At 46.4% G+C, this 134,266-nt stretch overlaps 6 protein-coding genes and 1 long non-coding RNA gene across 9 annotated transcripts; 6 read left to right on the forward strand and 1 right to left on the reverse strand.

Moving 5' to 3' along the window:
* Positions 1–7,661: 7,661 nt before the first annotated feature.
* LOC128343114 (zinc finger protein RFP-like) lies at positions 7,662–39,154 on the forward strand. Of its 2 annotated transcripts, XM_053291649.1 has the most exons (9): positions 7,662–7,753; positions 10,084–10,614; positions 12,326–12,421; positions 14,030–14,260; positions 17,168–17,190; positions 20,847–20,962; positions 23,199–23,231; positions 32,408–32,479; positions 36,313–39,154. In XM_053291649.1, exons 2-9 carry the CDS (start codon positions 10,198–10,200, stop codon positions 36,486–36,488), a joined length of 1,164 nt encoding a protein of 387 aa, XP_053147624.1. In that variant the 5' UTR covers positions 7,662–7,753; positions 10,084–10,197; the 3' UTR covers positions 36,489–39,154. The 2 variants fall into 2 exon arrangements, with proteins under 2 accessions (XP_053147624.1, XP_053147625.1); XM_053291650.1 differs by lacking the exon at positions 12,326–12,421.
* LOC128343138 (uncharacterized) lies at positions 13,403–57,089 on the reverse strand. 2 transcript variants are annotated; one of them, XR_008315345.1, is made up of 5 exons: positions 56,944–57,089; positions 20,734–20,945; positions 18,733–18,866; positions 18,305–18,450; positions 13,403–14,335 (listed from the first exon to the last, which is right to left on the reverse strand). It is a non-coding gene; the product is annotated as an uncharacterized LOC128343138 (long non-coding RNA). The 2 variants fall into 2 exon arrangements; XR_008315344.1 differs by lacking the exon at positions 18,305–18,450.
* LOC128343134 (endogenous retrovirus group 3 member 1 Env polyprotein-like) lies at positions 36,532–39,154 on the forward strand. The gene has a single exon (XM_053291701.1). The coding sequence runs from the start codon at positions 37,333–37,335 to the stop codon at positions 38,512–38,514; it is 1,182 nt and encodes a 393-aa protein (XP_053147676.1). The 5' UTR covers positions 36,532–37,332; the 3' UTR covers positions 38,515–39,154.
* LOC128343121 (uncharacterized) lies at positions 40,241–41,985 on the forward strand. Its single transcript, XM_053291665.1, has one exon. The coding sequence runs from the start codon at positions 41,012–41,014 to the stop codon at positions 41,891–41,893; it is 882 nt and encodes a 293-aa protein (XP_053147640.1). The 5' UTR covers positions 40,241–41,011; the 3' UTR covers positions 41,894–41,985.
* On the forward strand, positions 54,767–74,826 carry LOC128343089 (E3 ubiquitin-protein ligase TRIM7-like). Its single transcript, XM_053291596.1, has 8 exons — positions 54,767–55,661; positions 58,888–58,983; positions 59,324–59,554; positions 64,162–64,184; positions 65,634–65,752; positions 67,340–67,372; positions 69,430–69,462; positions 71,173–74,826. Exons 1-8 carry the CDS (start codon positions 55,236–55,238, stop codon positions 71,688–71,690), a joined length of 1,479 nt encoding a protein of 492 aa, XP_053147571.1. The 5' UTR covers positions 54,767–55,235; the 3' UTR covers positions 71,691–74,826.
* A 5,695-nt stretch (positions 74,827–80,521) lies between these two features.
* Positions 80,522–101,356, forward strand: LOC128343094 (E3 ubiquitin-protein ligase TRIM39-like). Its single transcript, XM_053291606.1, has 7 exons — positions 80,522–81,662; positions 87,144–87,239; positions 88,673–88,903; positions 94,363–94,385; positions 95,114–95,232; positions 98,969–99,001; positions 100,744–101,356. Exons 1-7 carry the CDS (start codon positions 81,249–81,251, stop codon positions 101,292–101,294), a joined length of 1,467 nt encoding a protein of 488 aa, XP_053147581.1. The 5' UTR covers positions 80,522–81,248; the 3' UTR covers positions 101,295–101,356.
* Positions 101,357–113,062: 11,706 nt separating this feature from the next.
* On the forward strand, positions 113,063–129,376 carry LOC128343088 (E3 ubiquitin-protein ligase TRIM7-like). Its single transcript, XM_053291595.1, has 8 exons — positions 113,063–114,318; positions 116,191–116,286; positions 116,686–116,916; positions 121,653–121,675; positions 122,930–123,048; positions 124,573–124,605; positions 124,860–124,913; positions 127,082–129,376. Exons 1-8 carry the CDS (start codon positions 113,890–113,892, stop codon positions 127,597–127,599), a joined length of 1,503 nt encoding a protein of 500 aa, XP_053147570.1. The 5' UTR covers positions 113,063–113,889; the 3' UTR covers positions 127,600–129,376.
* The last annotated feature ends 4,890 nt before the right edge of the window (positions 129,377–134,266 follow it).

A 134,266-nucleotide genomic window follows, 5' to 3' on the forward strand; every position in this document is an offset into this window, starting at 1 on the left:
CCAATAGAGATATATAAATATTCATACTGTTTTAACTTTTTCAAAGAATTGCATGGGTGGAGATTGTTCTGGTCATCAATGGAAAAGCAGAATATAAATATTCAGATACAATAAATGTGTATCTGAGTTCAGGATGTGAGTTAATCTCCCAGCTTATTCTCTTCCCTTGTGCAATAAAGACAAAGTGACTCTGGATCCAGACACAGCTCATCCCCGACTCATCTTGTCTGAGGATCATAAAAGTGTGAAACATGGAGACGAAGATCAAGACCTCCCCAACAACCCTGAGAGATTTGAGAAACATAACTTGGTCCTGGGGTGCGAGGGATTCACAGCAGGCAGACATTTGTGGGAGGTCACTGTGGGAACTGAGGGACAATGGGCTGTGGGGGTTGCCAGGAAGTCTGTGAGGAGAAAAGGCAATATTAACTTTAGGTCCTGGTGGAGGATTCTGGGCTGTGGAGAAGTGGCCAGGTGGGTACTGGGCCTCCAATTCTCCTGATGACTCTCCTCTGCCCTTGAGTGGGAAGCCCAGGAAGATCCGAGTAACTCTGAATTGTTCTGCAGGACGGATAGCCTTTTTTGATGCTGATTCAGCAACCCTGCTCTACACATTCTCTGGAGTTTCAGGAGAGCCCCTTCTTCCTGTTTTTCAGGTGTCTCTAAAAGCCCAGTTGACGCTCTCTTCCTGAGTCAGCAAAAACATGGAGATATACTTTGCAGCTGTGTTGTGTCTGCTCAAGACTGAACATAGAGGAATTATTTTTTCTAGGTGGAGAGAAGCTGACTTCCATACACTACTGGTGAGATGGCCCTTACATCAATCAGGAAGCAACTTCTTGATGCAGTGCTCACCATATTGATTGGCTGGCCCTTGTTTTATATATATATACTAGCTGAACCCACACAGAGCATCTGTGCGGTAGTTCACTTCTTTTGGGGGGTTATTTGGGAGAATTTGTTTGGCTGGTCCTCCCACAGCTTGCCCTGTCTCTCCCCTGCGCGCCTCGCTCGCTTGCTCTGTCTCTCCCCCGCGTGCCTCGCTCGCTCGCTCTGTCTCTCCCCCGCGGGCCTCACTCCTGCCCCACTCTCTCTTGCCCTCCCCCTCCCCGCACTGAGTTCTTTACCTCTGCTGCCACGGGCCTTACCGGGTGGCGGGTGGCTGCAAAGGGCCCCGCCGCCACTCCTCCTCCTCCCAGGTCGCGAACAGGGAAGTTTCGCCGCCCAGTTCCCTCCCGCCCTGCCCTCCCATGGGCGCCTTGCCTCCATGGGCAAGCTGGCCTCCGTGGCCCGCCGCCTGGCCTCCGTGGCCCACTGCCTGGCTTCCAGGGCAAGCTGGGCCCACTGCTGCCTGGCCTCCGCGGGCGGGCCGGGCCCACTGCCTGGCAGACCCGCTGCTTGGCCAAGTACTGGCTCCGCGACCCACCGCTTGCCTCTGCAGTACTCTCCCCCCAAGCCTTCTGCCCCAGCCGGCTCTCCCCCCAAGCCTTCTGCCCCAGCTTGCTCCCTCCTCCATTTCCCCCTCTTTCTCTCTCATTTTCTCTCTCTTATTTGTGCTTCCGCCCCACCCCGCAGCTTTCTAGGCTGCTTGTGTTTTCCCAGCTGGCCGTTGCCACCGCCTCCTTGGGCAGCCAAGCGTTCAGCCGGCTCTTTCCTGCATGGTCCTCCCTCTAGTGAGCGTCTTCCGAAGTAGCCACTCCACCGCTTTCTCTCCCCACAGCTTCCCCCCTCCCCCACTCCAGTCCGTTCAGTTCTCCTCTCTGCTTGCCCGCTTTCCTTCTTTTCCTTTCCTCCACTTCCCTTGCCCAGCCAATCCGGCGCATTCACTGCCCAGCCAATCCGCTGGGTTGCCGGGACGCATCCCCACAGAGGCACGTCTACGAGAATTAATATAATAGATATTAATTAATAAATACGCTTCAGCATGACCTCTTTAATGGGTAAAAGATGTCAAAATAACTTACAGATTTTTCCACAAAACATGTAAACCAAGCAAATGTTTCAGTGTGATACACCTTCCTCACTGCTCTATTTAGCATGCCAGCTGAAGGCATTTAATTTACAGAAGCTGTGTGCATCAATCAGATCATATATTATGGCAAGATTGCTCTTCAGTCATCATCAGTTAAGAGAGGTTTTTGCCAAAGGCCCTTGAGGATTCATATGGAAACAGTCAACACCCAAGGCTTATGAGCATTTACATTTCTTCCTAGGCTTGTTTACACAGAAAGCAAGTCTCACCGAGTATAATGGAATTTATCTCCAAGTAAGCATGTAAATAGCATACTGCCCATGGGCAAAGCTACACATTATGCAGGATTACGCAATTCCCACCAGCACCTTCCCACACACACTTTTATCAAGTGAAAGAACTCAGGATGAATAGAGGAGAAAGAAGGGCTATTTATTCTTTCCTGGCTCCCCTCCCCAAAGTGCTTGATACATGGGCTAATGGACACTAGTTTCTGCTCCTTTGCTGTAAACACACAGGCACACACCTCAGACTATACCCAGCTTAGAGATGCAGTGGTATTATTTTTACTCTGAATATCAGGTATATAACCTACAATGACAATCAAGCTGCTTGAGGTACTTTTTACAGTAAGAGAGCAGAGGCCAGTATTCTTAGACAAGGATTTTTCTCTCCCATTCATATGGTAAACAGATTTAACAACAAGAGCAACAACAAAGGATATTTATATACCGTTTTTCAACAAAAGTTCCCAAAGCGGTTTACAAAAATTCAGCAAAAGGCAGCTTCCTATGTTGCTGTATTCCTATCTCACAACAAAAGTTGGTTTCCTCCAAAAGGTAAAGTGTGGTGTCGACTCCTGGCGCCCACAGAGCCCTATGGTTTTCTTTGGCAGAATACAGAAGGCGTTTACCATGGCCTCTCGTGCAGTATGAGATGATGCCTTTCAGCATCTTCCTATATCGCTGTTGCCCGACATAGTACCAGTGGGGATTTGAACCGGCAACCACCTGCTTGTAGTCACTCCAAAAGTGGGGGGTGGGGTGGGGGAGAGAATTAACATATTTTGTTTTCATGGTCACCACCCCTCTTTGCATTAAAGAGTGTGACTACTGTACAGCTATCTTATCAGAAAACACGTTTGTCTCTGTTATAAGCCTATTTGCTCTGGGTTATCAGAACAAACGCCCCCAAACTTTTGGACTCCCTTCAGAGGGGCTTTATCTCTGGTATATTTGCAGGGGTGTAGCTATAATTAAGCAGATAGATTCAAAGAACCCAGGCGCTCCAGCTCCACTCCCTATTCCCCCCCCATTATCTCCCTCACTTGAAGGGGCCACAGGGGAGAGGGGTGAACACAGGTCCCCTCTCCCCTAGCTACACCTCTGTATATTTGCATTGTCTTTTGGGGAATGGTCTAAGGCTGCAACATTAAGCACAATGGATAGGAAGTAATATCGACCTTTGTCAAATTGGAAAGGTTTATTAAATGCTTTCCGTCAGGTCTTGCAGTCCAGTCTTCCTCCCCACCACCTCACAAGTCTCAGTAAATAAGTCTTTATTGGGTGTTCTGGCTTTCTCTTCATTGCAGTTCCACTAAGACTGCCTCCAATTAGATTTCTTTTATTATTCCTATCCCCCCCCCAATTCAGCCCTTATCCTAAACAGCTGTCTGCTGAACTGCCCCCCTCCACAGAACCTGCCATTGTGTGCTTCCTTGATACAGCATCTGAACTCTACCTTTTGTTGGAATATTATTCACAATAGCTCTCAACAGCCAAAAAGCAAGGTTGGTTTGCACAGCACTTAGCTAACAATGATACACACCTTATCAATGAAGCTTGCAGCTGTTGGTAGATAACCCCAGGCCTTGAAGATATTTTATGATGGCACTGCTTAAAGGTATGTCTCAACGGGGAGGGGAAACCAAGGCTGCAAGCCAGATGCCTTAAGAGTGTAAAGAGAAAATATAACACTTGTAGGCAAATTGGAACCTTTGGGGTTAAAGTAACACTTTAGCTTGTATGCGATGTGCAGGTGCAAAAGTTTTTTACTCAAGGGTATAAAAAGGGGGTGCCCTGCCAGACTCCCTCTCCCATAACACTAGAACCAGGGGTCATCCCATGAAATTGATTGCCAGGAAATCTAGGACCAGCAAACAGAAGTACTTTTTCACACAACGCATAATCAACTTTTGGAATTCTCTGCCACAAGATGTGGTGACAGCCAAGAACCTGGATGGCTTTAAGAGGGGTTTGGATAATTTCATGGAGGAGAGGTCTATCAATGGCTACTAGTCGGAGGGCTGTAGGCCACCTCCAGCCTTGGGGGCGGGGTGCCTCTGGGTACCAGTTGCAGGGGACCAACAGCAAGAGAGAGGGCCTGCCCTCAACTCCTGCCTGTGGCTTCCAGCAGCATCTGGTTGGCCACTGTGCGAAACAGGATGCTGGACTAGATGGGCCTTGGGCCTGATCCAGCAGGGCTGTTCTTATGTTCTTGAAAATAATCCCTAGAGAATTTACTAAGCCATTGGCATGCGTGGCCAGGCATGAAAGCATGAAATGATCAAGAGATCTTCCATCATTTGACTGAGGTACTGATGGGGGTGGGTGGGTGGGAGGGAAGAGTATTTAACCCTTTCTACTGTACAGTTTCCTCAATCTAAATCGATCCCCCAAAGCTGTTCTTAGCCTCTAGCCCCTACCCCCCACTAACCCAGCACCTTTGCAACAGCCAGGCAAATTAGTCTCTGTGTTCTAAATATTGGGTGTCTTTGTCATGCCCCTACTCGAGGACATTGGAGAGGAGTGGGAGGCAGGTGACTTACTAGAAAGTGGGGAGGTGCCTGAGGAGGAGCAGGCCGGTAATGTGAATGGGGAGGTAATTGAGACAGGCCAGGGCAAGTGTTTGGCACAGGAGGGACCAGCAGTTCATCTTTGGAGAGAAAGGTCAGGATCTGAGCCAGAGTTTGAACGGCCACTATCTCCTCGAGAATGCAGATGGGGAAAACAGCAGCAGGTGAGGGAATTATGAAGGAGTAATTGGTTGGCCAGAAGCCAGATTGAATCTATGGCAGCTGGAGGCAGTGGAGTGTTGATTAAGTGCACGTGGCTGCTGACTATAAATCGGGCAGCCTGCGCCTTGAACAAACTGTTGGAAACAACACGTCAAATAGGCTTGGAGCTTTTGTCGGAGAAATTGTGATGTTGGAATTTGGGCTTCTCCTGTATTCTTGGTGAGACTGTTAAACTTGACTATTTAACAGTAAAACTGAAACCTGAGCTACTGGCTATTGTGTCATATATTTCTGGCCAACATCTTACGTGGAGTGAGCTTGTGACAGCCTTGTGGCAATGAAAAATATGCCATTAGTTATAGGAGGACGAAGTAGTAGTTGGAGGGAGTATTAGGAGGAAATGGAGGAGGAGGAGGAGATAGAGGAGGAGGAGAGGAGATGGAGGAGGAGACAGCCCCTTTAAAAATAACAATTAGGGGCCAGCTGCCTTTTCAGACTGTACAATTTAGTGCTAAGGTGCAAAATTCAGTAATATTGATAGGTATTGGTGAGAAATTAGATTGGACTGACTAAAGTTTGGCCAAAGTTTTCAGATGCAAAGGCCTACTTGTGCCCTCTTACTGTTAGTGGTGCTGATAGGCATATCCTAGCTCAAGATTTCTTAATGCATTACAGGCCTCAGGGGCGTAGCAAGGTTGGAGTGGGCCCAGAGATGAGATTTTAAAATGCCCCCCCCACTCAAAGTCCAGGGACTCCACACATCCCAGTAGTGATGTGCACGGTCCGGAGCAGTCCGGACCGGCACCGAAGGGGGGCCTTCCTTCTAGGGCAGGGAGGGCTTGCTTACCCCTCCCACCTCTTTGCCCCCTCCAGCGCCCGTATTTAAGAGAAGAACGGGGCGCTGGAAACCAGCCGCCCCCGCCGCCCCCCCCCACCGCGAGCAGATTTTGCACAAAAACTACCAATACCCCTGCAGCCGCCGTCGCCCGCCAGCCCTCCCTCCCTCCCAGCTGCCCGCCCGCCCACCCGAGTCCTCACCCGATGTTTTCGTAAAAAACGAGAGGAGCTACCGGACAGAGCTCCTCTCGCTAGGACGGCCTCCATCATATTGAAGCTTTGCGCGCGCGCGCATCACGAAGGACACCGATCACCAGAGGCCCGGTCTACCCGCCGGGAAAAGGCCGGGTAGACTGGGCCTCCGATCGCCGGAGGCCCGGTCTACCCGGCCTTTTCCCGGTGGGTAGACCGGGCCTCCGGCAATCAGCGTCCTTCGTGGCGCGCGCATGTGCGCGCGCGCGCGCAAAGCTTCAGTATGATGGAGGCCGTCCTAGCGAGAGGAGCTCTGTCCGGTAGCTCCTCTCGTTTTTTACGAAAACATCGGGTGAGGACTCGGGTGGGTGGGCGGGCGGGAAGCTGGGAGGGAGGGAGGGCTGGCGGGCGACGGCGGCGGCAGGGGTATTGGTAGTTTTTGTGCAAAATCTGCTCGCGGCGGGGGGGCGGGTGGTTTCCAGCGCCCCGTTCTTCTGTTAAATACGGGCGCTGGAGGGGGCAAAGAGGCGGGAGGGGTAAGCAAGCCCTCCCGCCCTTAAAGCAATACCCCCCACCCGGACCCGGACCAGCCAGGGCCGAACCGGTCCGGCAGTTCGGCCATTCTTTAGAATGGCCACCGGACCGGTTCGGACACACCCCTACATCCCAGGCCCCCAAGGATTTAAGTCTGATATTTCAAAATAAGTATGCTGCCTGGAAATACATTTCACTGAATACACACACGCACACTTCACAATATATAGTGATATACATTGAGTACTATACATTTGTGCTACTTTTAATGCCTAGAACACACTAGAAACACTAATGATTAAAATGGGCCCCTCGCTGCAGATTAGCAAAGGAGACTTTCAACCATGCAGGGTGAGCCTATGTTTGTTTTCTCAGAATTCTGAACAAATTCAGTCAAGTTCGATTCCAGGAGGTTTTTCACAAGAGGCTTTTAAAGCCCTTTAACACACATCTTCTCTGGAATGGAGGTGCTGCATTCACATGTTGGCCAGATTTACCCTGAAGTTCCTGTGAGTTATTGGAGAGCAGTTATTGAGTGAGAGTGAGTTATTGGAGAGCAGTTCACACACAAGAAAAATAAAATAAAATAAAAGCACAACACATGCTTCACAGTTCTCACTCAGACCTTCTGGGTTACAAAACAACTTGAACATAAGTGAATGAATATGGAATGAATGAATGAATAAAATAAATATAATACTGTTTGTTCCAGAAGTTTTTGCAATTTTCTGCCATGAGACAAGCCACTTATAGGACTTTTTAAATAGTTTTTTTTTAAGCCAGCAAATTTTCCAAGCTATTTTAAAATAAATATTCAGAGACTTCTCAGTCCCCCCCCCCCCATATCAAAGCCCTAGGGCAAGCAGATCCCTATATATCCGTGGGGGCGGGGGCGGGCTAGGTAACCACAAAAAGGAATTTATATTCTACCTGGCAAATGCTGGGCTGGGTTGGGCAGGGCAGCAAGGGATCTTCTGCTGCAGAGAACAGTGGTGGCCACTCTGGCTGCCTCCTCCTTCCTATCCTTGGCTTGCTTCCGGCCCTACTCGAGTTCAGGCTTCACAGAGGCCTACACGGAGGCCTCCGTGGAAGCCCCGCCCACCCGCCGATCAGCTGAGAAGCGGGAGAAAAGGAGCTCTTTGCAGCTTGTCTGCTGCTTCCATTTCGGGACAGGAGAAGAAGCAGGAGAGACGGCGAACAGGGCAAGTGGCTGAGGAGCCTTGGGGCTGGGCAGGGGGCAATGGGCAATCACGTGAGGTGCCTCTGGGGGGCCCCTCCAGGCAGTGGGGCCCCCAGACAACTGCCTCCCCTTGCCTGATCGTAGTTACGTGCATGACAGGCCTACCGTAGTTACACTCAGGAAGCTAGGCCTTGCGCCATAGCCACAGCATAGCTGAAACTAAGGAGGAATACCCCACAAACAAGGAGGGGGAAACTGAAGGTTACGGCACATATCTGACAAGACAGATCTGGGTTAAAAAACCCATAAGTATGGTGTGAGGGGGGGACCCATGGGGTATCAGGCTCATGATCAAGAGAGATTAACCAATTAGGGGTATGGAAAAGTGGGGAACTAGGGTTTGAACCCATCAAGATACTTGTAAACAAGTGATGCACAAGCTATGATGTGATGGAATAAAGAGGAGAAGGGTATAAGAACAGTAAGGTGGATGAAAAATGGGTCTCAATTATTTTGAGGAAACTTGCATGCTCTTCTGAGAGCTGGGACTCTTATGCACAGTAGGTTTTACCGCATGTTTACAGGGAGGCTTTACTGTGAACTTAAAGTTGTCCCAAAAACCGGACACAAATAGTGGGTTGTTTTTTTATATCTGATATAAATCGGGCTACACCCTAACGTGCAGTGAAAAACCCAAATTATGTGTGAACTGCTCCTCGATAACTCGCAGGGACTTCGGGGTAGATCTAGCCAATACGTTAATGCACCCCCTCTATTCCAAAGGAGATGCAAGTTAAAGGGCTTCAAAAGCCCCGTGTAAAAAACTTCCAGGTCACCTTCAGCTAGCTGGATAAAGCAGCTGTGCCATCTCTGGAATCTCCCCAGTCCACATTCAGCACCAGTACAGTCTCCAATCACTCCATCATCATAGCCTCTAACCTCACAACAGCAAGCATCACGGCCGCTGATCTTCATACTCCATCATCCAGTCAATTCTCTGCTGTTTGAAATGGCAGGAAGCAGGACACGGAGCAGAAATATGTATGTGGAAGACTCCAGTTTTCCTTCCATTTTGTTCTCTAACCATCTTGTTGGTAGCACAGGACAAGCTGGAGAAGGAATGGGGCTTCGTGGGGGTGGCAGTGACAAAGTATCATCCAAAACACCCCTTTGAGTCCCCGCCCATGAAACTAGGAGCAGTTTCAGAAAACTCCTACTACTCACACACAGACTAACCCTGTTGCTGCATAGGTAGAGGGGCTTTGGGGTGTGGGATGAGGACTAGGGACTACAGCTTTACGGGATGGGTTTAGACTGAGGAAACTACAGGGCAAAAAAGGTTAAATAATTACCCTCTTCTTCAGAGCTGGTTCCCAGTAAATGATGGAAGATCTCCTCATACTTTCATGTGTGGCTCTGTATGCCAGTAGTAGCTTAGCTATTTTAGAGAGATTAACTTGAAGCAGGACACAGACAGACTCAACATCCATTTTTAATACATCGTACAGTTGACCTCTGGAAATAAGAATGGAAAGTACTTCTGCACATGTGGAGAGGGCATATTTTTCCTTGCCAAAATGCACCCTACATTTAGGATTTGAACGGGGCAGAGGTAAAGAATACCACTCACAGAATTAAAAAAGAATGGTCCTCCTAAGCAGGGGCAGGGAAACTTGGCCCTCTAGCCGTTGTTGGACTACAGCTCCCATCTCATCCAGTCACAATAAACTGTGGCTGAGGACGATGGGAGCTGAAGTTCAACAACAGCAGGAGGGCCACATTTGCCCACCCCTGTTGGACTAATGCCTGCAATGGCATGTTCAATGCATAATTAACTTGTGGAATTCTCTGCCAGGAGATGTGGTGACAGCCAAGAACCTGGATGGCTTTAAGAGGGGTTTGGATAATTTCATGGAGGAGAGGTCTATTGACAGCTACTAGTTGGAGGGCTGTAGGCCACCTCCAGCCTTGGGGGCGGGGTGCCTCTGGGTACCAGTTGCAGGGGGATTAAAAGCAGGCGAGAGGGGGAGGGCACGCCCTCAACTCCTGCCTGTGGCTACCAGCGGCATCTAGTGGGCCACTGTGCAAAAGGGATGCTGGACTAGATGGGCCTTGGGCCTGATCCAGCAGGGCTGTTCTTATGTTCAAAGTAAAGATCCCCCAAGTTCTTCCTCTGTGCATGTGGTTTTGAATCCAAGGCCAGTTTTGAAAGCTGCCGCCAGCCTCTCTATTCCCCGGGAAAAGCAGCAGCCCTAGTATTGTCCCGCCTTCTGTTCTGTGTCCACTCCAGTCCAACACTGGAATCGGATTCGGATTCCAATTTTCCTTCTGCCCCCGCCCCGCCCCCTCCAGCAATTACCGGAAGATGAACGCCCCATGCTTGGGCTGCGGCTCGGATTGGGTGGGAGGAGCCCAGAAGAAAACGAAACTCAGCCCGTCGACTTTTTCTGCTGTCTGCCTTGAGCCATGGCTGCTCCCAGCCCGAGGAAGAGGTTTCAGGAGGAAGCAACATGCACGGTTTGCCTGGACTATTTCGAAGATCCAGTAATCCTAGACTGTGGGCACAATTTCTGCCGAGCCTGCATTGCCAAGTGCTGGGGGGAGTCCCCGAGAAACGCTTCCTGTCCTCAGTGCAGAGAGAGCGTTCAGCCTACAGACCTGAAGCCAAACAGGCAACTGGCCCGTGTGATCGAAGTAGCCAAAGAACTGAATGTGCTCCTGAGGCAGGAAGCAGGAGGGTGGGGAGTCTGCGAGAGGCACCAGGAGCCCCTGAAGCTCTTCTGCAAGGACGACGAAGCTCCCATCTGTTTGGTGTGTGACCGATCCAAGGAGCACCGAGAGCACGATGTGGTTCCTGTGGAGGAGGCTGCCCAGGAGTACAAGGTAGTCACTTGCAATTTCATGGATTGAGGTGCATGAGAACTTTTGCACAAAAGTGCATCTGGAGAGATGCCCCGTCACCTGGTTGGGGGAGAGGACTGAACTGACCCCCCGCTTCAGGTCCTGTTGTTGTTGTTGTTGTTTTATATTTATATCCTGCTCTTCCTTCACGGAGCCCAGAGCGGTGTACTACATACTTGAGTTTCTCTTTCACAACAACCCTGTGAAGTAGGTTAGGCTGAGAGAGAAGTGACTGGCCCAGAGTCACCCAGCTAGTTTCATGGCTGAATGGGGATTTGAACTCAGGTCTCCGCAGTCCTAGTCCAGCACTCTAACCACTACACCATGCTGGCTTTCTCACTTCTGGAGCAGGAGGGTTGAGAAGTGTGCTGGAAGGAAGTTTCACTATTAAGGCTAACGTTAAGTTAAACATTTAACATTTACATGTTAAGACAGGGTACTCAAGATGCTGGTGTGGCAATCAGCCACATTGGCTTACATCCCATTGAGATGTACAAGTTAACTTCAATAAGACTGCTTATGAATAACTTAAATCTGGATGTAAGCCAGTGACTGGAGTAGCTCATCTTATAACTAACATTTAAATGTGTGTGCATGTGTGCACATATATACATTATAACACAAATTTATTAGGGAGACAGGCTGTTACAGACACTGGCTCATATCAATACTAAGTTACTCATAAACAGTCTCATTGAAACTAATGGAACAGTTTCATTTGTCCTGTTCATTTCAATGGGAGTATTCAATGCAGTTTTTCTGAAGCCTGTCAATCAGGTTGAGGGGAGGAGTATGCTGCGCTTCAGCACATAATCTTTATCCTCCTCTCCTGTCCTGCAGTGGACACATCGCTGAGGACGTGTGGGCTTCAAGTCGGTGATCCTGAGATGATTAACAAATAGTGTGGCTGCAGCATAGAAAAAAAGGATGCTCTGAGTCCCCATCCCCCCTCATAGCTCTTCAAGTACTCTTAGTGGTACTAGTACCACCTGTTGGGAACTCGTGCTTTAACGTAAGATAGCTCTCCAGAACACTTCACCTTAAAGTATCCTTTGGACAGTGGAGGTGATGGGGAAGTGCCCCTTCCCCATGGCAAAATGTGTTAAACCCAGACTCCCAACTGGATCTGTAATGTCTTCGATCTAGTTTTAGGCTGCAGTGGGATACAGACGCAAAGGGATTTGAGCGCACACACCACACATTAGATAGTGAAATGAGGGGCAGCAAGCAACCATGCCATTCATAGGAACCTGCCATATACTGAGTCAGACCATTGGTCTATCTAGCTCAGTATTGTCTTCACAGACTGGCAGCGGCTTCTACAAGGTTGCAGGCAGGAATCTCTCTCAGCCCTATCTTGGAGAAACCAGGGAGGGAACTTGAAACCTTCTGCTCTTCCCAGAGCGGCTCCATCCCCTAAGGGGAATGTCTTATAGTGCTGCTCACACATCAAGTCTCCCATTCATATGCAACCAGGGCAGACCCTGCTTAGCTATGGGGACAAGTCATGCTTGCTACCACAAGACCAACTCTCCTCTCATGAAAAAAATCTTTGCAGGAAGAGATGCGGAGGGTGTTTAGTTTAGTTTCAGTTTACCTCTAGCTGTTTCTATCCCAATGACAGTTTTGATATATATTAATAATATTAAATCTCTAATATGGAACCAAACTGGAACTTTTGTTTCTTCGTCAGGATCAGATCTGTAGCAGCCTGGAGAGTATGAGGAAGGAGAGAGAAAAAACCCTGGCATATAAAGAAGACACAGAAAAGCAAAAGCAAGCCCTTCTTGTAAGTGTCAGTATTATTGGGAAGTGATCAAGCACTGGAACCAATCTAGGGCATTGTTGCACTGAACATTGTTGGGTATGTTGCAAGTAAGCATTCAGACTAGCCATGGCCAGGAGCACCTATGATCAGCTTCTTGTTATGTGAGAGCTGCGTCCTTACCTGGAGACAGTAGACAAGGCCACAATCACCCATGGCTTGATCACATCAAGACTTGATTACAGCAGTAATGATTACAGCTGGTCTTGTGGTAGCAAGGATGACTTGCTCCCTTAGCAAAGCAGGGTCCACCCTGGTTACAAATGAATGGGAGACTTGATGTATGAGCATTGTGAGATATTCCCCTCAGGGGATGGAGCTGCTCTGGGGAAAGCATCAGAAGGTTCCAAGTTCCCTCCCTGGCAGCTTCTCCAAGATAGGGCTGAGAGAGATTCCTGCTGGCAACTTTGGAGAAGCCGCTGTCAGTCTGTGAAGACAATACTGAGCTAGATAGACCAATGGTCTGACTCAGTATATGGCAGCTTCCTAGGTTCCTATGTTCCAGTGTGCTCCACATGGGGCTGCCCCTGAAAAGTGTTTGGAATCTCCACTTAGTCTGGAATATGGCAGCCGGATCTTCTGGGTGGGGTCCTTGCTATAGTTCCTGCAACTCGACTTAGTGTGTAACCCATGACAGGGCTTTCCCAGTGGTAGCACCTATTCTTTGGAATTTCCTGCCCTTTGAGGTTTGTCAGCCCCCCCCCAACCCCCGTAATCCATCACAGACATGTTGCTGTTCTGTCTGGAGTTCTTAAGCTGAAATATTTGTGGTCTTGGACTTCTGTCTTACTATGCATATTTTCTATCATGGTTGTTTAATGTAAGGATGTTTTTAATGGCTGCTTATGGTTCTCTTTTTCTTGTGAACTGTAATTTTTTACCTATTTCTATTGTACACTGCCTTGAGTTCAAACCTTTGCAATAAAGGCAGAATAAATCTAATAATTAAATAAGTACTCTTATTTATTATAAATATATAAATAAATGTAGACATGATATAAGTATAATAAGTCCTCTTATTTATAAATGCAGTTGCTCAAGCATATGGACATAGCCCAACATAACTACACAAATAAATTTGCCTGTTACATTCTCATTTGTGCACTAGCACAACATGTGGCAATTTATCCACAACCTCTCACACAATTGCTTGTACAGGCCCATATATGTGCCTACTGCTTGCACACCATGCATTTGGGTGGTACCTTTTCCATTCGTGATTGTGGAACTGTGTGAACACCACAAACTGAAAACGCTCTTTTCCATGAGCATCGCTGTGAATATTAACCATTAAATATCGAATGAATGAATAAAAAGCAGGAGGTAGCTTTGTTCCTAGATACGTCAGTTATTTGGAATGGTCTGATCTCCCACGATGAAGCTCTTTCCCTGATTAATGCTGATAGAAGTCAGAAGGTGCTCCTCCAATGGGATTCTCGTAAGATCCCTTGTAAGATCCCATTGGAGATCCCTTACGAGAATCTCCAATGGGATTCTCGTAAGACACTGCAGTGGCTGATTATCCTCCTACCATTGGCCTGCTCTCCTCCTTTTTCCATCTGCTTACTGCAGGAGCAAACAGGAACAGCGAAGCAGAAAGCAGTGGTTGAGTTCAGACAAATGCACCAGTTTTTAGAAGAACAGGAGAAACGTCTGCTGGCCCAGATGGAAGAGCTGGAGAGGGAGATTGCAGCAAGGAGTGAGGAGCACTTGGCCAGACTCTCCGAGGAGCTCTCCTCTCTCGAAGGGACCATCCTGGGGATGGAGAAGAAGTGCCAGCAGCCAGCGGCTCAACTCCTGCAGGTAAGTCAGTGGGAGCAACAGCCCAGGCTCCTCTCCAGGGGAAGTTGGACTCGAAACCGTCATGTGTTTCTTTCACTGTAAAAAGAAGTAAAAGGAGTGCTCAGTTTATTCCACTTGTAAGACTTAAATACAGGAGCATCCAAAATAAACTGGGCAGGGTATTGGCCTCAATGTGAACTGTTTTCAGTGAAAGAGCTGCTTCCACACTATTTAGTTGGTGTTTGTCATTCTTAAAACATATTTGTTTGGCCTGGCCTTTCAGGGCTTTTAAAAAAATTTTAATTTTTAATTTGATTTAGGGTTTTTAATTACTTAACACACACACACACACCCCCGGCCTTGTGCAGAGGGGAGGGAGTTTGTCCCAGCCTGTCCTGCATGAAGCCCAAGAAGGGTTCCGTTTGACCCTTTTGGTCAAGGGGCGGTGTTTCGGCCAGGATCGACCGATCCCCGCCCCATTCTCTATTCTCTCTTCAGTTGGGGCCAGGCAGTCACAGGAGAAGGAGCTCTCCCCTCCCTCCCTCCCCGGTACAGAGCGGGTCTAGCGACTGGTTGCCTGAAGGGGCCGAGTAGGAATTTTTTGCTCCCAACGCATTGGTCACTGTTGGAGTTTTTTTCGCCTACTCTGTTCTGTGTCCTGGGTGCGTAGTTAGAGTTAGGTCGGCTGCAATGGCAGGAACAGTGCGGGCAGGGTGGTAATTTGAGGGTTAGAACATCGGTGAGCACCCTTGGATATGTAAAAGGGGTGATTGGTTAATCGCTCCTTTGTAGCCGGTGCGGCACGGGGAGAATGATTGCCATGAACCCTGCTTCAGGACTTCTCCAACCTTTGGGCTGTGCGGTCCGGGGTGGACGAATGCCTAGAAGTATCCAGATCCTCTCTTACAGAAGGGGGGGTCGGCTTTGAAGGAATTGGGTGGAGTGTACCTGCCCATTCCCGAGCCCGGGTGTGTCGCCCAGTAGGGCGCTGGGTAGGATTTCAGAGTTCTGACCTGCTTCTATTGGCCCGCACTGTTCTCTAAGGGTGATTAATCACCTGGTGTTCCAGTCTGCCATGCCTTGTGTAATAGTTAACAAAGTTGTGGCCCTTTTCTTCCATACTAAGTCTACGTGTCTTCTTGAGCTGGGGTCTGGGGACAATGTTTAATTTTTGTTTTAAAATGTTTTTAAATTGTTAGTTGTTGTGTTATTGTTTTTAATTTGTTTTAGCTTTTCATTGTTTTATAGGTTTGTTTTAATTGTAAACCGCCCTGAGCCATTTTGGAAGGGCAGTATATAAATCAAATAAATAAATAAATAAATTCTTAATTCATGCACTTTGGGGAGAATCCAGACAATGTTGTTTCCAACCCACAGCATTCCAGTGATGCTGGAATAATGGAATAAGATGTTCCATCTTAATGCCTTGCTATTTTTCAGTGCCAGCCTTTCCTGTATGGATTGCTATAATGCTGACAATCTTTTAAGAGCTACTATGTCTTTAATTAGAGCTTTCTTATTTATGGTTTCTACGTCTGTAATTGTTTTTGATACAATGCTAGACAAGATGGATGCCTGGCCTTATCCAATAAACCTCTTAAGTAACATTCCTTGGCTGGGATTCTTTGCCATTGTTGGTGTCCACTTTATTTTAAGAAATTATGCTACCCTCCAGGAGTATGTCCTTGCCATGAAAGAGAGGAATACATTTGACTGACTGTTCAAAGGAAGCTAGTTGAATTTCTGAGAGAGACCTCTGAAGTGCTTGGTCTTGGGTAGGAATAGGAGCCTGCTGGCCCTGGGACCTCCCATCTGGGCACAGCCCCCAGTCCCACAAGAGGCCACAGTCAGAGCCTTCCCCTCCTCCCCAGCAACAGAGGCTCTGGTGAGGTTATCTCCTGATGCCCCTGGAAGCCAGCTGAGCTCCTCCTTGAATAGGAGCCTGGCAGCAAGACCCAGGCACCGCATTCTCTGAGTGAGCTGCTGAGCAAAGGGAACTGACTGGTCTCTGCTGCAGAAATCAGTGCAGGGCAAGATGGCAGATGTGGTGGTGAGTCTGAAGCATGCTTGTATGGGTTCGGAAAACCTATCTGGATATTTCCAGGTGAAGTGGAGTTTAAGGCCTCTTGGAAGATGTTTCACTGCACATTTTAAGGGAATGCCTATGTTTGTTCGTTTGGGTCAATATATTCACTGGCTGGCATCCAGGCTAAATTGATCTTAAGTCCTGTTGAAACTAGTCCTAGTTCTTTAGAGCAACTCCTAAGTAGTACTATTGAGTAATTTGGTCTTGGTGTCAACCACTAGCTGTGTCAGCTGATATGTTTTTAAGAAGACTGTGCAGCCCTCCCTTAACCTGGCCACCCTCCACTTTGCCTGTTAGCTTCATGAGATAATAACATCTTCCTTTTCACTGTGGCAGATACTGGTTGCCATCCTACCTACCAGAGTGGGTGCAGGACTGAGAGTTTCCTGCCCATGGTGGATGACTTCCCCGTGAAGGCAGCATGCAGTGCTTAGTGTGGAGGGCAAATTTCAGGGATTTTCTTTCTCTTCAAAGCACTCCATCCCTTGCATAAATATGTCCCTGGGGATCAGAAAGTCCTCAGGGACATTTTTTCAGATTGTGCAGAATGCTTTTGGGGGAAGGAGTAATAAGCGAAATTCACCTCCCATTCATCCTTCCCCAGAAGCATTCTGTGCCACCTGGAAGTATGTCCTTAAGGACTTGCTACCCTCAGGGGCATATTTATCCAAAGCACAGGGCACTCTGAAGAGAAGGAAGGGTCCTCAAAATTTGCCCTTTCCATTGTACGCTGCACAGTTACAGGAAGTCTCCAGAGTGGACACAGAGCTCATGTTCTTCACACTACAATAGTTAGGATGTCAGCCACTGAGTTCTCTCTTCTTTTTCTCTGTTCCCTCTAGGAAGTTAGAAACGCCCTCCAGTGGTAAGTGGATCCCACTCATTTATCTTCATTTATCTAGTCTCGCATCTGGAGTGTGAAGAACATAGATAGCCCTCCAGGCTGGCTCCTAGGACAGAAGTGAGATCTACACTCTGTTTTATATTTTCAAAATCCATTTGTCCTGTTCTTATCCCTTAACAGTTCATTTAAAATCTATCTAGCCCTGAATTCTCTAAGGGGTCATTCCTCCCCTCCCATTTTCCCTTATGTCCACGCATTGAAATAACTGAACACATGTGGAAGGGGGCAAGGAAATGGCCCTTTTATTTTTCAGTTATTCTCAAGAGCGTAAAGTGTGGATATCTCCTCATTTATGTAGAAAGTGAACTTCATATACTTGTTGATATCTATTCTAGAAGGGAAGAATGCTGGGTGTCGTTCAGCTTCAACAGGTGGAAGTAAAGAGAGCTGAAAATCACTTTGGTTGCTTCTTCAATGAGCCCTTTTCTCTGGGATTGGTGTAATATGTTCACTCATTAATTACAAATGCAGATAGTGGTGGCTTCCACATTTGTCTCTTTAGTACTTCTGTGGAATTTTTTCCCCATTCTCTCTTGGGAGCAGAATTAATTCCCTTATTATTCCACATTGTATGTATGTATACATTTATCTATCATATTTCTATACCGCCTGATATAGACATCTCTATAGGCCATGTAAGCCACCTAATGGTGCAGTAGGAAAATGACTTCCTTAGGGAGCAAGAGGTTGCTGGTTCGAATCCCTGCTAGCATGTTTTCCCCCAGACTATGGGAAATGCCTATATTGGGCAGTAGCAATATAGGAAGGTGCTGAAAGGCATCATCATAAACTGCATGGGAGGAAGCAATGATAAACCCTCCTGTATTCTACCAAAGAAAACCACAGGGTTCTGTGGTCACCAGGAGTTGACACTGACTTGACGGCACGTTTATGATTTAGGAGATAACCATTTCCCTAGGAAATGGGGTGGGGTGGGGTGATAAACCACACATAGGAAAAAATCAGAGATAAAATCTTACAGAGAGCAACTCGAGGCGGTGGGAGAGAGAGAATCACACACACACACACACACGTATGTACACACACACAAACACAAAGATTGAAAGATTCTTACTTCTACAGAGCAGCTCAGATTGCTCCCTCCCTCCGGAGAGATCACATGGTTGGGACAGCAGAAGCGGAGCTCCTGTGTCACATGGCTCTGAGTCACATTGCTCTGTGGTCGCCAGGAGTTGGCACCGACTTGAGGGCACAACTTTACTTTATAGGCAGTGTACAAAGTGAAAACATAAGAAACATAAGAAATCCATAAAACAGATAAAAACAGTCTTAAGTAAATAAAAACATTACAATTTAAATTTCAGTTAAAATCCTGGGGAAACAGGAACGTCTTGAGGAGCTTCCTAAAAGCAAGCTGAGAAGGTGATGCTCTTATTTCAACAGAGAGTGTATTCCAGAGCCGCAGACATATTAACAGGCAGTGTTTGTCTCCATGGCCAAGAACCCTCTAGAGTATATACTGTGAAGTAAGGCCAAGTTTACCTCATGACTTTCTATGCTGATCGCATCCTGTGAAGTGTGGCCAATGGATTGCTCCTTTATTGGACTTTAGTTAGTTTCTGTTCCTCAGCTGTAATGTTTTCAATTACTGGCTCTTCCTCCTTAATATTTTCACCCTGTTTAGAAAAAGAAAAGGTACTATTTTACAATTGAAAAAGAAGAAGAAAAATGAGCAAAAAACAGTAATTAAATCCCTCCTCCTTCCTAGAGAACTAGCTTAACCCATGCAGAGCATCTGTGCACTAGTACTTGATTGCTTCCCTCACCCCCTGCCACAGCCCCCCTCACTTCAGAGATCTCTCCACCCTCACCTGAGCCGCACTCCTGCTCCTCCTTGTCCTCCATCCCGTTGCTTCCATCCCCCACACCCCCTCTTGGTCACTCCTCTATCCCTTTACTCCATCCCCTCACCACTCTTGGTCATGGCTGCAGTGTTGTTTGCACCAGTTGGCCAAGCTGCAGCCCCCTATCCTCAGAGATCTCCTCACCCGAGTCCCACTCCTGCACCTCCCCATAGAAGCAGCAGCAGTTGACCAGGTCCTTTCTCACTGCTGCCACCACCATGGCCGCTCATTTCCCTCAGGCCACTGACAGGCCGGGGCCCATCCCTTGCCTGCCTGCCTCCACCAGTGGCTTCAGTAGCCCCAAACAGCAGCAGTGGTTGACTGGGCCCTTCCTTGCTGCTGCTGCCATGGCTGCTCGTTCCCCTCAAGCCACTGACAGGCTCGGGCCCGTCCATCACCCTCCCTTCTTTCTCTCTTCCCCTCCCTTCTTTTTCTCTCTATCTCTCTCCTCCATTCACTCATCCCCTCTGTCTTTCTTCCCCTCCCTTCTTTTTTCTTTCTCTCTTTCTCTCTCCTTCTCCCTTCCTGAGATAGCAGATCTTGTTTCCTCATCTAATTCACACAGCGGCAGCCTCCTTCTCCTGAAGGGGCTCTTTCCTCCCCCTCTTCGCAGACCCCAGTTTACTATCCTTTAATCCTATATATGTTCCTCTCCTCTACAATCAAGAACATTTTCCAACCAGTAACAGCTGCATTCCAACTGATTTTAACCATCACAGACTCCTCCTGCCTATCTGCATATAGAATCCCCACTGCCCAATCACCATGGTGCTTCTGCTTGCGAACTCTCGCGAGAGCTGCCACACACAGGACTATCCACAGGTACGCCTTACAGAATTATAGATAGCTAGATAGGACCTGACCATTTATGGGCCATTTAAGGGGCAATTGAGTAATGCTGTGTCTCCAATGGATAGGAAGCAATTCCAGGGCCAGAAGGCACATGTGTGCTGTCTGAAAACATAGTATCTCTGGAAAGTGTATCCCTGAAAATCGTAGACTAGCAAAGCACGTCTGAGGATGCAAATCACTACTGAGGGACTGCCAAATCACATACCTTTGGGTGGTGCAGAGCACTTCTGGGTGAAGGAGAGATATTTTTCACTGATATTTTGCGAATTTATATTTTGCAAATTTTGCACTGGAATGTTGCCTTTCCTTAAAGGCAATAGCACTGTCCAGCAGATTGGCAAAGCACTACCAACTCCACTGGATACTCCCACTGGGTTTTATGTGGTGGTGGGGAACACAAAATTATTTCAAAACAAGCAGTAAAGTCAGTCAAACACCCTGTATAGCATAACAATAAAGCAGAGAAACTAGTTTAAGTAAAAACTCTTTTAAATAAAATATAAACTTTTATGCTGGATAATTAACAACTAATAGAGATGGTCATGAATAAGTCCCACATTATGGGCAGAACATTAAGGAACTAGAACTCCCTTTCCATGAAGGTTCTAGATCTTATGGCCGGTGGAGACTCTTAGGGCGGGTTGGGGGGAGACTCTTGTAAGAGATCATGTTAACTTCTTATTGGGAATGGGCCTTCAAGACATCTCAGTTTCCTGGTTTTGGAGATCCAGGAACTGCAGTAGGTGTTTGAGCTTCCTTCCCAAAGCATCTCCATCCATTTCTGTACCTGTTTCTGTCACTGGCTTTCTGCTCTTTCTTATCTCTCCATTCCTTTCTTTTGCTTCACTCAGCAATTCTGGATAGGTGGGATGGCTGGTTAACTTTGTTTCTCTCAACCAGTTCTGAGAAGAAGCTGTTTGAGAATCCAGTGCCTTTTCATCCTGGGCTGAAGCAGAGGATTGGGGGATGCCTTGAGAACCTTTCCTTTCTGGAGGGCACCTTGAAGGAATTTAAAGGTAATTTTAAAAAATGACTGCAAAGATTTCACACTGAAAATTGTATTGGTCTGGATGTCATTGCAATAGGCTCTTTGTCATGTTAGGAGGAGCAGGAAACTGGGGGATTTGAGTGCCAGTTGAGAAGAGCATTTGAGATCATAGAGTAGTTCAGGTCAAAATTGCGCTCCCAAACTTAGCTCAGAAGTGTATTCATTATTTATCAAGAGCCGCTCGAGTGTATCAATCAATGGATCAGGTAAATAATGAAGGACCCGTCAAGGTTCTTCATTATTTAACAGGATGATACCACTTGAACAAACACCCCATATGCGTGTCATGCAGCAGGGTGGGAATCTATTTCTTCAAGGCATTCTCTCTTCATGGCAGTACCTTCAGGGACTCCTTCAGGCATCCATCCCTCTTTTCTTTGCTACCCTTGACAGATCCATGTTGGTCAGAGATCTAACAACACTGGCCAGTACTAGGAACACCTCTTACTTGAGAGTGTCAGAGCTGGTCCTAAAGAATGGCCTGAAGATGACTGACCTCCTTCTCTCTCTAAAGCTAAACATGCCTAGACCTGGACAGAATCCAGAGTTGAGGACCCTCATGTTTATTTCCTTTAGCTCCCTCAAGAAGAAATGGAGACACATATAATAATCAGTTAAATTAATTAATTCACTTCTGAGTGTACCTGGGCAAAGTTATTGATTGTTTTGTTGTAAACAATATGTTTATATTATTGTTTATTTTGTAAAAATATATCCTGCTTCTTAGTTGATTTAAAAGAGAGGGAACCACTTGAATTAGAAAACATAGCTGAAAAACGTATATTGTCAAATCTGCACAAAAAAAAATGGCTCCCTTTCTCCTTTCCTTGATTCCAGCATGAGCACAGTAGGATTGGCCTCCTTATGAATACGAAAATGACAAATATTTATATACTTCCCCAAGCAGTTTACGTTGCTATAAATAAATAAATAAAATTGCTCCCTGTCCCCCAAAGGGCTCACAGTCTAAAAAAGAAATGTAAGAAAGACACCAGGAACAGGCACTGAAGGGATGCTGTGCTAGGGATGGATAGGGCAAGTTGTTCTCCCCCAGTCAATAAAGAGCATCACCACTTTGAAAAGATGCCTCTTTGTTCACTCTTTGCTTCCTTCTGTTTAATCAGTTTGTTCAATTTTCTCTTGGCTTCTACATTTGATTGCAAACCTTGTTGAGAATGCTGAAAAAAATAGCCATTAGGAGAGGCCACATTTGGATAGCCTCTGCTACCTAGGCAAAGAGGCATTTTAAAAAATGGCGGCACTTGTGTATTTTGCAGAAGGAGAGCAATTGTCCCCATTCAGCCGCAGCCCAGCTTCCCTCCAGTGGCTGGTGCTGGTATCACCCTTTTGTTTCTTTTCAGATTGGGAGCCCTTGCAGTACAGGGAACCGCCCCGCCCCCGCCCCCCGGCCGAATATTTTTTCTGTATAACACTTGGAAAACTCTTTTTGTTGAAATGAGGTATAAAAACCTTAATGTTCTTGTCAACTGCAACAGAATGCTTGCACAGACATTGCTGCACAAGTGCAAGGATGCTGCGCTAGCTAATTCTCAGTCTGCTGTGTGGGTTCCAGACTAGTGTGGCACTCGTGCAAACATCCCTGCACTTGTGCAGCAAGATGTCCAACCTGTGGAGCACCTCCGGCTTGGCAAGTTCTTCCTCCATCGATCCACATTGCAGGGAACTTTTGCACAAGAGCACAACTTGAGGATGTTGTGCAGCTACATGGTCTCCTTGTTTGTGTGCAGTTTTGCTGCGTTTGCATTTTGTGGTTCTGGATGTCAGCCATACCTAATAACAATAACCTTTAAGGAACTTCAAGTTTTCATAAAGCTTCCTAAACTTAAGGAACTGTCAAGTTTTCATAAAGCTTCTCCTCAATTTGTTGTAGCACTTATTTAATGATTCAGTTAAAATAAAGAAATAATAGATGCTTTAATAATGCCTACTGATTTTTTTTTACAAGATTTATTACAAGTGGCATGGTATGGTTATTTATTTATTTTTACATTTATATCCTGCTCTTCCTCCAAGGAGCCCAGAGCGCTGCACGTGCTTATGTTTATCCTCATAACAACTGCTGAGGTGAATTAGGCTCAGAGATAAGCGATTGGCCCAGAGTCACCCAGCGCATTTCATGGATGAACTGGAATTTGAACTAGGGTCTCCCAGATGTTTAATGTCTGTTTCTTTTCCTTTCCCAGTCAAACTGGAATCAAGACTTCAGCTGCAGAAAGGTACATTTTGGGAGATGGTGTAGGGCCCAGTTCAGAGGAGAGATGGGGGCTTGTTATAAAACTGTGTATTTATGCTTCACTGGAATTGCACAGGGGCAGTTCCCCCATGAGGCAAGATGGGGTAGTGGTATTTCCCCGTCCTCTCTGGTGATGCCAAGGACTAGCATGACCTTCTGCATGGACGTAGGTGTTCAACTACCAACCTCAACCCTTACCGATTGACCTGTCCATAGATTATAGCCTTGAAGATGAGGTAAATTCTGGGTTGAGCCCATGTTGCTTCTCGCTTACCTTTTGCTTGCTGTCTTGTAAGGCACAGTTACAGTTGTAGCAGGAGGCAGAGCAAAGCCAGATAGTGGTGCACGTCTCGTGCATTCTGCTGTGGGAGCTTGGCAGGTTCAGACCACAAAGGTTGCATACCAGTTAGAACTCTGAAGTATAGCTTTTTTGATGTAAAAGTTGTTATAACAAGAGGGAGATCTAATAGAATCTAGGGGGCCCCATAGAAAGACATTCCCCAGGCCCTCTTACCATTACATAAGAACAGCCCTGCTGAATCAGGCCCAAGGCCCATCTAGACCAGCATCTTGTTGCATACAGTGCACCCCAGAGCTGCCACTGGAAGCCTACAGGCAGGAGTTGAAGGCATGCCATCCCTCCTGATGTTACTCCCCTGCAACTGGTACTCAGAGGTATCCTGCCTTTGAGGCTGGAGGTAGCCTATAGCCCTTCAACTAGTAGCCGATGATAGACCTCTCCTCCATGAAGTTATCCAAACCCCTCTTAAAGCCATCCAGCTTGTTGGCTGTCACCACATGTTGTGGCAGAGAATTCCACAAGTTGATTATGCGTTGTGTGAAAAAGTACCTCCATTTGTTGGTCCTAAATTTCCTAATTTGCCATTTTGTCACCCACTCACCCAATTTGGAGAGATCCTTTTGGAGCTCCTCACAATCCATTTTGATTTTCACTATCTGAAAGAGTTTGGTATCATCTGCAGATTTGGCCACCTCACTGCTTACCCCTACTTCTAGATAATTTATGAATAAACTATTATTTTTAAGCCCGTTATAATAACGGGCGCTAGCTTTCCCTCCCCCCCCCCTTTTTTTGGTGTGTGTTTCTTTTTGTCCCTTCGGGGTTTTTTTTCACCCCCCTCGTCTCTCTCTCTCTCTCTCTCTCTCTCTCTCTCTTTGTGGTTTTTGCTCACTGTCTCTGGGTCTATGTTTTCCTGCACCCTTCCCCCCCCCTCTTGTCTTGTCTGCTCTCCTTTTTGCCCCTGTTTCTTTGACTTTTTGCCCCTGTTTACTTTCCTCTCCTTTGCCCCTTTCCTCTCCCTTGCCCCTTTTTTACTCTCTCTGTTTTGTTTTCTTGTTCTTCGTTCTCCCTTATTTTGTTGTTACATACGTATGAGGCTATGAGGCTGTGTTTTGTGTAATAAGTATTATTTATTTTTCTTGGTTTCCCCCTCTCTGCCGTTATAGTATTTCTTTATACACCACATTCTTGGTGAATATTTGTTCTGAGTCTGGTATTAGTCTTCCTTGTTCTGGCCCTTCCAGCACCCTGACCACGACGTCTTTAAAACTTTGCACTCTTGATAACGCGACATATAATTGTCCGTGGCTGAACACGGGTTCAGGCAGATAGATTCCGACCTTTTCCAGGGTTTGTCCTTGTGACTTGTTGATTGTCATTGCGAATGCTAATTTCACTGGGTATTGTCGTCTTCTTAAGGTGAATGGCAGGTCCGTGCATGTTGATGCCAAATCTATTCTTGGGATGAAGACCATGTCTCCCTGTGCTGATCCTGTAATTACTTCTGCTAGTATGATATTTTTTTCCAGGTGTGTGACAATCAGGCGGGTTCCATTGCATAAGCCTTTTTTTGTGTTCAGGTTTCTTAGAAGCATTATGATTGCGCCTTCTTTCAGGGTGAGTGTATGTTTTGGCATTCCTGCGGGTGTTTGGTCATGTAGGAATTCTGCTGGGTAGTTTTTGGCATCTTCCTCAGTGGTGTCATCTATGGAGTCTGAGCTGAGATAAGTTATTGGTTCACCCTCTAATATGCGGAGCACCTGGTCGTTGATGCTGTCTACATCACTGTTTTTTGGGCAAAGGATGGATCTTTTTGCTATGTCGTGGATGTTCCGCACTTGTATTTTTTCTCCGAAAATTTCTTTCACGATATCTGTTCTGCATATGATGCTTGATGGGATCTCAATGATGTTTTCTTGTAATCCCTCAATGTGTGGTGTCTCTCTGTTGCCTACTGTGATTAGCCACTTACTGAATTCTGGGTCTTTTGATCTTATATTGTTGTGAAGTCTCAGGATCTTGAATGTGTTCCACAGTGTATTGTTTTTTATGCAGGCCTCTACAATATGGGTTTGGGTCCCATGCAGTACTACGGGAAATGTCTGTCGGAAATCTCCTCCAAGTAAAAAAAGCTTACCACCCATGGGTTTGTTGTTCTCCATGATTTCCTTCATCAGTTTGTCTACTGTTGTTATTGCTTGAGTGGGTGCCATCGTTGACTCATCCCAAATGATTATTCTGGCTTTTTTGATGTTGTTTGCATCTTGGGAATTGAGGCGCATGTTAGACACGGAGTTTTCCAGTATTGGTACTGGCAGTTTGAATTGTGAGTGATATGTTCTGCCTCCTTGTAGAAGGTTGGCTGCTATCCCTGTGGAGGCTACAGGGAGCACGAGTTCATTCTGGCCACGAATTGTGTTGAGGATGGTTTTGTATAAGTATGTCTTTCCACTGCCTCCTGGTCCATCAAAAAAAAAGCAGCGGTGTTCAAGCTCATTGTTTTGGCTAGCTGTTAAAATTTCTTCCATGGCTGCTCTTTGGTCATCATTGAAGGTTGTTGACATATGTTTTGCTGTTTGGTTTTCATAGGCTTGGTCGTATGTTTCTGTAAGGTGCTCGGTATTATGCTTGTTGTATGTCAGGCCGTAGTCTGTGCATCTCTTTCCATGGAGTGTTAAAATTTTTCCAATTTCCTGCAGGGCGAGGTCATGGCAGACTGTGCATTCTTTATTGTGTTGTAGATGTTTATGGGCATAATCCTCGATGAGGTAGTCTTCATATTTTGTAAATAGCTCCTGCATGTTTTGGAGGGATGCAAAGACACAGATGTAGGCGAAGAGTTCTCTGATTTGCGTGGGCATGTTGTACTGTGCTGCGTCTTCAAGTGTGCTGTCCCACACTGTTTCATCGTTTATGAGTCCTCTTGCTTTTGCTGCTTCTTGGAAAGTTGGGTATTCTTTTCCATCCACGCTTCTGAGGTTTCCATAGGAAGTTGCTCCTGACACATGCAGCAGTAGGAGGCGCAGGCAATAGCGCTCCTGGTCTGTTTGTAAATTTGCAGAATACATTCTGCCAATCATTTTTTCTGCCCCACGCTGTCTAATTTTCCATGTGCTGTTTGCTTTGTCAAAGACATAATATACTGGGATGTCTGTGTATAATATGTGTCTTGCCTTCTCATCTTGCTGGTTTAATTTGAACCATGCTGTCAGTTGTGTTTCACAGCTTGCTGCTCTGTCGGTTGCTGCGCCAATGTCTTCTGGGTTGAAAATTACTGCTTGTTCGTCTGGGAGATGCACTGGCAGTCTTTGTACTGTATGGGATTGGTAATGCATCTCGAATCCATTTAGTCGCCATGCTGCCTCTGGCGCGCTGACATACCTTGCATCCATGTAGGTTGTGATCTCATCATGGTTCAAAGTGTCTGTTTCTAGGATTTCCACTTTTGCGCAATCATGGCCTTTGTATACATATTTGAATAGGTATTTGACACTTCTGACTGATGCGCAGACTTCGACATTGATGTGGCAGTTATACCTTAGGGCCAGAAATGGATTATAGGGCACAACCCATCTGTTATCTATTGGTTTTCCTCTCTGTGTTTTGCTGTTTCCAGAGTTTCTTCTTCTGTATTTGGGGTATCCGTTGATGTTTGCAATAGTCTGGTCTTGGTACTCTTTTGGGAATTCTTTTGTACATTTTTCATTCGACCTACATGGTGAATGTCGATTGTGAGTACCACATGGACCGTGGATCATATGCTTTGTTACTATTGCATGCAGACGTGGTGTTGTTTCGATGTTCGGGATTTCTGCAGATACTATGTTATCGATGGATGTTTCAGTCTTTGGCTTATGGTGTTCAGTTAGGATGAGCAATATGTGGGCATGTGGCAAGCCTCTTTTTTGGAACTCTATGACATATACAATGGCTGTTGGTGGGCCAAATATATGGTTTTTGCAGATGTCATCAATTAGGGATCTAAGTTTCAGGTGAAAGACTCTTGCCACTATATCTGGTCTTGCTTCAGCATTTTGGCCCTGTTCTAGGTTGTCTTCTATTTCATTCCACTTTGGGTTGCATGTCATTGTAATGAAGCGGTCTGGTTTTCCGTATTTTCTGACAATAGCCATGGCATCCTGATAGTTCTGTAGCATATTTCTGGGGCTACCTGTAAATGAGGACGGCAAAATAAATGTCTTTCCTGGGAGTTGGCCTGTTGTATTGGCTGTTTCGTTTAAGTGGTCCATCAATCCTGAGTATTTTTCAACTCGCAATTTTGGTTGATTGTGTCGGATGAAATTGAGTCTATTGGCCTCTGTTTTTACATATGCATCAACCATGTATTGCTGCGTTAGGCGGCCTGCATTTAGGAAGGCGTTAAAGTTGTCTCTGATGGATAAACGGTGGCCATAGTACTGCATCTGGGTGACTCGTACTCTCGGTGAACATGGTTGCTTTGATAAATTCTTTAAGGCTTGTGGCCTCAGTTGTAAAGGTATGTCTATCCCCCAGCTTTGTTCTCCATTGGGGAATAGTAATGGGTATACCATGGGTTCTAGGTTGGGATCGAGGACACTTATTCTTTGTGTAATGTTATGGTCTGGGTTGCCTGCTCTAGGTTTACAGTGAATTAGTAGGTCTCTTTCCAGTGGTGGCTCTCCGTCATTGTTTTTGAATATAAATGCGACCTCATTATGCTGGGGTGCATTGTAACGTCTTTGGTCATTTTCTCGGTCTTGGACTATGGTCATGGTTACTTCCCTAAGTGCTTCGCCTGTCTGTTCTGCGTCCTCTTGGCACACTGTTTCTACTTGGTGTAGCATCTTGCAAGCCTCAGCAAAGGGATTGTTTTTTGCAAAATGTGTACTTAGAGCTTGCATAAGTTGTGGGTTGATTTTTGTGTTGGATTTATTATGTAATCTTCTTTCTGCGGCCTCTGTGGGGTCTAAGATGTATAGTTGCGCATATTGTCTGTCTTGGCCCTGCTGTGGGTGCAGTGTGCCTGCTCGGTGGCAAATTGTGCCGTGTATTCGGAAGCACTACGGCCCGTGGCCTGGTGGTGGCACTATGTTTGCTTCCATGGAGGCAAATGCTAGTGCACTGTTTATAGATCGGACATTCTCCATGAAGTTCTTGCTGTTTTCATGTTGTCCCGTCATCAGGTGCTGGATGAGCGGGTCGGTTTTAATAGGGGGAAGGGTCACTTTTCCCTTTGAGCAGCACTGTGTGAATTTCCGGTCTGTGGGTCTTTCTCCTTTGAAATGTTTTGCATTGCAGAATTCACATCTCTGATCTAAATGTCCACATGTGTGTTGTTGGATGTTGTCTTCCTGGATGTTTGCTGTGTTGTTTATTGGTTTTGTTGTGTTTATTGCTGCACATATCAGTTGTTGTTGTTGTTTATGTTGGCTTGGGGTTTTTATTTCTTTCCTCTGTTGTTTTTTTTCTGTCTGCGTCTTGTTTGCGTTGTAATTGTTGCTCCTCTGGAGTCTGGCTTGCTCTCTTTTCTCTTCGTCTTTGAACATTTCGTTGATGTTCTTTTTTTCCCTCCTCCATGGTTTTATGTGCTCTTCTTTGTTTCTCTCCTGAGTTTTTTTTTATTTTTCAGCTGTTCTTGGTGTTCTGCTGTCTCCCTCTCTCTTTGTTGTGTGTCTATGATTTCATGTTTCCGTCTTTTGGGTTTGGGTTCTTGGTCCTCTCTCTGTGTTATGTCAGTGTTTGTGTTCTGCTCTAAATTTGGACATGTGTGTGTGGCAATGTTGTTTTTAGTTTTTATTGTTATGTCATTTGGAGATGTTGTTGTGTGTTGGGGTGCACTGTCCTGTTCCCCTTTTTTCAGGTTTGTTTTTTGACGTTCTAATTGTTGCTCTGCAGCAGTCTTTTGCCTTTTTCTTGCTCTTTCTGCTTCTGCGTATTGCTTTTGCTTTAGTTCTCGTTCCTCTGGACTCTGCTCTTCTCTTCTTTCTCTGCGTCTTGCCTTGGCTCTGTCCTTTCTTTTTTGAATCTCCTCATTTGATCTTGTTGCGCGTTTTTGTTTTTCTCTTGTGGCCTTATTTTTTCTATGCTGCATCTGCTGCACTATTATTTCTTCCTCTATTGTTTGGTTGGCTCTGGTTTGTTTTGGTTGTTGTGGTTTGACATGTTTGTCCTGTTTCTGGTTTTTGTTGGCCATATTTGTTCTTTTTTGCTGGATTTTGTGTATTTTATATTTGGCTTATGTGTAAATTTTCTTTCTGGGTTCTGTAATGCTTCTGCAAGATTTTTTTTTTATTTTTTTTATTTGCTACTTCCTTGGCTGCTGCTTTAGGCTGGTTTTTTTTTTTTTAGGGTGGTTTTCCCTTCAGAGTTTTTTCTTGGTGTACTCAGCACAGCAGTGTCAATTTCTTTCTGTTTGGTTTTGGGTTTTTTTTGTTTTATATATATATATAATTGTTTACTTTGTTAGTGGCTTGCCGGTAGGCAGAATCAGTCAGGATGTTGAGGGTGGTCTGTATATGCTATCTCTCGCCTCACCTGAGTGTGTCAAGACTGCCTTTTTCTCAGTCTTGGCAGCTTTGAGGTATTTTGGTGGAGTAGGGCTATTTGCAAGAGTTTGCAGCTCTTTCTCTTCTCTCCGCTATGTTGCTCGTCTGCTGTGTGCTTATAGCACTGTAGGAGTGATCTGTTGGCGACCGTTACTCTGACAGTCTGTGGGTGCGCGTGTAAATAACGGGTTTCCCCCCCTCCCTGGCTGTGGGTGGGGGACTGGCTTTGATTGGTTTGTTTTTATTGGGGGGGGGATGTGGGGACCGCCAGTGGCCGCTGCTCTATTTAGTGTATATCTTTTGCGTTGTGTTGTATGTGTGTAGGGTATTGTGCTTTGTGTCACTATTTGTTTTGATTTGGTTTATTGGGGTTGTGGTGTAGTGCTTGATGTAACTTTATTTATTTATTTTTTGGTTCCCGGAGCTGTTCGTGAAGAGGAAGTGAGGAGCTTGTGAAAAGAGTTCCTCTCTATGAGTTGCTGTTGCCCAGTCTGTTGCAATGGACGTGAATGACGCAATAGGCGTCCTTCGTGTCCATACCAGCAGTCTGGGCAGAGGCTTACCACAGGGAGGAGCTCTTTCTGTAAGCTCTTCCCTTCTTCTTGGAGGTTGTCTGTTTGTTTGCTTGGTGCAGTAGGTAAGTTGGGTTTCGGCAGCTGGTTGGGCGGGAGGGCGATAGGCGGGGGCGATGCAGTTTGCAAGGGGTTTTTGATCCTTAACCTGTGGGGGGGGAAGCGGGGGAGTTGATTTTTGGCACCTTGGAGGACGGGTGTGCGAGGACTATTCCTCTGGTGCATCTTGTTTTGTTTAGCGCGGCAGGTCTCATTGGCGGCTTCGCCGCCCTCTCGCCCGGCTTCCCCGCTCTCCTTCTGTTAATTGGCCGCCTTCCCCGTCCTCCTTTTTGTTTTGTTCGGCTTCCCCGTCCTTATTTTTGGTTTTTCCCCGTCGCCATTGCTCCTGGCGTATTTGGGGCGCCTGCCTCTGGCCGTCTTGGTGTTGCCCGGCTTTCCCATCCTACTTATTGTTTTTGCCCCGCCGCCATTGCTCCAGGCGTTTATGGGGCGGCCGTCTCTGGCCGTTTGGCGTTGTTTCAGCTGTGCTGTTAGTGGCCGAGGCGGCGGCAGAGCTCCCCTCCACAGAACACCAGGCTTGGTGCTCCCCTCCGCCGCTCACCCGGCTTCTTCTGGGCGGCCGTTTTTCAGGCGTCCAAGATGTCCGCCGGGTGCTGGCGGTCGTGTCTCCCTTGCCCTGTTCTGGGCCTGTGCTTTGCGCAGGCGCAGAACAGGGCAGGGAGGCACGAACACACGCTTGGTGCCCGTCCACGGACGGACACTAAGCGTTTTATTAGAGAGGATTAAAAAGCACTGGTTCCAGTAGAGATCTCTGGGGGACCCCACTACTTACTTCCCTCCATTGCAAAAACTCTCCATTTATCCCTACCCTCTGTTTCCTGTCCTTCAACCAGTTAGCAATCCACAAATGTACTTGTACCCTTATCCCATATCTGCTAAGTTTCCTCAGGAGTCTTTGATGAGGAACTTTGTCAAAAGCTTTTTGGAAGTCCAGGTAGACTATGTCAACTGGATCACCTTGATCTACAGACTTGTTGACACTCTCAAAGAACTCCAAAAGGTTGGTGAGGCAAGATTTCCCTTTGCAGAAGCCATGCTGGCTCACTCCCAGCAGGGCTTGTTCTTCTATGTGCTTTACAATTTTATCCTTGAGGATGCTTTCCATCAATTTGCCTGGAACGGCCATTAAGTTAATCGGCCTGTAATTTCCCGGATCACCCCTGGATCCCTTTTTGGAAATCAGTGTTATATTTGCTACTTTCCAGTCCTCCATTACAGAGCCTGATTGCAGGGATAAGTTACATATTTTAACAAGGAGGTCAGGAATTTCACATTTGAATTCTTTGAGGACTCTTGGATGGATGCCATCTGGCCCTGGTGATTTGCTAGTTTTCAGTTTTTCCAGACAGTTTAGAATATCATCTCTTGTCATTTCTGTCTGACTCAGTTCTTTAGCCTCCATCCCCCAGAAGCCTGTTTCAGGAACAGGTATATGCTCTGCCATGAAAACGGACGCAAAGCACTCATTTAGCTTCTCTGCAACCTCCATATCCTCCTTAATAATCCCTTTCACTCCCTAATGGTCCAACCGCCTCCCTGACAGGTTTCCTGCGTCTGATGTATTTAAAGAAGTTTCCGTTATTCCCCTTATCATTTATTAATATATGGGAATTATGCTAGTGGGAAATGGATGGGAAAGCAGCCTATTACAGAATGTGCTGTGGACCATAAAATCTCTTCCTCTTCTTCTTGTGTACAGAAACCAAACATTTATCATACACATCTGACTTCTCAGTTGCAAAGCTGACATCAAATGCTTTCATTTTCAAAGGTAACATTCACTTACTCTCTGTATACCATTTGTATGATGTGTTTGCCATGGAGGGGGTAACTCTTGAATATTTTTACATATTACTTTGAGCAGGGGAAATGGAACAAATGACCATAGAGGGTGGTGACCATAGAGCTTCCTGTCTTCTCCCTTATCTGGGCACTTCACACACTCTGTCTGATGCCAACGTACACTGTTGCTGGCTGTATTAGACAGGCAGTGTACTTGTATCTAAGTTCACTGTCCTCGTCTTTCCCTTCCTGTGCCAGCAACTCGGCTGAAGCAAAGGTAGCAGTTCAAACACTTCCAAAGCAGTGACTACAGTCACTGTGGCACTACTGGACAACATTAGTGATGAGGCAGACTCAGGTTTGTGATCAAACCCGATGGTCAAGAAATGGTTAAAGGGTCTACAAACTGCTTAATTGCGACTTGCCAAAAGCAATAATTCTCACTGACATGGCAGGAATGCAGGCAAGGGGCCCTGGTTTAGTATCTGTAGATAACAAGGCGTGCAGGCTAGCATCTTCAAGGCCACATCTGGGAGAGAAAATAGCTTGGCTGTATGGAGGGAGGAGGAAGAATGCTTAATTATAGTTAGAGGAATATTGTCTGATTGTAATAATTGTAAAATGATGATTAAGTGATGCTAACCAATGAGGACTGTATCCACTGTTTGTAAATTAATGTGAGTATAAAAGCTGAAGTCACGATGTAATCTGCATCTCAGGCTTTGGAATCTATTCCACTGAGATCAATTGCTGGCAATAAATTCTGCTTTCTCTTAACTGCTGGTGTCAGTCTCTCACTCAGAACCCACGGAATTTATGCTACATTTCCTGGGGGCTCGTCCGGGATTGGGGCTATTGCCCACTTGCCTTGAGTGTGTGTGGGGGGAGCTTCAGGGATCGGCCGTCAATAGGAGCCAGGCATGCCAGAGTTCCACTTGAACTCTGCTCAGATCGGCGGACGGTTCATGAGGCCCTCCCTTTTCATCCTCAATGGCTCTGGTCGCACCAGCTGAGACAAACCATAACAGGGAAACGGAGCTCCACTACAGGACCAGGTGAGACACTGTGATATTGTACCAGACACTGACCTCCTTCCTTAGAAAGAGAAGGGGAGCATGATCACCTCCCACAGGGGACCGAGTAGACTCCAAAAGGGGAATTGAAACTGCCACCCAGGTTTGCGGGGAAGGGATAGCTGTGTGGCTGGCTGTGAGTGTGAATGTGACTGGGCTGAGTGCAGATGACCCCTGATGAGCGCATTTCCCAATCACGCGAGTGCATTTGGGTCGCTTAAGGGGGCTTTTGAATCAGCTGTTTTGTCTGTCACCCTGAGTGTGAACTGCCAGACCCCTTACTGGCAGTCTGTTATACCCTTTCCTTCATTGTCTCTGTCTTGATAGCTGTCTGAATCATGGGAGGGAAACACACAAAGAGCACACCCCTAGACTGTATGCTGAAGAACTTCAAGTCAGGCTTAGGAGGGCTCTGGGGGACTAGTGACTACCAGTTCCGAGAGCCAAGGCCAAGTCTGCCAGGACCGTGTAAAGTACTTGGGGTTCCACATCCCCAAGACCAGTAGGAATTGGAACACAGTAGGAAGAGGGCAGCTTGCTTTCTGCCCCAACCCGAAGCCAGAAAGGCAGGAGATTATGGGATCAACTTTGATCCTAGCCAACTGAAGATGTCTGTAACCCAGAAGGTGTGGAATGTAGTTACAGGGGTCCCAGGCCAATACCCCTACATAGATTCCAGGTTGGTCCCTGTGACCAAACGGCCCCCATGGCTCAGGAGCTGTTGCAAGCAACAGGCAACCCTCTCCGTGGCCATGAGGGCAGAAGCCCGAATCAAGCAGGCTAGGTTCATTTGGGAAGGTGCAGAGAGAGAGAGATGCTTCAGGAAGTTTACTTGGTGCATGTGATGTAAAGAAGGATGTTTAATTTGTTGGAAGGTAGATGGAAGAAGGCTGGTTTGAGGAAAGGAAAGTGTGATGTAATGAAGGTTTGGCATGTTGTTTTGAGTTGCTTGTTATGAAGCCAGGAAGGTAATGTTGGATGACTGCAGGATAAGGAGGGACAGACAGAAGGCGGAGAAGCTGGGAAGAGGAAAACAGAGAAGGAAAGGTCAAGCAAGGAGAGGTAGGAAAGCAGCAGACAGGGGAGAGGGGATAGAAAGAAAGAGAGCTACTGAAGAGGAGCATGAAAAGGCCAGTGGCCAGAGGCAAAAGGCTAACCTCTTGGCGGCTACCATTTCAGATGGCATGGGCAAGTTGAGCGAGAGAAGGAGCAGGTCAGAACGTAGAGGAAGGTTACGGGAAGAATGAATGCCCGAGAGAAACCGGGAACTTCTGTCTGGGAGGCCCAGTGGTCACAACACAAGCCGTGGCAGAGGGATGCCACAGGGACAGGTGTTGGAAGACCGCCACCAGAGGGGCCCCTGAGAGGCAGAAGCCAGGAGACTTTGATGGCCTGGCCACCTAGGAGGAAGACTAGGACAGACCGGGGACCCTCAACTTAGGCCCCCGGGAGCCCATGGTCACCATCAACGCAGTGGGCCAGAAGATAAAACACAGTAAGGAGATCCTCCACCTCCCCGAGGTTGTTTGGTGTCTCCAGCGAGTGGCTGTTATGCGCTGCAGAGGCCACCAATGGGGAGGGGGAGGGATGGCAGGATTGCACAGGGCTGACCAGGCAGCCCGGAAACAGGGGGCCCTGTTGTCCAAACTCCTCTGGGACCCACAATACTCAGAGGATGAACTCAGATGGCTGAGTCACCAGCCAGGGACGGGGGGCTGGTTCCATCAGCCAGACAACAGGCAGGTAGTGCCCAGAGGGTTGGGACACGCTTTGGTAGAACACTACCATCGGTCCACCCATATTGGACAAACGGCCCTTCCAAGGCTATCGCAGGAGTCCCTACATGTCCACAACATGTTGCTTAAGGGGAAAAAGCTTGTGCACGTTGCGTGACATGTGCCAGGATAGGGGCCCATTGTGCCCCTCGGGGCTCAGGCAGTAGGGGCAGCCCCATTGGGAATATCCAAATTGACTTCACTGATCTCCCCAGGCAGGGACTGTTCGCCAAGTCCTTGTATTTGCTTACACCTACATGGGGTGTTGAAGCGTTCCTTACATGCACAGGAAAGGAGAGAGAGGTCACTAGGGTCCTGCTAGAAGAGGTCATAACAAGATTTGGCCTCCCCCTCACAATTGAATCCTGAGCCCTCGTTTGTGGCCAGGATCATCCAGCAGGTAGCCCAGGCTCTCCAATTACCTGGACACTCCACACGAGCTGTAGGGCCCAATCCTCAGCAAGAGTGGAACGCATGAACAGGACAGTTAAGACACAATTGGTCAAATTATGTCAGGAGACCCATTTGACCTGGCCGAAATTGTTCCCCAGCGTCCTTTCCCGCATCAGGGCCACTCCAGTTAAATCCATAGACATCTCCCTGTTGAGGCCTTGTATGGGAGGCCGCCACCCATTGTTTCTCGAGTGACCCCTGATCTGACCCAACTGGGGAACACTAGAGTGGCAGGCCAGATCCGACAGCTGGGAAGCCAATTCAGGGACCAAAACCCGTGGATCCAGGAACAAATCCCAGTCTCCTTGATGCTCACAGTGCAACCGTTTCAGCCAGGGGACTGAGGCAGGCCCTCGGGCCCCTCTGATGGGACCTCATACAGTACCATTGGCCACACAGATGGCTGTCAAGGTGGAGGGGATTGCTGCTTGGATCCACTGGTCCCGCCTAAAATTAGCACCGCATGAGTGGACCACTGAACTAGATCCTAAAAGCCCACTCCAACTCTGACTTCGCTGCAGGTGCCCTCGAACCCCAGGCCAACCAGAAGGAACCGAGGTGGAAGACAATACCTCTGCTCCCTGTTGACCGGGACAGGCGGTGGACACAGGACGAGATCCTGGGCGTCGGCTCCCTGCTTCAGTCACAACGGAAGCGGATTGTTCCACGGAGAAGCCAGCACCACCGGATACTATGACCGGCTCCCCCGGTCTATCCTCAGTTACTGTAACCTCACATTCCGCTCCTCCAGGCTCCCCAGTGGCCCTAGTGTCTGTTAGGTTCAACTGGGTGGGCAGTGCACCCATCTATAACTATGTTTTTGTTTCACTGCTGCGGGACCTTCCCCCACCTCAATTTCCTTTTCCTGGTCTTCTGCTTCACCTCCGGCCTGTCCATCCTGGAGCAGGAGTCCGGGCCCAAAGGGGGGTGCAACCCTTGCTTGCGGATTACCACTGATGGCTGGAAGACCACTCAGATGTTGGTCTATCATAGCTCATACAGCTGCAATGGCACCAGCTCAACCTGCCGCCATGCTAACACCACTTACCGGGTGTGTACAGAGGCTGGCTCCATAGTCTGCCACACCCCAGGCAGGCGGGCCAAGTGGCAGCTCCAGTTGTATGGGCCAAATTTTGGGATGGGAGCTACCGCCTGTAGCCGACTCCTGAGGTATACCACCGTGCCCGCCCATAGCCAGGACAAGCCTTTGACCCTTTGCTTCGACACCTGTCATGCCACAGACCAGACCCCGCCGGGGTATATTGTGGGGGGGTAGAATGGGAACGGACCTACCGCACAGCCAGGTCCTATGTAGGCTTCCTCAGGACTACTCTGAATAGGGCCCCCGCTCGATCTGGAAGGTGGGACACGAATCGCCAGGGGTGGGTGAATGCCTTGGGAGGCAAGATTACCCACGGCCAGATGAAACCAGACTGCAGACACCACTGCTGCACCTCCCCCTCTGCCTCAGGATCACTCCTAAACAGGCCAAGAGTTCCTGGGTGCCAGTAGGAGAAGGAAATTATGAGGCTGAGGTTAGCATGGGAATCCATGTCCCTGGGGCCAGGGATCCAACCGGCCGAGTCCGGTTCCTGATGAAAGGGGACTGGGAGAAGCCCACTGAACACCTTGTCCACACTACGTTCTGGAAGGAAATGGGCACGGTCATGGAAGTGCCAGCTGTTACCAAGAACCTGTTTGTGGACTTAGCAGAGCGAGTATCCCTAAGCTTGAGTGTGACCAACTGCTACGTCTGTGCAGGCACTAAGATGGGCGAACAGTGGCCCTGGGAGGCGCGGGAGGTGGATTATGTCAAAATAAGCAGAAGCCCAAATCTAACTTGGACAGATCATCAGCATCCCACCCGGTGGGTCCTCCAGAATTCCATCATAGGGTCCAGATGTTTTATTCGCCCGGCTGGGCAGAAATATAACATCTCCATGGGGGCCCCGGCCTGTGAGGCAGGGATGGTCTGCAACACCACTAGGAAGTGGATGGACTTCAATCATGCAGGCTCTAAGATTCCCCCCAACCCTTATAATCAGTCTACCCAGAAGAGTCTATATAATCTCTGGGAGGACCCCTGCGGGACCTCCAGCTCTTGGGAGGCTCCAGACCACCAGTACTGGATTTGTGGGACAGCTGCCTATGTCAGTTTGCCTCCAACTTGGGCAGGAAGCTGCGTGCTGGGGACAATCAAACCCAGCTTTTTCCTCCTTCCCATAAGGGCAGGCGAACGACTAGGGGTCCCAGTCTATGAGAGCCGAGGGTGGACCAAGCAGAGTCTTGGGTCACCTCTGAGAATAGGAAATTGGAAGGACAATGAATGGCCCCCAGAGCGGATAATACAGTATTATGGGCCCGCCACTTGGGCTCAGGATGGCACTTATGGATACAGGACTCCTATATACATGCTCAATCGCATTATCAGGCTACAAGCAGTGTTAGAGATTTTCACAAATGAGACTTCCCTGGCTCTCAGCCTCCTAGCCAAAACTAACACCCAGCTCTGCACGGCAGTGTACCAGAACCGCCTAGCACTTGACTATCTGCTAGCAATGGAGGGTGGTGTGTGTGGCAAATTCAATCTCTCCAACTGCTGTTTCCAGATCAATGACCAAGGGAAAGCCATAGAGGAGATCACTGGCCGTATGTGCAAACTAGCACATGTTCCTGCCCAGACCTGGCAAGGCCTAGACACCCCTGATTGGTTTGGGAGTTGATTTGAGTACTTGGGAGGTTTGAAAACAATGGTGGGGGGAATTCTGATATTGTTGCTGGGCTGTATGTTGGTACCTTGTATATTACCCTTGCTTCTCTCCTCGGGGTGACGGGCCCTTGAGACAATGGTAGAATGAAAGAGAGCTGTTCACCTCCTGCCTTTGTACCAAGCACTGTCCAGAAAGGACAATGAGTAGTGAGTGGGGGAATGAGGCAGACTCAGGTTTGTGATCAAACCCGATGGTCAAGAAATGGTTAAAGGGTCTGCAAACTGCTTAATTGCGACTTACCAAAAGCAATAATTCTCGCTGACATGGCAGGAATGCAGGCAAGGGGCCCTGGTTTGGTATCTGTAGATAACAAGGCGTGCAGGCTAGCATCTTCAAGGCCACATCTGGGAGAGAAAATAGCTTGGCTGTATGGAGGGAGGAGGAGGAATGCTTAATTATAGTTAGAGGAATATTGTCTGATTGTAATAATTGTAAAATGACGATTAAGTGATGCTAACCAATGAGGATTGTATCCACTGTTTGTAAATTAATGTGAGTATAAAAGCTGAAGTCATGATGTAATCTGCATCTCAGGCTTTGGAATCTATTCCATTGAGATCAATTGCTGGCAATAAATTCTGCTTTCTCTCAACTGCTGGTGTCAGTCTCTCACTCAGAACCCGGGGAATTTCTGCTACAGTGACTCTAGCACCTTCTGTAGTTTATGGGAGCTCCTCCAAAGTCTATAGTCCCTGAGCTTGGGAGCTCTGGATGGTGTTGCCATCGAACCTTTATTAATGTACATCATAAAACCTCCTCATTTCTGTCGAGTCAGGAGAAGTGCTTGTGCGTTTGCATGTATTTGTGTATTTGTATTGCATGATATTTGTGTTGGGTGTGCATTTGTGTTGTGTGGGTGCCGGGCGAGGCGGCAGCAGGGGAAGCCGGGCGAGGCGGTGGCGGGGGAAGCTGGGCGAGGCGGTGGCGGCGGCCCTCTCGGGCCCAGCGGTGGGCGGGCAGTGGCACCCTCAGGCCCGGCGGCGAGAGGAGGCGGCGGCCATGAGACAAGCAAGTCGCGGGGGGCAAGCTGAGGAAGCCAGAGCAGGCAGGCAGGCACAGAGGCCATGGAGCCAAGCGGCGGCGAGTTTGACCAGCACCACGCAGGCAAGAGGCAGCATCGGCAAGCATGGCTGGGAGGCCAGAGATAGCAGGGAGCCCGCCCGTGGGGCCCCCGCAAAGCTGATCAATGTTGGCTCCACCCAGCAGCAGCAACGCCGGCCGCGGCAATAAGGTGGAGAGGGATACAGCCAGCAACAAGCCAGAGAACCCGGGCTGCGGCAAGAGACAGCCGCAGGACCTGTCTGCATCGAGGCGGCTGCCCTAGAAAAGGTAAAAGAGCACAGGGGGCAAGGCCGCACAAGGGGTGAGGGATACAAAACTCAAAGGCACGAGAGAGAGCCAATAGGGGGACACGTGACAGAGGAGACAGTTGACTGACAGAGGAGATGGTTGACAGTTGGTCTCCCTCACTGTATCGGTGGCTAGAGATAGTAGAGATGGAAACTGAGGGACATTTGATGACACTTGATGAAAATGTACAAATTAACAAAGAAAAAGGGACCCTGGTATAGTAAATAAAATAAAAGAGAGCAGAATAAGTGGTGGGGGATGAAACTGAAGGGCTGCGGGGGGGGGGGGAGCTACAGAAAGCCAGACTGTGAGGAGAAACAAACACCAGATTCCCCCCTACACCCCCCCAAAAAAGTACTGACAGGAAAACCATAGGTCCAACAGTAGCTACACTCAACACTAAAAACAAAACACCCGAATAACCTCTAGAACAAACACGTGAGAGGTAGGGAGGGGAAAGATTCCACACACACAAAAAAGAAAGGAAAACAAACAAACAAAGGGGCTTTTAGAGACAACACTAGGGAAAAAGGTGAAGGAGATGGCAGGCAAGACAATGGGGCAGAAGGTGAGGGGATGGCAGGCGAGGCACTGGATAGATTGACAGATAGCAACTAAAAGAATTTGAGGGGAGGGGGGGAACATTGAGAGCACCAGCCTCTGAGGGCCATCAGCTGCAAGAATCCCCCCCCCATTTAAAAAAAAAAAAGGGAAGTCCTGACATTCGATGAAGTCTGGAGAATGCACAGTGTATATTCTAATATAGCATAACCTTACTCCAAAAATGTAGGGCAGACAAGATCATTTGAAGGAGAGCAAGAAAAGAAAAAATTACATTGCCTACGATGCAAAAAAGAAAGAAAGAAAGGGAAAATGAATCTGCAAAAGAAGCAGAGAGAAGAAAAAAAGGAAGAAATCAAAGGGACAGAAAGCGAAGAGCAGAAAAGAAAAGAAAAAACCAGACAACTGAAAGAAAAATGCCATCAAAGACAACACAAGCTAACAAAGAAAATGCAAACACTGAGCAGAAAAGACTAAGCAAGAATCAAAGACAAAAAAGGAAACAAATGGGTGAGAATTTGGAATCCATCGTCTAAACATGAAAAGACGAGCAAAACGATGTAAATTAGTAGACCATCAAACCAACGCCACAAAAATCTCTATAGAAGATAGCATTGAAGAACATAACTGTGGGACTCTGACTGAAAGCTGCCATTACTGTGGTGCACTTTATTGGTTAAATGAACTCAATTGCGCAAGAAAATACACTAAATGCTGTCATGATGGAAAGACACTCAAAGAACTTAATGAACCACCGGACTTACTCAAAGAACTAATTCTCACACAATCAACAGAGGCAAAAAATTACAGAGAGCATATCAGAGAATACAATGCTGCTTTGGCTTTGGCTTCAATGGGAGCTGAAATCAACACACCTCCAGGCAGAGGACCATACTGCTTCCGTATTCATGGACAAATCTACCATAAGGTATCTCCACTTTACCCAAGTGAACAACACAAGGTAGGGTATGGCCAACTGTACATATTTGATACGGGAGAAGCAACCATACAACGCCTACAGAACAACTCGGCCTGCTTAGCAACAGTAATGGAAAGTCTGGATACCCTTCTGAGAAACATCAACCCATTTGCAAAGTCTTATGAACAAATGCATAGACTAACAGAAAGTTTGCAAACAGCTAAAGTCCAAATGATTTTCATGGAACAAGCAAACTTAGACCACAGAAGGTACAATGCACCAAGTTCCCACACTGAAGTTGCAGCAATATTTGTCGGTGAGGATGGTGAACCACCCAGTAATCGAGACATCTGCATTTATCCAATCGGAGAAACTTGCCAGATCATCTCACCTATGAACTGCAACACTGACCCAATGGTATATCTTCTGCTTTTCCCACATGGCGAGTGCGGATGGCATATTGGAATGGCCCATGTTGAAGAAAGACGCTCAGCTAAGTGAGTGAAGGTCACACAGCTGCAGTACTTTGCCTATTGCCTCGCAATATGGAGAAGCTTCTACATAGCAGCGGCAAATTATACCAGCAATACATTGTTGACGCTTATGTCAGAACTGAGGGATCAAGATTGAACTACCTAAGACAAAATCAACAAGACTTACGCATAGAGCAATACCGTGGACTCTTAGATGCTCTGGAAACCCGTGCCAAAAATGAACATCTGAAAACAGGGAAGATGATAATATTGCCATCAACCTTCCAAGGCAGCCCTCGATATATGCAACAAAACTATCAAGATGCCATGGCCAGTGTCAGAAGATTTGGACGTCCAGATTTATTTATAACATTCACTTGCAACCCAACTTGGCCAGAGATAAGTAAGGCCATGCAAGGCTCTTAAAGACCAGAGCACCGGCCAGACATTATCGTCCGTGTTTTCAAAATGAAATTAACAGCACTCTTGGATGATATCTTGAAACACCAAATCTTTGGCCAGGTCATTGCATACATCTACGTCATCGAGTTCCAAAAACGAGGTCTGCCGCATGTTCACATCCTGCTTACCTTAGATTCAAAAAACAAAATCAGAACCAAAGATGTAGAGATACCCTCCAAAAATGTCAGCCCAAAACTCTATGAAATTGTAACAAAGCACTTGATTCATGGACTTTGCGGCACACTAAATCCATACGCACCTTGCATGAAAGATGGCACATGCTCCAAGAACTTTCCCAAGGACCTCCGGAACACCACAGAGGAGAATGTGAACGGATACCCTCTCTACAGAAGGCAAACATCAGCCCCAGTCAGGCTTGGAAAATATGATATTGATAATCACTGGGTGGTCCCATATAATCCCTGGCTCTTGAAAAAATATAACGCACATATCAACGTTGAAGTTTGTGTCTCTGTGAAGAGTGTCAAGTACCTTTACAAGTATGTGTACAAAGGGCATGCTGCCGCATCAATCAAGCTACAGCAAGAAAATCAAACTGGCATACTAGAACATGATGAAATAACATTTCTGGATGGAAGATATGTTAACGCCCCAGAGGCAATGTGGAGAATCAATGAGTTTACACTAACAGAGAAGTCACACACCATAATCCGCTTACCAGTTCATTTGCCAGAACACCAGCAATTGATATATCATGAAGGCCAAGAAGAGCAGGCCATTGCCATGGCATCTACCAAAAAAACCATGCTTACTGCCTGGTTCACACTGAATCATGAAGACCAAGAAGCAAACAAGTTGACTTACACAGACATCCCCAAATACTACGTCTTCGATAAGATCTTCACAAAACGGAAGAGGCACCAGCATGGAGGGGAAGGAGTTATTGGAAGAATGCCAGTAGTAAGCATTAAAGATTCAGAATGGTACTATCTGCGCATGCTACTCACCCGAACCAGAGGTAGCACTGGATTTGACAGTTTGAGAACTGTCCATGGGGTACTCTATGACAGTTACCTAGAAACCTGCAGAGCACACCGACTTCTAGAGGGAGATAAAAACTGGCATGAAACACTGACTGAGGCAGAACAGAGTCAGATGCCGCATTCCCTTAGAATGCTCTTTGCTATAATCTGTGCTTTTGGAGAAGCAGAAGATGTGGCTGAACTTTGGAACCAACACAAACATGCCATGTGTGAAGATTTAGTACATAAATATTCAGAGGCCACTGGCCCACAATATGCGCTTGCTGAAATTGAAACACAGTTAAAAACTTATGGCATGACTTTGAAAAACTTGAATTTGCCAGTTCTGCATCTACCAGATGCTATTAAAAAACAGGACACCTTAGACATTCTGGGAGAGCAAGAACAGGCCAAAATACATACCAGCAAGCTAAACATAGAACAACAAAGAGCAGTCACCACAGTACTACAAGCTATATATGACACTCCAAATGACAAGCCACACTGCTTTTTCCTAGATGGACCTGCAGGAACAGGGAAAACATTTGTCTATACAACACTCATACACACTATCCGAGGCAAAGGAGACCAGGCTACAGCAGTTGCTTCAACGGGAATAGCAGCTACACTATTACCAGGAGGTAGAACAGCACACTTAGTATTCAAGATTCCACTGATCCTGGATGCAAGCTCAACCTGCGACATAAAGCCAAACACAATTGCAGCAAAACACCTCATAGACACAAAATTAATAGTCTGAGATGAAGCACCAATGACACATACACATGCCTTCCTGGCTGTAGACAGACTCCTCAAAGACCTCACAAAATCCACACAACCATTTGGAGACAAAACCATCTTGCTAGGGGGTGATTTTCGACAAATCCTCCCTGTCATCATTAGGGGTTCAAGATCCTTAACCGTAGCCAGCTGCTTTAAAAAAACACCACCTCTGGAAACACATTCATGTAATCCAGGGATTCTCAGCGTTTGGGTCCCCAGATGTAATTAGACTTCAACTCCCATAATTCCCAACCAAAGGCCACAGGGGCTGGGGATTATGAGAGTTGAAGTCCAATAACATCTGGGGACCCACATGTTGAGAAACCCTGATGTAATCAAACTCAGCAAAAACATGCGTGCTCTGCACAATGAAAAAGACTTTGCAACATGGCTCTTAGCAGTAGGCAACGGAAACAATGGAGAGACAACACGTTTACCAAATAACTGCTACCCAGTGATACAGGACCCTGTGGAACAATTATATGGTGATATTGATTTCACCACAGTCACACCACAGCAACTAAAAGGAATGTGACAAACCACATGTCCCTAGAACTCCATAACCATGTCCTCGAATGTATGCCAGGAGAGGAAGTCATATATGAAAGTATAGACACCATCGAAAGTGAGCAAGAAGAAGATCGCCTGGCATACCCAGAGGAATTCTTAAACAGCCTTACACCAACAGGCATGCCACCACACCAACTGCATCTTAAACCAGGAGCAATCATCTTGCTGCTGAGAAACTTAGCTCCCACAAGAAGACTGTGCAATGGAACACGTCTCACAGTCATACACCTTCAACCCAACATTATTGAAGCAAAAGCCATAACACACTCTGAAAACAACAAGATTGCTCTCATCCCAAGGATTCCAATAACACCCTCTGACTCAGATATGCCATTCAAATTCAAAAGAAGGCCGTTCCCAGTGAGGCAGACTCAGGTTTGTGCTGGTCAAGAAATGGTTAAAGGGTTTGCAAACTGTTTTAATTGTTAAGTTGCTAAAAGTCATAAATCTGTCTCCTGTGGAATGCTGGCGAGAGACCCTGGTTTGGAAACTGTGTAGATAGTGAAGTGAGCAGGCTAGCACCTCAAGGACACATATGGCTAGAAAGGGAATGAAATAGCTGGAACAAGATAAAGGGAGAGATGGAATGCTCAATTATAAGCTAGAGAAAATACTGCCTAATTGTAATAATAGCAATGATTGTAATAATTGTAAAATGACGATTAAGTGATGCTAACCAATGAGGATCGTATTCACTGAATGTAATTGAGATGGATATAAAAACTGGAGTCACGATGTAATCTTTATCTCAGGCTTTGGGAATCTATTCCACTGAGATCAATATTTGCTAGCAATAAAATCTGTTTACTCTCAATTGCTGGTGTCAATCCTTCACTTTGAACCCGGGGGGGGGGGAATTCTGCTACACCAGTAAGATTGTCCTTTGCAATGACCATCAACAAGTCACAAGGACAAACCTTTGACAGAATATGCCTTTACCTAAAAGATCCAGTATTCAGCCATGGACAGTTATATGTTGCCCTATCTCGAGTCAGATCATTTGACTCATTAACCGTCGTGTCAACGGAACAAGACATCCCAAACTGCGTCTATACAGAAATATTTGACAATAACCAGAAAGAAACAGACAAACACAGGACAGCAGAACAACGAAACACGCTTACAGCTTTGGACCAGGAACAACAAAATAACCCTAGCAAAAACACAAACTGCACGTGCCACAAGTAACAAAAACAACCCCAAAGTTCTACTAAACTTCTCTGCAAAGACCAAAAAAAAAAGATACAGACACAAGAACAAAATGCAGACTACACAAACAAGACCACAACAAACAAACAAACAAACACATGCTAAATAACATAGAAAACCCAGCATCAAACACCAAACAAGCAGGAAGAGCAACACCTTTGCCCAAACAAAACAAAAGCAAAAAACCATGAAAATGCTTAGACCACCTGACAAAAAACTTTTAAAATACCCCAAACAACCTAGATACAACGTATCCAGCAATGAAGAAAATACTACAGATAACACAGACAAGAAAAGCACAAAAAACAACAAATCAGATGCACAATGACTATACACTAACAGGCAAAGACATACCAAAACCCAAGCCAAAAAAACAAGTAAGAGGGGCAGAAAAAAACCCCACAAAACAGCAGGGGGGGGGGAACCTAACCAAATACTTGAAACACCAACCCACCCACCCCCTCAAAAAAACATCCAAAAACAAAGTGCACTGATGCACAGAAAGAACTGCAAAAAGACATTGAAGACACATGGGAAAATAAACAACTGAACAACCAGCCAAATTCACACAACACAACTCCAAAAAGTAAGAAAACTACCGCACAGAAACTCTGTGCGGGTTCAGCTAGTATTACATTATTTGTTATTGCATTGCATTATATATTACTGAAACAATGGTAGGGTGTTCTGCATTACAGTGGTGTAGTAGAACCAGTGTGGTGTAGTGCTTAGGATGTTCTGCTAGGCTCAGGAAGACCTTGAATTCATATCCCCATTTAGCCATGAACCTCATTGGATTACTATGAACCATTCATTTCTCTGTCAGCTGAACTTACCTCACAGGGTTGTTGTGAGAACAAACATAAGCATGTACATCATAGGATATAAAAGGAAGAGGGGGTTATAGAAGTAAAATTAAATAAATTATACTACAATATGCACAACTGTGTCTTGGAAAGTGTATGTGGGGGCTACTTTGGTTTTTTTTTTAAAAAATCTGCACTGTGAGAGCAATTTCCTATCTCCATAGAGTGCTGTGCTTTCCCCAGTGCTGGAGGGCACTGGGAAGGACCAAAACAATAACTGAGCGCTGTAAAGCCCCAGTACCATCTTGAAAGGTGCACACAGAGGACTGGGGAGACCTGAGTTCAACTCCCCATTCAGCCATGATACTAGCTGGATGACTCTGGGCCAGTCACTTCTCTCTCAGCCTAACCTACTTCACAGGGTTGTTGTGAGGGTAAACTCAAGTATGTAGTCGCTCTGGGCTCCTTGGAGGAAGAGCGGGATATAAATGTAAATAAATAAAAATAAATCCTTCCCAGGACTTAGGCCATAGAACTCTGTGAGGAAGGTGCTGGGAAGGAGGACCCTTCCTGGTGCTCTGTGTGTGCCTTTCAAAATGGTGCTGCTGTTCTGCTCATAGGATCTACGATGATGACAAATATTTATATACCGCTCTTCAACCAAAGTTCTCAAAGCAGTTTACACAGAAAAATAAACAATACATAAATAAGACGGTCCTGTCCCCAAAGGGCTCACAATCTAAAAAAGAAACATAAGGTTGGCACCAGAATCAGCCACTGGAGGGATGATGTGCTGGAGGTGGATAGGGCCAGTTGCTCTCCCCCTGCTAAATATAAGAGAATTGCCACTTTAAAAGGTGCCTCTTGCTCAGTTAGCAGGGGTTACACACCGGGGTTAGCAGGGGACCTAGCAAGCTGAAGTGTGCTGTCTGCAAAATGTCTTGTGAGGCCTAGTCCTCTGCAAGGTCTCTGGGCCAATGATAACCAATCAATCGTTTATTCACATTTTGTGGATGTTTCCAGTGGAAATACAACAGAAGTCCTGCCACCCTCGGAAGATCCCATCCTTGTCCTCACTGTTAAATCATCAGGCCACACAGAACACTAGGCATGAATCCACCCTAACAGGCTCCTTTAATATGCAGACGGGACACTTTAGACAGCTTGCTAGATCCTAGAGGTAGGATCACCACACAAGACCCCTCAAGTCGGGACCATATACAGGTGAAACTCGGAAAATTATAATATTGTGCAAAAGTCCATTAATTTCAGTAATGCAAATTAAAAGGTGAAACTGATATATGAGACAGACACATTACATGCAAAGCGAGATAAGTCAAGCCTTAATATGTTATAATTGTGATGATCATGGCGTACAGCTCATGAAAACCCCAAATCCACAATCCCAGAAAATTAGAATATTACATGGAACCAAGAAGACAAGGATTGTAGAATAGAACAATATCGGACCTCCGAAAAGTATACAGTGTACTGTGCTTGACTGGCCAGCAAACTCGCCTGATCTGACCCCATAGAGACTCTATGGGGCATTGCCAAGAGAAGGATGAGAGACATGAGACCAAACAATGCAGAAGAGCTGAAGGCCGCTATTGAAGCATCCTGGTCTTCCATAACACCTTAGCAGTGCCACAGGCTGATAGCATCCATGCCACGCCGCATTGAGGCAATAATTGCTGCAAAAGGGGCCCAAACCAAGTACTGAATACATATGCATGCTTATACTTTTCAGAGGTCCGATGGCTATGGATTACCTCCAGCTTCAGAGATACAATACCTCTCAATACTAGTTGCAGGGGAGCAACAGCAGGAGAGAGGGCAAGTCCTCATCTCTTGCCTTTTGGCTTCTCAGAGGCATCGGGTGGGCCATTGTGTGAAACAGGATGCTGGACTAGATGGGCCTTAGGCCTGATCCAGCAGGTGTTCTGATGTTCTAATGATGTCACTGTGCCATGCAGCAACATGATTAGGTCACCCTGTGGCAGGCCAGCTGCCAAAGCAGCAGGTGGAGGCCGTGAGGAGAGCAAGTGGGCAGCTGATTGGGCAACAGGGATGGGGAGTGGTTTTTTTGGTCATCCGCTCACTCAGATAATGGGAGGTGTGTACACGCACATGGGGGTAGGAAACACCTGTACAGGTGAAGGGCAGTGAACTCCACTGGCTACTGCCCCATGGGCAGGCTTGGCCCCATTCTTGGCTCACCAGTGGGCCAGCTCTGCTTTTGGCTCGCTGGGGCATAAGCCCTGTTTTTAGTCTGCTGGGCAGCATGTGACCCAGACCGTTGTCACCCCTCCTCACTTGGCTCCCCAGATGACCACCTAGTTTGCCTTGTAGGTGTGCCCTGGTGCCCACACTTACAATGTCTGAAGAGGGCTATTATCTTACAATGCTCACATGTAGTCAACCATCCAAATGCAAATCAGGATGGACCCTGCTTAGCAGAGGCGTAACTAGGGAAAACGGCGCCCGGGGCAAGAACTGAAATTGCGCCTCCCCCCCCCAATTGGTTCAGGAGGCCAATGGATGTTTCTTAAGGTGAGATAATAGTTGATAAATTGACTGGGAGTATCTTTTAATGAGGGACTTCCCTAGAAGGTGAGGGAATTAATCAGTATCTTGTAAGATAGCAGTATCCTTCCTTTGGTGAGAGGGACTGATATGTGAGTGTCTAAAGAACAAAACAAGCAGCTTGAGACAGGCAGGCAGCCTCTGTGTGGAGATTGAGAAAGTGACTGTTTTTGAGGGTCTGGAATGGAAAAGCTGACGAAAGAACAGAAGCAACTTGAGGTGCAGGACCATTCTCTGGGGAACTGGTGTAATCAATTTATTAGCCTTCATACTCTTGGTTGTTCACACAGGTATCAAGTCTTTGGTTCCCATGTTTATCAGATACAACTACTGTGTCATCTTCTTGAAGTTTTTTGTTTTTTGTTTATCTGCATGACAATCTGTCTCCAGTGATCCCTGCAAATATATAAAATATAACTACTGTTCCTGACACTAAGAGATATGCTCCTATGAGTGGAGTAAAAATAGCCTCGCTTTCTGTATACTTCACAACTGCAAGGAAATGGGAAGATGCAACACAGAGTTCTCTCTCTGTGCTGTGACTGCATTTATGACTGCAGTGGCAGCAGAAGGGCCCTGTTCTGAATGTCTGTTGGAACGGAATTATTTTTACTGTAGTTATTCACCCTAAGCTCCACTAAGCAACAGTTAGGCAGGTTCTGGGAAATGCTGAAAATCATATTTCTCCCATGTTTGTAAGTCGAAAAATAGTTTCAGTTTTAGACAGAAGTGTCCCCTCTTTCCATTTTCCCTCTTACTCCAAATGACCATTGAACTCAGTAAAACCCCACTAAAACTTTTTAATATGTTGAGAAGAGAATGGACTTTTTCTCAAATAGCAGCATAGTACTCAGAAGAAGGGCCCTGTTCTGAATGTCTGTTGGAACTGAATTATTTTTACCATAGTTATTCACCCTAAGCTCCACTAAGCAACAGCTAGGCAGGTTCTGGGAAATGCTGAAATTAAAATCACATTTCTCCCATTTTTGGTTACAAAAATGGTAACCTTGTTACCACTGATGTCTATCCAATTCATTTCAATAAGAGCAGAGGTGTAACTAATAAGAGTCTTATTGAAATGAATTGGATAGACATCAAGGTAACAGAGAGGGAAAACGAGAACTTCCCCCACTCCCCTCCCTTCCTTTAGGTCTCCAGAGATTACAATACCAAAAGAATAGATAGGGAGGAAAAAACCCTAATCACATGATGCAGCTGAAGGCATTGTTTCAAAGCCAATTGGAACCAGGGGCGTATCTATAGGGGGGGCAGGGGGGCACGTGCCCCGGGCGCCACTTGAAGGGGGGGCGCAATTTCTTAAAATTAAATAATTAGAAAAAATGGCCACCAAAAACAAAATGGCCACTGGGCATGCTCAAATGGCCTCTGTGAGGCCCTAGGGCATGCCACGCCTCGCAGAGGCCATTTGAGCATGCGCAGTGGCCATTTTGTTTTTGGTGGCCATTTTTAAAAATATATTCTAAAAAATGACCACCGCACATGCTCAAATGGTGCCTGTGAGGCCCTAGAGGCCAGTGGGAGGAGAGGGAAACTTTGCAGACCCCCCACAGCCTTTAAGATGTCCTCCAAAGGGGCTACAGGTAATTTTTTTTTAAAAAAAAATTAATATAATATGTCACTGTACACATATTCAGATTGGCACTATGTACAGAGAATAAGGGCTTGTGAATACTGAGCTGAAGTTTATGAGCTAAGATTGTATCCATTTGCTCTTACTTTGCTTCTTGTGATAAGTGAGTTAAATGTGATGTCTTAATAATATGGCTATTAATGGTCAGTTTGTCTATGAATCAATGTGAAATCCTTAGTATTAAGGCCCACTGGGAGTTTCTTGCTCTTTCTCTCATTTTTACTGTCTTTCTGAAATACTAGAATATATTCCAAGCAGTGACACAGTTTACTCTGCATATCATTTAATTATTCTCAGAGTATCTGGGAAAAGTCAAATTCTCCATTTATTTTTAAAACTTATGTAATCGTGATGCTACAATGCATAGCAGAGAATTAGACAGGCACTTCTTTTAGTTTTTCCAAGTACAACTCCGCATAATATTTGGGTATTTCATGAGCCCCAGCATACTGAAATTTGTCGTTTTCCAGCATTTTAACCTGAGCTATCCAAACAAATTAATGATAGTCCTACAATTTGGATAGTTTTAAAAAATAAATCTGAAGTGTTAGATAGGAGCTTGACCACATGTATGATATTGGTAATTTTTGTAATTTTTGTAATTTTTAAAATAAAAGTTTTCTGAAACATGTGTGTCAGTCAGATGTATGTTGGGGGGGGGGGTGCGGCGGGGGGGGCGCAATTTCAGTGCTTGCCCTGGGCGCCGTTTTCCCTAGTTACGCCACTGATTGGAACACTAAGGAGCAGACAATGAAGAGAAAAGGCATGGAGAGCAAGCAGACCACGGAAGGGAGAAACAAACTAAAGTCATGTAAAAGGACCCATGATCATCCAGTTCAGCGGAAGAAGGGAAGGGGGAGGTGGGGTGGGGAGGCTGGGAAGGGAGATGCTGGGGAGGGGCCCGATCCTGACCAAGGAGGGAAAGAAACCAGTGAAGGAGCAAATGCAATCACAATGCCAAGCCCACCCCGCCCCACCGCGCCTGCCTGACCAAGTTCACACACAATCATTGATCAATCATCACACACACCTTGTCCTCCTGGCTGCTGCTGCTGCTTTTGCAATTGCTTGTGTTATGCGGGCTGCGGCAGTGGCCGGCCGTTAACTCCCCCCTAGTGCTTGCAAGTTGCTTGTGCAGCGGCCTCAGTCAGCAGCAGAAAAATGCTCCCGTCCCGTCGCTCCGAGTCCGACTCCCTGCCTCGTCGCCGCACGTGCTGCAGACAGCGAGCTGGGAGGAGGAGTCGGACACCACACCACCAGCACCACGCATGCGCGACTGGTGACGGGTGGGGACTGGGGAGTGCCGCGGAGAACTTGCTTGCTGTTCCTGCATGCTGTGATGATGATTATCTTGCTTTGCCCCTGGTGGCGCAGTGGTAAAACTGCCGCCCTGTAACCAGAAGGTTACAAGTTCGATCCTGACCAGGGGCTCAAGGTTGACTCATCCTTCCGAGGTCGGTAAAATGAGTACCCAGAATGTTGGGGGCAATATGCTAAAAATCATTGTAAACCGCTTAGAGAGCTTCGGCTATAGAGCGGTATATAAATGTAAGTGCTATTGCTATTGCTATTGCTATTGCATGTAATGCATCTATCTCATATATCAGTTTCACCTTTTAATTTGCATTACTGAAATTAATGAACTTTTGCACAATATTCAAATTTTTTGAGTTTCACCTGTATATTCTTACAAATTCATTTCTGATTTTGATCCTTAGGAAGAACCAAGTGGGGGAAGGGATAGTTTGCTGCTCCCCCCACCCCCTGCTGCAAACTAACCCTGGCATGAGCACTGTAATAACAGATCCTCTCCCCAAACATAACATACCATTGTAAAGGGTGGGGGGAAAGTAAAAGTTTTTAAAAAGCACTAGGAAGATGGTTGTGTTGCTCTTTTCTTGGATTACCAAAAGCACAATACAAGGGTGGAAGGAGTTATCTTGTTTGTATGTATAGTGAGATACTGTCAGTTTGATACTGTTCATTCAATGAGAGTAGAATGGTGTCTTTCTTCAAAACAAGGTCACACTTCCCTATACATGTGGGGCACATTTTTGCATTTTTCTCACTCACCTCACCTGTTTGGTCAAGGGACAAAGGGGTTAACTTCAATAAAATGCATGAACACCTTTAGCCAGTGGGCCAAGCTGTGTGTGAAGAAATCTCCCTCTTTGAGCCTTCTCCTCCACTCCTTTGCACATTGCCTGGCTGGCTCCGCCGTGACAAATTAAAAGAAATTGTGGAAGCCTGATACATCAGCCATGCTGAAGTTACCTGGCAAATGCTTCTATGTGGCTGTGGCTATGCTGGAAAGAGGGACTTAAACAGAGGCCCTTTCACATGGGAATGGGATCTCTATGCTGTACTTGTGCACAGCTGCCTCTGAGTACATACACATATTTTTGTGTAAATGACTGTGCATATGTTCATTTTAAAAGTGAATCTGAGCACATTTGTGTCTGAATAAAAGAAGTTTTACTCTCTAGCCTCGATGCAGTGATAGTAGCGCAATATTGTGCCTCATGCAATAAGTGAAAGGGAGAAAAGTTGCTATGATGAAATAACACACACACATACACACCTCTGTGTGTGTGTGTGTGTGTATATATACACACACACACACATATATATACACACACACCCCTCTCTCTCCACACACCTCTCTCTCCCCAGATATATACATACGTCCATACATCCACCCACATACACCCCTCTCTCTATATGCCTCCTTCCATATATATATACACACACACACACATATGCACCACCACCCCTCTCCTCCCTCAATATATATAACCCCCCTCAATATACATACACACACACCCCTCTCTCTCTCTCTCTCTCACACACACACACACACTGCTTCATATACATACACACACACACACACAAACCGCTGCAGAAGAAAAGCGAGTAATCTCAATATTCCTACAAATTCATTTCTGATTTTGACCCTTAAGAAGAACCCTAACAGCTAACAGTTGCATTTGCACCACAGAGATTACACAGACAGAAAGAAAAGAACCACAAACGGGTACACACATTTCTGAAACTGGCAAGGTTGTTACAGTGGGGAAAGCTGCTCCTCCTCTCCCCTCCCCACCCCTACCCCATTGTTGCAAACTAACCTGGCCGGCCTGCCATGCATGAGCATTGTGATTATCTCCCTCCCCTGAAACATAACATAAAATTGAAAAGAAAAAAGTTGTGTTTTGTTCACAAACAGAATTCCGGGACGGGAGGAGCGTTTTCTTCTTGTCTTTATTGAATGGAGAATGGCTCACTGCAGCCGCCAAGGCCGGCGGTGGTGGAGGCAGCGGGGGGGGGGGGGGCAGCTACGGCAGGAGCTGTGAGGGTCCAGGACTTGCACTGCGAAGTCCCGGAAAATGGTGCCGCTGCATATAGGCCAGTGGCTTAGCAATTCTAGTAGAAACTACTGTGAGGTAAGGCACAGTCCCAACCTCCATTTTTAATACCAGGCTTCACCTGTGGAAATAGGAATGGAAAGTACTTCCGGCATGTGCAGAGTCCGGTCGTATTTCTCATGGCCAAGCACACCCAATATTTAGGATCTGAACAGGGCAAGGGAGTTAGGAATACCGACTTACGTACTACTATATATTAACATTATTCTCCCCTGATGCCCTCGCGGCAACAGTATCTGAACCTTCTCCTAATCAGTCCAAAGTGGGATCTTCAGAGTAAGTAACAAGGTACTCCTCCCTCGTGCCTGCGGACGGTTTTCAATCCAAGGCAACTGAAAGGTGCTCTGCTCCGCTGACTTTTATGCCGCGTCCAGTATTGAAATCGGACCCTTTCCTGTCCAGCACTTGGAGGAGAAGCAGCAGGAACGCCCAGCCCTGAGCGCAGTGGGTGGAAGGAAGGGAGCGAGAGGCGGAGAGGAAACGAGCCTCAGGCTGTTTACACATCGTGGCATCCGCCGAAGCCGCTCCTCCCAGTCCCACCGAGCTGAAGGCGGCCGCGGATGCGACTTGATGCGTTCGCCTGGACTTTGATGCCGATCCAGAAATGCTCGGCTGCGGGCACAACAATTTCTGCCTAGCCTGCATTTCTAACTGCCTGGGAGAACAAGCCACAAACACCGCCACCTGCTGTCCTCAGTTGAGAGAGAGCGACCATCCCGCTGCCCCGGTTTTCCTCTTGGTGCCCAGCTACACCGTAGCCAGCGCTCTGTCCTTTTCAGCGCTTGGAGGAAGAGCGACGCGCTGCTTCTGCTTTCAGCCAAGCCCCGCCTGGGCGGGAGGGGCCGGGTGGAAAGCGAAACTCAGCGGCAGCCTGTTGCGTCGCGGAGTTTGAGCGATGGCTGCTGCTGCTCCTCTTAACCTCGGAGAGAAACTCCAGGATGAAGCCACTTGCCCCGTCTGCCTGGACTTCTTTACTGATCCCGTGACTCTGGACTGCGGGCACAATTTCTGCCGAGCCTGCATTGCTCAGTGCTGGGGGGAGCCGCCCGCAGTCACCGCCTGTCCTCAATGCCGAGAGAGCTTTCAGCCGAGGGACGTGAAGCCAAACAGGCAGCTGGCCAACATGGTTGCAATAGCCCAAGAGCTGAGTTTGCAGTTGAAGCAGGAAGCCGGAGCGGGGAGAGTCTGCGAGAGGCACCAGGAGCCCCTGAAGCTCTTCTGCCAGGACGATGAAGCCCCCCTCTGCGTGGTGTGCCACTTATCCAAGGAGCACCGAGCTCACACTGTGGTTCCTGTCCAGGAGGCTGCCCAGGAGTACAAGGTACTTTGTTAAATTCCCCCTTTTTCTATGCCTTCATATTACTCAATGGAGCATTCTCAGATTGGGGACATGTTAAAGGGCTCTCTATCAGAGGGTTTTCACTCAGACTCTGGCGGCAGGGAGCCTAAAAGGGCTTGTTTACCTGCCAGGAGGCCCCGTTCTGTATCCACTGACCACCCAGGGAGCAGGGAAAGAATAGCAATCCTGCTGAGAGAAAGGTCATGCCAGTAATATTTTGTTTTCACCATGGACAGGTCTTCTGCAGCAAAGACTGGGGCAGGGAGAAGAAGGTGCAGTGTGTGTGTGGGGGGGTGGTGATTTCTATTTCTTGTCCTAGGGCCCACTCCAACCTTGCTACACCTCGGTAAAGGTAAAGTTGTTCCGTAGAGTCGGTGTTGACTCCTGGCGACCACAGAGCCCTGTGGTTATCTTTTGGTAGAATACAGGAGGGGTTTACCATTGTCGCCTCTCACGCAGATGAGATGATGCCTTTCAGCATCTTCCTATATCGCTGCTGCCCAATATAGGTGTTTCCCATAGTCTGGGAAACACACCAGCGGGGATTCATCCTCTGTTTTTCTTAAATTTCAATTTAACTGTTGGCATGGTTGATAAGAGAGACAAGAGTAGAATTAACTAGCCATACAAATATGTACGCTGCCCCCACCCCCATTACTGTATTGGGAATGGTAGTAGTGGCCATGTGGCTGTTTCAAGTTGCTTTGGAAATCAATTGTCAAAAAGTGGGGCTGTCTGTCTAATAAAGTGTGAGCAAAAGGCTTTAATGAGGAACAAAAATACAGTTTTCTAGATGGTCCAAGTTATGGGGAAATGTTGAACCTATATGAGGATTTATTCAACATACACTCTTTAAGCTCCATAGCCATATCAGCTGTCTGTGCAATATCAGCAGTCTTTTGTTCTAGAGCGTCAATCTGGTTTTTTTCATAGGGAGTAAAATAGCTTGGATTTGTGTTAATATATCAGACCTCATTTTCTTTATTTCATCCAGTACACTGCGGAGTGTTGGGAGGGGGGGTAGGAATTGAGAAGAAGCTTCTTCTGACTTTGGAACTTAATTGAGATGGCAGTAATGAGGTGGGAGTTTAAGGAATGATCAAATACTGTAGTTTTTAGTCTCATTCCCCCCCCCCCCCGGGGTTCTTACTTGAGAAGAAGGCTAAGAACTCCTTTAAAGAAATACAGAAATACAGCCAGGGGTGTACCAAGATGATGCCTGCGAGGGGCCCCAAACCTCCTTTGCTGTTTTTTCCCCCCTTACCGCGGCGAGTGGTGCCTGCGGGTCGGATCGGAAAAGTCCTTCTCCCTTCTCCCCCACGCTCGCCCCGGCAGAGAGACTGGAGGGACGCGCTGGCCACGTCTGTCCAGGCCAGCGTCTTTAACAAAGTACAGGTGCGCCTGCGCAGTTTAGAGATCATCGGAGGCACGCCTTGTTGCAGCAGCAGCAGCAGCACATTGTTAAAGACCTTGCCCGATCATAGTTACGCGCCTGCAAGGTAGGGATTTGTTCCCTTGTAGCTTGAGGAATACGGTAACTTTCGCTTATTTGGGAGGTGGCACGGCAAGATTCTTGGGGAAGCGGACTGCAGGCATGGAGGAGGAGGACTAAACTAGCCTTACCCCAGCCTCCGCCAGGAGACCTGGGGAAAGTCTTCCAGTACCGAATCTCATGGCAGGAAAAGGCTTTGCCTGCTCTAATGTAGAACAAGTGCTCAGAAGGAATTCACTAGAAGCAGGGTCTGGACAGACTTTTTTGCACCCTAAGCAAACACATTGACACTCTGCACTCTGTGCCCCTCTGAGGTCTGTGCCCTAGGCAGCCGCCTAGTTGGCCTAATGGTAGCATCGGCCCTGGGTGGTGGGGAAGTATCCCTTGGGTTTACCATCTCAGGCAGTGTTTTACTTGCTTTAACGGGATACGGACACAAGCCCTGTTTGGATGTTCATACACACAAAAAAAACCTGCTGTACATTCAGTGCAGTTCTGGAAACCCCAGCACCTCACTCATCCTCCTGTCCAAACTCTGCATGCTTAAGATATTCACCTGAAGAGGCAACACTGTAAGTGTGATTGCATCTGTTTCCATGATCAGCAGACTGGGGTGCCCAGGCACCAGTCTTATTATTAGAAAATGGCTCAGTGAGTTTGGCAGTGTCGGTGAGGTGGGTGTGAGGATAATCTATGCCAACTTTTGAGGTAAAAAGGGAAAGAAATGGCTTATTTATTACATGGAGTTGGATGTCTTTCAGTGGCAGAGTGGTGGACCTAAGTCCCAGGACTGTGTGTGTCCATTGGAATAAACCCACGGAGTTCATGCGACTAAAGCCAGCATTCCATATGTCAAGTATTCAATTGGCAACCAATACCTTCCCCATAGAACCTTGAAGGTAATCCAGTCCAGTGGTTCCCAACTCGGGGGCCTCCAGATGATGTTGTTGTTGTTGTTGTTATTATTATTACATTTATATCCCGCTCTTCCTCCAAGGAGCCCAGAGCGATGTACTACATTCTTGAGTTTCTCTTTCACAACAACCCTGTGAAGTAGGTTAGGCTGAGAGAGAAGAGACTGGCCCAGAGTCACCCAGCTAGTTTTTTTTTTTAATGGCTGAATGGGGATTTGAACTCGGGTCTCCCCAGTCCTAGTCCAGCACTCTACCCACTACACCATGCTGGCTCTCTCCTAGCTACAATGTATTGTGGCTGGGGATGCTGGGAGTTGTAGTTCAGCAACATCAGGAGGCCCCCAGATTGGGAACCACTAGTCCAGTCCAAGCCTCTGCTCAGTGCAGGATAGCCACAGTGTGTGAACAGACACATCTGGGAGGTAGGTCAACCATTTTTCTGCTGAGAATCATCCAGCTCCAAGGTAGTGGTGAAGCTGGCTGTAAGCACAGAATAGGATTGCAGGCCATATCCATATTGCCCAAAGAACATGTCTGTTGAGGGAGTGGCCCATAATGGCTTCATATTTTTGGCATTTTGGAGCTTGAGTGAACATGGAAAGCCCTTTACACAATGTGTTAAATGGAAAAGTTTTGTTTTTTTACGGAATTGTTTATAAGTAGAATCATTATGTCACAACAAAACATGCCAAAATTAAAGCATAGCAGAAAAAAATCCAAAGATTAAGTGGGGGATGGGAGGAGATGACAAACCTGAAATCCTCAAAGAGGAACCAAACTAGACCTTCTGTTTTCTCTTCAGGATCAGTTCTGCAGCTCTTTGGAACTTTTGAGGAAGGGGAGAGAGAAGATTTTGGCATGTACAGCCAATGCAGAAAAGGAAAGCCAAAACTTGCTTGTAAGTATTATCAAAGAAAAAAGTATCTGACTCAATAAGTAGAAAAACTGAAGACAAAACAGTGAAACCATCATCAAAAGCCATGAGGCATTTCTTCTTTTCAGACTGTCCCTTATGGGGATCCCCTGACCTCCTTTTCCCAAGAGGTCATTTTAAGGGCAGGCCCTTGGAAGTCTCTTCAAAACTCTTTACTTGATTCCTGTTTATGTCATTAATATGCTGGACTGTCAAAAGTGCAATGACTATTCTGCAGGAATGGTCATCATCTCCCACCTCTTGACTCTATAAACACTCAATTTTTCAAAAACATTGGTCTGCTTTTCTCCTTTCTCATCTGTAGAATCAAATAGTAGCAGAGAGGCAAAAGACAGTGGCTGAATTCAGACAACTCCACCAGTTTCTGGAAGAGCAAGAGACACTCCTGTTGACCCAGATAGAAGAAATGCACGAGGAGACTGCAAGGAGAAGGGAAGAACATATGGAAAAACTCTCCAAGGAGCTTTCTTCTCTTGATAAAGTTATACAGGAGATGGAAGAGAAGTGTGAACAGTCAGCAAGTGAGCTTCTGCAGGTAAGACAGCAGCAGAAACAGGCCAGGTTCATCCTCTTCTTCCTAGGGGATGGCTGGTAGAGATGTACATAAATGAATATTTGTGATTCGCGGTTGAATCGAATAGCACCTGGGGATATATAGTTTAGAGAAAAGACGACATGATAGAGGTCTATAAAATCATGCATGGTATGGAGAAAATGGTTAGAGAAAAATTCTTCTCCCTCTCACATAACAATAGAATCAGGGGTCATCCCATGACATTGATTGCCGAGAAATTTAGGACCAGCAAATAGAAGTATTTTTTCACACAACGCATAATCAACTTGTGGAATTCTCTGCCATAAGATGTGGTGACAGCTAACAAACTGGATGGCTTTAAGAGGGTTTTGGATAACTTCATGGAGGAGAGGTCTATCATCGACTACTAGTCGGAAGGCTATAGGCCACCTCAAGCTTTGAAGGCACGATGCCTCTGAGTACCAGTTGCAGGGGAGTAACAGCAGGAGAGAGGGCATGCCGCAGTTTTTAGATAAACTGAGTACCTCACTGGGTTGCAGGTTGGTGGGTAGTTTGTGGCACCCCATGTACAAATTCCGCCCTCCCCAACTTGCAAGGCAATGGGGTACTCAGTTTATTTTTTAGGATTGCTTGGATTTTTCGATTCAGTGGTGCAATATGACTTTTTCTCATAATGAATCCTTTTTCTCCTATGAAGAACTTATAAAGAAAACAAGAATCTAAATGCAGTGTAGATTCTTGGTTGCTACAAGAACCTTGTAGATTCTTGGTTGCTAAATACATTGGCACTGGGGCAGGAGTATAGCCAGCCCGCTGGCGGCCTGTGTGCGGCCACGGCAGGCACCCCGATAGCCCCGCCCCCACGTCAGACGTGGGGGGGCGTGGTCTGGCTCCCGAACGGAGCCTTGAGGCTCCGTTCGGGAGTTGAGAAGCAGCTTAACTGCTGAAGGGGCCGCGTGGCCCCTTCGGCAGTTAGACAAAGGCTGACGCTGCATTCACAGCGCAGCCCAGGAGCGGCTCTTCCCTGCAACACCAGTCTTAGCTCCTGAAGGCAGTGCCAGTCTTAGCTCCTGAAGGGGCCTTTGCAGGGAAGAGCTGCTCCTGGCTGGCACTGCGAACGCAGTGCCAGCCTTTGTTTAGCTCCCGAAGGGGCCACGCGGCCCCCGCTCGGGAGCTAAACTACCGCCCCCGCATCTGACTTCAGATGTGGGGGGCGTGTCGGGGCCACTCTCGCGGCCCCTGATTGGCCACTGGCCCGGGTTCTTTGAACCTGTTGGCCCAATGGTGGCTCCGCCCCTGCACTGGGGTGGGAACACACAAGCTACAGCAATGTAAAGCACAAAAGTCTAAGGTGGGGTATGGGGGCCCCAGTGCCAACACGAATCAAAGCCTTTCCTGACAATACCTACCTCACTAATGGGGATCTCTCCCACAAAATACTATTGAAAATAAAAAACTTTTAAACATAAATAACATAAGAACAGCCCTGCTGGATCAGGCTCAAGGCCCATCTACTCCAGCATCCTGTTTCACACAGTGGCCCACCAGATGCCTCTGGAAGCCACAGGCAGGAGTTGAGAGCATGCCCTCTCCTGTGGTTACTGCCCCCGTAACTGGTACTCGGAGAATAAGAATCCTTTCTTAGGATTCAACCTTCAGATGCAGGGCAAGCAGAACAGCAATTAACAAACTGTGTCTTTGTGTAGTGTTGTATATTGAGTGTGCCCATGTGTGTTTCTGTGTGTAAAAAAAGAACAAATGGAACTGACGGAAAACAAGCCAACCAAGAAGCAAGAGGGATCACCAGCCAATGGTCACACAGTCCAGGGAACCAGGGTGGATTTGATTTAAATCAAACTGATTTAAATCAAAAAAATCGGATTTTTTAAATTTAAATCGGATTTTTTTTATTTTTATCTACCCTGCTAGTGATTTAAATCGTGATTTAAATCAGTTTGATTTAAATCAAATCCACCCTGCAGGGAACCAATCAGAGTGACAGAGACACTCGGCAGGCACATGGGACAATGACTGTAAGGCAATAATCCTCACTCAAATCTCAAAGCGATTCGGTCTGAATCCAGTGAGATTTGTTTCGTTGGCAAATCTGATGTGGGGTGATGTCAGATTTGATTGTTGGCCGAATGACTGGAATCTACCAGATTTGAGTCAAATTGATTTGGCCACAAATCAGTTTGCACATCTCTAATGTCTGATTCCAAATTCTTGAGTGCCTCCATATGCCCATCCATACAAGAAATGAAGGGGCCCAGTTTATGATGTTACTATGAACATTGTATTAATAAACTTCATTTTAAGCCTACTTTCCAGTAGGCTTATGAGATCACCTAGCATGTTTGTGTGTTTGTGTCCGTGTCCCCCTATCAACTTGGCAGTGCCTGAACCAAATCAGGTACAGCTGTAGGTACACATAGAAACATCTCAACAGCGTATTTTGTGGTGATGTCATCCACCCCAATTCAAGATGGTGGACGCATAAACAATGAGACACAAGTGGGCTATTTTGTGAACTGCCTAAACAATTTGAACCAAATATGCTATAGGTGTAGGAACACACAGGTATGGCCCAATGGTGTAGTTTGTGATGATGCCATCCACCCTGATTCAACACTGCAGACACACAAATGTTTGAGGTGCAAGTGGGCTAATTTGTGGACGGCCTAACCAATCTGAACCAAATTTGGTAACTTGTAGTGAGTAATAATCAGGGATAACTCAATGGCATGGTTTGTGATGAGGTTATCCTCCCCAAAATGGCAGAGACGTGACCAGGAACATAGGAAACTGCCATCTATTGAGTCAGACCATTGGTCTATCTAGCTCAGTATTGTCTTCACAGACTGGCAGCGGCTTCTCCAAGGTTGCAGGCAGGAATCTCTCTCAGCCCTATCTTGGAGATGCCAGGGAGGGAACTTGAAACCTTCTGCTCTTCCCAGAGCGGCTTCATCCCCAGAGGGGAATACTTTGCAGTGCTCACACATAAAGTCTCCCACTCATATGCAACCAGGGCAGACCCTGCTTAGCTATGGGGACAAGTCATGCTTGCTACCTCAAGACCAGCTCTCTCATTTGAGGTGCAATTGGGCTAGCGTGCACTGCCTAACTGATTTGGACCAAATTTGCCACAGGTGTAGGGACACATAGGGATGGCTCAAGGGCATAATTTGTAATGATGTCATCTGCCCTTATTCTAGATGGCAGACAGGTGAACATTTGAGGTTCAAGTGGGAACCGATTTGGACCAAATTTGGTGAACTTGTAGGGACACCTCAAGCGCGTAGTTTGTGATGTTTGCATCCTTCCCAATTCAAGATGGTGGACGCATGAACGCTCGAGGTGCAAGTGGGCTAACTTGTGAACTGCCTAACCGATTTGCACCAATTTAGTCCAGTTGTGATAGTGAAAGGAAAGTAGGCAGATTAGTTCTTACTAGAACAACTTGTTTCTGTTATATACAGGAGCAACCAAGTGAAATAGGGTGGCATATTAAACTTTGTGTGATCTGTTCTGAACTAGAGGGTTGTTTGCACACTTGCAGTTTAAGTAGGCATTAGCATCCTTCATGGCCTCAGTCTTTATGGAGAATCTAGTCAATGCTCTTGCCAACCTGTTCTCCTCCTGTCATTTTTCAGATTTGATCTCTGCTGCAGAAAATACTGCCAGCCAAAATGGTAGATGTGGGGCTTGAATCTCTGTGCATTGGTTAGGCCACTGCACAGCCCAGTAATGTGGCAATCCCTATCTGATATGACCCGGCCAAAACTGGGACTTCTGGGAGGAGCCAGCATTGCCCCTCCCAGCTGAAGAGTCAGAAGTTTCAGGTTTGGAATTCTGACATGTTTATTGGACCCCCTGCTGTGTCCTCTCCTCTGCCCCTTTATTAGATAGGATTGTGAGTGGTGGGCAGGAGACAACGTATGAAATGTACTTTTTGTTCCATATGGAGCACTAAGCTGTGTAGAAATCCATGACTTCATCCCTTAAAAAACCTACAACTTCCATATGTGCCAGTGCACCTAAAGGGGGGCAGGGAACATATCCGGAGTTTTCACAGAAGGCCAGTGTGAGATTTATGGATTGGTGCTCTGTCTGGAGCAAAAAGGACCTTGCATCATCCACCTCCTGGCCTCTCCCAGTCACAGGTAACTGGCTACAGGAGGAGAGGACAGAGCAGGGTGGAGCTGAGCCGGCAATTCAGAACTCTACAGAGTTCAACTACAACAGCAGGGATCTCAGTCGGCATTCTGACTGTTGAAACTCCATCTGAAAATGCCCACCACAGGGCATCTCTGTCCCTACATATTCAGAGTCAGGGCTTATAAAAGAACAGTTCCATGTAAGCAGACACATGACCATGTCCTCTTCAGGACAACAGGGAATTGGTCCCAAATAGAAGATGTTATGCTTCACACTTTAGAGGAGGAGCCTTTTGTTTCTTTTAGTCAGCATATCCACTTATCTGCTTCAGCTGGTCGAGATCTGTTAAATGGATTCAATTTGCTTGCTGCTGACTTCATTATCATAAAGTTTTTCTTCATACTAAGGCAGACACTGAGTTTCCTCGTCTTTCTCTTCCTTCCTTCCAGGATGTGAGAAGCACCTTGCAGAGGTAAGTAGATCTCGGAAGATTCTGGATAGTTTGTACAGAACTTGAAGAAAGAAATGGGAAGAAAAGACAAACAGTAATGAGGGAATAATAATACTCTGTCCCCATTGGATAGAAGGAATTGCAAGGGCAGAAGCCACAAGGAAGAAGGTTCCTATTAAAGACACAGTAGTTCAGAAAAGCTTCGGTAGCCCTATACCAATCCTTCTGGACAGACTGGTATTTCAATTTCACTTTAAGGTATCTTGTGTTTCATTTAATTCAAGTCACTGGAAGGAATGGTCCATGGAGCAGTTGATGGCACAGCTGTTGATATCCCCCCATATTCATGTTTCACATCTCTCCAATGAGGTTGCTTCCCCCTCATTTTTTAAAAAAGCCACATAGTGTTCTGCCTTTAATTTCTTTTTAAATCTCCTTTTTGTTTGAATATGATGGCATGAATAAAAGAAAATAAATTGATGATTAAATGGTCGTATTACTCTGACAGCATAGGTGATATGGCTAATCAGAAGGTTAGTGGCAGCAAGAAAGAGAAATTACTCATTCCAAGTCTGCTTTGATTAATGCCAAAGCTATCAAAAAATACTAGATGACAAATCAAAGAGCCCATTTTAAAAGCAGGATTTTTGCTAGTATACAAGCATGTGGAGCAAGTGTTTCCTTTTCTGAATAAACACATACAGTATAGGATATTTTTCTGGAGATGGAGATGGCAAAAAATTTCTGCTGAATGTAGCTGCGTATTTTATTGCTGTATGGATCTATAGTTAAATTCCAGATAATTGCAGAAGAGAAATGCCTTACCAGGAGTACCATCTCCTGGATGTGCCTTCCTCTTTATCTGAAATGTTGCTATTAATTTTACTTGTTTTATTTATTGAATATTGGAGAGAGACTAAAAAAAACCATGCACCAAATCTTCACGAAGGAGTTCAGGTATAGCACCCTAGTGGGGAAATGACTTGACCAGCAAGCCAGAGGTTGCAGGTTCGAATCCCTGCTGGTTTGTTTCCCAGACTATGGGAAACACCTATATCGGGCAGCATTAATATAAGAAGATGCTGAAAGGCATCAATCATCTCGCACTGCGCAGGAGATGGCAATGGTAACCCCCTCCTGTATTTTAACAAAGACAACCACAGGGCTCTGTGGACACCAGGACTCAGGAGTCAACACGACTCAACAGCACACTTTACTTTTACTTTCCTGCTTCTGTATCTATAGAAAGCCTAACTCCTCCTGTGAGAAGTAATCAATGGCTTGGTTGGCCTCTCGACTGGCCATTGTGGAGTGCTGAACATCATGATTATTGCTCTACATAGTTCTTTATGCCCCACAACCATTCCTTATCTCTGCAACGACACACAAAAGAGCAGTAGTTGGGGGTGTGGGTGTGCTGTTTTTTTCACCATGTTCTTTCCAACTCCCTGCTGTTTTGTTTCTCACCAGGTGTAAGGAGAAAGAGAGATTTGAGAATCCCATGCCTTTTTCTCCCTCAGTGAAGCAGAATATCTTGGACTTGTGTAACACAAACACCTTTCTGAAGAATGCCATGAAGGAGTTCAAAGGTAAAGAGGAATGGTTGCAGATATTTTCTATGGACATTACATTGGCCCAAATGTGACCTAGAGCCATATGCATCCACTTCTAACTTTAGAAGGGCCAGGAAAATGGGGAACTTCAGTGCCAGTGGAGAAAGCAACTTTGGTTTGCTGAGGAAAGGGCCCTGGGCTCAGAAGTTCATTCTCTGGAATTTCTTGAAGTTATTCTTCATATTTAATCTGTAATCATGTGTCGCTTGTTGGTGTTTCAGGGTCTACATAATTTATGATGAAGGCATGCATAAAACAAGCATCCGTCTCACCTGTTAAAAGAAAATATAGGCGCGGGGTGGGGGTGGGGGAGACCTGATCCTTCAGGGCTTTCTCCCTTGGTGGAAGCACCATCATCTTTCCTCTATGGCATCTCTCTTCCCTTTGTTACCTTTTCTATAAGACTGACCAAATGACTGTCATTGAAATAAAAGGAAGATTGTTGATGTGACTAATCTAAAATTAAATTAATGGTTTCCAGGGAACTTTCTACTAATTGGGGCCTTTTGACCCCTTTATACATCTTATAAAGACAGTCCCACTTGGAAATAAGCATGTTTTTATAGGGCTGCAAATTCTTAAGCCAATAAATTTAAGTATCATCTTTCCAGATTTGATACTTTTCCTCTTTGTTTTTCAGTCCAATAGTCAATCTTATTGAGATTGTCAAAAAGAATTCCATTGGAAGAAAACAAGTTTGAATGTTGAAAACAAGTAGGGAGGAGAGCTGGTTTGTAGGGAGGAGGGCTGGCCTTGTGGTAGCTAGCATGAATTGTCCCCTTTGCTAGGCAGGTTCCACCCTGGTTTGTAATTTAATAGGAGACTACACATGACTACAGATTTGAAACTTACCCTCCTAGTTTTTTCAGCCCAATAGTCAATCAAATTGGGATTGTTGAAAAGAATTCCATCGGAAGAAAACAAGTTTAAATATTGGAGACAAAGTAGACTTGAGAGAGGAACCCCTCCCCTGCTCCAGCCTCTCCCAGATTTGTTTCAGTTTTTACTGAGCTAATGCAGTTCTTACACTTACCACATGAACAGACATAGTATGAACAAACATCATAATTGAGGTGGATTGTTTCCACATGTTTCTACATTCTTAATTATACAAAGAAGGTTTGGTAGACTAAGAGATTCAAAGTGGATTTACCATCCCCTTTCCCCTTAAGATATCCCCTGATGCATAGTTTCTTTAGGGGGGAGCTCTCTATCCTTTTTTGCATGGAGTTACCATGCACACTGCTCTGGCAGACATAGGAGGTACCAGTATTTAAGAGAACTACAGAAATGAGAGAACATGGGCTCTCCAGATCATCGCAGAATCCATCACAAAGATAGCTGAGGTTTGAAGCAGGAGACTTAACATGTCATGGCATATAATCAAAGACAAGCTTCAGAGAAGACAAAACACTACAAGGTCAATGTAATGTCTGCGTTTGCTCTTACTTTTTCACTAGTAATAAGAAAAATGTAGATGCTCTAATATCAACTATTTGTTATTGCTGCAATATTTGTTCAAAATACAATGGGTTGATGCTTAATCTCTGTTCGCTTCCCCAGGCAATCTACTATCTGGATTTCAGATGCCGAAAGGTAAATTGTGGGGTCGGATGTTGGACAGAATTCCCAAGAGGGATGGGGACTTGTCAGAAAGTTGTGTGCTTTTATTTTATGTTTTCATAGTTCTGCCTTGGGAGCTCTGGAGCCATCTATGGGTGAATTAGGAGTATAGGGAAAGCAGAATGAGGGAAGGTCTCCATACCTATGTATATTTATTTCCTCTAGTTTGAAGTACTTATCAATTTATTTTCAAATCTTATGCCCTCCCCTCCTGTATCTTTCCTCCCAGTTCAGCTCACACACCCTATAAGCAGGCAACTTAGAACTTGGCAGCTCAATCAGGTACAAGGTCTGTCTGGTCCAATTGCGGCCAGTCAGGGACTTCTGGGAGCAGGGCCAGCTCTGGGGGATCTGGCGCCCCGATGCAACATTCTGTTGAGCGCCCCCCCCATAGTAAAAAATAAAAATTCAAAATAATTACAATTAGTGTTTATTCAAAATTTAATACACAAAGATTTTACTTAATTATGTACATAACATTGTATATAATATAATTATGTACATAATATGTATATAATATAATTACAATTATATTACTCCTATACTTAAAGAGCTATTTGGCTACCAATACACTTCTGGGCAAAATACAAGGTGCTGGTTATAACCTATAAAGCCCTACACAGCTTAGGCCCTGGGTATTTAAGATAATGGCGCAGTCTTGGCTTGAGTGATTGAGTGAGAATGGAGCAGTCTTGGCTTGAATGAGAGAGAGAAAGAGAGAGAGAGAATGGAGCAGTCTTGGCGAGAAAAAGAGAGAGTCAGTTCCCCATTGTTCTGGAGGTCCCCGTCCACATCCTGCCAGAGGCAGCTTCCCCCGCCCCTGACAAATTTTTGCCCGCCCTTCACCAGGCTCCCTTATGAGGCCGCCGGCTGCTTCCTTCTCCTCCTCCCTCTTCCATCATCACCGCGTCTGGGGCCATTTTCTTTTCGCCTCCTCCCGCCAATTCGAGCCGCTGCACGGCTGAGGGGATGGCTGTGGGTGTGTGTGCGTGTCCTTCTACCCGCCCCCCCGGTGGCAGAAGATATCAGAGCAATGTCGTGGCCTGCTGCTTGGCCCAGCATTGCTTCCCAACTGTGAGGCGTTCCTGCGCAGTTAAGAGACTTAACTGCACAGGTGCGTCTCGCAGTTGGGAAGCGACGCCCCGACTCATTGGCTCAATACCCTCCTGCAGACTGCGCCCCGATGCGGTGCATCATCTGCTTACTGGTAAGAGCTGGCCCTGTCTGAGAGGCTAAAAAGCAGGGCCTGAAGGCAGCACCATCCTCTAGTGTTTCCTCTAAGGGGGATTCCCAGATGTTGTTGACTACAACTCCCAAAATCCCCAAGCAAAGGTTATTGCTGCTTGGAATTGTAGTGAGCAACATCTTGGAATCCCTGTTAGAAGGAAGACTGACGTCCTCATATGTTTCTCCCTGGGCAATAGCCAGCCTGTGTGCCAAAGATTAATCCCACAGCCATTGAGACAAGGCAGAGTGTGGCAGCTGGGGAGAAGAGAACAAGAATGAGCAGCACCTGCAGCAAATTTAGTCACACACCCCTTGTCCCACTTGCACTGGCCACTTCTGTCCATAAGTGTTTCCTCACCTGCAAAGGAGTGAAGTTCCAGTCTTCTTCCAATGCAACTCTTCTTCAAAGATGGCAACTCTAAAGCTGAGATGTCCATTGTTCACTGCTGGTTGATTATTATTGAATTAGGGGCAGCTGCATTTTCCTAACACTGGATCAGAAGAGGTTCCAGTTGGCCATGGTGCTTCCTCCCCTTACTTTCCAGGGAAGGGCAACATCCAAATGAATCCCGCACTTGCGCAAATGGAAAGAAGTTGTGTTTGTGTTCCAGACTAGTGTTGCACCAGTGCGAACAGCCTTGCAAGCCAAGGTGCAGAATCTGTGCTGCACCTCCTTATGGTCAACTTCTTCCTGCTTTGGTTTTTGAAGCAGGGAAAACTTGCACAATAGCTGTGATCATTACTGCTGCGATATTTCTTCACAATACAATGGGGTGATGCTTCATCTCTTTTCCCTTCCCCAGTCAATCTACTATCTGGATTTCAGATGCAGAAAGGTAAGTTGTGGGGTCAGATGTTGAACAAAATTCAAAGGAGGGATGAGGACTTGTCAGAAAGTTGTCTTTTATTTTATGTTTTCATCGTTCTGAACTTGGGATCTCTGGAGCCATCAATGTGTGAATTAGGAGTATAGGGAAAGAAGAATGAGGGAAGGTCTCCATGCCTATGTATATTTACTTCCTCTGGTTTTATCAATTTATATTCAATTCAAATCTTCCCTTCTGTATCTTTACTCCCAGTTCAGCTCCCAAACCATAGAAGCAGGGAACTTAAGAACTTGGCAGCTGGATCAGGTACAAGGCCCAACTGTGGCCAGTCAGAGACTTCTGGGAGGCTAAGAAGCAGGGCCTGAAGGCAGCACCGTCCTCGTATGTTTCTCCCTGGGGAATAGCTAGCCCCCATGCCAAGGATTAATCCTGCAGCCATTGAGACAAGGCAGAGTGTGGCAGCTGGGGAGGAGAGAGCAAGAACGAGCAGCACCTGCAGCAAATTTAGCCACACACCCCTTGTCCCACCTGCACTGGCCGGATAGAAATATTCTATTGTTGTTGTTATATCCTGAAGCAGGATATAAATATTTCTAATGAAAAACTGAAGCCTGGGTCATGATTCTATGAAGAGGGAATGTTCTCTCTCCTTAACCTGCCTGCTTCCAGCTCTTCCTAGGGTTTCAGCTATGTTGAAATGTAGATATAGAGGCGGTTCCCACAATCACTGGGATGGCGTTTGCAAGGAGAGTGGGCTTAGCTTAGCTCGCAGACAACCCGTCAGTCAGCTGAGGGCGGCTGAATCGGCCACATGACTGCTGGCTTTGTTACGTAGCTGGTGGGGGCTGCGGAGTTCGGGGGCCACGTGGGTGTGCGCGAGTTCGCAGGGCATGCTGGAGAGACCCCCGAGCTGGGAGGCTGCATTTAGCCTTGCCACTGGGGGTCTCCTCGTGAGTTGCCACGGTGTGGAGCCGCGCTCTGGCAACACACAATTAAGAAGATGGGATTAGTGGAGCGCTCGCTAACCTCGGCTAAGGGGAGAGGGATTAGGGGAGTTTGCTGCCGAGACCCGTGTGGCTCCCGTGGCAGCAGACGATCAACAAAAAGGGGGCTAGGCTGCCTTAGCCTGCTTCTTGTTGATCGTAAGAATCTCCTCATAGTCTGGAATAAGGAGAAGGATATCCCAGATGGGGATGCCATAGGGCCATCATCCCTGGAGCTGGCATCATCAGGCACCTGCTGAGGCCCACATCCCAGTAGGGGGCCCATTGCCAATCTCTGGAGCCTCCTTGTCCTGCTGCTCTCTTGCTGCCTTTTCACCTTCCCTTCCGTATCCGGGTGAGCAGTGAGAGGAGAAGGAGAAGAAGGCTCCACTTGCCTTCTCCATTCCCTCCAGATGAGGCCCAGAGGAAGAGGTGAGTGAGGGGGTGGCAGCAACAGCAACAAAGGTGAGGGGAGCCACTGAGCACCTCTTGCCCATGGACCCTTCCCCACCTGAATCAGGCCCTGGAAATGCAGCACGTGGAAGTCCCACTGATTTTGCTAGGCAGGTAATTCCTGGGATGTGGTTTGAGGCTTACAGTATATACATTATGGGTATTTAAAAGATGATGATTATTCCACTTTATCGAAACATACAAAAGCAGCTCAATGTATTTGGGTGTGAAGTCAGTCTCCCAGCTGACTCTGTTTCTTTTCTCTTCACTCAATCCGCAACAGCTAATGTCACTCTGGATCCAGACACAGCTCATCCCCGACTCATCCTTTCAGAGGATCGTAAAAGCTTAAGATTGGGAGAGAAACGGCAAGATCTGCCCAAGAATCCTGAGAGATTCAGCATCTACTGTTTTGTGCTGGGGTGTGAGGGATTCACAGCAGGGAGACACTGCTGGGAAATCAGTGTGGGATGTGAGGGTGTGTGGGCTTTGGGGGTTGCCAGGAAGTCTGTGAAGAGAAGGGACTTTTTCAGATGGGATCCTGAGGGAGGGATCTGGGCTGTGAGGAAGTGTAGTGGTAGGTACCAGGCACTCGATTGCCCTGCTGCCATTCCTCTGCACCTGAGTGGGGAGCCTAAGAAGATCCTAGTGACTCTAAAGTATGCTTTGGGGCAGGTGGCCTTTTTTGATGCGGACTCAGCAGCCCCCATCTACACCTTCTCAGAAGCCTCCTTCTCAGGAGAGACCCTTCTCCCTTTCTTTTATGTAGATGGAAAAGGCTCCCTGACACTCTCCCCCTGAGGCAGCTGAAGAGTGGAGACGGATGTATATTAAGCTACAGCAGTTGCCACATTCCTACAACTTTTGCCAAAGAGAAGGGGGGGGGGAACCTTTTCTCCCATTTGAGGAGCAGCTGGCTTTGAACAGTTGTGATTGGTTCATCCTTGCCTCTGTCAGAAAGCCAATTGATTCTGCATCCTGCCCCATCAGAACTATTTCCAAAGTGAAGGGGAAAAGACAACAACAAAGCACTGAAGCATCCCTTTTATCCATTAATTGTTTCAGGAGTTTGGAGGTGGGAGGAGCAGGTAGTCTGCCTCCCCTCCCCCCTCCATATTTCATTCCGCTTTCCCTGCAGAGCCAGAGGTGGGGCTGAATGAAGGTAGCAGAGTTTGCCCTGCAGGAAAATCCCCCTACGTCCACCCCTGTTTCTGTGTACCTCTTTCTCCAGTCTTGGCTAAGGCAGCCAGCTCTGCCCCACAGGCCCTACTGGGGTTACTCTCCAGACCAGCTTGATTAATAAAACACCAAATGGCTATTTGTCAATGAAGCCTTTTGCAGCTCTGTAGTGACCACGACTGGCTTCCAACCTGTTGCCAGCATTGCTTTTCTGCAGGCTCCCAGAAGCCTCTCTGCTTATGCTTGAGACCATGAGCTTGTGGTTCTCACTCTTGATATGCTCAGGAGCCTCACGGGATCATGAGCTCCCCGTTTGTTAGCAGCTACCAAAGCCAAAGCCCTGCACGTTCCCTATGCTGGGATGCCTAAGTAGACTCAAAAGTAGCCTACAAGAGATAAACTCACAAGTTAGCTTTTCATTCAGGGTTCCTCTGAACTCAGAGTTGAACCCCTTGTCTTTATTTCCCCTCCATAGATGCCAATTACAGACCAATTAATTCAGCAAGAAAACGTAGACAAGGCTTGTGAAAACGACTCCCTCCCATCACAAAAGGGCTGGAGCTGTGATAAGAATTCTAGAGAGATGCTCATTAAGATTACTGATTGGTTTACTGAGCTATTCCATCCCAGCAGACATCACCTTTGCACATCTATACGTGAAAAAGGGCGGTCTTGGAGGAAACTGATTATCTAGACCCATTTCAAACTGGTTTTCAGGCAGGATATGGGGTGGAGACTACCTTGGTCAGCCTGATGGATGATCTTCAATTGGAATTGTCAGAGGAGGTGTGACCCTGTTGGTCCTTTTGGATCTCTTGGCGGCTTTCGATACTATCGACCATAGTACCCTTCTGGAACGTCTGAGGGTGTTGTCGGTGGGAGGCACTGTTTTACAGTGGTTCCACCCCTACCTCTTGGATAGATTCCAGATGGTGTTGATTGGAGACCGTTGCTCTTCAAAATCAGAGCTTAAGTATGGTGTCCCTCAAGGCTCCGTACTTTCTCCAATGCTTTTTAACATCTACATGAAACCGCTGGGAGAGATCATCAGGGGATTTGGAGCTGGGTGTTACCAGTACGCTGATGACACCCAGATCTACTTCTCCATGTCAACCTCTTCAGGAGCTGGCATATATTCCCTAAATGCCTGCTTGGAAGCAGTAATGGGCTGGATAAAGGAGAATAAACTGAAGCTTAATCCAGATAAGATGGAGGTACTTATTGTGCAGGGTCTGCCTTTGAACGTAGTCCGGAAATTTCAGTTGGTTATGAATGCGGCAGCCAGGTTGGTCTCTGGCATTTCCGCCTTGTGGTTGTTTATAACGAGGCGGTATATAAATCTAACAATAAATAAATAAATAAATTTCGGGGAGACCACATTACTCCTTTGCTGATGGATAGGTTTCCAGACGAAATACAAAGTGCTAGTAATAACTTATAAAGCCCTAAATGGTTTAGGCCCTGGGTATCTAAGAGAGCATCTTCTTCACTATGAACCCTACCGCCCATTGAGGTCATCTGAGGAGGTCCGTCTCCAGTTACCGCCAACTCATTTGGTAGCTACACAGAGACTTGCCTTCTCGGTTACTGCCCCAAGATTGTGGAATGTGCTCCCTGCTGGGATACGATCCTCCCCATCTCTGGTAATTTTCAAAACACACCTGAAAACCCATCTTTTCGCCCAAGCTTTCTCAGCTTCCTAAACAAAAAATTTTGGGTTTTAATTGCTGGTTTATTTTTAAATTGTTTTAAAGTTTTTTTGTATATGTTTTTATTCTATTGTTAAATGCCCAGAGACGAAAGTTTGGGGCGGTGTACAAATTTGATACATAAATAAAATATACAGTCCATTTACGTAACCGGTCACTTCTTGACTCATCACACATTATGTATTACTCAAACACTGCACCCCAAACAATGGATCCCTTTTGGGTTGCCTCAGGACATGTCTTGGGGTTCCTTTGCCTTGGACATTTGGTTCCTTTGCCTTGGAGTCACCTGTTACTTTGACGCTACAGCTGGCACCTGCCCTGCCATTTGGCCAGGTCTTGCTCTGTGTGCCATCCTGGCTTCCAGTTTCCAGAGCGGATCCCTTGCCTGATCCATCTGCCCAGCCCTCCTCGCTGCCACCTGGAGCTGGCTTCACCAAAACAGACATCTTTTGGATCTATCCTTGCCATCTAAAGGTAAAGTGTGCCGTTGAGTTGGTGTCGACACCTGGCGACCACAGAGCCCTGTGGTGGTCTTGGGTAGAATCCAGGAGAGGTTTACCATTGCCATCTCCCACACAGCCTGAGATGAGGCCTTTCAGCATCTTCCTATTTCGCTGCTGCCCGATATAGGTGTTTCCCATAGTCAGGGAAACATACCAGTGGGGATTCGAACCGGCATCCTCTTGCTCGCTAGGCAAGTCATTTACCTGTCGCTTCCCATTCTGTCCCTGAGGAATGAGTTCCTGTGGTTGTGCCAGAGCCACGAGGTTATGCCCACCAGTAAAGAAAGGAACAAGGTTGTATGATAACTGCTGCTCCTCAATCTGGGCTCCCTAACCCTGCTCCTTTTCTCTTAAATCTAAAAGCCTGTTTCTCTGAGCCTTCTTTCTCTAGCCAGCCTGGAGTTCATTTAATTCGAACCTAAGCTAAAATGTCTCTTTGCAAGTTGTTCAATAATGTATTCTTATAGTAATAATATTGCTCTAATTGACCACCTTTTCACTGTACCCCTCCCTACAATAAAACCTTTTATTTTTGAAACATAACCTACTCTCTGTCAGTTCATTTCCCAAGACCAAACTTTGCACAAAATTTATTCTGACATGGAACTGCTCCACATAAGCTAGCTAATTTCCCCCAACAAAGCCCGAACGCAATTTTGGGGTGTTCACCAATCACCTCAGGGGCAGTTCCATTAACAAACCTCAGTCACCAAAAGTAAATAACTCAGAATCTTGCCTCCTTTTTCTGAGTTCTGCCTTCTTTCTTAAAAAGGATGTATCACAATTAGTCATGAATACCATCCGAAGCCCCTTCACGTGATGATTTTGGGTTTGGCAGGAGTCTAACCAAGATCAGAGACGTGGCAGGTCAGACGTGCAGAGCAAGCAAAGAGCCTTGGGATGGTGCTCATCCCCCTCCTCCTGCAATGTGGGACTTGGGATGGTGCTCAGGAGCACCGTACCACAATGCAGAAGGAGGGGGAAAGCTCATTATATCACAGCTGCATTCTGATTGGCCGCACCAGGGCAGGAGGCCGGGAAAGCCCCATTCAAGCCATTGCAAACCTGAAGGCAACACTTTCCGCACTTGCTTCTCCGTGACTAATAACCAGCCCATGTGCCAGGATTAATCCCATGGCAGCTGAGACAAAGCGAAGTGTGACAGCCAGGGAGAAGAGAGTGGGAATGAACAGCACCTGCAGCTCATTGATCCGCCCACCTTTGCTGCCCTTGTCCCACCTGTAGTAGCCACTGTACATGTACTGGCCACTCCTGCCCATAGTGTTTCCTCACCTGCAACTGAGTGAAATTCTAGTCTTTTCCCATAAGAAAACACCTGGTGGATCAGGCCCAAGGCCCATCCACTCCAGCATCCTGTTTCAACAGTGGCCCACCAGATGCCTCTGAGATGTCCACAGGCAGGAGGTAAGGGCATGCCCTCTCTCCTGCTGTTGCTCCCCTGCACGGGGGTGTAGGGACAATGGAGCAAGGGGCGGGTGATCATCCCCTGGATGCCAAGGCCGGGAGGGGCTGCAAAGGCACCCCCTCGCCCTTGGCACCCTGGCCTGTTCCTGCAACCAGCCAGTGAATGAAGCGCTCACAGCAGGTAGCACAAGGCACACCCCTCTTCTCCCCAGCTGGTGTTTCACTGAAACACTAGCTTGGTTGGAGAAATCAGCTGAACCAGTCAGAATGTCAATGATAGGGCTGACTGGGGTGAGTGGGAGAGGGTCCAAAGGGTTCTTCTCCTGGGCTGGGGCCATGCCCCCTGCTATCATCAGATGCAGGGGGCGTGGCCAATACCAGGGACCTGAGAGCTTCCCTTCTCTAGTCAGCACTTTGTGGAATTGCTGACTGGGAGCTCCTTCCCCTGCATACTCGAGAAGGCCGGCAAAGGGGCTCCTCGTCAACAATTCCACAAAGCGCTGAGTGGGGAAACTCTGCAGTGACTCTCGTGCCCCATTCCTGGTATTGGCCACGGCCCCACATGATCTCCTTTTCAGAGACAAGAGAAATGGACCATTGCAAAAGGAACAAAGGAGGGAGGAATTTGGTACAAAGGGTGCCAGGAATTGGTGAGAAAGGAGGTTGGTTTGAGGAAGTTGCTTGTCTAAGTGACTTAGTCAAGCAACTTCCTCAAACCCCTTAGGAAATTGAAGATGGCCCTTTTTAACCAGGCTTCTGGCCAATGAGTTGTCCCCAGCTCTTTTTAAAAGTTTAGCTGTGTTTATTTTATTTTGAAGAACTTAAAAAAAAGTTTTATTCAATAAACACATTCTTTTATTGTTTGTTGGAATCTTGTTGTTCACTGCCCTAGAGTCTTAGGATGAAGCGTGGTATAAAAGTATAAATAAATAAAATAAAAAGCCAAAAAGCCTAACGAGAGCATTGAGGTCTAGCTATTTTGTGGTAAAATTACGCAAATGGAATAAAATGATCAAATCAGTATTATTTTTTGAGGATATAAAAACATAATTTATTTGTACGAACATGTACTTGGTCCTGACACACAAACATGGATTTCTCACTGAACAAGCTCACAGCATCGCCCCATCCTTTCTTTTGCTTAGGGTTACACACACAGACACCCAAGTACCATTTGTTCTACTCTTGCATAGTGGCACTATACACCACGTGTACCCTTCTGCATTTTTCAAAATCACAGTTGGTTTGGGTCAAATTATTACAGAAAACTCCACTCTCCCTGCTCACTTATCAAGCCTTAAAGAAAGACTGACAGGTGTGATGTCACAGCACAGCTGCTGCCTGTTTTGAGGGTCCTGGCCAACTGGGACTTCAAGCAGCTTTCAGGGGGGGAAACAGCTGACATTTAATTTTTCAGTGAGAACTGAACTATATACCTAGATCTAGATCAGGGCTGCTCCGGCCCTTCGGCAGATGTCGGTCTACAAATCCCATAACCCCTGGCTATTGGCCACTGTGGCTGGGGATGATGGGAGTTGTAGTCCAAAAACAGCTGTGGGGGGCCCTAAGTTGAGCAGGCCTGATCTAGATAGATAGATAGATAGATATAGACATCCCTGTTGTATGGAGTAGATAAATATTTGCTAACTATGGGGGAATCTGTAGCTCCAAACAAAATGGATACAGACTTATACTTCCCCAGCAAATCTACTTGTTGTAATAATTCCACAGCAACATGACAAATATAGCTTTGAATATTTGAACCTTCTTTTATTGACTGAAATTAGACTCTACTCTTGGACTTTTATTTCTTGTTCCTTTGTGTTTCTATGTTTGTGGCAATAAGGAAGCATGTTTATTTGACTACAATAAAAAAAGAGGGAGTAAGGGGTCACTAACACTTCATGAGTACCCAGGATGTTGGGGGCAATATGCTAAATCATTGTAAACCGCTTAGAGAGCTCCGGCTATGAAGCGGTATATAAATGTAAGTGCTATTGCTTTTGCTATTGCTATTGTGGTGGTGGGTGGTGGTCTGGTGGTGATGGTGATGATGATGATGATAAACTGTGTTAACCACCCCATAACAAATTGTTCTCTGGGTGGCTCACAACACAAATAAGGATATCTGTGTGCCATGAGTGGGCAAGTCCTTCTCCCTCCCAGGAAATGATGTCATAAACTCACCTGCTTCCGATAATTCTTTCTCATAATTTAAAACAAGAGGCAGTTCCCTTCTAGTTCTCTCACGCAGACGAACCCTGGTTGTTGGCATAGCTCCTACTGGGTTTGAGAGGCTTTGGGGTGGGGCAGACCCAGGACGAGGCATAGGTAAGCAAGGCAGCTGTCTAGGCTGCTGCATGCATTGGGATGCAACAAGTGACAATTTTAACTATCCTCTATAATAAAGAGCTTGAGTCTGATCCTGTGTCCCTGCCCGTGTCTTTCTCGGCCGTTCTGGGCATGCGCGGAGTGCATGCCCAGAACGTCCGAGAAAGATACGGCCGCATGGACACGGGCGGCCATGTTGGGTCCCGGTAAGCGGCAAGGGGAAGCAGCAGCAGGAGGCGGTGGCGACTGGAGCCGATGCCAGCCGTGGTGGGGCGGCAGGGACCAGCCCTGCCACTAAAACAATAAAGGAGAAGCGGAGACCGGGGGAGGGCAGAGGCGGCAGCAGCGGAACCAGCCCAGCTGCTAAAAAGCCGACGGAGTGATGAGGAGGCAGCGGGGGAAGCAGAAAAGGGGAGGCCGACGGTGGCGGGGGGGCCTTGCCCGGCCGGGGAGACCGGCCGCGGCATGGAGGCTGACGGCGGCGGGAGGGGGAATGGCGGCACGGGGCCCGGAGCGCACAACCCCCCTGCCGGGAACGCAGTGGGCCCTGATACCAGGGGCAGAAGGTGAAAATAGGGGGAGCGGTGGCTGTCCGGCAGCTGGCCACAACAATGGCCGCGTGGCGTGGCAGGCCCGGCCCGCCGCGGCTGACATCGGACCCAGTCGCCAGCTCCTGCTGCTGCTTCGCCGCCGCTTCCAAAACTGATCACTGTTAACTGTTTGCCGGCCGGGAGGAGGAGCAGAGGGCCGGTAAGAAAAGAAAAATGCAGGGGGAGGGAAAGGGCAGGGGGAGGGGCAAGAGGGAGTGGGGCATGGGGGAGGGGCAAGGGCAAGAGGGAGTGGGGCAGGGGGGAGGAACTCTCCCCTACTAGCGCCCGTTATTTTAACGGGCTTGAAAACACTAGTGTGTTATAATTTATAAAAATACTAGCTGGGCTAGGCATAGAGCATCTGTGCCTCCGGCCAGCCCGCCCACTACAGCTGTTCCTCCCCCACCACACTGGCATGCCCAGCTTTCTGGCTAGCTGGCCGACCAGCCACTCCCCCGCCCCGCTTGATTCTCAGCCCTCCCCCCCACCCACTTTCTGGCCGGCCAGCCGGCTGGCCTGCTTCCTCTCCACTCCCCCCACGCTTTCTGGCTTGCAAGCAAGCCAGAAAGCCGGCTCGCCACCTCTTCCCACCCCCTCCTCCTGGCAGGCGGCCAGGCCAGGCCAAGCTGCCACCTCTTCCTCTTCTGACCAACCAGCAGCCGGGCCAGGGCCAGGCCAACCCACCTCCTCCCGTGTCCTCCTCATGGCGGCCAGGCCAGGCCAGCCCGTTGCCGCCTCCTCCAGCCTACCGGTGGCTGGGCTCCTCCCGCCTAGGCCAAGCCGCCACCTCTTCCTCTTCCAACCAACCAGCAGCTGGGCCAGGGCCAGACCAACCCACCTCCTCCCGTGTCCTCCTCATGGTGGTAGGTCCAGGCCAGCCCGCTGCCATCTTCTCCAGCTAACCGGTGGCTGGGCTCCTCCTGCCTCCTCCTCCTGGCGGCCGGGCCAGCCTGGCCCACTGCCACCCGATCTGGCCGACCAGTGACCAGGCCTGGTCGGCCTGCCACCACCGCCACTGTCTCCCATCACCATCGCTATCCCCTAGGCAGCTGCTCTCGCGAGAGCTGCCACATATGGGATTTGTGATGGGTACGTTTAGGAGGATTAAATATATAAATAATTTTCTTTGCCCATGGTACACGGAAGCCAGCGTGGTGTAGTGGTCAGAGTGCTGGACTAGGACCGGGGAGACCCGAGTTCGAATCCCCATTCAGCCATGATACTAGCTGGGTGACTCTGGGCCAGTCACGTCTCTCTCAGCCTAACCTACTTCACAGGGTTGTTGTGAGGAGAAACTCAAGTATGTAGTGCACCGCTCTGGGCTGCTTGGAGGAAGAGCGGGATAGAAATGCAAATAATAATAATTAATTATTATTATTTTGTGTGTGGCCCCATTCGGGGGAGTAGAGAGGGCTGTGTGGCCCCATTCTGGAGCTAAGTCAGGGCCAGTGCTGCATTTGCAGTGTAGCCGGAGAGACTCTCACTGCCTTAAAGGCAGGGAGAGCTGCTCCTGGCTGTGCTGCGAATGCAGCACTGGCCCTGACTTAGCTCCCGAATGGAGCCACACAGCTCCTTTGGGGAGTTAGATGGCCAGCGCTGTGTTTGCAGCATGGCCAGGAGAAGCTCTCCCTGTCTTTAAGGCAGCGAGAGTCTCTCCAGCTGTGCTGCAAATGCAGCGCTGCCCAATTTAACTCCCAAACGGGGCTGCACGGCCCCCTTTGGGAGCTAAACCATGACCCCTGCGTCTGAAGGCAGATGGGGGTGGTGGTGGCTAAATGCTCCCTGCCTCTGACGTCAGATGCAGGGGCCATGGCGAAGGCGGCAGAACACAGGCCGCCTCTGGCCTCCCTCCACTCTTGGTCCAAACCCACCCAAGTCCAGTTCCTGAGTCTGTTAATGGAACAGTTCTGGAGTGCTGGCTAAACACTCCAATGGTACTGTTGGACTAATTTGGAGAATCAGAGTGGCTATAGGGAACAGTCCATTACAGTGTCAATTTGTGCAAAAGTTTTGGTCTGGGTGGAAAGGGTTAAATACCCCCTCCTAGAGGGCCAGTTCCCCAACCAAATGATAGAAGATCTCCTTATGCATACATGGCTGGCCATACATGGAGCAGCTTAGCAATTTCTCTTCTGAATAACTGGAAGCAGGGCACAGACCCAACATCCATTTTTCATACCAGGGTTCAGCTCTGGAAATAAAAATCAAAACAAGTGCTTCTCTGGGCATGGACAAAGGGCATATTTTTCATTGCCAAAACGCACCCTATATCTAGCATTTGAACAGGGCAGGGAGAAAGAGCACCGGTTTCTGCTGGCCCAAAGAGCCTACAAAAGAGGCTGAGGCTCCAAAAGTCTAGAATGCCACTTTCAGAGTACGAGGTCCCCAAAGCTCCTTCTCCATGCATGTGGTTTTGAATGGGAGGAAGTTTTGAGGCCTGCCTCTTTTGCTCCTGGGGAAGGCAACAGCCTCCGCCCCCTCCTTCTAGTCTGGGTCCAACGCTGAAATCTGATTTACTAGCACTGTCTTAGAGGAAGAGAAAGGCTCAGTGCTCTGACTGGGTGGGAGGGGCAGAGAGGAAAACAAGTTTGTTTTTGCTTGCATCCTGATGTCTGAGCCATGGCTGCTCTCGGCCCCAGTGAGAGGTTTCAGGAGGAAGCAACTTGCTCCATTTGCCTGGACTTCTTCACAGATCCTGTCATGCTAGACTGTGGGCACAATTTCTGCCGAGGCTGCATTTCCCAATACTGGGGACCATTATCCGCAGTCACTGTCTGTCCTCAGTGCCGAGAGAGAGTTCAGGCAAACTTGAAGGCAAACAGGCAGCTGGCCAGTGTGATTGAAGTAGCCAAAGAGCTGAGTGTGCAGACGAAGCAGGAAGCCGGAGCGGGGAGAGTCTGCGAGAGGCACCAGGAGCCCCTGAAGCTCTTCTGCCAGGAGGATGAAGCCCCCATCTGCGTGGTGTGCAACTTATCCAAGGAGCACCGAGCTCACACTGTGGTTCCCCTGGAGGAGGCTGCCCAGGAATACAAGGTAGGGACTCCCCGTTTCATGGATTGAGATATCATGATGGGGTGGTGGTGGTGGTGGGGATTTTGAGAAGTGCCAGAACAAGTGACTACTGGGATGGGGGAGAAGACTGAGCTGACCCCAGGCTCAGCAGCATTGTTCCTGAAGCAGAAGGGCTGAGTGGAGTGCTGGAAGCAAGTTGCTCAATGAAGGCTTCCGGCCTTGAGTCATGTGGCAGGAAAAGGGTTTTCGTCATCTCATTGGGTAGCAGGGGCATAGCCAGGTTAGGAACATAGGAAACTGCCATATATTGAGTCAGACCATTGGTCTATCTAGCTCAGTATTGTCTTCACAGACTGGCAGCGACTTCTCCAAGGTTGCAGGCAGAAATCTCTCTCAGCCCTATCTTGGAGAAGCCAGGGAGGGAACTTGAAACCTTCTGCTCTTCCCAGAGCGGCTTCATCCCCTGAGGGGAATATCTTGCAGTGCTCACACATCAAGTCTCCCCTTCATATGCAACCAGGGCAGACCCTGCTTAGCTATGGGGACAAGTCATGCTTGCTACCACAAGACCAGCTCTCCTCTCCTGGAATGGAGAGGAGGAATGGGATGAGATTTTGAAATGGGCCACTCACTGCCTTCCTCTCCGTCTCCTGGCCCGATGTCTCTGCTAACTATCCCAACTAGTTACAAGGTGTAAATAACAGCAGAACCAATTAATACAACAGAATCAATAAAGAACTTTAATCATTGCACATATTCCAACTACAGTTTCAGCACACTACTGTCTTCTACAAGTTCAGCAGTCTGTAACATCTCTGCAAGATTAACCCATAGATAAATCACTATCATGGTCCTGGAATCAATACTGAGTCTTAAAAGCATTTTTAACAGGTGGGTTCTTGAGGGCACAAACAGCAACTGAACTCACAAGAAAGTAAGAATATAAAAACAAATATTCATGCAAATATGCATTAGCAGAAACATTTCAACACACAACAACTTACTCCCATCCCACATATCCCCCACCTTTCTGGCTGTAAAGGATCCAATATTTAAGCAACTGAATTTGTAAAGATATACAAGACACTCTGTGCAGATATACATCAAAATAATTAACCCATTTTACAGCACTGCCACACACACACACACACACACAAACACACATACATATAGGTTATACACAGCATCAGCTTTCCTGTTTCTGTTTGTCTTTTTTATGGGTGTGTGTGTGTGTGTGCGCACACACGCTATAGTTTTTATTGTTTAACTGATTTAAAATGTGGTTTTTATGGAGTTGTATTATATTTTAACTTTTGTAAACCAACTAATAATAATAAATAATAGTAATCGCTCACTGCTTTGCATTAACTGCAACCCTACTATTTAGAAGAACATTGTAACTCTGTTTTAGGACTGGGAAGTGAGAGCTGCACCCAAACACTTCTCCTCATAGTAAAATTTCGTAGGACCTACTCCTAGGTAAAGCCTACTCAAGGAACGGTTTATAATGAAGTAATGATAAAGCACTACCTTTCTCAAGGCTTCATTTCAAGATAAGGATATTGCTGCCCTTCCAAGGGTTAGCAGCTCTCTCTACTCCCCTCCCCATTCCACTTCCCCAACCACGCCAAGTGGAAAGGTTTGGGACAGAGGCCTTGTGTCAGCTTGCCGCTCAGAGCAACATTTTTAGCAGCTGAATGGGTACTGTTAGAGAAGAGGCAGGTGCCTTTAAGGAAGGTAGAAAGCAAGTTAAGCATGGGGGTGTGTGTGTGCGTGCAAACACACATACACACACAGACATTCTCCAGCTTGTTTTTCTAGCTCTCTCACCTTTGAGGAAATGTGTGGTCAGGTATCCAGAGGGCTGCAGAAGCTGCAGTTTGGACATTTTAAAATGACACATGCATTTATACAGAGAGGCCAAACGATTATTTACATAATAAAAGCACACACAGAGGGCTCTCTGCTTGCAAACCACCCCCACCCCACAGTGGCTTTGCTTCTTATACACTTTATTTCCCTGTCAGTTTCCCTCGGACCTGATTAAATCGCTCAGATGTAAACTTCCCAAAGTATTTAGTCCTGTTGCAAATGTAAGCGATCTGCCCATGCCCTGCGCCTGAAAACATGCACCATATTCTGTTCCAAATGGACTTGGTGAGAATGAAAGACACAGAAATGCGACTGATGGTTGCTCCTCTCACTGACCCTCAAGGGCGCCCCTCTCCTCTTCCTTACCGGGAAGCAGTTCCCAATGATATCAGGGGGATTTGATTCCAACCTGCAAGGAATGGGTGAATTACCAGGGCTGCAATCCAGTGCACTATTGTCTGGTGTGTGCGGGCTGATCCAAACAAGTTTAATCCTAAATCAGACCAGCTGAGTTCAGTCCTGGGACTTTCTTCCTCGTTAGGATTGCAGGCTGCGCTCCGTCCCACCCTGTAGCAGCTTAAAGGGTCAGCGCCTGGTTACAAAGCACCTGGTGCTGCGGTAGTGTTACCCATGAATCTAAGCATTTCATATTGATCTATATGTATTGATCCTAGGGTATATAGTTAATGGAGAACTGAGCTCTTGCTACACCATTTGGATGGTAGCTGAAGAGAGCAAGAGTCCCCTCCATCTTGTATTCCTGAACGTATGTCAGTGGGAAAGAATCTGCTTCGTATGCTTTGGTTCTCATACTCTGTGCCTTGCAGACCTTGAAACTTGCAACACAGTATGTATTCTCTATGCCTTGCTTTGTTCTGGCCTACTGGTCAGGAGAGGTGATGATGCTGGTATCTGAACTGCCTCCTCGAAAGCTGCATAAGCACTCCTTTAACAATGGTAGTATTGTAAGGCTGTTGGCCTAATATGGAGTTGTACTGCCGGACTACCTGGCTGGCTTGTTGTGAATCATGATGTTTTCAGATGTATCAATTGTTGTATAAAAGCTTTGGACGGACACCATCTTGGGTCCGTCTTGTCTTTCGGAGCTATCCCCTAGACGGCCACTTTGTTAACTCTGCAGAATTCAATAAAGCTTCTTTGAACTATAAAGTTTTCTCCTCCTTGGTACGTACAAAATTGGCTATCGTCTACCAAGTAGATAGTAACCCGTTGGTTAACAGTAGCAACCACATTACCCCAATACTTTTATTATTATTTATTTTATTTGCCAAAGATGGGCACAAATAATAAAGAGGCGAGGGCACGGGGACGAGTACATTTCTCATCATTGGCTAACACCGAACTTCTCTCACCTCCCTCCTTCCGTGCACCTTCTTCCAGTCCTAACCGTTCCTCTTCGCGCTCTGCCTCTTGCGGCCTTTGGCCCCACCTACCAGCATGTAAAGCCGCGTGACAAAGGTGGCCCGCCGCGCCAAACTGTGTGTGGTTCCTAATAGGAACAAATTAAAGGAAATTGGGGGTAGCACTGCAAATAAGTCAGTTGGGACTGATCCTCACTGGGGCCTGGAGAACGAAGGGCAAACACAATGGCTTAGGAGGCCTGTGGGAGACCAAACATGCATTTTCTTTTATATATATATATATATTTTACATTGTTGCTGCCGTATGGCCGAGAGACGGCTACTGGGGGGTGAGCCAAGAGTAGTCCTTCCCTCCCCCACCCGGCAGCAGCGGTCTAACTCTCTGTGACGATCAATCGACTGCGCAGGCGCACCTCGCAGTTGGGAAGAGACGTGGGGCCAAAAGGTAGGCCCTCCGTCACTCTGGGAGTGAGATTGCCGCTGCTGGGGCGGTGGGGGGGGGGAGAAGGACTACCCCGGCTCACCCCCCAGCAGTCATCCTTCAGCCACGCGGCAGCAAAAATTTAAAATAATTTTTTTAAAAAATATATTAGGCTGGGTGGGCGGGCAATGGGGAGTCATGTGACATGTCTCGGGGGGGGCCTCGAGGCAGCAGGCCCCTAGATAACTGTCTCCTGTTGCTTAATGGTAGTTACGCCCCTGTTGGGTAGCTAGAGAACAGAGTTCTCTAGAACAGTTCACCTGCAGTAATTTTTAGGTTCAAAGGGGGCGGCCCACAGATCAGTACAACCGCAACAGTATTTGTACATCACTTTTGAACCAAAAGTTCTCTTGGAACTAAAGGCAATCAAAGATAGGCATGGAATTAAGAATAACTTTTAACTTGCCTGTGTTTATCCAAATTATAACTGAGAGTTTGTTTATGTAGCACATTTATTTACTGCCCCATATCCAAATATCTGTATGGTTTACAATCTAAAACACAAAACATTACCACAATTAAAACCATTCAAAAATATAGATAAAAACACTAAAATGTAAACTTGAAAACTATAAATTAAAAGCCTGAAAGTTTTACATTTTTTTCCAGGTGTTTTTGTGCCAAGTTTCTACCCCTCTTTCCATTCTAAATAGTCAACTTACAGGAAGCAAGGCAGGGTGCAAGAAATATAAAATCAGTACATATTACATATAAGTAATAAACAAATTGAAGCTGAATCCAAGCAAGACAGAGGTGCTCATTATGGGGGATCGGAATTTAAGGGATGCTTAAGAGCTTCCTGTGCTAGATGGGGTTACACTCCACCAGAAGGAGCAGGTGTCCAGCTTGGGAGTACTATCTCAGGTGGAGGCCATGGTCAGGAGTGCTTTCTATCAGATTTGGCTGATTTGACAGCTGCGTCCATTCCTTGAAGAGGATGACCTCAAAACAGTGGTGCATCAGCTGGTAGTACTCGAGCCTCCAGGCTTGACTTCTGCAATGTGCTCTACATGGGGCTGCCTTTGTACTTAGTTCGGAAACAGTTAGTTCAGAATGCAGCAGCTAGATTGGTCTCTGAGGGAACCCAGAGAGATCATATTATGCCTGTCTTAAAACAGTTGTACTGGCTGCCGATATGTTTCCGGGCAAAATATAAAGTGCTAGTTATTACCTTTAAAGCCCAGAATGGCTTGGGTCCAGGGTACCTTAGAGAGCGCCTTCTTCTGCATGGTCTCCATCACTCATTGAGGTAATCTGGAGAGATCCGTCTCCAGTTACCATCGGTACGTCTGGTGGCAACTCGGAACTGGGCCATTTCTGTAGCTGCTCCTGGTCTATGGAATGCACTCCTGGCAGATATCCGCAGTTTAGGCTTGCTATTGGCCTTTGAGAGAGCCCTAAAAACTTATTTGTTTGTCCTGGCCTTCCAAGACTTGTAAAGTGTTGTTTTTAAAAGTATTTTAATTGGTTTTAAATGGTTTTAATTGTTTTTGAATTCTTTTTATATTGTTTTTAGCACTGTATTTTGAATGGTGTATTTTTATATCTTTTTAAAGTTTTTGTACACCACCCAGAGCCTTTAGATGGGGCGGTTTATAAATGTAATAAACAAACAAACAAACAAACAAACAAACAATAAATAATAAGTAAAATATAACACCATAATAAAGGAGTTCAAAAGTACAGCATAGCAGGGAAAACAGAGGGGGATTGGTGCATGGGGGGATATCTTATACAAGGAACTAACAACTGTAGTTTCTTCTTCAGAATCAGATCTGCACCTATCTGGAGAGGCTGAGGAAGGAGAGAGAAGAAATTCTCACATATAAAGCAGACACAGAGAAGGAAAGCCAAGGCTTCCTTGTAAGTATCACAGACTGAAGAAATACTTGGGTCTAGAAGTGGAAAAGCTGAATATAAGACACAGAAAGTGTTAAAACCTATGAGGTAGCTCTTCTCATCAGAATATGTATTATGTTTTATTTTATGTTTTTGGTTTTTTAAAGATTGTGAGCCCTTTGGGGACAGGGATCCATCTTATTTATTGGTTATTTTTCTATGTAAACCGCCCTGAGCCATTTTTGGGAAGAGTGGTATAGAAATAAAATAAAATAAAATAATATTATTGAGGCACCCTGATCACCTGTCAAAAGTTCGTGAAAGGCTATTTTAAAGGTGGGCTCTTCTCTTTATGACATCCTTCCTCTGATTAATGTTTATACAGGAGAACATTGTTGTTCGCGGAACATAAGAACATTTGCTGTTCCACGTATCCACAGGGTGTCTTATTGACACCTGTTACCAGTATCTGCAGATATGAATGGGTTAAAACCCATGCATCTGCAGTTCCTAGAGGGCCAGAAATGACTGCAGAGGTCACTTTGTCTCTTTTGTCATTAGGAAGCCAGGAGGAGGAGCCATTTTGTGTCTCTTTTCTGGGTGGAAATGGACTTTTCTCCATGATTTTTCAAGGTTGTGGGAGGCAATTTGTCCTTTGGGGGGTATTCCTGAGCACATGGAGGAGCAGTGGAGCATTCCAGAGTAAGTTTTGGGCTGTTTGGGGGCTCTAAAAATTTCCCCCTCCACCCTGAAACTTAACCCCCCTTTCCCCATAGACCTAATGCCTTGTTACTCGTGGTTCCGTTACTCACAGTAGTAGGCAAGGAACGGAACCCGTGCAAGTAATGAGGTTCTCCTGTATAATCCATCTTTAGACATGTCCAAAGTGTTCTTTCTAGAGAATTCTCATCACCCAGCTCTTGACTCTGAAAATCTTTTACTGACCAAAATCCTGTGGCCAACTAAAGAAGTGCCAGTGGTTCAACGCTGTAACAGTGGAAAGGGGAGAGGAACCATTTTCACCAGTCTCTGTAGCTACCTGTGCTATCCCAAATATGTCCCTGGGGTCCATACAGTCTTCAGGCACATATTTCTTGGTGGTACCAGCAGCTGGGGAAGGGAGAGGAGATGTCAGAAACCACCCCTTCCCCCACTTACATGGGCTCAGGATTAAAGTACTGGAACTAGTCCGGCTATCAGCCACTATTTTGTGACATTGGTCTCTTTCCAGCTGCTTGCTTAAGGACAGCCCTGCTGGATCATCTAGCCTATCTAGTCCAGCATCCTGTTTCACACAGTGGCCCACCAGATGCCTGTGGGAAGCCCACAGGTAAGAGATGAAGGCATGCCCTCTCTCCTGCTGTTGCTCCCCTGCAATTGGTATTCAGAGGCATCTTGCCTCTGAGGCTGGAGATGTCCTATAGCCATCAGACTAGTAGCCATTGTGCTTGTTGCAGAAGCAAACAGAAGCCGAGAAGCAGAAGATGGTGGTTGAATTCAGACAGTTACACCAGCTTCTGGAAGAACAGGAGAAACATCTGCTGGTTAAGATAGAAGAGGTGGAGAAGGAGATTGCAAGAAACATGGACAAGCAGATGGCTGAACTGTCAAAGGAGCTCTCCTCTCTTGAAAATGTTATCCAGGAGATGGAGCAAAAATGTCAGCAGTCAGCGAGTGAACTTCTGCAGGTAAGATTGTGGCAGAAATAGGGTACAGGGGCAGAGCTTCAGTTGGGCAGATGGGTGAAGGGATGTGGGGCAAAGACACTGACCTAACTGGAGCGGGGTTGGAGTAACACATAATGACTAGGAATTGGTGAAACGGACCAGTTCTGTCTGCAATCAACATTGGGGTGGAAGAATGTGGGGCAGGGTAGTGTGGAGATGAGAAAATGTGTTGCTTCCCATGTCCTCCCATCCCAGCCTGGGTCATTCTGTCCTGCAACATGAAGAGTGGGGGCATTGCATGGGATCCCACCAGTGGGGAGCAGCTCTCAGTGCACCCTTCCTCTTTCATGGAAGTCATGCAGTTCCTGCCAGTGGCTGTTCTTCATAGAGTGGCTGCTAAACGATCTTCAAAGGGGAGAGTAGTCAAAAGTTGCCCTGACTGCCCCCACTCCCTGGGACCCATAAGGAGATGAGAGAGTCAGAGAGAAGCAGCTGACCTGCTCAGCGTGACTTTCTCTTGCCTTGATCTCAGATGGAGACAGGGGCTATTTCCAGCCAGGGATCGATCTCCAAGGAGGAGCCAGAACAAAGCAGGCAGGGCACAAGGGGCAGGGAGGATAGTATGGTGGGGAGGGAGCAGGACCAATGGCCACAAAAGGTGTCTGACCTGTGAGCTTTCAAGTCTGGGCAACTTTTCTCTTGTGCAACCCAGGATCGGGCTGGGGCTGTCTGCCCCTGCCACTTCCAGCCTGCCTTCTGCTCAGGCTGGCAGAGAGAGGACAAGTGGGAAAGTCAGCAGTTTACTGAGATCTGGACCTCCCTCTCCACCCCAACTTCCTGTTGAGGGTGGGGCCATGGGGGAAACAACCTCTCCTGGAGTGGCCCCTACAACAGTCCACTCCATTGTTTTTGTAGCTTCTCGCAACAATTTTCTCCTCTCTGGAGCAAGAGTGAAACAATTTTATCTTCCATTGCAGTCCCACAATAGCTGGAAGGCAGCAGTTTGAGATTCTTGTATTAGAGGGTTGGCTTCCAAGAGTACAATCTCCCTCTTCCAAACCTGGACATACCTTTTCCACTTTGCTTCCTGTCATTGCCTGTTTGCAATCTCCACTTTAAAAACAAAACAAAAACCAGTGTCATCTCCAATAAGATCTTCCCTTGTAATTATGGTTTAAAAAAATACACCCACTCCCATTCATGTTCACTCAAATGTAAGCCTCATTGTAATAGTGGACCTTCCTACCAAGAAGTTGAGGAAGAGGAGACTCTCGAGTCTTGAGGAAGGGCAACCCTATTTCTGAAGCGCAGTTGTCTGTGCAGGGGGTGCAGTTCTTGCCGATTCCCCCTTTCCCCTGGAAGGGCTCTGTGAGACCGAACACAAGAACATAAGAACAGCCCTGCTGGAGCAGGCCCAAGGTCCATCTAGTCCAGCATCCTGTTTCGCACAGTGGCCCATCAGATGCCGCTGGGTGCCACAGGCAGGAGTTGGGGGTGTGCCCTCTCTCCTGCCATTACTCCCCTGCAACTTGTACTCAGAGGCATCCTGCCTTTGAGGCTGGAGGTGGCCCACAGCCCTCCGACTTGTAGCCATTGATAGACCTCCATGAAGTCATCCAAACCCCTCTTAAAGCCATCCAGGTTGTTGACTGTCACCACATCTTGTGGCAGAGAGTTCCACAAGTGGATCACGTGTTGTGTGAAAAAGTACTTCCGTTTGTTGGTCCTAGACCTCCCGACAATCAATTTCATGGAGTGACCCCTGGTTCTAGTGTTGTGTGAGAGGGAAAAGAATTTTCTCTCTCCACTTTCTCCACACCATGCATGATTTTATAGACCTCTATCATGTCTCCCCACAGTCGTGTTTTTTTCTAAGCTGAAAAGCCCCATGTGTTGTAGTCTTGCCTCATAAGAAAGGTGCTTTAGGCCCCTGATCATCTTGGTTGCCCTCTTCTGTACCTTCTCCAGTTCAACAATGTCCTTTTTAAGATGTGGTGACCAGAATTGTACGCAGTACTCCAAGTGTGGTCGCACCATAGTTTTGTATAAGGGCATTATAATGTTAGCCGTTTTATTTTCAATCCCCTTCCTAATGATCCCTAGCATGGAATTGGCCTTTTTCACAGCTGCCGCACATTGAGTCGACACTTTCAACGAGCTGTCCACCACGACCCCAAGTTCCCTCTCCTGGTCAGTCACCGACAGCTCGGATCCCATCAGCATATACTTGAAGTTGGGGGTTTTCGTCCCAATGTGCATCACTTTACACTTGCTAACACTGAACCGCATTTGCCATTTTGTCGCCCACTCCCCCAGTTTAGAGAGATCCTTTTGGAGCTGCTCACAATCCATTTGGGATTTCACTACCCGGAAGAGTTTGGTATCATCTGCAAATTTGGCCACATCGCTGCTTACCCCTACTTCTAGATCATTTATGAATAAATTAAAAAGCACTGGTCCCAGTACAGATCCCTGGGGGACCCCACTTCTTACTTCCCTCCATTGTGAAAACTCTCCATTTATACCTACTCTCTGTTTCCTGTCTTTCAACCAGTTAGCAATCCACACATATACTTGTCCCCTTATCCCATGACCTCTAAGTTTCCTCAGGAGTCTTTGATGAGGAACTTTGTCAAAAGCTTTTTGGAAGTCCAGGTATATGATGTCAACTGGATCACCTTGATCCACACACTCGCTGACACTCTCAAAGAACTCCAAAAGGTTGGTGAGGCAAGATTTACCTTTGCGTAAGCCATGCTGGCTCACTCCAAGCAGGGCCTGTTCTTCTAGGTCCTTTAAAATTTTATCCTTGAGGATGTTTTCCATAATTTTGCCTGGAACGGACGTTAGGCTAACCAGCCTGTAATTTCCCGGATCGCCCCTGGATCCCTTTTTGAAAATCGGTGTTACATTTGCTACTCTCCAGTCCTCTGGTACAGAGCCCAATTTCAGGGATAAGTTATATATTTTAGCAAGGAGGTCAGTAATTTCACATTTGAGTTCTTGAGGACTCTTGGATGGATGCCATCCGGCCCTGGTGATTTGTTAGCTTTCAGTTTTTCCAGACAGTTTAGAACATCATCCCTTGTCACTTCTATCAGACTCAGCTCTCTAGCCTCCATCCCTAAAAAGCCTGGTTCAGGAACAGGTATATGCTCAGTATCCTCTGCCGTGAAGACAGATGCAAAGAACTCATTTAGCTTCTCTGCAACCTCCATATCCTCCTTAATAATCCCTTTCACTCCTTCATTTTCTAATGGTCCAACTGCTTCCCTGGCAGGTTTCCTGCTTCTGATGTACTTAAAGAAGTTTTTGGTTTTCCCCTTGATACTTTTGGCTAAATGTTCCTCAAACTCTCTTTTTGCCTTCCTTATTGTCACCTTGCATTTCTTTTGCCAGAGTTTGTGTTCCTTTCTGTTCTCTTCATTTGGACAGGCCTTCCAATTTCGGAAGGAAGTCTTCTTCCCTTTTATGTCTTCCTTGATGGTACCCGTTAGCCATGCTGGCATCCTCCTGGACTTAGTGGTACCTTTCCTCCTTTTGGGTATACAATCTAACTGGGCTTCTAGTATTGTGGTTTTGAGTAAACTCCATGCACTCTGGAGCGAAGAGACTCTCCTGATGTTCCCTTTCAGCTTTCTTTTCACCATACTCCTCATTTTGGAGAAGTTTCCTCTTCTGAAATTCAAAACGTCTGTCCTTGGTGATTCTCTCCCCGCATGTATGCTGAATTTGATGGCACTGTGGTCACTGTTTTCCCTAAAGGGTCGATGACACTGACATCACGCACCAGGTCCTGGGTGCCACTCAGAATTAGGTCCAAGGTCGCCTTCTCTCTGGTTGGTTCCATGACCAACTCTTCTAGGGCACAGTCATTTAGCGTATCTCGAAATCTGATCTCTTTGTCTTGACCTGAATATGAATTTACCCAGTCTATGTGATGGTAATTGAAGTCACCCATTATTACAGCCCTGCCTCTCCTTGATGCCTCCCTGATTTCCTCCTGCAACTCCCAGTCACTGTCTGCATTTTGCTCTGGAGGGTGATAGCACGTCCCCAGTAGCACGTTCCCTTTCTGGCCTTGTATAGTCAACCACAGGGTTTCTGTGGAGGACTCCAGTCCACCTAGGTTTTCTAGCTTTTTAGATTCTATCCCTTCTTTAACACACAGTGCTACCCCTCCTCCAAGGCGCCCCTCCCTGTCCTTTCTATAGAGTTTATATCCAGGGATAACAGTGTCTCACCGGTTCTCACTATTCCACCATGTTTCTGTTATGCCCACTATAGCTATTTCTGCGTTAGCAACCAAGCACTCCAACTCACCCATCTTGGCTCGGAGGCTTCTGGCATTGGCATATAAGCACCTTTATGCTGAATCTCTCCCCTGAAGTATACTATTCTTTGGACTCTTTGGTCTGCTGGCACAGGTTCCTGTCTGCTCTTTGTGCGGTTCTGCTCTGTCCCCTTCTGTTTTATCTGAATTCTTTGCAGCCTCACACTTTAAAGGATGGCTTTTGCCAAATGGGATACTGCCCAGCTCCCGTCGGCTGTTCCCCAGGTGTCATTTTAAAAGCTGCTCTGCAACCTTTCTGATTTTAAGCACCAGCAGTCTGGTTCCATCTTGGTTCAAGTGCAGCCCATCCCTTTTGTACAGGCCTTGCTTGCCCCAAAATGTGTCCCAGTGCCTAACAAATCTAAACCCCTCCTCCCGGCACCAACGTCTCATCCACGCATTGAAACCCCCTCAGCTCTGCCTGTCTCACTGTACTTGCGCGTGGAACAGGTAGCATTTCTGAGAATGCTACCTTGGGGGTCCTGGACTTCAAAATGCTACCTATCCACCTAAATTTGGCTTCCAGGACCTCCCGACTGCATTTCCCCACATCGTTGGTGCCGACGTGCACCACGACAGCTGTCTCCTCCCCAGCACTGTCTAGGAGCCTGTCTAGACACTGCATGATGTTCGTAACCTTCACACCAAGCAGGCAAGTCACCGTGCGGTCCACGCGGGTCACAAACCCATCTTTCTATCCCTCTAATGATCGAATCACCCACTACAAGGAGGCCCCCAACCGAAAAGCAGGATCCTGCTGTTTGCCATGACACAAAGTCCTCCTTAACCCCTTCCTCTCCAGTAACAGCAACAGGGACTCTATCAGCATTTTTCCCTTTGGCATGTCAGCTACTAATCGTAGCTGACATATCAGCAGGTATAAGAGAACATTTGTTCCATGGAAATAAAAATATGTCAGGACAACAGGAAACTAGGGCCAAATAGTAGAAGTCACACAGCACATTTTAAAGGAAGAGTGCTGGTTTGTGTTAGTCAGTATGTCCACTTACTTGCTTCAGCTGTTAGGATTTTAAGTCAGCTGCCCTCTGCTAAAAGGAAATGGTTCCACTTTGCTTGTTGATTTAATATCCTTATTGACACCCTGGCAGGCACTGAGTTCCCTCTTCTTTCTCTCTCTCCCTTCTAGGATGTTAGAAGCACCTTGCAGAGGTAAGCAGATGGATATTGCAGCATTTCTGAGGAGAATGTGGTATCATATTTGTTATACAGAATCATAGTTTTAATTAAGAAGGTTGGAGAGCAAAACCTCAAGAAGCGTGCTTCTGCCAGATATGTTGGCTATTTTGCATTTTTAATCATTTGATCTTTTATTGAATATTGGAGAGACATTCAATATTGTGGATGAAAAATTACACCCCAAAAGTGCGCTTGGGGGTTCGGGCTTAGGACCTGCTTCTGTCTCTATAGAAGACCTAATTCCAGCTGTGAGATCTCTGGTTCTAGAGCAGGTGTTTGAGTCCCTCCCTTGTTGAAGGAAACCATCTCCCCCTCCTCGAAAATGATGAGGTTTGAGCTTCCTCGAGTGCCAGTATGGCAAAGTCAAGTCCCAGGAGCTATTTGGGCCCCATAGAAAATGCAGCAGTCAATGTGATGTTCTCAGTTAATGGCTTGGTTGCATCTCCTGTAGCCTGGCCATTGCACTGGACCGTGCTGGGCATTATTGTGACTGCCCTACACAGTCCCAGGGTCCCCACTCCGTTCTATGGAGTATCTGTGAAACTGTTCACAAAAGAGCAGGAGGTAGAACTGTGTCATTTTCTTGGCCATGCTCCGACTGACTTCCTGCTGGTTTCTTCATCTCCATTCCTTCCCCCCCGCCCTCCACTCCAGAATTCTGGCTTGGATGGTTGATGGGTTCACATTTTGTTTCTCTACAGGTGTGAGAAGAAAAAGGTGTTTGAGAATCCTGTGACTTTTCCTCCTGCTCAGATGTGGAGAATCCGGGATTTGTTTGATAGTAAACCCTTCCTGAAGGGTATCATGAGGCAATTCGGAGGTAAAGAAGAATGACTGTGAAGATTTTATATTTATTTAATAATTATATTTTTATTTTGCCTTTCATCCTCAAACCCCAGGATAGGTAACAAAGTATGAAAATGATAAAAATTCATTAAAATGAACTTCAAAATAAAACAAAAATAACTGCATCCTGAAAAAAAGGGACAGGGGCCACTCATTGGCCAAAAGCATGGATCAAAATGATAGTCTTCAGTTTCCTCTGGATCCCTGGGAGAGAGGGAGCCATGCAGATCTCAATTGCAAGTAAGACCGACAGCCTGGGGGCAGTCACCAAAAGGCCTTGTCTGGCATGCTTGACAAACGACTCTCAGCTCCTCCCAGCTGACCTAGTCAGGTGGGTTGGTTGAGCTGCAAACAGGCAGTTCCCAAGCAGGGGTGTAACTACCATTAGGCAAGGGGAGGCAGTCGTCTTGGGGCCCCACTGCCTGGAGGGGCCCCCCAGAGGTACATCACATGACTTCCCACCCGCCCATGTTGCACCTCCTATGAATTATGTTGAGTCTCTTGGAGATCGGCAGGAGCAGAGAGTAAAAAAACTAGATTCAATGTGAACTAGATATTCACCGTATTCATAATTAGGATGTGAGTGTGAGTGCACTATATATATATATTGTGTGTGTATATCAGCGAGGGGCCCATTTTTTAATCTTGTCTCTGGGCCCCCTCCAACCTTGCTACGCCCCTGTTCCCAAGTAACCCAGGGCCCAATCTGTTTAGGACTTTCAAGGTACCTTGACTTGTACCCGGAAACAAATTGGAAGCCATTTCAGTGCCTTCAAGATCAGTGTAATATACACACTGTGGGAAATCTATCTGGCAGCTGGTTTCTTCACCATCTGTGGTTTTGGAATACCTCTCAAGGGCAGCCCCATGTAGACCGCATTGGAATAATCAAAATGTGACATGACTAAGGCATGGGTGACAGAAGCCAGATCGGCTTTCTCAAGGAGATTACATTGGTCATGATGTGAACGCGAAAGGCTGTAGGCCACATCTAATGGTTTCCTGTCAGCTCTCCCGGGCACACATTTCCTGGATAACACAGTTACCAACATCTTCTGTCCATCAAGCCAAACTTAGATGATTGCAATGCTTCCCTTTTTAAATGTGGTTGCATCTCTGGGGTTATTTCCGTCTTTTGTTTCATTCATACTGTGTACTCATAGTACACAGGTCAGCCGCTTGCTCAGGAGAGCCTCTGCCAACCATACAATGGGGGGAAAGCTTATCCTCCACCACAGTTCTCTGAGGAAACTAACAGACATTTAAGGAGTTAGGAACTGTAGAATCTAAAACAGAACTCCTTACAGTACCTAATGGTGATTCCTAAGCTAAACAGAGATGAACCAGAGTGATAAAGTAAAATCATGTAATGGTTACAACTGCAGAGATGGAACATAGAGAAAAATAGGATAATCTGCAGTTTTGGTTTAGATGTTTGGGACAAACTTTGGCAGGATGACAGCCTTCCTATTAGTTTCCACACAGAGGTATGCACACAAGTAAAATAGTACTACTATTTACATACCACTTTTCAACAAAAGTTTGCAAAGCAGTGTACACAAAAATAAATATTTATAAATGATTAATAATAATCATGTATTAATAAATGAGAACCCAGTTACAAACATACTCAGAATAGGAATAAACTGCTCTTTTCACACACACAGATTTCATGCAACACAAATGGGGGGCAGTGATCAACAACACAGGAGAAAGAGAGATGAGACAAAGAAAGTTAAAGACAAAACATAGCCTGAGCCCAAAGATATACCCTACCTTCCTAAATCTGCTGAGCTGATTTTCCCTAGTCAGTGGAGTGAAGCTGGATAACAAGGGAAGGGAGATTGAACATTGCAGCTCCCAGGAGAGAGAATCAGAGCGACACAGAGATCTGTGTTATTTCAACTTCTTTCTTCCTTCCTCTTTTGGAATCATGCTTTTGGAGGTGCCAGACTTTTAGTATACCTGAAAGATTGGAAACTGAACTCTCAAGGTGCAAAGAGAACAAAGAAACTGCCATGCTTCCTGTGGCTCAAAAGGTTTCTCATTGCCCATGATTTGAGCTTGATGGTGTATGTGTGAAGTAGGTAGGAGCATCCTTAACAAGCTGTCTAGCCTCTTGTAGTCTCTGCCGTTTTCCAAAATGGTGTCCCTGCACACACTGCTGAGGCAGACACAGGGGTGGGGTACCACTACTTTAAAGAACTACAGAAATGTGAGAACATTAGCATTCCTAATAATCGCAGGATCCATCTGTGATGGATTCGGGGTTACTCTGCTTTCCTGGGATCTGCTCTCAGTAGAAAGATTGTTCTGCTCCGGATTTAGGAGCACAACACTCCTTTAAGATAGGCTGCCACCAGTGTTCCCCCTAACAGGGATTCCCAGATGTTGTTGACTACAACTCCCATAATTCCCAAGCAAAGGTCATTACAGCAGAAGGTTCTGGGGGTTGTAATTAACAACATCTGGGAATCCCTGTTGGAGGGAACACTGGCTGCCACCAGGTAAAGACTGATCAGAAGCCAATAACCAGGCTCAGACACTAGGGATGTGCACAAATCGATTTTGCAATTTGATTTTAATTGAATCTACCCAATTTGATTTTGAATAGAATCTGCCTGATTCAATTCAAATTTGAATTAAATTGGTTCAAAACAGGTCAAATTGAAGAAGAATCCATTCGGTCCCATTTTTGTGCCTTTTAAAACCAATCAGGGTGCCTGAATGATTTTTTAAAGGAGCCAAAATGGTTGTGGAATCGATTCAAATTTGAGTCTGTCTGATCCTAGAAAATACAAAATATTAATTAACTCACACTGAGTTTTGCCTTAGTAGGTAGGTCTTTGGCTGAGAGAGCATTAATCTCCCCAGTTTCTCCCTTTCTGGACACCATAAGCAACTGGTGACATAGAAATTTGTATTACTCATGATTGGACTGGTGACAAAATGGTGGGGGATTGGGCCCTTATTTTATAGTGACTGCCCAGGAGGCTGCCCAAGAATACCATGCGGCCCCTTTGGGAGTTAGACTTGTGCTATTGCAGCACAGCCAGGAGTGGCTCTTCCCTACAGGGGAATGCTCTTCCCTGGCTGTGCCGCAAACGCAATGGCCATTTAAGTCCCGAACGGGAGCTGCGCAACCCCCACTCGGGAGCTAAACCAGCACCCCTGCATTTGACATCAGATGCAGGGGGTGTGTCGGGGCTGCAAGGTGCAGCCCCTGATTGGGCGCGGCCCGGGTTATTTGAACCTATTCGCCCAATGGTGGCTCCGCCCCTGCAAACACCTATTGCGAAAAAGGGTTTAAGATGATAGCTTTATGGCTCTGTCCCTTCAGTAACAAGAAGCATAGATTGTCCTCATTCAGGAACAAAAGGGAGGAATGTCTCCCATTCAGAGCACTCAGGGTGGAGTGGAAGATTTTCTTGAGCTAAGATGGAGATCTGTGTTTCTTCAAACCATCCCAAAAGTACCTGAGGCGGGAAGGGGGAGACTTAACATGTCACTACATATGGCATGGCATATGATCAAAGACAAATCTAAAGAAAAGACAAAGCACCACAAGGTAAATGTAGTGCCTGAATTGGCTCTTAATCTTTCACGAGAAATAAGAATGTTGATATAATGATATCAACAAATTGTTGCTACAATATTTGTTTGCAGTAAAATGCTGTGATACTTACTCACTGTTCTCTTTCTCTTCCCAGACGATTTGGTATCTGAATTTCAGCTGCAGAAAGGTAAATTGTGGGGTCAGATGATGGACAAAATTCACAGGAGGAATGGAGACTTGTGAGGAAGTGGTCTGCTTTTTTCTCATAGGAGTTCACCAGGTCTGTCTTGAGGTCTCTGGAGCCATCAGTGTGTGAATTAGGAGTAGAAGGAAATAAGAATGAGAGAAGGCCTCCAGGGCCTATGTTTGTTTTCTTTCTCTTGTTTTAAATATTTATCAATTTATTTTTAAATTTTATGCCCTTCCCTTCTGTATCTTTTCTCCCAGTTCAGTTCACAAATCATATAAGCAGGGAACTTAAGAACTTGGCAGCCGGATCAGATACAAGGTCTGTCTGGTCCAACTGTGGCCTGTCAGAGACTTCTGGTAGGCTAAGAAGCAGGACCTGAAGGCAACACCTTCCTCAGCAGCCAATGAGAAGAGAGCAATAATTAACAGCACCTGCTGCTCATTTAGCCACACACCCCTTGTCCCACCTGCACTGGCCGCTACTGCCCATAGTGTTTCCTCGCCTGTTATGGAGTGAAGTTCTAGTCTTCTTCCAATTCAGCTCTTCTTCAAAGATGGCAACTCTAAACCTGAGATGTCCATTGTTCATTCCTGTTTGATTATTACTGAATTAGGACAGTTGCATTTCCCTAACCTAAGTTCAGAAGAGGCTCCAGCTGGCAATGGTGCTTGCTCCCCTTACTTTCCAGGGAAGGCCGACATCCAAACAAATCCTGCATTTGCACAAACAGGAGTATGTTGTGCTAACTAGTATGTGGGAAGCTTGCATTCCAGGATAGTGCTGCACCAGTGGGGACCGCTCTGTGCACCAAGATGCAGAATCTGGTGCACCTCCTGATGGTCAAGCTCTTCCTGCTTTGGCTTTTGAAGCAGGGAAAACTTGCACAAGAGCACAACTTTGGACTTTTGTGCACTTAAATGGCCTTGTTGCAGATGCACGACTTGGTCTGTTGTATAAACAAAGTGGTAGTGTGGATGTTGGCCAATGAAATCCAGAACAGTAGTTGTATTACAAAGAGCGTTAGCATGGATATGTCTCATGTATGAAAGGAAGGAGAAGAGCAGAGCCCTTGCAATGTAAAGGAGACTGCAGCAGGTGCAGCCTTGTTTCTGAGGTGCAGCGTCCAGCTGGTTGCAGATCTGGATAATGGGTCTGCACCAGTGCTATTCCCAGTCCGGACCTTGCAGGGGTGTGGGGGAGAACTATGTACTTTGCTCGCCAGAGTTGAGGCACCTGGATTCTTCCTTGAATTCCTGAATGGCCAGTTTGCATGGGAAGTAGAAAACCTGTTTTCCCATGCATTCCTCTCCACCTCTGCTAACTTAATGAAGAATAATAGAACATTAGAGCTGGAAGGAATCCTGGACTTCTTCTAGTGCAACCCCCTGGTCAGATCAGGAAGCTGCCACAGCAAGAAGCCAGACACAAAAATATTTGTATGGGTGTCTTTGCCTTCTGGAGCAGTGCTGAATGGCAAGTGAGGCAAGATGTAAATATTTCCAATAAAAAACTGAAGCTTGGGTCCTGATTCCATGAGGAGGGAATGTTCTCTGTCCCTAACTCTCCTGCTTCCACCTTTTCCTAGGGTTTCAGTTACAGTCTCCACTGAAAAGTAGAAATAGTAGAAATAAGGAAAAGAACATCCCAAATGTGGATGCCAGTATATTTGGGTGTGAAGTCAGTCTCCCAGCTGACTCTGTTTCTTTTCTCTTTCCTCCCCTGCACCCAACTCCCAACAGCTAATGTCACTCTGGATCCATTGACAGCTCATCCCCAACTCATCCTTGCTGAAGATCATAAAAGCGTGAGAAAGGGAAAGAAATTGCAAAATCTGCCCAACAATCCTGAGAGATTCAGCAATGGCTGTGTTGTGCTGGGATGTGAGGGATTCACAGCAGGGAGACATTGCTGGGAAGTTAGTATGGGAAGTGGCGGAAACTGGGCTGTGGGTGTTGCAAGGAAGTCTGTGAAGAGAAAAGACCGTTTCAGATGGGGTCCCAAGGAAGGGATCTGGGCTGTGATGAAGTGTGGTCATGTGTTCCAAGCACTCGCTTCCCCTGATGACATTCCTCTGCACCTGAGTGGGGAGCCTCAGAGGCTCCGAGTGACTCTAAACTATGCTGAGGGGCAGGTGGCCTTTTTTGATGCCGACTCAGCAGCCCCCATCTACGCCTTCTCAGAATCTTCATTCCGAGGACAGACCCTTCTCCCTTTCTTTTGGGTGGGTTGGAGAACAACCCTGACAGTCTCCCCCCGAGGAAGCGGAAGAGTGGAGACAGATGAATATTAAGCTACAGAAATTGCAAGTCATGTAAATATATCTAGTTGGTTTTTTGTTTTTTGGTTACACTATTGGATCTGTGTTGTTTTTTTAAAATGTGTGTAGAATTTACGAAGCCTTTGTCTTAGAGCAAGCCCACGTGAGGGGAAGAAAAATGCTGAATCATCCCCTCTATGCTTTCAGAACAAAGGTTTCTCCCCAAAAACTTTCCTTTATTCCCAGTAGTTCATGCTGCCACCACCACCCGATTATTAATAGAATTTGACCCCCTGCCCCCTGGGCTTGAGTGGAATTCCCAGAGAAACTCTCTCCTCTGCAACTGGAAAACTACAAAATCCTTCCACATGCAAGTTTACACATGGTGAGAAAACTGGTAGGTTGCTGAACGATTTGAGACGTGTTGCACCAGAGACAAATACTCCTTTCAGCCCCACTTTCTTGAGTTAAAAATCCACTCTAAGAGGCTTGTTAAAATTGCAAAGAACAAAAAGAAAAAGAAAGCATTGGGATCATTTGGGATTTGTCAGTAATGCCTTTCGAAACTCTGTGGTGACCACTACAGGCTTCCAACCTTGGTCACCAAAACTAAATCACTCACTCAGAACCTTGCTTTCTTTTTGAAGAGTTATGCTATATTTCTTTTAAAAAGGCAGTATCAGAATTAGTCATGTATCAGAATGTAACATGTAGGCAGTATCAGAATTAGCCTCTTCATATTATAGTTTGGGGCTTAGCAGGATCCTAACCCAGGTCAGAGCAGTGCCCAGATGGCGACTGCAGCAGCAATGAGCACAGAGCCAGGATGGCCCCTGAGACCCGGAAGCACCTTCCCACAGGAGAAGGGGAAAGCAGGAGAAAGGGGAAAGCCTCATTATATCACAACTGCATTCTGATTGGCCACATGAGGGCAGGAGGCAGGGAAAACCCCGTTCAAGCCATTGCAAGCCTGAAGGCAACACCTTCATTTGCTTTCCCCTGGCAAATAACCAGCCCACATGCCAAGAATTAATCCTGCGGCAGTTGAGACAAGGCAGAGTGCAGCAGCCAGGGAGAAGAGAACAAGAATGAGCAGAACCTGCAGTTCATTTAGCACCCCCCCGTCCTGCCTGTACTGGCCACTGATGCCCATAGTGTTTCCTCACCTGTAATTGAGTGAAGTTCTAGTTTTTCCCCATGAGAGCAGACCTCCTGGATCAGGCCCAAGGCCCATCTAGACAAGCATCCTGTTTCACACAGTAGCCCACCAAATGCCTCTGGGAAGCCCACAGGCAAGAGGTGATGGCATGCCCTCTTTCTTGCTGTAGCTCCCCTGCACAGGGGTATAGGGACACTAGAGTGGGCAGGGGGCAATCACTCCTTGGCTGCCAGGGTCTTGGGGGGGGGCTGCCAAGGCATCCTGTCACCCTTGGCCAGGGCGCCCCTTGCCCCCTCCTGCACGCAGCCAGCCCAAGTGCTCACCAGCTGGTAACACAAGGCACAACCTTCTTCTCCCCAGCCAGTGTTTCACTGAAACACTGGCTGGACTGGGGAAATAAGCTGAATGAGCCAGAATTTCAATAAAATCATGATTGGGGTGAGTGGGAGAGGGTCCAACTGGACCCTCTCCTGGACTGTGGCCACGCCCCCTGCTTCTGACAACAGCTGCCGGGGGCATAGCCAATATATGCCCAATACATGTAAACCACTGAGACGTACATTTTGGGCGGTATATAAATATGTTAAATAAATTAATACAAGGGAAGGGTCCCTTCAGCCTCGGAGAATTTCCCTTCCCTACTCAGTGGCTTATGGAATCGCTGACTGACAACCCCTTTCCCTGCCTCCTTGAGAAGGCAGGAAAATGGGCTCCCAGTCAGTGATTCCACAAACCGCTGATGCACTCCATCCTTGGTATTGGCCACGCCCCCTACATTTGACATCAGACACAGGGGGCGTGGTTTGGCTTGGGGCAGAGGGCTGGTGGGGAGGCAGGCTCCCCACACATGATCTTCCTCCCCATCCAGGCTCTGCTGTTCACCATGGCACACAAGTGGCACCGCAGTGATAGGTAGAGCAGGGAGGAAGTCAAACCCAGGCAGTGCCTGGCTGCCTGTGTGAATCGCCTCCATAACATAGATTGGGTTATTTCCAGCCATATGTTCTCCCATCGGTTAGCCCACTGGGGCAAGTAAAGGACCTGTTTTTCATGCCTCTGACCTGGGTTAGTGTGATCATGTGAAGAGGCTCCATATCTATTCCTCAACAAAGGCAGAATAATAGGTGTCCTGTTAGCCACTGGGCCCCCAGCCTCCAAGTCCCTCCCAGATGGCTGTCCAACCTCTGTCTGAAAACCTCCAGCAAATGAGAAGAGCAGTAGAATGTGCCATGGTTGGATAGCTCTTAAAACCAGGAAATTCCTCCTAATGTCCAGCCTAAACCTTGTAATTGCAGCTCATTGGTTCTAGCTCTGCTCTCGGGATCAATGGAGAACAAGTCCCTCCTCCTTCTATGCAATTGCCCTTCAGATACCGTATTTTATGGACTATAAGACTCACTTTTTTCCTCGAAAAATATCCACCGAAATTCAGGAACGTCTTATATGTTTTAACAGTTTAATATGTTAAAACTCTGAAAAACTGGATTAAAATTAAGGTGCGTCTTATAGTCCGTAGCGTCTTATAGTCCGTAAAATACGGTATTTGAAGATGACTGTCATATATCTTCTCCAGGCACTTCCAATTTAGGTTAGAAAGAAACTAGGATTGGTCATGACTCCAGACCTGACTGTCTTGGGTTTAGTCTAAGCAACTACCTTGAAATAGACAGAAACATACCTGTGGCAGGTGGAAGGCAGGTGAACAATGGGTGTGTTGCATATTCTGAGATCTTGCATTGGGCTTCCCCCCCCCACACACACACCTTTTCTCCACATATTGAAAGCAACTAGACTGCCCCCACCCCCACTTTGTCCATCAACCTCTTCTCTTGACTGTACAAATAGAGAAGGTGCAGGGCAGCAATTTGACCTTTTCTGCAACTCCTAGAGTCTCTTAGGAATCCTGTGTGGCAGACCTCCCACTTGCTTCATATCTAAGTTTATTTCAAGCAAGTGGATTAGCATAAACCATGACTGGTCAATTTGGATGTCTCAAGCATTCTTGGTTTCTTTCTAGCCTAAATCAGAAGTACAATTCCTGAGAGACTTGCAGAGACAGGAGAGGAAGGGCAGTGTGTGCTCTCTTGAGGTTCAGGGGACATCACGTAGAACCAGGCATTACCATGGTTAAACTGGTGTAGTTAATAAGGAGTCTCCTATACAGATACCCATGAAGGAAGCAGATCCTGATTGCCATGGTGGGATGAGGGGTGGATCCATCCAATCCAAGGGAATGTTAACCCACAGGGAGGGGACTCCCAAGTATACATTGACAGCAGGAGTTCTCCAGATGTTGTTGGACTAGAACTCCATTGACCATTGTGGCTGAGGATGATGGGAGTTCTAGTCCAACACCTTTGGGGACTCAATCTTGAGAATCCCTGATTTATACTGTGATTTAATCTGTAGTTAACATTATAAATTTGATCCAGTTTGGGTTTTTTTAAAGAGAGCTTCTGTTTAATCTTGTATAATATTTATGATGTTAATGGCACTGCTCCCAGGAGAATTGGCAAAAGATGCCTTGCTACATTTTAGGCTTGTGTGGTGGGGGAATTAGCTAGCTTGGAAAGAGCAGTCCACCTTCAGAATAAATTTGTTCAAAGCTTTGGTTGTGAAAGAACAGAGAGGTTAGAGTTCAAAAACAAAGGTTTTATTTGAGGGTTTAGGGGTACAGGAAGAGCAATAATGGTTCGTAGGCAGCAAGATTTAACTAACAAAGTTAACAAACTAACAAGTTGCAAAGACTATGTTACAGCTCACAAGGAGGCAATTTGGCGAGTTTCCGAATGAAGATCACTCAAGGCTGGCGAGAGAGAAAATGACAGTTTGGGATTTTTAAAAAAGCAAGGGAAAAGGGAAGGAGAGTTTTTAAAAGCAGCGGTTAGCTACTACCTCAGTCCGTCTGTTGGAGTGCGGAAAGACCCTTGTGGTTATTCATTACCAAGGAGCTTCTCTCCTCCGAGGAAGGCAGAAAGGCAGGAGCGAGAACCCAGGAACCAGGCAGAGGTCTAGTGGCCAGGAAAAATCCAAGAATGACCAGATTAATTCAGCCAGGAGTGCTGCACAGATCGGGTTAGGGGGAAAGGCCAGTCTGGAGGTGACAAGTGGGACAAGAGCAAAAGTCAAGGCAGGGCAGAGTGAAGGTGCCAAAGCCAAGACATAGTGAAAAGCAGCTGATGGATCTGAGAAAGAAACACCTGGTGAATCTGGAGTAGAGACACACCCTGATTTATTGTGTCTTGACTACTTACAGGAAAATTCTTGCCCAAGGGCATTATGCTGATCACACCTTGAAAAGGTAGACAAAAGGGACAAAGGACAGGATGAAGCATTTTCCTATTTAAATTTGAAGAGTGGTAAAATTTGAGGAGTGGTTAAGCCTTTCAGGAGAAAGGCTGAATAGGTCTTGAAGACCCATGTAGGGAGAAATGCAATGGACACATCAAGATTCATCTCCGTCACCTAGATGAATTATTGGTCTGTTGGGATTTGCTCAAGATTCTGTACTGATATAGTGTTAGAAAACATTAATAGATTTAGACTTAAGATCTATACTTTTTTTCCCTTTTATCTTTATATCTGAGATGCAGGCATTTAAATTTGGAAGATAAAACTAAGAATTTTTTTTTTAAGATTAAAGATTTTACTTTTTTATTTGTATTATCCTTTGTTTTGCCCATAGTATTTTCTTTTCTTTTATATTTAATCAAAACTGATTTATAATAATAAAAAAATTTGCAATGAATTACTCTTTATTTTGACACTATAATTCATTGTATAGGTTTTGATTAGAATTAGTATAGCGGGTGGACTTATTTTATTTTTCTTTAATTAATTTGGAACGTATAATGCATGATTTAATTCAACATGATTTGCATTTGAATCTCCTTTAGCAAAACTGTGGTTGCCTTGCATCTCATCTCCTTTCTTCATTTTCACTTTGTTCTATTTAGAAAGTTGTTTTGATGGGAAAGAACTCGTTTGTTTTTACATTTATCTATGATATTTATGTATGTACATATGTATGTACATGTGTATGATATGACAAGTTGGAAGCTCAGAGATGTAATCTTTATACTATTCTTTTATTGTATATCAATAAAATGCATTCTTAAAAAATGCATTAAAAAAAAAGATTCATCTCGGGTATTTTTAGAATACCTGGGAGTGACTAAAATGTGAACAAGCTAACTTCCCACGCCTTCAGCCAGCCATTAACATGCTCATTAGCAGAGGAGATGACCTGTTCCTTTCTTATAGCTCCTTTCTGAGGAGGTGCTATCTTGACCTGATCCACTGTGCCAACATACGGAGAATACTTGTCTGATTCTTTCAAAGAATAGCATGTGATTAAATCACCTCTACTCTGGCTTCCCACCTGAAAGTAATCAGGGGGTGACAAGCATGGGGATGTTCTCCTGCAGTCCTGGACTTTTAACCTGACTTAATAGTTCCTTCTCCCAGGCTATGTGCCAAAGTGACATGCCCTTTGAGTTAGCTACAGGTAAAACAAATGGAAATCTCATGGTACCATGGGATCCAAAGTATAGACGTTGGTAATGACAGGCTTGATTGTGTCTTAACTACTTACAAGAAAATTCTTGCCCAAGGGCATTATGCTGATCACACCTTGAAAAGGTGGACAAAAGGGGCAAAGGAAAGGATGAAGCATTGTCCAAATCAGACATAGAGGGGTCCTTCTAGGAGGATCCCCCACAAAGGCTCTTGTGCAACAATGAACATGGTTTGGAGAATTTTTAGAATATGTTGAGATGTGTATATTTAATAAAGCAAACCAGGCAAATTTTTATTAAGCAAACCAGACTCGTTTATTGAGTGACTCATTTTATTTAAAGAAATGTCTGTCTTGTCCTTCCACAGCCTGCTCCTCATACCGGTAGCCATTCTGTGTTTTCTGTCCCTTGTTGGGCTGATGGTTTGGCTATGGAACAGAATACTTTCTTTATCCTCTTGAAGATCCACCAAACTCCCACCTCCTCACACCTGAAAGCAACCTTTCCCCTCACTTCTCTCCTCTCTGTTTATCCCCAACTGTCTTTAGCTGCCATCCTGCCAATATTCTACACCCTTTGGTACCATTGCTTAGACTCTCCTGCTGACATCAGCCACATAGCCCAGTTCAAACTTTGCTTCATATCTAAGTGTTTTTTTTTTCAAGCCAGTAGATTAAGATAAATCATGATTGGTCAGTTTGGATGTCACAACCAATCTTGGTTTCTCTCTAGCCTAAATCAGAAGTGGAATTCCAGAGAGACTTGCATGGACAGGAGAGGAGGGGCAGCGTGTACTCTTGAGGCTCAGGGGACATTACATGGAATCAGGCATTAACTATGGTTAAACTGGCCTTGTTAATCAGGAGTCTCCTATACCAATTCCCATGAAGGAAGCAGATCTTGCTTCCCATGGAGGGATGAGGAGTGGACCCAGCCAATCCAAGGGAATGTTAACCCACAGGGAGGGGCCTCCCATATATACATTTATCTCAGGAATTCTCCAGATGTTGTTGGACTAGAACTCCATTGACCATTGTGGCTGAGGATGATGGGAGTTCTAGTCTAACACTTTCTGGGGACCCAAGCTTCAGAATCTCTGATTTATACTGTGGTTTAATCTGTAGCTAACATAAATTGGATCCAGTTATTTTTTTTAAAGAAAACCTCTGTATACTTTCATATAATGTATATGAACATGGTTTGGTAAATTTTCAAAATGTGTTGAGATGTGTATTTTCAATAAAGATTTCTCTTCAGACTGAAAAGCAAATCAGACTCATTTATTGAGTGACTCATTTCATATGAAGAAATGTCTGTCTTGTCTTTCCACTGCAAAAATCCTCAGGGAGGCTTATACCGAAGTTAGAAATCACAAGATAACCAAAACAAACCATACTTAAAGTTCCAATAAAGACAGTAGTACAGAAGAAAAGCAGCAGAATAAAATCAAGAACAAGTTGTTCTAGTAAGAACTAATCACCCTACTTCCCTTTCACTGTCTACAACTGGACTAAATTTGGTTCAAATTGAGGTCCACAAGTTAGATCTCTTGCACCTCAAATGTTCATGTGTCCACCATTTTGGATCGGGGTGGGTGACATAATTACAAACTACAACATTAAGTAGTATCCCTGTGTGTCACTCACTACAACTGTACCTAATTTGATTTAAATTGGTTTGACAGTCCACAAATTACTACTAGTCGGAGGGCTGTGGGCCATCTCCAGCCTCAAAGGCAGGATGCCTCTGAGTACCCATTGTGGGGGAGTAACAGGAGGAGAGGGCATGCCCTCAACTCCTGCCTGTGGCTTCCAGCAGCATCTGGTGGGCCACTGTGTGAAACAGGATGCTGCTGGACTAGATGGGCCTTGGGTCTGATCCAGCAGGGCTGTTCTTATTAAATTAGCCTGCTTGCGCCTCAGATTTTCACACACCCACCATCTTGAGTTGGAGTAAATGACATCACCACATACCATGCCATTAGAGCATCCCTATGTGTCCCTGCAGCTGTTGCAAATTTGGTTCACATTGGTTAAGCAGTTCACATTAGCCCATTTGCGCCTCAAAAGTTTGTGTCTGCCATCTTGGAGTGGAGTGGATGACATCATCACAAACGACACCATTGAGGCATCCATATGAGTCCCTACAACTGTACCCATATTGTTTCATATTGGTCCAGATATTGCAAAGTTGATGGGGGGACACACGCAGAGAATGCTGGGTGATCTCATAAGCCTACTGGAAAGTAGGCAAAAAACCTGATGTTAATAGCTTGACAGAATAGGGCAAACGTAGCCTGGTATCTAAAGGACAACAATAAAGGCACCAGGGGAGCCTCTCAAGAGAGGAAATTCTAGAGAGGGAGCCCCACAGAAAAGTCCCTTTCTCCAATGGACACCTGTCTTCCTAAGGTAGAGGGGAAACCGAAGATTTGGTTTGTGTAATTTATAGCCATATTTACCCAAATAGAAAATGACTCTGCATGTAGGACAATGGCTTAAGATTGTGCTGTTGTGATTTTAAATTACTGTTCCTTTAAGGGGGTTGAGTATGAGAACCAGCTGAAAGGGATCGGCATATCTATTGCATAAAAGAGAGCAGAGAGCAATGAGAAAGCAATCTTGCTCTGGCTTGACTTGACTGCTTGCTTGGCACCTGATGGCTGTATTATCTTAAGAGACTGCTTACAATAAAGGACTTTGCAGACCCTATCTCTTGAGTTTCCTGGATACAACAAAGATAGAGGTTAAATAAAGGTTATACCTGTATTCTGTCTTCCCTGTAACAGGGATTCCCAGATGTTGTTGACTACAACTCCCATAAGCCCCACAAGCAAAGGCTATTGCAGCTGGGGATGCTGGGAGTTGTAGTCAACAGCATCTGGGAATCCTTGCTAAGACTAGGGAACACAGCCTGTATTTACCCTAAAGAAAGAAGACTCCAAATCTAACATGAACCCTGTCTTTAACAGGAAAGAACGGGGAGAGGGGGCAGGACTGATCTTAGAATTGGGTAAATAATACAGTACTGCCTTCCTAAAAAGTGACACAAGGTGGTTTAAAGCTTAAATATTAAAAAAACCACACACACACAAAGAAAGAAAGAGTTTTCCAGTCTCAGGCCATTGGTGGTCTCTTCAGGAACTGATGGCATCATCACCATCAATCTTTATTACGGTCACAGACCAGCATAAAGTACATTTGAAAACCTAAGTAGCAATAGATTTTACACTCCAAGACACGCTACTATTATATGACTTAAAATATAAAATAAGAAATATAGAAGATAATAAATACATTACAAGCATAAAATGATTTAAAATATCAAATATAGGCATGAGACTGTACTGAAAATCTAGCTATAGTTATAGTAAGAAACATAGCAGATTCTGAGCTACATTTTACTACTAGCATAAAATGATTAAACTATGGCTGCAATAAGAAGCATAGGAATAAACCATGTAGCAGTACCCTAGATCGTGTTGCATGCTTATAAAATAGGAAAAGATTTAAAATATATAAAATCATGAGCCATCACTAAAATAATAAGAGCTAATATGAGCTAAAAGGATATCATAGAATATACACAGAAATATAAACCAGTAAAGTAGTAACCAGGAAGTTGCGGGTCTATAGGTTGTTGGGCTGCCGCACTCAGGCAGTAGCCATCCATGGCTGTCCTCTAGTTCAAAGAGGTGGGCTCTGTGCACGCGTGGGAGGTCATCATCCCACGGAACCTGGTGACACTGTAGGTGGCAGCAGGGTTGCTATCAGGGAGCAGCAAAGAGGCGTAAAACTGGTCCGTTCGCCCAGGATCGCCATGTAATAGAGGTAAGATAGCACGGATGTCCCTGTAGAACAGACACTGCAGAAGCAGTGTCCTCCTGTCGTTTTTACCTGCCCTGACCCACAGGGGCGATTGCGCTCTGAGACTGGGATCTTCCCTTCAAGCACAGCTGAGGGAAGCACGTGGCAGCGCCTAATGTACCGCCCTCCTGTGCTTTCGGCCTTCCAATTACGTTAGGTATGCCAAGGCAAGGGGGAGAGCTGATGGCAGGAGGAGTCTCCTGGCCTAGGCTTCCCCTCCTCTGCCTTTCTCCTCCTCGTGCTGCTGCTCCATAGTAGGGGTGTGCAATTTGGATTTTTGGGTGATTCGGCTCGGACCCGAGCCGAATCACCCCCGTTCTGTTTTGTGCCCGAATCTGGGTCACCCGAATCACCCTTGATTCGGTTCGGATTCGGATTTAACCCGAATCCGAATCCGAATCGATTCGGGGGGGTAAAAAGGGGCCCAGGGGCAAAATTTTGGGGTGGGGTGGTAGTGCCCAATGGGTAGAGTCTACCACCACAATTTCAGGGGGATTGGGCAAAGTCCTGATTTTTTGTGAATTTTTAAAGTTTTAGTGACTTTGGGGCAGTTCGGGGGCATAGCATGGGATCTGGGCAAAAGGAGTGGGGTGGGGTGGTAGCGCCTAATGAGTGCAGGCTACCACCCCAATTTCAGGGGGATTGGGCAAAGGGCTGATTTTTGGTAAATTTCTGAAAATTTCATGTCTTTGGGGCAGATTGGGGCATATTGGGGCAGAAAGTGGGGGCTGGGGCAGAATAGTGGGGTGGGGTGGTAGTGCCTAATGGGTGCAGGCTACCACCCCAATTTCAGGGGGTTTGGACAAAGGGGTGATTTTTTGAGAATTTTTGAAGTTTTGGTGACTTTGGGGCAGTTTGGGGGCAGAAAGTGGATCTGCCCCAAAAGAGTGGGGTGGGGTGGTAGTGCCTAATGGGTGGAGGCTACCACACCAATTTCAGGGGGATTGGGCAGAGGGCTGATTTTTTGAGAATTTTTGAAGTTTGGGTGTCTTTGGGGCAGATTGGGGGCAGAAAGTGGATCTGCCCCAAAGGAGTGGGGTGGGCTGGTAGATAGTGCCTGATGGCTGGAGGCTACCACCCATTCCCAATTTAAGAGTGATTGGGCAGAGGGGTGAATTATGGTGAATTTATTTGTATGAGGTTTGTCTTCATAAGGTGAAGTGTGCTAAAGTGATTACTTCCTCATATTATTCATAGTAAAGGAAAGTGTGAAAAAGTGAAAGTGGGGCCATGAGAGTTGTTTAATTGAAAAAAATCTCATTTGCTATGATAGAATGAGAATTCACACCTCAGAAAAAACTTCTGAGGTGTGAATTCTCATTCTATCATAGCAAATGAGATTTTTTTCAATTAAACAACTCTCATGACCCCACTTTCACTTTTTCACACTTTCCTTTACTATGAATAATATGAGGAAGTAATCAATTTAGCACACTTCACCTTATGAAGACAAACCTCATAAAAATAAATTCACCAAAATTCACCCCCTGCCCAATCACTCTTAAATTGGGGATGGGTGGTAGCCTCCACCCATTAGACACTATCTAGCAGCCCACCCCACTCCTTTGGGGCAGATCCACTTTCTGCCCCCAATCTGCCCCAAAGACACCCAAACTTCAAAAATTCTCAAAAAATCAGCCCTCTGCCCAATCCCCCTGAAATTGGTGTGGTAGCCTCCACCCATTAGGCACTACCACCCCACCCCACTCTTTTGGGGCAGATCCACTTTCTGCCCCCAAACTGCCCCAAAGTCACCAAAACTTCAAAAATTCTCAAAAAATCACCCCTTTGTCCAAACCCCCTGAAATTGGGGTGGTAGCCTGCACCCATTAGGCACTACCACCCCACCCCACTATTCTCCCCCAGCCCCCACTTTCTGCCCCAATATGCCCCAATCTGCCCCAAAGACATGAAATTTTCAGAAATTTACCAAAAATCAGCCCTTTGCCCAATCCCCCTGAAATTGGGGTGGTAGCCTGCACCCATTAGGCACTACCACCCCACCCCACTCCTTTTGCCCAGATCCCATGATATGCCCCCGAACTGCCCCAAAGTCACTAAAACTTAAAAAAATCACCAAAAATCAACCATGAACCGAATCACCCGAATTTTTTTTGCCCGAAATTCGGGAGATTCGGCTCGTGTCCGAAAAAATTCGGGGGACATCGGGGGTGATTCGGTTCGGCCCCGAATCACCCGAAATTGTTCGTTTCGGGCACAGATCGTTCTGTGCCCGAAATTTTTTGCACATCCCTACTCCATAGAACTGCTGAAGTGAAGTGGCAATGTGTAGTCCGCCCCCTAAACCCAGAACTAGGTCAAGGGCTGAATGAATAAAATGCCTCGTCATGAAGAAAACACCTAATAAACCTTTAATCCGATAACCATGCCAGGTGCTTGCGGAGGGGCTCTTCCAACAAAATGGACAGTGGATAATGGGAGGAAAACCGAAGAGCAGCGGCAGGAAAAAGAAGAAGATTTACTGTTGGCTGCATACATTGATTTTCCAACCTTCCGCGCGCCCAGCTTCGAAAGGCACAGCAGCAGCCTCCCTGCTCTCTCCTTGCTAGCGGGGCGGGGGGGGGGGCACCCACCAGGAAGAACTCCCCCCACCAGGAAGAACAGCTGAGCTGCTTGGCATTGGCAGTTCCCGCCTCAGAGACCTGCAAAAAAGGATGCCCGCTCAACCGAGCCTCGCGCTGCTACGCCGGATTCGTCTCTCTCCCTACCCCCAGCGCCCTACTCAGCAGTACTGCTGCCGCCAACGGAGTGAGACAAGCTCGCCGGGCTCTCTCCCTGCACGGCCCCAGCAACAGGAGTAGCAGCCGCCCAGGACCAGCTGTTCAACTTCCCTAAAAGGCTGTATCCCTGGATGAAAAAGCAACCACTCCGCTGCCTGCTTCTCCCTATTTGTCCCCAGGCCCAGCACTGTAGCTTGTTCCTTTCCAGCGACTTAGGGAAGAGCAGCGCGCCGTTCTGCTTGCAGCTCTCCCGCCCAGGCGGGGCCTCAGCAGCTAAGCCCCGCCTGGGCGGGAGAGGCAGACAGGAAAACGAAACTCAGCTGCTGCTGCTGTGGAGTTTGAGCGATGGCCGCCGCCGCTGCTGCTCTCAGCGTGGGGAAGCAACTTCAGGATGAAGCCACGTGCTCCGTCTGCCTGGACTTCTTTACTGATCCCGTGACTCTGGACTGCGGGCACAATTTCTGCCAAGCCTGCATTGCTCAGTGCTGGGGGGAGCCGCCCACAGTCACGGCCTGTCCTCAGTGCCGAGAGAGCTTTCAGCCGAGGAACGTGAAGCCGAACAGGCAACTTGCCAACATGGTTGCACTACTCAAAGAGTTCAGTGTGCAGGTGAAGCAGCAAGTGGGAGGCTGGAGAGTCTGCGGGAGGCACCAGGAGCCCCTGAAGCTCTTCTGCCAGGACGATGAAGCCCCCCTCTGCGTGGTGTGCCACTTATCCAAGGAGCACCGAGCTCACACTGTGGTTCCTATCCAGGAGGCTGCCCAGGAGTACAAGGTAGGGACTTGTCATTTAATATCCTGTGCGTATTTGGGAGGTGGCAGTGCAGGATTAATGGGGAAGCTGACCAGAGGTGCACCTAGATAATTTTGTAGCCTGGACCTTTGGAGCCTGCCTCCACCCCTGCAAGTTAAGCATCATTTTTTAACGTGTAGGTTCTTGAGGATGCAAACCACTCCACCCAAGACAGAATAAAGATTATTTGGGGGCCACCACTGGGTGTAGAGACCCTGGACTTCGGGGCCAAAGTCCAGAGGTAAGAGGCGTCGCTGAAGCTGACTGCTAGCATGGAAGAGGAGGAGGAGCAGGACTAAACTAGCCTCACTCCAGCCTCCATCAGGAGACCTGGGAAAGTTCTTCTGGTACTGAATCCCAAGGCAGGAAAGGGGTTTGCCTGCTCTAATGTAGAACAAGTCCTCAGAAGGAATTCACTTGAATCAGGGTCTGGACTGTCTAGATGAGGTGGGGAGATGCCCCTTAGGTTTCCCCTCCCAGGGAGTGTGCACACACCTATTTATTTGAATGGGATACGGACTCAAGCCCAGTTCTGATCTTCACAAAAAACCTGTTGCTCATTCAGTAAGGTTCTGGAAGCCCCAGCAGGTCACTCATCCTCTTGTCCACACTGTGTATACGTAAGATATGCATCTGAAGTGGCAAATGCTGTAGGAGTGCTTGCACCCATTTTTATGATCAGCAGATTGAGGTGCTCAGGAATAAAAAAAAGTTTAAAGTTGCTTGTTTCTTAGTTACCCCTTTGATTTTAGTGTGTTTACTATCTTTCTGTCCTGCCTTTCCACTTTATTTAGTGTGGTTGACTTAAAATAAATACAAAACCAGTACAAATTACAGGCCAAAGCAGGGGCCTGATTTTAAGGGTAAGACAGACAGTTTGCATTCTGCCATTATTAACAGAAATCAGGGGGCAGTAGCTACTGTGGCTTATTCTTAGAAAATGGCTCAGTGAGTTTGGCAGTGTCGGCGAGGTGGGTGTGAGGATGATCCATTCCAACTTTGAGGTAAAAGAAAAGAAAAGAAATGGCCTATTTATCGGAGTTGGAAGTCTGTGGCAGAGTGGTGGGCCTAAGACCCAGGACTATCTGTTAATTGGAATAAACCTGTGGAGTCCATGCAACCAGCATTCAAGGTGACAAGTATCCAACTGGCAGCAAGCTACCTTCCTCATATAACCTTCTAGTCCAGTGGTTTCCAACCTGGGGGCCTCCAGATGTTGCTGAACTACCACTCCCAGCATCCCCATCTACAATTTATTATGGCTGGGGATGCTGGGAATTGTAGTTCAGGAATATTTGGAGGGCCCCCCTCTGCTATTTCCAGTTGTTCCAGGTCTGAGGAGAGGATGGGGCAGCAAGGAGGTACGCTGCAGTCCCACCGGACCCATTTTTAAGCAAGTGGGAGGGGGGGAGAAGTGAAAACCACCACCACCATCCCCCCGCCTTCAAACCGGCCCCCCGCTGGTTTTGTGCACATCCCTACTTCAAGGTAGTGGTGAAGCTGGCTCTAAAGCACAGAACAGGATAGTATCCATATTGCCCAAAGAACATGTCTGTGGAGGGAGTGGCCCGTTATGCCTTCACTTTCTTTGCATTTTGGAGCTTGAGTGACCATGGAAAGCCCTTTACACAATGTGTTAAACTGGAAGGGTTCCTGTGAATGGAATATAAGTGGAATCTTATAAGTAGTAATGTATATAAGTAGAATCATTATGCCACAATAAAGCACTCCAAAACTACAGCACAGAAGAAAACAACATCCAAAGATTAAAGTGTTGCTGGGGTGGGGGGCGGGATGACAAACCTGAAACCCTCAGTGAGGAAGCAAACTGGACCTTTTGTTTTTTTTATTCAGGATCAGTTCTGGAGCTTTCTGGAGCTTTTGAGGAAGGGGAGAGAGAAGATTCTGGCATGTAAATCTGATGCAGAAAAGGAAAGCCAAAACTTGCTTGTAAGTATTATCAACTAAAGTGGTGTTAGACTAAATAAGTGGAAAAACTGAAGATAAAACAGCGAAAGCATCATCAAATCCCACGAGGCAGTTCTTCTTTCCAGACTGTCCATTATGGGGATTTATTGTTTGTTAAATTTGTCTACCGCCTTTCATTAAAACAATCCCAAAGGGGTTCATCAACAGAGGAATCCCCTATTCTTCTTTTCCCAAGAGGCCATTTTAAGGGCAGGCCTTTGGAAGTCTTTTCAAAACTCTTTACTTAATTTCTATGTCATTAGTATCCTGAAGTGTCAAAAGTGCAATGACAATTTTACAGGAATGGTCATCGCCTACATCTTGACTCTGCAAACACTTCAGATCTAAAATACATTGGCCTGCTTTTCTCCTCTCCTGTAGAATCAAATTGTAGCAGAGAGGCAAAAGACAGTGGCTGAGTTCAGACAACTCTACCAGTTTCTGAAAGAGAAAGAGACACTCATGTTGACCCAGATAGAAGAAGTGGAGAAGGAGACTGCAAGAAGAAGGGATGAATATATGGGGAAACTCTCCAAAGAGCTCTCTTCACTTGATAAAGTTATCCAGGAGATGGAAGAGAAGTGTGAGCAGTCAGCAAGTGAGCTTCTGCAGGTAAGACAGTGGTAGGCAGGTCAATAGGGATGTGCATGGAACCGTGGCTGGGCGGTTCGATTCCGGCGGGGGTGCTGCTTTAAGGGCATGAGAGAGTGCACTTACCCCTCCCACCACTTTCCCCCGCTGGTGCTAGTTACCGGTAAAATCCTCCGGGGCGGCAACCTACCTCCCTGCCGCCCCTTCCTCCTCCTCGACTGGAAGTGGAAGTGGACAGAAGTCCCAGGTGTGCACCTGGGACTTCTGGCCACTTCTGGCAGAGGAGGGGGAAGGGGCGGCAGGTTGGTACGCTGCAGCCCCGAAGGTTTTTACTAGTAACGAGTGCCGGTGGGGGGAAAGCGGTGGGAGGGGTAAGTACACCCTCCCCCGCCCTTAAAGCGGCACCCTCCCCCGGCGTCGAACTTTGAACTGGCCCCGTGTTCGAACCATGTTTGAACCTGTAAAAGGGCCTTCAAACAGGTTTGTGCACATCCCTACAGGCCAGGCTCCTGCTACTTCAGGGGACGGCTCATAGAGATGTGCATAAATCTATTTTTACGATTCAATTTGATGTTGAATTGAATCAGCCATATTCAATTTGGCCTCTAATCTTTCCCCCTGAAATGAAGCCAGATTCGATTCGAAGTTGAATCAATTTGGTGAAAATTGAAAGGGACAGGGGGCCCTTTAGGGAGTGAGTTGTGTGGTAGTGCCCAATGAGTGCAAACTGCTACCCAACCCGCAAAGGAATCGGGCAAAGGGATGATTTTAAAAGGGATTTTATATATTTTTTAAAATTTTGTTTCTGCCATAGGGAATAATGGGGATTCTAAGCAGCCCCATTCCTCCCCTTGGGTTGTGCCAAGGTGACCCAAAGTGGGTTGAAGGGTACAGCACATTGGGTGTTAACTCCCTCCCAACCTGCAAGGCAGTGGGGTACTCTGTTTATGTTTTTAGGAATTGTTGAGTTTTTAGATTCTCTGGTGCATTATGACTTTTTCTCATAATGAATCCCTATGAAGAACTTCTATAGCAGCCTAGAATCTAAATGCAGTGAAGATTCTTGGTTGCTAAAAGAATCTACATTGTAGGTTCTTGGTTGCTAAATGCAGTGGCACTGGGGTGGGAACACACAAGCTGCAGCAATGTAAAGCACAAAAGTCAAAGGAGGGGGGGCAATGCCAACCAAAGCCTTTCCTGACAATACCTACCTAGCTAACTGGGATCCCCCCCCCCGCCCCACACACACAACCCCTATTTAAAATAAAACACATTTAAGCCTAAATAAAAATCCTTTTTTAGGGTTCAACCTTCAGATGCAGGGTGAACAGAACCTCAGTTAACACACTATGTCTGTGTGTGGTGTGGTGTTTTGTGTGTGGAAAAAAACCAAATGGTGCAATCAGCCACTCACCAATCCAAAGCCCAGTGTTGAGCCCCAGCACAGCAGTTCTCCTATGTCCTGGTCTGCTGCAGCTGCCAGCTGGAGTCAAGCAACAGGGAGCTGCTGCCTGTCTGTGCCAGGCAATGCAGCCGGTGTGAAATGGCAGAGGTGGGGCTGGCAAACTGCCATCAGCCCCCCAAAAGTTGCTAAAATAAAAGAAGCATGAAGCGCCTTCTCTCCTCCACCAGCCACAGCAGCCAGGGAGTCTTGCGCTGGTAGAGAAAGACTGATGATTTCTTCTCTGGAACAATAGGAAAAAAAGATAAAATCCCACCCAGGGAGTTTGGTTGCTTCACAGGCAGCACTCAGAGCGGGGGGGGGGGGGATACCAAAATGGCAGCAGAAAATACAAGAATGCAGTACTTTTTTTTTTCACCTTACAGAAATGAAATAAAGAAATTAAAAATAAACCAGAAAAAAAGCTGAAAAATAAAAATAATCTCCTGAAGATGAATCTATTTGGTCCCTCTTCCACAGAAATCTAGCCCATTCCAAATTCAGAAACTAGCAGAAGCAGCAGTTCGTTCCTCTCTCTCCAAAAGCCAAAGGCAGAAGGAAATGGCTTCCTGGGGACTCAGCGTAAATAGATTTGAAAGTCCCTCCATCTGAGCCCCCACTCCCTTGTCCCTCTCCACTACCAGTGATTATACAGTAACCCTTGGAAACCCTGGAATTGATGGCCAACAAGTCAAAACAGTGAATACAGGTCTAAACAAAAGGAAATACAGTGGTCCCTCTACTTACGAAATTAATCCGTTCCGAATGCACATTTGTAAGTCGAAAAGTTCGTAAGTCGAAAAGCGGTTTCCCATAGGAATGCATTGGGAACAGATTAATGCGTTCCGGAGCCTAGAAAAAAGACCCAGACCCCCAGTAAGGCTTGCAAACTGCACAGGAACATTTCTTTTCAAAAGTAAACAGGCAGGCAAGTCAAGGAAACCGCATGTAAAATTCGTAAGTCGAGGAAACCCCATCTAAAAATTTGTAAGTCGAAAAAACCGCATCTAAAACCGGATCTAAAACTGCCGTTTGTAACTCGAAAAATACTTATGTCGAGTAGTTCGTAAGTCGAGGGACCACTGTAGTGTTAACAATCATGATCACCTTCACTAGATAAAATAGTGAATTTAAAATATAATAACCTGTGGTCTATAATCTTCTTGATCCAGTTGTGGCTGTAATGTTTAATAATGATTCTCCTACTTTTTTCTGAAGTACAAACCACAACTAATAGGTTTTGAGGTAAATCTTCAAACTAGTGAAATTATTACTGTAAAAAAAACCCCTTGATCTTGAGGTTGTAATCTTGAGGATCTGTAGTTTCTGAAATATGCACTTCTGTAGTAGTCTTACTCTTTTATAATGCTAAGCTTTGTCATCTTAGTTAACTTACAGGCAGCTATAGTTATTTTTTTGCCCTGCTAATTGAGCATGATTGAACTTAACACTATCTTCTTTCCCTGCTGTTTGAATTTAAGAAGTCTCATGACCTTTTAGCTACCATAGGCTAGATCATGATTGTTTTACAGAAAAACTGAGTAGTCTATTTTATAATTTGACATTAGGAGTCATAGTGTTCATTAGGAAAACCCATTTAGTCTCTTTCTGAATCAATATCTTCTGTTTGTCAACTTGATAGTATTTACATGATTCAACTTTAAAGTCCTTAAAATAATGATGGAAATCCGTAATTAGAGATCATTACTGTCCTTCAGGAAAGCCCTGGAAAACCAGAACCACCATTTAAAACAATTTAAAACAGTTTTTCAGTCATTTAAAAATCCTGGAAGGCCAGGCCTAACAGGTAGGTTTTAAGGGATTTCCTGAAGGACAGTGAGGATCTCGAATTATGGATTTCTGCCGGGAGTGCATTCCACGGCCCAGGAGCTAGGCATGTGCCCGAAATGTTTCGGAGGCCATTATGAAGGCCTCCGAAACGTTTCGGTGCTGGGGGTTAGTGGTTTTCTGGTGCCGGCAGGGGTAGTACTTTAAGGGCGGGGGAAGTGGCCGGAAGTAGCGCGTGCACACACACACAACAGGCGCACGGGCACTCTCTACTTCCGCCACTTCTGGAAGAAGGGGGAAATGGGGTGGCAGGGAGGAATGCTGCTGCCCCAAAAGGCTTAAAAATAACAACGTGCCAGCAGGGGAAATGCGGCGGGAGGGGTGAGTACACCCTCCCCCGCTCTTAAGGTACTACCCCTGCTGGTGCCGAAGATCAATCACATCCCTACCAGGAGCAGCTACAGAGAAGGCCCGCCTCTGAGTCACCAACAAACAGACCAGTGGTAACTGGAGATGGCCCTCTTCAGATGACCTTAACGTGCGGTGCAGAATCTAGCCAACGTTCTTGCCAAACTGTTGTCCATCTGATCCTCCTGTCATTTTTCAAATTTGATCTCTGCTGCAGAAAGCACTGCCAGTCAGGAGGGTGGATGTGGAACTTGAGTCTCTGTGCATTAGTTAGGCCTCTGCACAGCCCAGAAATGTGGGGATTCTGACCCAACCATGACCTGGCCGAGACTGGGACTTCTGGGAGGAGCTGAAATTGCCCCTCTTGGCTGCAGGGTCAGACGTTTCCTGACTGAATTCCAACCTGTATATCGAACTCCCTGCTGTGCCCTCCCCTCCTGCCCCTCTATTATCTAGGACTGGGTGGGGGCTGAGACAACATATGCAGTGTTCTCTGTGCTCCAGATGGAGCACTAAGCTTTATATGAATTCATGACTGCATTCCTTTAAAAACAACAGCTTCCACAATTTCCGGTGCACCTAAATGGAAGCTAAAGTGGGGCAAAGAACACAACTAGCCAGTGTGAGACTGCTGGGTTGGTGCTCTGTCTGGAGCAAAGAGGACCTTGCATAATCCACCTCCTGGCCCCTCCCATTCACAAGTAACTGGGAGGAGGAGAGGACAGGTCAGAGTAGGACTGAGAAGGCAATTCAGAACTCTGACAGAGTTCAACTACGACAGCCGGAGTTCTGACTGTTGAAACTCTATCTGAAAATGCCCACTACAGGCCATATTCAGGGTCAGGGCTTATGAAGAACAGTTTGCAGTTCATGTAAGCAGATACATGATCATGTGCTCTTCAGGACAACAGGGAATTGGGCCCAAATAGAAGATGTTATCCTGCAAACTTTAGAGGAGGAGCATTTTGTTGGTTTTGGTGAGCATATCCACTTACCTGCTTCCACTGGTTGAGACTTTAAAATGGATCCATTTTGCCTGCTGACAAAAGCTTTATCATAAGGATTTCCTTACATTATGGCAGAGGCTGAGTTTCCTCATCTTTCTCTTCCTTCCTTCCAGGATGTTAGAAGCACCTTGAAGAGGTAAGTAGATCCTGTGCATTTCACTACCTGATTTTCAGAAGGGTCTGGATAGTATGTACAGAACTTGAAGAAAGAAAAGCAGGGCGGGGGGGGATAGTAATGAGGGGTACCCAATAATACTCTGTCCCCACTGAATAGGAAAGCATACAGGGGCAGAAGCCACAAGGAAGAAGGTTCCTATTAAAGACACAGTAGTCCTGAAGAGCTTTGGTAGTGCTATAGCAGTCCTACTGGACGAACTGGTATTTTGGGTTCACTTTAAGGTAACTTGTTTAAGTTAACTCAAGTCACCTGGCAGGAGGAGTGGTCTGTGGGGCAGTTGATGGCACTAATGTTGGTGCCCCATTTCATGTTTCACATCTCTCTAATGTGGTTGTTTCCTCCTTTCTAAAAAAAACCCAAATACAAAACCCTAGAGTTCTGCCTCGAATTCATTTTTAAACTATCATTTTTCTTTGAATAAGATGAGCACAAATAAGAACTAAAAACCTTTTTTGAAAAATGTAATTGCATGAATAAAAGAAAATAAACGGATGATTACATTGTAGTATTATTCTCACAACATAGGTGATATGGCTAATCAGAAGGTTAGTGGCAGCAAGAAACAGAAATCAGTCTTTCTAAATCTGTGTTCATTAATGCTTAAGCCATGAAAAAACAGGAGACGGCAGATTTTTAAATCAAGATTTTTGCCATTTTACAAACACAAGTATATAGAAATGCTCCATATATTTCCTCTTCTGAATAAACAATATAGGATCGTTTTTGTGGAGATGGTCATAGCAGAATTTTCCTGCAGAATATCACTCCATATTTTATTGTCTATAGAACTATAGCTTGAATTCCAGCTGACTGCAGAAAAGTGCCTTTCCAGAGTACCACTTCCTGGATGTGCCTTCCACTTTATCTGTCATTATGCTATTTTACTTTGATATGGTTTTACACTTGTTTTGGTTATTGAAGATTGGAGAGCAATTCAAAAAATCTTGCACCAAATCTGCATGTAGTAGGAGTGAAGGTTTAGCACCAGCTTATGTATCTGTAGAAGGCCTAACTCCTCCTTTGAGACGTAATCAATGGCTTGGTTGTCCTCATGGCTGTGCTGAACATTATGAGTACTGCTCTACATAGTCCCCTACACCCCACCCCATTCCAAAGAGCATCCTTGAAGCTGCACAAACAAAAGCAGTACTGGGAGTACTGGTTTTCTTCACCATGTCCCTTCTGACTTCCTGTTGTTTTGTTTCTTTCCAGATGTAAGGAGAAAGAGAGATTTGAGAATCCTGTGGCTTTTCCTCCCACATTGAAGTGCAGAATATGGGTCCTTTGTGACAATAGCACCTTTCTGGAGAGTTTCATGAAGAAGTTCAAAGGTAAAGAGGAATGGGTGTAAAGATTTTATATGGATGTTGCATTGGTCCAGATATGACCTAGAGCCTTACATGTCCCACTACTAAAATTAGAAGGTCCAGGAAAATGGGGAATTTAAGTGTTGGTGGATAAAACAACTTTGGTTTGCTATGGAAAGGGCCCTTTGCTCAGAAGTGCATTCTCTGGAATTTCTTGAAGTTATTCTTCATTTCCCCCCATTAATCATGTGTAACTCATTGGTCCTTCAAGGTCTACATTATTTACTAGGAAGGCATGGGTCAAACAAGCATCCCACCCCCCTCAAGGTCGGGGTGGGGGGAAGCACCATCTTTCCCCTTAGGCATCCATCTTCCCTTTTCTGTCCTTTCTATAAGACTGTGACCAAAATGATTAAGTGTCATTGAGATAAATGGGAGATGGTTGTGACTAACCTAAAGCTATATGGATTGTTTCCATGGAACCTTATCCGAATTATGTTTAGCGAGATTGTGACATTTGGGCCCCAGGCCTTGGCACACATTTTATAACGTCAGTCCCACTCAGAAATCACCATATTTATTTTGGGCTATAAATCTTTAGGCAATACATTTAATACCAGTTTGCCACATTTGATACTTTTCCTCTTAGTTTTTCTCAGTCCAGTAGTCATTGGACTGAATAGTCATTGGACTTCTCAACAGTTAGGATTGTTGAAAAGAATTCAATTGGAAGAAAAATTTAAATATTTTGAAACAACTAGTCTTGAGAGAGGAACCCCCACCCGCCAATCCAGCCTTTCACAGATTTGTTTGAGCATTTCCTGAGAGCTAATGAGATTTTACTTGCATCATGGTTATGAACAGTCATAGTAATTGAGGTGGATTGTTTTCACATGTTTTCTTAATTATACAAGTAAGGTTTGGTGGAGGAAGAGATTCTAAGTGGATTTACTACTCTCTTTCCCCTTAATATATCCCATGATCCATAGCTTGTTTTGGGGGAAGCTCTCTAGCCATTTTAACAGTCTCTGCCCTTTTCCAAAATGGTGTCACTGCACACACTGCTCAGGCAGACACAGAGGCAGGCTCAGACTGGCCCACAGGGCAACAGGGCATATTCCCGGTGCACCCCACCTGCGGTGCACCCCTGCGCCCTGACTCTCACCCTTAATTACCCATTCTGCTCAAAACCTGGTGCCATCCCCACATACATTCCGCTGCCCTCTCAGTGCCCCCAGTCTGACCCTGCACAGGGGTCACCAGTATTTGAAAGAACTACAGAAATGAAAGAACAAGAGCACTCCAGATCATCACATAATCACGAAGATAGCTGAGGTGGGAAGCAGGAGACTTAACAGGTCACCTTCACATCATGGCATATAATCAAAGGCAGGCTTCAGTAAAGACACAAGGTAAATGTAATGTCTGCATTTGCTCTTAATTTTTCACTAGTAATAAGAAAAATGTAGATGTTCTAATGATAGAAACTGCAATATCTGTTAGAGGTACAATGGTGTGATACTTAATCTCTTCTCTTCCCCTCCCCAGACAATCTGGTATCTGGATTTCAACTTCAGGAAGGTAAATTGTGGGGTCGGACATTGGGAAAAATTCACAGGAGGGATTGGGACTTGTCAGAAAGTTGTGTGTATTTCATGTTTTCATAGTTCTGCCTTGTGGGGCTCTGGAGCCATCAGTGCACGAATTAGGAGTAGAAGGAGAGAAGAATGAGGGAAGGTTTCCATGCTTGGGTATATTTCCTTTCCCTAGCTTTAAATATTTATCAATTTTTAAATTTTATGCCCTTCCGTTCTGTATCTTTATTCCCCGTGCAGCTCACAAACCATATAAGAAGGGAACAAGATCTTGGCAGCTGGACCAGATACAAGGTATGTCTGGTCCTACTGTGGCCATTCAGAGACTTCTGGGAAGCGAAGAAGTAGGGCCTGAAGGCAACACCGTCCTCATTTGTTTCCTCCTAGCAAATAACCAGACCATGTGCCAAGGATTAATCCCACAGATTAAGCACAGTGCAGCAGCCAATGAGAAGAGAGCAAGAACGAGCAGCATCTGCAGCTCATTTGCCCCTCACCCCCCATTTCCTGCCTGTACTGGCTGCTACTGCTCATAGCATTTCCTCACCGGTAATGGAGTGATGTTCGTCTTCCAGTTCAGCTCTTCTTCCAAGATGGCAACTCTAAACCTGAGATGCCCATTGTTCACTGCCGGTTGATTATTACTGAATTAGGGGCAGCTGCATTTTCCTAACCCTGGTTCAGAAGAGGCTCCAGCTGGCAATGGTGCTTCCTTCCCTTACTTTCCAGGCAAGGCCAACATCCAAACTCATCCTGTACTTGCGTGAGCAGAAGGATGTTACACTAACTAGTACGTGGGAGGCCTGCGTTCCAGACAACTATTGTAGTAGCTGGAACAGCTCTGTGCACCATGGTGTGAAAAATGTGGTGCACCTCCTGCTGGCCAACTTCTTCCTGCTTTGGTTTATGTAGCAGGGAACACTTGCACATGAGCAAAACATTTGCCCACTTACATGGCCTTATTGTGGGTGTGTGATTGGTTTTGTTTTATAAACAAAGTGTTTGTCTGAATGTTGGCCCATGAAATCCAGAACAAGAGTTTTATTGCAATGGGTGTTAGCATAGAGATGTCTCTTGTATGGAAGGTAGGAAGAGGGCAGAGCCCTTGCAACATAAAGGAGACTTAAGCAGGGCTGTAAATATCTTGCTTCTGAGGTGCAGCCTCCAGTTGCTTGCAGAACTGGATAATGGGTCTGCACCAGTGCTATTCCCACCAGTCCAGACCTTTGAGGGGTTGTGGGGGATAACTAAGCTCTCTGCTCACCAGATTTGAGGCACCTGGGTTCTCCCTTGAATTCCTGAATGGACAGTTTGTGCAGGAAGTAGAAAACCTATCTTCTGGTGCATTCCTCTCTCCCTCTGCTGACTTCATTAAGAACAATAGAATTGTAGAGTTGGAAGGCACCCTGGAGGTCTTCTAGTCCAAGCCTCTGGTTAGAGTGGGAAACTGGTACAGCAAGAGGCTAAACACAAAAATACTTTTATGGGCATCTTTGCCTTCTTGAGCTGTCTTGAATGGCAAGTGAAGAAAGACGTAAATATTTCAATTAAAATACTGAACCCTGGTTCATGATTCTATGAGGAGGGGATGTTCTTGGTCCTTAACGTGCCTGCTTCTAGCTTTTAGTAAGATTTCAGCTAGGGTCTCTGTTGAAAGGTAGAAATAGTCTGGAATAAGGAAAAGAACATCCCAAATGTGGATGCTGCAGGGCGAGCATCCCTCGCGTCTGCATTATTGGGCACCTGCTGAGGCCCATGTCTCAGTACTGGGCCCATTGCCAACCTCTGGAGCCTCCTTGCTCTGTTGCTGTCTGTTCACCTTCCCTCCTATATCCGTGAGAGGAGAAGGCGCAGAAAGCTCCACTTGCTTTTCCCATTCCATCTGAGAGATGATGCAGATGAGGCCCAGAGGAAGAAGCAAGTGAGGGGGTGGCGGCAGCAGCAATGGCGAGGAGGAGGAGGGGAGACACTGAGTACATTTTGCCCATGGATCCTTCCCAACCTGACTCTGGAAATGCAACACATGGAAGCCCCACTTATTTTGCTAGGCAAGCAATTCCTGTGATGTGGTTGTAAAGGTAAAGTGTGCCGTCAAGTCGATTTCGACTCGTGGCACTCACAGAGCCCTGTAGTTTTCTTTGGTAGAATACAGGAGGGGTTTACCATTTCCTCCTCCCACGCAGTATGAGATGATGCTTTTCAGCATCTTCCTATATCGCTGCTGCCCGATATAGTAGCAGCGGGGATTCGAACCAGCAACCTTCTGCTTGTTAAAGCATTTCCCCGCTGCGCCACTTAAGGTGGTACGATGTGGTTGTAGGCTCACAATGTTTTATTATGAGGATAAAAAGTACTATTCCATTTTATCAAAACATACAAAAGCAGTACAATATACTTGGGTATGAAGCCAGTCTCCCAGCTGACTCTTTTCTCTTCCATCCTCTGTATCCAACCCCCAACAGCTAATGTCACTCTGGATCCAGACACCGTTCATCCTGGACTCATCCTGACTGAGGATCGTAAAACTGTGAGGTGGGGAGAGAAACTGCAAGACCTGCCCAACAATCCTGAGAGATTTGATAATGGACATTTTGTGCTAGGATGTGAGGGATTCACAGCAGGGAGACATTGCTGGGAAGTCAGTGTGAAAAGTGGGATGTTGTGGGCTGTGGGGGTTGCCAGTAAGTCTGTGAAGAGAAAGGGCACATTCTATTGGGGTCCCAAGGAAGGGATCTGGGCTTTGGGGAAGTGGGGTCGTCAGTACCAGGCACTCGATTCCCATGCTGAGGTTCCTCTGCACCTGAATGGGGAGCCTAAGAGGATCCGAGTGACTCTAGACTGTGTTGAGCGGCAGGTGGCCTTTTCTGATGTTGACTCAGCAGCCCCAATCTACACCTGCTCAGAAGCCTCATTCTCAGGAGAGCCCCTTCTCCCTTTCTTCTGGGTGGGTTGCAATGCCACCCTGACACTCTCCCCCTGAAACAGCTGAAGAGTTAGAGACAGATGTATATTAAGCTACAAACCTTGCAACCCATGTACAGCCTTTCCCTCAAAATAAGTTGGGGGCATGCAACCCATTGGGAAACGCAGGCCTTTCCTATTTGAGAAGAAGCTGGCTCTGAACAACTGTGGTTGATTCATACCTGCATCAGTCTGAGAGCCACTTTATTCTGCATCCCACTCCATCAGAACTATTTTCAAGGTTAAGGTGTAAAAACAACAAAGTGATGGATACAAAGCAGTGGTCCATCAACAAAGTGATGGACCCCATAGCGATGGATAATTATAGGGCAATTTCCCTTGGTTGGGTAAGGTGATTGAGAGGGTGGTGGCCGACCACCTCTAGGCAGTTTTGGAGGAAACTGATTTATCTAGACAAATTTCAGACTGGCTTTAGAACTGGCTATGGGGTTGAGACAGCCTTGGTTGGCCTGATGGATTACCTCTACCGAGGAATCGACAGAGGGAGTGTGACTCAATTGGTTCTTTTGGATCTCTTGGCATCATTTGACACCATCAGCCATGGTATCCTTCTGGATCGCCTGGGGAAGTTGGGGATAGTGGGCACTGCTTTGCAGTGGTTCTGCTCATATCTCTCAGGTAGATTCCAGATGGTGGAGCTCGGTGACAGTTGCTCCTCATATGGAGTCCCTCAGGGTTTCATTCTGTCACCAATGCTTTTTAATATCTACATTAAACTGCTGAGTGGTTTCATATCTATATCTGGAGGTTTGGTGCTGGGTGCTATCAGTCTGCTGATGACACCCAAATCTACTTCTTTTCATCTGCATCATCAGAGAATGGCGTTCATTCCCTGAATGCCTGCCTACAGGCAGTAATGGGCTGGATGAGGGATAACAAATTGAAACTGAATCCAAGCAAGATGGAGGTGCTCATTGAAGGGGCTCAGAATCTGAGGGATGAGTTAGAGCTTCCTGTGCTGGATGGGGTTACATTCCCCTGGAAGGAGCAGGTACGCAGCTTGAGAGTAATCCTGGACTCAGGCCTCACCCTTGTATCTCAGGTGGAGGCTATGGCCAGGAGTGCTTCCTATCAACTTCAACTGATTCGACAGTTGTGTCCATTCCTTGAAGAGAATGACCTCAAAACAGTGGTGCATCAGCTTGTAACCTTCAGGCTTGACTACTGCAATGTGCTCTATGTGGGGCTGCCTTTGTATGTAGTTCAGAAACTTCAGTTAGTCCAAAATGCAGCAGCTAAATTGGTTTCTGTAGCAACCCGGAAAGACCACATGATGCCTGATTTGAAACAGTTGCACTGGCTGTCGCTATGTTTCCAGGCAAAATACAAAGTGCTGGTTATTACCTTTAAAGCCCTGAACGACTTAGGTCCAGGTTCCCTTAGAGAGCGTTGTCTTCTGCATGATCCTCACCGCACGTTAAGGTCATCTGAGGAGGTCTGTCTCCAGTAATCACCGGTGCGTCTGGTGGTGACTCAGAGGTGGGCCCTCTCTGTGGCGGCTCCTGGGTAGTAATGTGCACGAACCGGTCTGCAGGCCATGTCTGGCAGTTCGATGGCGGAGAGGGTGTTTTTACTTACCCCTCCCTCCGCTATCCCCCCTCTGGCACTCCATTTGTGAGTAAAAATTTCGGGGCAGCAGAGTTCCTCCCTGATGCCCCTGCCCCCTTGTTGTCTGCCCAAAACACGGAAGTAACTGCCGCGCATGTGCGCCCCACCAACGCACACATGCTGCGCACGTCACAGTGCAAGCGTGCATGCGTGGCCGTTACTTCCGTGTTTTGGGCAGACAACAAGGGGTCAGGGGCATCAGGGAGGAATGCTGCCGCCCTGAAATTTTTACTCACAAATGGAGCGTTGGAGGGGGGAAAGAGGCGGGAGGGGTAAGTACAACCCCCCGCCCTTAAAGCGACCACCCACTTCCCCCGGCGTTGGACTGCACCTCCGCGGTCTGTGCACACCCCTACTCCTGTGCTGTGGAATGTACTCCCAACAGAAATTCCTAATCTGAATTCATTATTGGCCTTCAGGAGAGCCCTGGCCTTCCAGGGTTTTTTAATTGTTATAGATGTTTTTAATTTGTTATAACCTGGTTTTCTAGGGCTTTTAAATTGTTTTGAATGTTTTAACTGTCACTTGCTTTATGCTGCATTATAATCTTTGTTTTTAATTGTTTTGTTTTAATGTGAACTGCCCTGAGCCCTTTTTGGAAGAGCGGTATAGAAATCAAATAAGATAAATAAAGCACTGAGCATTCTTTTTATTTAGTAGATAATTGTTCTAGCTGCTTGGAGGTGGGAGAAGCAGAAAATCTGCATTCAGCTTTCACTGCAGAGCCAGGAGCAGGCATAGAGGTGGAGCTGAAGGGAACAGAACTCAGCCTGCAGGGAAATCGACCCCTCGTACAGGCTCCAGTTTCTGTGTACATCTGTCTCCAGTCTTGCCTAAGGCAGCTAATTCTACCCCACGGCCCCTACCAGGGTTACTCTCCAGACCAGGTTGATTAATAAATCACCATATGGTTATTTGTCAATAACTTCTTTTGCGGGAGTAGGAAATGATGTCATACCCACAGCAGATGCCTAATTCAGTCCTATCCCAGGACTGAATAGAAGCTTTTAAAGGTGTGTGTTTGCCCATTATCGTAATGAAAATGGGGAAATCAGTGTTGCCAACACCTAAGGATCACAACAAAAGAAAGACCTCAAAGATTTTCTCTCCACAATCAGCTGTTGATGGCCAATGGGGAAGCTCCAAGCCTCATGTTGACACAGAATCAACAAACAAATGACACTCTTGCGGAAAGTCAAAGTAGACATTCTAACACAAATGCTTTACTGCAACCTCTGCAGAAAAGTGTGGGAGGGCTTGAGCAAAAACTTCAGGTATCAGCCAGACAGCAGAAAGAGCTATGGAAGTAAATATAACCTTACAAGCTGAAATACAAATAATGCAGAAAAATGAAGAATATCTTTCATTGGAAGTCTAATAAGTGTTATTTGTTAGCCACCCCATAACATTGTTCTCTGGGCAGCTTACAACTCTGGGCAGTTCTTCAGATAAGCGATTTAAATTGTGATTTAAATCAATTTGATTTGAATCAAATCAACCCTGAACTACTGGGGGCAGAGGAAGTACTTGCCAAACTCTTCCCTGCAAGCTTTGTAAGGCCATGTGCTACTTACTGAATGCTTTGTAGAAATAGATCTTTATCTAGAGCTGGGTTCTGTGGACTCTGGCTGTACGGTGCCAATGAAGTCCCAAGCAGTTATAGAGTGATGAAACTTGGTCTGTGACTAGATCAGTTATTCAAATGGTGGCAGCCTACCTTGAAGAAGCAGCGTGCTCCTAAATTGGGATCCAAGTAATCTCTTTACAGAGGGTAGAGTTCAGGAACTACTACTACAAATATTTATATGCTGCTTTTCAACAAAAGTTCCCAAAGTGATTTACATAGAGAAATAAATAAAATATAAGATGGATCCCTGCTATCAAAGGGCTTACGATCTTTAAAAAACAACAACCATAAGACAGATACCAGCAGCAGCCACTGAAGGAATGCTATGCTTGGGGTTGGATAGGGCCAGCTCTTCCCCTGCTAAATAAAGAAAGCCACCTTTTTAAAAAGGTGCTTCTTTACTCAGCAGGAAAGCACAGAGTAACCCTCAGCCTGTCCCATACTCTCACACCAACTAATCCTGGTTATGTTCCTCAGCCTGTTGCATACTCACACCAACATAAGTTGCCTCATACTGAATTGAACCATTGGTCCATCTAGCTCAGTGCTGTTTATACTGAATAGCTGTGACTCTTCACAGTTCCAGGCAGGAGTCTATTTCTCAGTCCTACCTGGAGAAAGGGGAGGGAGGGAGCAGGGTCCAGTGGCCACAAAAGGATCTGTGATCCTTCAAGACTGGGCAACCCAGGACCAAGCCAAAGGTGTACCCTCCTCTGCTGCTGCTGTTGCCAGTTCCAGGCTGACACACAGAAAGAGAAGAGAGGCAGGAAAGAAGTCAGCAGTTTACTTGGATCTGAACCTCCTGACTTCTCCCCAACATCATCTTGAGGGTGGGGATGTGGCGGAATCAACCTCTCCCAGAATGGGTGGGGAATGATACCCCCCCATAAAAAAATTAGCCCACTCCCATTCATGTTTACTGTGAGCCTCCTCGCAATTGCGGAACTTCCTACCAAGAAACTGGGGAGGAGGAGAATCGTGAGTTCTGAGCAGAGGTTATCTATCTATCTATCTATCTATCTTTACATCTTTACATGTATATCCCGCTCTTCCTCCAAGGAGCCCAGAGCAGTGTACTACATACTTGAGTTTCTCTCTTCACAACAACCCTGTGAAGTAGGTTAGGCTGAGAGAGAAGTGACTGGCCCAGTCACCCAGCTAGTATCATGGGCTGAATGGGGATTTGAACTTGGGTCTCCCCGGTCCTAGTCCAGCACTCTAACCACTACACCACGCTGGCTCTCAGATTTAGATGCTGATTTTAAAAATGGCGGACATCTTGATTAACGGCACATATATAAAACCAAAAACACACATGAGCAGCACTACAAACACCATTTCTGAAGTGCAAATGCCTGGGAAGGAGATGCAGTTCTTAACGATTTCCTCTCTTTCCTGGAAATGTTTTGTGCAACTGAAAAGCAGGATCCTGCATCACCCAAAGTCCTCCTGCTGGAGGGCTAAAGTTGAGCAGCCTTGCTCTAAACTGTGCTGAGGTGCAGGTGGCCTTTTTTGATGCTGACTCAGCAGCCCCAATCTACACCACCTTAGAAACCTCATTCTTAGGAGACACCCTTCCCCCTTTCTTTTTTGTGTATGGGAAAGACTCCCTAACACTCTCCCCCTGAGACAGACTCCACTCCACTGAGTGGAGTGGAGACAAGTGTATATTAAGTTACAGCAATTGCAACACATGTTCAGTGCTAACCCCCTGATAAGAGTGAGGGACTACCTTTTCTGCCATTTGAGGAGAAGCTGGCTTTAAACAGCTGTGACCAGTTCATCCCTGCATTAATGAGGAAACCTCTTTATTCTGCATTCCAGCCATCAGAGCTATTTCCAAAGTGAAGCAATTATAGGGGGTAGATCTAAAGCCCTGAGCATCCTTTTTATTGGGTAACCATCCCAGCTGCTTGGAGGTGGGAGAAGCAGACAATCCCTCCCCCTCCATGTTTCATTTAGCTTTCACTGCAGAGCCAGCAGAGAGGCATAGAGGTGGAGTTGAAGGTAGCAGAGCTCACCCTGCAGGAACCTGCCCCCACCCCAAAACAGGGTGCATATGGCATAGTTATTAATGTTGAAACACTGACACCTAATAGTTCACTGAGGAAATGCAGTCAATGCACCTAGAGTTCTCCAGATGTTGTTGGACTAGAATTCCATTGACCCTTGTGGCTGAAGATGGTGGGAATTATAGTCCACCACCACTGAGGACCCAAGCTTGAGAATCCCTGATCTATACTGTGATTTAATCTGTAGTTAACATTATAAATTTGATCCAGTTTGGGTTTTTTTAAATAGTGCTTCTGTTTAGTCTTGTATAATATATATGAACATGGTTTGGGGAATTTTAAAAATGTATTGAGATGTGTCTGTTTAATAAAGATTTCTCTTCAGACTAACTGAAAAGCCAACCAGACTTATTTATTGAGTGACTGGTTTTATTTAAAGAGATGTCTGTCATGTCTTTCCACTGCAAAGACCCTCAGGGAGCCTTGTAACAAAGTCAAAAATCACAAGATAACCAAAGCAAACAGTACTTAAATTGCTAATAAAGTCAATCATACAGAAGAAAAGCAGCAGAATAAAACCAGGAAAAACACTGATGTTAATAGCTTGACTGAACAGGGCAAACTTAGCATGGTACTTAAGTGACAACAATAAAAACACCAGGGGAGCCTCTCCAGAGAGGAAATTCCAGAGCAGAAGCCCCACAGAAAAGGCCCTTTCTCCAATGGACACCCGTCTTCCTAGGGTAGAGAGGAAGCCGGAGATTTGGTTGGTTTGTGTAACTGAAAGACTGTCTTTACCCAAGTAGAAGGTGACTCTGAATGTAAGACTTTGGCTTAAAAGATACGAGGTTAAATACAGGTTATAGGTGTATTTACCCAAAAGAAAGAGGACTCCGAATCTAAAAATACCCCGCTATTTAGCAGGAAAAAGCGGGGGGGGGGGCTGGTCTTAGATTCGGGTAAATACAGTACTGCCTTTCTGAGGAGTGAACCAAAGTGGTTTAAAGTATTGAAACAACAAACACACAGAGCCAAAAGGTGGGGTGGAGAAAGTAACAGTCTTCCTGTCTCAGGCCATTGGTGGTCTCTTCCAGAGCTGACGACAGGAGCTTCCAGCCTGATCTTCCCTCTTCTCTCCCTTTCTCCTCCTGCTATATGCAATTGCTGAAGCTGCAATGTGTAGACTGCCCCCTGCCCAGAACCAGGTCAAGGTCAATGAATAAAATGAAGAAAAAACTTAATAAATAATTATTTGTTATTGTTTATTAATATAATAATATCAATAGGTTTAAAATAATAATAATAATAATAATACAAACTTAAATCAGATAATCATGCCAGGTGCTTGGGTAGGGGCTTTTCCAACAAAATGGACAGTGTGTAGTGGAAAAACTGAAGTGGGGAGGGAGACGATTTAA

Source organism: Hemicordylus capensis, chromosome 2 (assembly GCF_027244095.1).
Source record: "Hemicordylus capensis ecotype Gifberg chromosome 2, rHemCap1.1.pri, whole genome shotgun sequence".
NCBI classification, from domain to species: domain Eukaryota; kingdom Metazoa; phylum Chordata; class Lepidosauria; order Squamata; family Cordylidae; genus Hemicordylus; species Hemicordylus capensis.

Excerpts from the sequence above, each read along its gene's own strand:
- LOC128343114 (XM_053291649.1), top strand. The coding sequence starts at position 10,198 with ATGGCTGCTCCCAGCCCGAGGAAGAGGTTTCAGGAGGAAGCAACATGC. Across the intron at positions 10,615-12,325 it reads AGGCTGCCCAGGAGTACAAG|GATCAGATCTGTAGCAGCCT; the intron begins GTAGTCACTTGC and ends TTTCTTCGTCAG. Across the intron at positions 20,963-23,198 it reads CACCTTGAAGGAATTTAAAG|TCAAACTGGAATCAAGACTT; the intron begins GTAATTTTAAAA and ends TTCCTTTCCCAG.
- LOC128343134 (XM_053291701.1), top strand. The coding sequence starts at position 37,333 with ATGGGAATCCATGTCCCTGGGGCCAGGGATCCAACCGGCCGAGTCCGG.
- LOC128343121 (XM_053291665.1), top strand. The coding sequence starts at position 41,012 with ATGAAAAGACGAGCAAAACGATGTAAATTAGTAGACCATCAAACCAAC.
- LOC128343089 (XM_053291596.1), top strand. The coding sequence starts at position 55,236 with ATGGCTGCTGCTGCTCCTCTTAACCTCGGAGAGAAACTCCAGGATGAA. Across the intron at positions 58,984-59,323 it reads AGGAAAGCCAAAACTTGCTT|AATCAAATAGTAGCAGAGAG; the intron begins GTAAGTATTATC and ends TCTCATCTGTAG. Across the intron at positions 69,463-71,172 it reads TGGATTTCAGATGCAGAAAG|CTAATGTCACTCTGGATCCA; the intron begins GTAAGTTGTGGG and ends AATCCGCAACAG.
- LOC128343094 (XM_053291606.1), top strand. The coding sequence starts at position 81,249 with ATGGCTGCTCTCGGCCCCAGTGAGAGGTTTCAGGAGGAAGCAACTTGC. Across the intron at positions 81,663-87,143 it reads AGGCTGCCCAGGAATACAAG|AATCAGATCTGCACCTATCT; the intron begins GTAGGGACTCCC and ends TTTCTTCTTCAG. Across the intron at positions 87,240-88,672 it reads AGGAAAGCCAAGGCTTCCTT|AAGCAAACAGAAGCCGAGAA; the intron begins GTAAGTATCACA and ends TGCTTGTTGCAG.
- LOC128343088 (XM_053291595.1), top strand. The coding sequence starts at position 113,890 with ATGGCCGCCGCCGCTGCTGCTCTCAGCGTGGGGAAGCAACTTCAGGAT. Across the intron at positions 123,049-124,572 it reads TTTCATGAAGAAGTTCAAAG|ACAATCTGGTATCTGGATTT; the intron begins GTAAAGAGGAAT and ends TCCCCTCCCCAG. Across the intron at positions 124,606-124,859 it reads TGGATTTCAACTTCAGGAAG|CTCACAAACCATATAAGAAG; the intron begins GTAAATTGTGGG and ends TTCCCCGTGCAG.